The following is a 144,179-nucleotide window of genomic DNA, read 5'->3' on the forward strand; positions in this document are numbered from 1 at the left end:
ACAGATTATTTCCCCCACCACAGTCACATGAGCACTATTTGCTAGTAAACAAGTTCACTCAAACTCCTCACCTCAGTCCTTTGCAACCTTCTAGAAAAGTATAAAAAAAAATCTCAAACACTGCCAACCCACTTGGCAGTAATAAACTGAACACTGGAACATTTGATCTTTAGACTCACCAGTTTGAGTGCAGAAAAGCTTTTCAACTGAGTTGTACAGGTTGGCTCTCAATACTAAATGGACACTGACGTGAGGGGAGAAGAATTTCTGCTATGGGAAGATCTAGCCAGAAAATGTCAAAAGCTTGGAAGCCAGTTCTTAGGAAACAAGCTGTAAGACACGGAAGATGCTAAATTTTGCTTGTCAAATGCATGTCAAGAGAGAGGAAAACAAAAACATAGTTGACAGAAAGCAATCATGTCTTGATGCTCCTGCCTGAGAGCGGAAAGTGGTTGATGGCTACAAACATCCTAGATCATCAGCCAAAATAAATGAAGGAGATTCCCACTTTATAAATGGTGAGGCTGAGTAGAAATCTACTCAGCCACACCTAGAGAAAGTGTACTTCAAGCCTCTGTCAGCCTCTCTTCCCAGCAGTGTGACTGTGTCCTCAATATCAAACCATTTCAAGCCTATGAAAGTGTTCCCTAAGTGACCTCCTGTCAAAACACAAAAGTGTTCTGCACTGGGAAGGAACAAATGGTACAGGCAAGGTGGCTTGGCAATGTCTGTTAAATAGGCAAGGGAGGGGGAGAGAACATGCTTCTCTGCAAGGTCTTCAGGCACTATCAAACTCTGGAAAGAGTTTGGGTAGTCTGCAGTAAATCCAAGCACTGCATACTACCTCCTTCAATCTGGTATTCCTCACTTTCCATTTTGCTGTCTCCATGGGATTATTGGCTGGAAACAGACACACTCGATCATTTCTGAGACCTCAGATTCCATTATTCTGCCACAACATTTACTAATTATAAATGCTTTGCCAAATATCCAATGTTTTCACTGGCTGAAAGCCCACACTTAATGGGCTGATAAAGAACAAATGCTGTCAGAGAATGGCACGTAATTGGTTACAGAGGTCAACTGAAACTATGCATTCAGGGGGTGCCTGCCTGAGCAAACAGCATAAATGAACTTTTCCTGGATAAGAAGCTGAATGAACTCTACTCCTAGAAGGGAATTTAATATGTTTAACTATTCCCACTGCTATTAAGCCTTTCCCTTCAGTGATGAAAGTTGTACATGTCATGCATGCTACTCTCCCAAGAATGCTGTGACTAGAAAACAAATGGAGAGAGTTGACTCAGAGTGTGTGCTGGGCATGCATAAATAGGCATTCCTCTCTTTCCTGGGCACACTGATCGTCCAGGAGGATGCTTCCAACACTAATCTGCACATCCTGGCTGGCATATAACAATAAGACATGTCTTTTTAAATCCTGCTGTTCTGCTTCCTCCCTTGTTTGCCCTGTAGTCTACAATTCCCCCAATCTGTCCTCTCCCTTTCCTGCATTACCACTCCCGACCATTGTCAATTCACATCCACAAACCTGCAAAAAACCAAAGAGAAGTTAAAGTTCCATTCTTCTCCATTCCATGCTACCCCCTCTTCCCTGATCACTCAGAGCCCTGTTTCTTGGAGCAGGACCAAGGCCCCAAACCATCACAGGCCAGAGCAGCTGCAGTACCAGCAGTGTCCCAGCCCAGCAGGCAGAACAGCCTCGGGCTGGGGAAGGGGCACAAGACAAGCAGTGTCCATGTGACAGTGCCCACGTGCTCCAAGGATGTTTTGGTTTTAGGATTAAATCCTTTCTGTGAAACCATGTCAATGCATTAGCTAACAGAGTGGGGAAGTGAGAGCACACAAGACCAAGCAGCTAAAATAAGATGGTGATCAGTGAGAAAAGCTGCAGAGAACAACTCAGGGATGTGAGAGATATCAAAGGGCTGTTTTCCAAAAAGTTTCAACAGTTGTTCTTCTGGCTTCAGACTTTAGTTGGCTTCCTTAGCTTGGCTATTTCACTTTCCAAAAAAGCTTAGTGCTGGTGGAAAGGGGGACAATACTGAGTGAGTATTAATATATCTGTTTTCTAGATTTCTCAGATATTTATTATCTAAACCCTCTCAATAGCTAAAAATGCTCTTCTCAGCTTCTGGAGGTTACATTGAAGACATGTCTTTAATTTGACTTGTCAGCTGAGTGAATGCTCATTCAGTCATCTGATGGCAGGCATTTGTAGGAAAATATCCAGAAAAACAACCCCAAATAAGAATTTTCCTTGCAATCAATCAATCTGGTTTCCAATTAAAATCACTCATTCCTTTAACTTTCTTCCATGAAGTCTTTCCTTCTACTGTGCCAAATTCAGGGAGTGAACCCTGTGAATACAGGGTGAGGGGAAAACAAAGCCAAACCCACCACCTGTCCTGTCACCCAAACTTTCAGAAGTTTTAGGAACTGTGGTTGGGATCCACAGGAGAAGTACAGGAAAAGCAATGGCACAAGTGTGCAGAACACTCTGGAAATTAGTAACTCCAGGGACAGCTTTGTAGACACAGTTCCTGACTTTTGCTATATTGATTGTGCCCTTACACCTTTCCACTTATTTATCATTTATTTTACTTGCTGTCTCACTCTTTTGGTAGTGCTGTCTTCTTAGAAATATATTCAGTAGTTTATTCCATTTTGACAAAGAACGGAAACAGAAGCTGCAGCCACCTGAGTAATTAATCTCTTGAAGGTATTTGCAACATTACAGACCTGGGCTTAACAGATACCTTGTAGGGCTTTCCTTCTTTTAGCTGGACTGTTATTAACTCAACTCTGTATATTTTAACAGTAAGCTCTGTTTACTTCCGTAACATATGTTAAATGGATATTTTGGTATCACCACATCAGGATACTGAGTACTATAAAAGTGAAAGCAACTTAGGCAAAGGCTGCAAGGGAGGGGAAATTAGAGTGCTTAATTGCATCAGCCTAACCCCTCCAGGTTAAAAGGCCTCTGTCTAGCTGGTAGGAAATTCAAACACCACTTAAAAAATGAATATATATTTTAATTCCTTATCATAGGTGGTTTAAGAAAAGCCCCAACTTTGAACTGAGCTAACTTTGAAAAGCCTCACCTATTTCAGTGGTGGGCATGCAAGAGTCCAGTCTGCAGACAGGTTTTTACCACCTATTGATTCCTGTGTTCAGGGTCCTCACCTGGTGCATTAGCAGGGAGCCAGAGGTGGAAGAATTAAATAACCAGCTGAGAAAGCTGAGCCAGAGCCGAGTTCCAACTCGGGTAACACCCCAAACTGATGTTCTACACCATGTTGAAATCCCTGAAGGGAGAGTGGTAGTTTCACTTTTGGTTCTGCCGGTGGAAGGGAGGAGCTCAGTTTCTGTTTCCCAGAAATGCTCTCTTTACTCGTAGGTTTCCTGCAGTCTTGTCAAGGACTTATTACCAACCCCCCCCACCCACCCCCGAGGAATCCTCAAACATTCCGAGGAGCCAGCACATTCCTGACACATCTGCACTGTGTCCAAAGACCAGGAATACTTAAGTCAGACTTCCCCCTGCTCTGGTCCTCCTTCAAAACACAGAAATTATGGCATTTTAGTTCTGGACACAGTTTCACCTATTTAACCTAAATTTGTTTCTGTTTAATTTGTTCTGACTAGTGGACCAAATATGGCAAAAATACTCCTATCAACAATTTCATATTAGCTACTTCTACCTTTTTTCTCCTCCATCTAGTGTATTTTATGTTTTTGTACTTTCAAATCCATCTCATTTATTCAAAACTGGTTGCAACACATGCAAACCAAAATGAATTGTATCAATATAAACAAGGACATAGAAATTTACAGGATAAAGACAGAAGCAAATGACTTCTGCGACCATTTCCTGCGTGGAAAAATATATTTGAATGATACAGTCCCTGAGAGCAAGCAATTTAAGCTTTTGCATGACTAACTTGACATTAAAATTCCAACTCTGGACCACAGATAGTGAAACAGTCACCCATAGGATGAGTTTGCAGGCATGGCTTGTTTCACCAGTGGACTAAAAAGGATATTTTTTCAGATATTTTTTCCATTGAAAAAATTGGTTTGAGGTTTCTTAACTAATTTATTTTGGCAGGCCAAGGAGTCTGTAGTGGGTATTACTGTCTTGATGCTTTGAAGAACTCTGTTTTTTTCATGTTCCCACAAAAAATCATTTGAAGGACAAAAAAAAAAAAATCCTTTGCCTCTTTGTATAACAAATGGCTATGGTCTAAACCAATAAGAGAGTTTAAAATTACTGTTTCTAATGCGACCGCTGAGACATTTCAGACCTAATTACATCTGAGGCAGACTTAACCACCCATTTCTCTCCAGTTTCACACAAACAGTAATTGCCCTGCAGCCGCACTGCAACACTGGAGAATTAACCACATCCTAGAGGAGCTGCAACAGCTCAAGGGAAACCCAGGAGACTCCAGAGTGGCTGTGCAGGCAGAACAGGCTCCCAGATCAGTCCCACAGGTCTCCATTCCGCAGTGAGAACCAGAACCAGGCCACTGGTGTTCTGTACCAAACACCTGCACCAGGTGATGCTCCACTTCCTCTCTTGGCTTTCTACTTTAGCTCTTGTTGAATTAACATGGAGTCAGAGACACAAAGTGAACATTCCTGAGTCCATATGCATACATGTACTGATGCTCATCCTAATTAACTACTTGTAAAAAAACCCCACTATTTTTACTGGAAGCAGCTGTGCAGATTTTCCTGCAAGCACCAAATGATATACAACCCCTAGGCAAAAATATAAGTGCTATTCAAGTTAGTGCACTAATATAGACACAAATAAATGATCTCTATTAATAAAACTGTCAAAATTAATGTTCCCACAAAAATCTTACACCTGGATCTCACTCTGGAGGCCAGCAACCAAACCATGGAAGCAGGAATGTGGTTCTGCAGTTCCAGTATGGCTGGATCACTCCAAATATGCTGCTCTGTGGCAGGCAACAAATCTTCAGTGAAGGAAAAGAGACAGCAAAGTGCTTTTTTACATACTTAGCTACTGTGAGCAAAAGTGCAAAGTACTAACTTCGGTACTGTAATCAGTGGAGCTATAAACAAGATTATCTGTCAGCCACAGAGCTTGGAAACTGCAGAACCAAAGCCAAAATGGCAGCAGAAAAGTCCAGGAGTTTCCTGGCAGGGTAGGTAGTACAATTCAGGATGCCTCTTCCTTGCTGCAATGTTGCTCAGCACTGTGGTAACTCTTGGACAGGGAGAGATTTCCTCTTATTTTACAAACCAGCCACTGCACACTGTTCAGACAGCAGAGGTCCCAACCAGCCTCCCACTGCCACGTGTTCCAGACTGACTCTGGAAGCAGCAGGGAGCAACAAGCTGTTTGCTTTGCTCCAAGATTGCAGAGTTCATTGACGGCCCCTCACTTATTTTACGCCTTGCACATCCAGGCTTTGGTTTGCTGTCTTGGCTCAACCAGGTTCAATTACATTTTCACTTTATTATCTTTCTTTGCTGCCTGTTTTAATATAAAGAATAGTATTTCACATTGCATACTGAGCTGAGAATCCATCCTCCCAAGCCTCCTGGAATGGAGGAGGAAAGCTAAGAAAACAAGGAGCAGGTGCTCCCATTTGCCTGTCAGGTAGACTTCATAGAGATCCTCTGGGTTCACCACACAGAGGTGTATTGGATCTAACACCTAAAAATAAAACATCTTACAAGGAAATGTTACTGTGCACAGATTGGGAATTGCTCCAGAATGAACGCTCCACACCATGGGCTCGCTCTGACAAAGGAGTGTCCAAGTGAAGAGGTGCAAGTTTCCTTTTCCTGGCAGACTGAAGCTCGATACAGCTGCAGATCCAAACTCCAGAGCACAGCAGTGGCTTTGCAAGGACCAGCTCGTACTTGTCAAAGTCAGTCACAGCTTTCTGCTTTCAGGTGAGATAGATGATGTTTTTAAGTTCTCTTTCTTACAATGAGAACAAACAAGCCAAACCAAAACAACAAAAACCATGACAATGGTAAATTAATAACTGCCCCAGAACTCCAGTTCAAGGCACGTCTCAGACAAAGGCAGAGTATTTGCACTGCAACATCTGAATATTGCCCATTTGAGGAACTTCATTTCTGGGAGTTGAGAAATACTGTGGGTTTCTTTCCTATTGTTTCCTTAATCTAGAAGCAATTCAGAAACATCACATCTTCTTGGGTAAAGCAGAATAATAAGAGCTAACAGTGACAAATCCCCAGTCAGCACTAGATCTGTAAGTCTGTGCCCTTTCCCCTGAACTAGCTCTTCAGAGGAAAAGCCATCCTACTGAACTCTGAAAGACACCTTGTGTCTGTGCTTGCTTGGGCAGAAGAGATAACTTCTTGCAAGATTTCTAGAAATTCTGGCTAAGGAAGGCTTGCATGGAGATTTGTTAATGCACTTTTGAATTAAATATTCCCATTAAAAAAATCTGAAATACAATTTTTTTCATTCCCATTTTCTCTTATGAATAAGTTTGAAATCAGAGTTTTTTCACTTAATGTCCCCAAAAATTTGTTGGTTTTGATAGTTCACACGTAACCAAACCATGCAAAACTGCTCTTTTATCAGCTCTTGTTGACAGCTGAGGCAATATTCCAGATGATTCTCATCCAGTCTGGCTGAACAATCATTCTGGGTTTGTCCTATTACTTTTCTTAAAACATCTCTTTAGTCATCACATTATTCTGAGGACTAGCATTACATGGAAAAGTCTCCTCATACATACTAGTAAAAAGATCTTGTCTAGAAGATGTATTTTAAGATCAGATATTACATATAATCTCTCTTGCCACTGGAAATTCAAACCAGTCATCAGTAAGGGCTTTGTGTTCAGTTCTTGAGTCATCCACAGACTCCACGTACATTCTGAGCCATCAGAGCGTGATATGCTTTTCTTATCTCTAACGGAGAAACAGTGCCACTGCCTTGCACAAGTCACACACCTGCCCTACACACAAGTCATCCCTACACACTGTAAACTCATTGTAACAGGGTTTGACTCAATTCACATCTGGCTCTTGGTTGCATTTTCAGAGTGAGCAGGGATATCTGTGACATACCATGGTGGGGAATGAGGAGCTCCTGAATCAACTTCTGGTTACCCAACTCAGAGTCAGTAAGTAATTAAAAAAAAATAAATCATTCAGTGTTTCACGTTAACAAGGTTAGTCACAGGACTATTCAGAAATTTCAGTTTCCAGAATGAATGGTAGGTACATTGTCAACGAGGGAGCTGAGGAAATCCTACCAAGGGAACATTGTAGCACCAGGATGCAGTGACTTCTATGTTTATTTTTTTGAAAATACTGAGAAATCAACAGTTTCATTCCCTAATTCACTCAGGTAATATTTAATTTACTGTTATAAGAAATACTTAATGAGTCTTGGTTAGGTCTCGTTGTAGTGCCTTATAGGACCCACATTACTGGCCACTTGTGGTTCTTCATTTTGGGATACCTAAAAAAGCTTCAGAGGGAATTATCTGTTTCTTTCTGCATACTATTCCCATTCCAGTTGTTTTCAGCTAGTTCCTGATAAATCTTTTTCTAACAAACATGCTCCACATGAAAAATTGTACCAAAACCAGGCTTCCTATGGTCTTTGACAGATTCTCTGTGCAAGAGATAGACCAACGGGGATTGTTGAATTATTCTGATAAATGGTTCTACATTGTGTTTGACCTTTGTTGGAGGTTCTTAGGCTCACGGGTACCTTGTTTGCAGTGGTGTAACTGGTAACTCAAGCAGTTAAGGATTTCTTCATGATTACTAACACGTAACACTTCCCTCTAACAGAGCAAAGGAGAAAAGTTTGTCATGTCCCAACTCAGAGATGGCAAAAGGGAACTTCTCACCTACACTAATCCCTCCAACATTATTTCAGATTACACTTCCTATCCGTTTCAGAGAAGACACCAGGCTGTCACTGAAGCAGATGAAAAGTGTTCCTTTTTAATCACTTGGCATTTTACTGTCACATCTTAAATGATGCCAATCTTCCATTTTTTCCCCAAATAATTGTGCTACTAATACCTGAGACTTTTACAGAGGTGGTCTGTACATCATATTGCTATGGTTAAATTGAAGGAAAACTCTTCACTTTCTTGCTTTTCTTAGCAATTTCTTTCTATTTCTTAAGTCTTGCATTTCTTTTAGCCTACGTATAAATAGATGCTTAAAACAGTTTCAACATTCTAAGACTGACTCACACATTCAATTTGATTTCTAAGAGAGTTAGTAATTTCCTTACTATCATTGCTATGAAGCAGAAAAGATGGAAAAGGTTTTAAATATACTGACTTTTCCACCTTTGTTGTTGTATTTTTTTTCTCCTAAATTTAAAGGAAACCAGGCTTCTTTTCAGACAAACCCAATCCTGTGATCATTCTGGACAATAGTGAACAATTACAAATTATGACCAAATCCTAAATCAAACATTCCCAGAAGCTAGGAGAAATACTTATTTTCTTATAGTTTTAAAGTTGTTCAGATGACACAGAGATATAGTGCAAACAAAAAACTAAAAAGTATTTGCTTTAAAAGTTACAGGTATTCAGCAGGAACTATGTTAACTGGAACAAGGAGTAAGACTGGAATGATGCCTTTAATGACATTTCTTCATGACAAGGTGATAAAAAGATTAATGCTTAACATCAACTTCAAAGCCCTTTACCAACATGAATTAGGCTTCCCAAGTAGCACTAATCTGTTTAAAAAGGGTGAACTCAGGAACAGGAAAGACCTGTCCAACGTCCTGTTAAGCTGAAGCCCAGGTGAAGCTGCTGATACCAGCCTGAGACACAGCGTGCAGTGTAAGCTGACCTGAACACAGCAAGGGAAAAGGCACCTCTGATTTCCCCTAACAGGTCTGGTTTTCTCTGCACCTTCATACAAAACAAGAGGAAGCTTAGCTCCAAGACTGTCCTTCAAAGAGATCTGTGGTTTGACAAAATTTGAGAAACATCCCTCCCTCCCTCCCAAAACGTCTCATCTGAAGATCTGTTCAGAAACTCTCTAAGAGGCTTGCAAGACCTGTTTTCACCAAAACCTAGTGTGCTGAGTGAGCCTATCTCACTCCAAAGCACTTTGGCAGCTGTAAGAATGACAATTATCTAACAGACAGCGGTTACCAACACCACTTTCGCAGGAAAGCCTTGAAGCTGATAAACTGTGATAAGCAAATTCAAGTGAACTGCACGGTGGAGAAGTAGCAAAGCAAAGCTGCTCACATCTTGTTCCCAAGAACTCTGGAATTAGCTACGCCCCTCTCACATCAGCAACTGGGTTTGCATAGGATAATATGGTGGTGGAAAAAGAGTAAGAGTTAAACACAGGTCTGGATATGGACAGTTGTATTTGATATTCCGACAGGTGATGAGCTTTTTGTAGTATCAGTTAAGCAACTGACATCCTGAACAGAGGTCATGATCTCATATAAAATACTATAAAATGATGTTTCTTCTCTCTTGTCCCTCAAATTAGCTATTAGAAAGAGCGAGACTACTTTCCTCCTTTGCAGACCCCATCTCTCTCTGCAGACTAGAAATTCTTTTTCCTAAGACATTATGGTTACGTGCCTCTCTCCTCCTTCAGAAACTCCTTTTTCTATCTCTGGTAGCTCTGGCTGCTGAGGCAGAAACAGCTCTGAGCACCACTGTAGTGGTAAGCCAGTCTGGCTCTCTTCCTTCTCAATGCACTGCTCCATCAACAATGCAGTTTCAAGCAGCTGCCTAAAACTGCTTCAAATAAAGGACCCCTAAATGAGGACAAATTTACACAAAGATGTCTTCAGTCAATTAACCAAAAGACAAAATTTGTTTCTGTAATAAAGTAACAGCTTGTTTTCCCATCCGGTGTCACGATGTTTATTCCATACTAAAGCTGAGAAAAATGTTGTGGAACTAAGAAACAGGGACCAAGAATTCATCTGTCCTTAGCTGTCATCCAAACAGGCAAAAAACAATATTAAACTGTGGCCTATGTGAAATATAAACCTTCATTTGGAGACAAGACAGTGAGAATGGAATGCTGAGATCAGTATTTTCCACTCAACAAGCACAACATTTCTCAACTTTGTAGAGTTGAGTGTCTGAGGACATGCAACTTTCAACTTATTTCAGAAAATCCCCAGTCTGCATAATAAGGCACTTAATCAAACCCTTCACCTTATAAAATCCATTCTCTAATGACATCAAAAATCAGTAATAATTTTAAGACATTTGCAGATAAAATGACAGCAAAATCCTTCAGCTAAAAGCAGACACGTTGTCATCTTATTCCAGAGGTCCCATACTGTTGTCTCCTTATCACAACAGTTCCATACCTTCTGAGCATTTTCTCATGGTCATCTCCTCACAGCACTGACTCTTTCTCCTTCCCAAAGCAGCCACTGACTCCAGTTCCCTTCTCACCCAGCCACCCCACTCTTTTATAGCACTCTGCTACTCATTGCTTACAGCTGTGGCCTGGTAAAGTCAGGCCTGCTCCTGATCTTTGCTAATTGGCCCAGCTGCAACTCCTTAGGGATAAGATACTTTCTACACTAGCTTTAGTTTCTTCTATTCTATCCCTCTACACAGACACACAGCTGAGCACCACCCAACCAGACTGCCTTACTCCCCCATGAGCTCAACTACCTTAACTGTGTGTGAACATTTGTCTGAAACCTTTCTTCCAATTTTTCTACTGGAAATTTGCAACTCCAGGTGCTGCAATTCCCTCTGCTTCTCCTTATTTGAGAGACTAAATGTATGAGTTTAAAATTCAATTGAATTTTCAGGGAACACACTCTCATAAACAGCCATCTCTCATTGCCAGTTGTATGCAGCACATATTCAAGATCATCAGAAAGTACCAAGACAGCTTTTTTCTTCATATAAACTCTAAGACAGCAGAATAGAAATGCTGTTTCTTCTGCCCCAACAGCTGCATCCATGAAGTCACAAAGAACTCCCTCCTTGACATGGAAATAAAGGTTAAGTGTCAAAGAACAAAGAAATGATCTCCAAATGCTGTATCTTTATTTAGCCAAGAGTTACTTTGACAAAGACATATGTATTGACAGAGTTTCACTTATTTTTATAACTATGCTGAAATGATCTTGCTGATAAAGATGTGGATTTACCCACTATAGGACTGTTCAAGTTGCTATTCTTAGATGTTTCTGGGGAAAAGAGTGGACTAATGCAGCAGTGCATTTCTGTCCAGGTAATTTTCAACCCAGTCAGCTTGAGAAGAGGTTTGGAGGCTGTGCTTTCATTCCCTCTCTGATCATTGTTAATTCAGGTCAAGAGGCTCAATCTGACTCTAGAGAGGTTTAGAGTCTAGAAAGGCTTAGCAGAGACACAAGAAAAATGACAAAAGGCTGCAAGAGTTCTGAAGCATCAGGATACAGAATCACAAAGCAGTTTCAAACACGAAGGAAGGGACCTTCCTGGCCACAAATTGGCATCCTTAAAGCAGTGTTACTGGCAAAATTCAGGAGGTTTGGCTGCCAGGAGCAGATTCTAGGTAATTTTCCACACCATGATTTAATATCTGCATCTTAGGAGACAACACTGTGATTTACTCTATCTCTGATACCTAGCTTGCTTATCTGATGTACAATGTAATTGAATTTCCTCCAAAGAAAGCTTTTGGAGCAATGACTATTTTGAGAAATAACATTTCCCAAGGAATGTATATTGACCGTGATGAATTCCTATAGATGTAGAGGCTAATTAGCAAGAACCCAACTAATAACTTGGTTGGATTTAATCCATATACTGAACTGGCAACATGCACCAGAGAAGGAGGCAGAAGGTGAAAGCATGTCTTTGGGGAAGAAATCACACATGACAGGCACTTTCAAAGTGGTTCACAGATATTTCAAATGTTGCCTAGGCTCTCTTAACCCTTGGGCTCATCTGCTTTCCATCACCCTTCCAGGCCTGTTTCTGCTCCCCCTCCTGCTATGTCTTTCCTGCATACTCAGGGCAAATTACCCTGACTTAAAGATGAAAATGTCTAACAGTCACATATGCACAACATTCTTCTAAATAAAAGCAAGGTTCTGTAAATGTTGTCTTTCATGGCTCATGGATGTCCTTGTGCATCAAATGCATGCAGCAGCACATGAAAGGGAAGAAGTTCTCTTAGTAAAACCATTTTTATTGCCAAGTTTCATTTACAAAGAAAAGTCTCTTCCTTGTTCATGTTCAGGTTTTCAATAGCCATGACAAATTCTCAATGCCAGCAAATACAGACTCAGAAGTCTGGATTTCAGAAACATACACCAATATTTTCTAATTCCACTCCCTTCCCAGATGCTTAGTTACATTGTTCTTTAAATTAAGATATCACATTTACTCCAAGTATCTAACATAACCTACATTAAATAATTAATACTTATTGCCTGTAGAAAGACATTTCAGAATTAAATTCACACCATGTTTGGGCTTTTTTCCATGTAAATGTAAGTGCAGGTTCAGGACTTCTTTTTCCTCAAATGAACTACATTTCAGACAACTTTACTGAAATATATTTCATAGGAGGACAGTCCGTGTTCATAAAATGCTTTTTGTAGTGCTTAAATCCCAGGTACATTCATTCTTCTAGAAAAATACATTTCTACCTCTTTGCACTGAAAACAATCAAACTTACAAAGCAGCTAGAAATGAAGGAAAAAATTTGCAACAAAAATATCAACACAGCTATTTACAAGTGGAGATGCCTAAAATGATCTTCTAAAGTTTGTAATGCTTCCAGAATGTTTCCTGAAGTTGTGACAATGTATAGTTAGTGCTGTCCCTGGGCAAAACAAAGCTCCTAGACATAATAGTCTGTAAATTTCACACTTGAATCTATTCTCAATCTTTAAAAAAAATTATCTTCATGTTCATTGTAGTACTTTTGCCTCAGTTAGTCCTTAAATACAGCCAAACACTAACCCTTAGCTCTCATACAGACTATAAGATTGCAATTACTGTGTGTCTTAAACTCACTTTAGTATGAGTATCCATAACTAAAAGTAATGGGAAACAAGATAAAAAAAATTTCAAGAATCCTCAGATTATGATCTTAAAAGAATCCTGTGAACTAGTCTGGACCTTAACTTTTGTTATCAAGTATTCTTAGTCATTACCTGCTTAAGCCATTTTTGGTTACTTTTAAAATAAATGCACTCCACACATTTATTTATGCTAACAAGACAGCCCCAACAATGACAAGTTTTTCCTTTTCATATTAAGAACCAATGAATTCAAGTTAACAAAACAATAAACCAGATACCACCACAGTGCACATTTATTAGACAACCAAAATTTAGCTTTACATTTATGATACATTAACAAACACAAAATATATATTTTATAACACCTTGCAAAAGAAATCAAAACTGAGCAACGTGCAAATCTAAAAATGCTGGGAGATCAAAATAGGGAAAATTCTGTACAAATGTAATATAAAAATATGTTTCCATATGAAAGAACCCTCTGTTTGAGACTCAGTCAAGAACTGCATCTCCTATGTCTTTGTTGCTACTCAAGTATTGAGCAGCAGAAAAACCCCCAAGAACTACTCCCCTCCCAACCCCTAAAAACATCCCACCCTAGCAAGCCCTGCTTGGATCACCCTCTGCTTTTCAGAATCCAATAGGAGATGGCAAGAGTTATTCTATTTGTTTCTAATTCATGCTGCAAATGCTGGGGAAGGTCAAGAGAAACACAGCAGGCAAGCACAGGAGAACTTCTCCAAAGATTGCTAGATAAGAGAAGAGCAGTGCCCAGGTGAGTGGTATCTTAAGGTAGGTCAGTGGGACACACCAAAAAATTCTTTCAAGAAGGACAGTAGCAGTTAAGAAGAGACTTTTCAACATGTATTTAGATGGCTACATTAGGCTGTCTGAAAGAAGGAGACCAATTACCTTGGAAGCAAAAGGCCTTGATCTCCTGCCCCCAGCTATGTCTCTGCAGATCTCTGATCCAACTACAGGACTAAACCATTTCTTTTCCCAGGCAGCAGCTGCTTGCCTGGGAAATGCTCTTTTAAAAGCAAGTTTCACTTCAGCTGGTTAGTGGAGACAAGGGCAGAATGTTTACTTTGGTGTGGGTTTTCTGACCACTACTCCCTGGTGGTCAGTGCCCCTGCTCTGAAGGCTGTTCTGGAGCTCCCTGTCTCCTGCAGGAGTGACAGCAGCACCTCAGAGTGACAGTAGTGCCCCAAGAGTGACTGACAGCGGCACCCCAGAGTGACTGACAGCAGCACCCCAGAGTGACTGACAGCAGCACCCAGAGAGTGACTGACAGCAGCACCCCAGAGTGACTGACAGCACCCCAAGAGTGACTGACAGCAGCGCCCCAGTGACTGACAGCAGCACCCCAGAGTGACTGACAGCAGCACCCCAGAGTGACTGACAGCAGCACCCCAAGAGTGACTGACAGCACCCCAAGAGTGACTGACAGCAGCACCCCAGAGTGACTGACAGCACCTCAGAGTGACTGACAGCACCCCAAGAGTGACTGACAGCACCCCAAGAGTGACTGACAGCAGCACAGCACTGAAGTGTTTACTTTTAGGAAGTGGCTTCATCCTTACACACACAGTTTCACCTGCTTGTCTGATAGCTTACCTACATCTTCAAGCATAGTTTATTTTACTGCTAGTGAAATGACACAATTCCAGGGCAATTACTGAATTCCTGGATTGCTTGAAGTAATCACAAATTAACAGTAGACCTATTCTTCTATTTTCCTAAAAACAGTATTTAAGTCATTTCCTGTGAAGCTCTCACTAGACAAGTGATCATGAGATTGAAAAGCCACTCAAAGGTAATAAAAAGTACAGTCACCTCTCTTTCCCTTTGCCCCATTACTTGTGCAGTACAGCTCAGGGGTGAGATTATTCATATGCATTGAAGAGACTCCTTGTGCATGGGTCTAATCTTACTAGAACTGAATTTGAAATGAGATAAATTAAGATCAAGGTTTTCCAGTCTAAAATTACTTCTGTTTAAGGGAACTCAGCCTGCACAGTGATATTTTCTATAATCTAGGTCAAGAATCTAAGGTTAATAACCAACATAAAATGATTTCTAATTAAGTGAGGCATTTTTTATAATGGTCTCCAGAATATTACTAAGACTACAGTGTAATGCTGCACCATTTTACAGAGAGTCTAGACTTCAATCAGTTCAGCTAATAAAAATTCATGTGGTTCTTGTGCCCAGATTGCTACTGATGTGTCTAGGCCTGTTCAGGTACATGCACATTAGCTGCAACAGTGACTGCATGAATGCAAATTCATCTTAAGCATGAGACAAAAAACCCAAAAAAGCAGGCTCTTACTCTAGTAATGCCAGATTTTCACACAAAATCCACTGCAGTGCTGAGGACACCTAAACTCTGAATTCATTTAGAGTTTGGGCCACTCTGGAATGGTCAGAGTATCAGTTAATTCAATTTGAGACAAAGTAGAAGTCACAGAAAATTAGAAATCAAAACTGCATGAAAAAGTAAATAGGGGGAAAAAATTACTGGCATTCAAGTGGCAGACACCTCACATACCCAGCTGGCAAAGATCCAATTATTATGTGAAGGAGAAGACAGAAAAAGTGAGAAAAGTGGTACCTGTGAATTAGTCAATCTCATATGTGTATATATATATGAATATATATCTATATATACACCTATATGTATATACACACATATATCTACACACACATATATATGACAGCCAGGAAGAGGTACAATAAGCAACTGGGAAAGGGGTAAAAACGTTGCAGATTCACCCATTTGGTAAGAACTTAATGCCAGTAGAGTGCAGTGGTGACTGAAATCAATACCAAGTAAACAGCAGCCCTCCTCTGAGGAACTGCCAACTCAGGGTTGAGAACAGACCAGCAATGACAAGCTACTCAATTTACTATTAACTTAAATTAACTTACTTGGAAATTGATGAAAAATCTGAAATTCCTTTCATGTTAAATTATGTATCAAATCAGCAAAGAACATTCCAAGCTTTAAGAAACATCTTTGCCTTTTCTGTCAGCTTGGTGTCAGGATCTAGGAAGTAATGTGAACTCAGAGTCACTTTTACGTATGTTTAATGTTGTTTAACTGAGATACCATCCCAGACAGGAAGAAAAATAAACAATACCTTTCGAGATCAGACTTGCAATGGAATTATCAGTTAGATATGGTGACCTTCTTCCTACATGACTATGAAAAATCTGAAAAACCTCTTTAGAGTAAAACTGCTTCTGTCTGCTTCTTGAAGTTGTCTTTCAGTTGCAGAGATATCACCATTCCTCAGATGTGTAGCAATTTGACTGTCAGAAGTGAACAAACAAGCTATAGCAATCTTGTAAAATATTTTACATTCCTCTCTAGGCGTGTAAGCAAAGACTAAAGTAGTCTCAAAAATCCCTTGTGTTAATTTGAACAAGCATTGTGTTTTAACTTTGAATCAAACCTTGAAATAAATAAATATGGAAAACATAGTATTTAAGTCTGGAGTCCTACAAAGACAATACTGAATGTGGCCAAGCCTGCTGGTATTGTGCAGACCTCCAAAAGATGAACAAGGTTAGGATTAAAAAAAAAAAACAACCAACCAAAAAAAAACAAATAAAACCCCAAAACCCCTCTTCCACAAATAAAACCCCAAACCAAACACCAAACTGAAAAAACACACCCTGACTCAAATGGAAATTTTACCTCTGTCCTATAATATATAATTTTTTTCTGGTCAATGGCACGTCTCCCATTTCAGAGACGTAACAATGCAGTACCATGAAGCTGGGTATCCAAAAGTCTCTTCACTTTGCCATAATACTGTAGACCTTTTACAATAAATTAGTTCCTATTAGAAAGACAGTAGGTTCTCTGAAACATGTTCATGTTCTTGTATAACATAAACTGGTAGGAAAGAACCAATCTAGATTGACAAGTCTGGGTTTTTCTCTCTTCCCCAGTTCAGATATGCTGAGTATGCGATGTTGGCTCCAAAAACTGCTGACATTCTCTGTCACCACTTGGTCCCTTCATGTGGGCCTGAGGCCTCTCAGGCCTCCAGAAGTATCTGCACTCCCAGAGGGAAAAAAAAATAATCACAATTTGGTTGCAATTCCTTCACTGTTTATTACAGTCTGCATGGTGGCTTTAGTCAGAACTTTCCTCCTCTACCTCTTTCACCTTGTCAACCTCAACTTCAGGCTGCAAAGAGGCCTGAGGGATGCAGCTGAATGTTCGGATGCTGTGCGGATCCACTGGTGGCACCAGTGTAAGCGACTCCACGCTCAACGTGTCCGTGCTGTCATCTGTGAGTAAGGATATGGTGGGCTGCTGGGCAGGAATCAGGCTGGGAGAAAGGTTGGCTGTTTCTGTGTCACTGGGTTTTACAGCATTTCTGCTGGACTTGGAAACAGCTGCAAGAGTTTCATCAGTCAACATCGTCTGACCGGAACTGGCCGTCAGAGGCTGCTCTGGAGCTGAAGCATCATCTGAGAAAAGAAAACACCAAGAACAATCAATACTCAAGGCAGTATGCACATTAACCTAACAATACACCATTATTCAAGAATAACTGGGTAGAAAATACAGTTCTGTGAAGCACTATGCTTACACATCCACATTTTAGTAATTAGAAATAAACCAAAATATTATAAAGGCATAACCTAAAATGTCAGTAGGATTATGTTCTAATTAGGAACCATTTAGTATTAGAATATGTATCAATATTAAAAATTTTCTTAGAGAGAGCAAGTTGAGGGAAAGAAAACCTCTCCAGTATTTAGTATGAACTAAAATGAACCCGCTACCCCTTACCAGGAAGATCTTTAGAAATAAAAGAAAAAAACTGAAGAACCACTCTACAGCCAGCTTTCCCAAAAGGTGGCCTGTTTCTTACAAAAATTTGGAAGTCACTCTCTCAATTCATCCTCCAGGTTCATATTTAAGTGACACCTCAACCACAGAAAGCAGAATTATGGCAGAAGAGGAAGGAGGACATTTCCTTGCTGCAACTGAAAGGTGCTGCAAGAGGCCTGCTTTACACAGCCTTCTGAGACATGGGGGTCTCCTCCTAAGCAAGGAGTATCCAACACTCAAATTGAGAATAAGCATAAATGCTACAGAAAACTGATATGCTGCTGCACCTCCTACTTCATGAAAAACCCCTCCAACATTATTAGCTATTTGTGCTGTCCTCTCCCCCTAAAAATCCTAGTGAACTGTCAAGCAAGCTGTTCATTTGGCTCAGGATGGAGAGGGAATGGACAGGATGAGGTGACACAGCCTTAGATGATCAAGTATGCCCAGAAAAGTCAGTTTTTTTTCTTTTCAGACTACAATAATAGATGCCATTAAAGTAAAAGGTATCCAGCTTCAAGACAGACCAGTTTTAAAGCTTTTCTAAGAAACAGCATGTGTTCAAGTGTACAGGAATCTGCAGAAAAGCTTACAAGGCAATGTAGTGAATACATAAGCTAAGAATTAAATTATGGTTTTAATACACAGTGACCTTAAAAAATTTTCTGTTTCATTATGATTCCAATTAGTCCTGGAAAACAGAAAGCATGAACATAAGACAAAGGGAAAAAAAAAAAGGAAAAGCAAAGGAGATAATGGAATGGGTATCAGTAAGGTATAAATGGATTACACTAAAATTACTGGTTTTTTTACCTTTCTGGTAAGATAACCCAAACAATGGTTTACTCTCACTCCAGAAACCACTCATGTACTTTTTGCTGAATTGGAGGCTAAAGCTTCTTGCTTTGATAAAAACAAGATTTTTAGATGGTAAAAAAGTCTGCTATTAAATAAAAGAGGTATCAGTGGTTATCTTTGAACTATAAGGACAGATTCAAAGTAACCCTACAGATTCTTCATCTGTCAAGAAGCGTTAGTGAGAATGTAGCAACTGATAACAGAGGAAGTGATGCAAGAATCACATGGAAAATGAACTACTCAAACAATGAAATACAGGCTCATTTCTCTGAATTCCAAGCTGAACACTAACATTTCAGTATGCACAGAACAGTGAGTTTCTGCTTTTTCAACCTATACAATCTTCAAATGCTATCAAATGCTCTTTGCCAAGGTAACTTTTAAATCTTATTTATACTACAGCATGAATAGTCACCCAAATTCAGATTCAGAAACCTGAGGCATTCTGGTAAGTATTATCAACTAATGGCATTCTGCTCAGAATGTTGCATATAGCACATTTCTATTTAACTTCTGAATCCACACTTCAGTTCTTAAATCATTCCTTCTCCTCTCCCAATAGAATATCAATGTCTTAATACTTGAATTTACTGAAATGATGAAAGACATTATATTCTTTTGTTATGCTGGATGTTTTGGTCCCAAAATCCTTCCAGGTAGGTTCTAAGTTAATGTTAAAGTGACTCCTTTCTTAATGCCACAAACAAAAAATATTTGGAAAAAGTCTTCATAACAAAAAGTATCTGGAGTTAACAAGTCCAAATTTTCTACACAAAAGTCTCAAAAAAACCCATTAAAAAGAATGACAAAAGTATCAAAAACTGTGAGCAAACTACGCTGCCCAGTATTTCAGTGGCAGCATTTGTAGAGAATACAAGATCAGAGCTCTCCTGTGCTTCCCTGCAGCTGTTATTGATATTGCTAGAAGCCAGTCTCTCTCCTCTCAGGATGTCTTTTGTCACTGCCAGCCTGGTTTCCATCACTGTGGCATTGAATTTCAGGGAACAGTGGCCAATTGCTGTAACCCAGGGTGGCACCACTGTCAAAATGATCAGAAAACAAATCCCAACACACAAAAGGGTGGAGGAGAGAGAGTTCTTAACACTGTCTAGAGCTCACAAGAATGTCTGTCCTTAAGCAGGTACCAAGCTCTTGCTTCTAAGGAGTTTCACATACTCAGCATATTTACAGATTAATTTCTCTACTTATTATCTGGAATTTCCCTTTATACTATATATAAAAATACTAACTGGCTTTCAAAATCCAAACTCCCAACATTTTGTTGCAGTTTGACTTTTGGATAGAAAGAAAATTTGTAATTTTTCCCTGGATAAAACCACCGGTCACCAAGATATGCTCTGCTCTTAAATATCAAAAGGTTATCACCTAATACTAGAAAACAGCATTTCTATTTCTCTTTCCCCAGCCTCAATGTACTTAGGCAAGAGTGTTTTGGCACAAAATATATGCCAAATCTGCAGCAAAAACCAAGGAGAGAGAAGTCAGTTTCTTAAAATGGTTTTGATCTTAATACTGAGCTCTAGCAAACAGTATTCCATACCTCCAAACTTATTGTACTTATTGAAAACAAGGTGCAATTTTGCAAGTTTTGGGGTATTATTAGCTCTCTTTGGATGCAGAGCCTTCAACAGCCTTACATGCTTTTCAGCACTTCTTCAATACTACAAAGATTATTGTTACAACAAAAAAAAACCAACTAAAACATTCAACTTGTTATATTAACTTATGCTAAGAAGGGTTATTGTGAAAGAAGTTTGAAAAGAACAGAAAAAGGAAAGAATAGACATCTACAGTGAAGTGTCCTAAGCTGTACAGCAACGTACTATGAAAGGATAACAAAAATACAAATTACAAGACATTAGGCAAAAAGTTGCAAATTAAATCTATAATGATGAAAAAGGGTGTTTATATAATACTAGCAGAGTAAAGCAGCTTCATGCCATGACAGGAACAAAAGAAAAGAAAATTAGATACAAGTTCAATCAGATTATATAACAAAGGTCATCTGAAGCGTATTTCCATATTTTTTTGCATCTGCTCCTCCTCCTCACCTCCTCAGGTAAGGACAGTCAAACAGTCCATAAAGTCATCTGCCAGAACCTGATGATCACAGAAATATTAAGCTTGTGCCATCAGAGTCCAGGGACAGTCTTATGCTGAATGCCTGTCCATTTGACCTGTGCTATAAAGAGATTTTCCTGCTGGCCAAGGACCTGCATTACTGTCCATTCAGGAGCCTGTGTTTACTGAATTTCACTACAGCCAGGGCTGCCCTGTGCAAATGAAGACATGGCTGCTTTGAAGCTGGAGGCTTGATAGCACAATTTCCACCTTTGGCACGAGTGCCCAGAGACATGGGAGAAACCACAGATAAGGCTTTCAGGAACAGCTCATGATTGATTTACAGTTCTCCCAAAACAAAACGCAGAGACAAATATTATAACGCTTTCTTCAGTTTCCTACCTCACTGTCACTGCTGTCAGCATGGAAAGCAAATATGTTCTACTGATTATTATGGGCTTGTGAAGGCTTATGGAGGAACCTGCCTGAGTGGGTATTGCGGGAGTTTCTGCTGCAGCTGCTGCTGGAAGGCCTAAACCCAGTGTCCACCGTGACTGTCAGCCTCCGACAGACTAAACACCCGCCGGCGTCCTTTCCTGCCAGACCTTACTAGAGGGAAACACAGCCAGAAATCATACAGAGCCTTCAACAATGACACAGGGGAGGGAAACTGGAATGGAGACAAAGGATAAATGTTAGAGCAGCAACAAGAATAAGTGACAAGGACACACCCGTAACTGCTGGTATCTTGAATACAATTTGACACCACACCAAGAGTCTTCTACTTTTGGGAAATACTTCTGAAGCAGGAAGTATTCATTCTTTAGAAATAAATGAGTTTATATGAATTTAATGCTTTGCTTCCTATCTGAAAATGTTTGTAAGTTTGGGCTATGTCTGGCAATATCAACATCAAGGAGGGCTGGCAGGTATTTATTTGCATTATAATCTACTCACCTGCTTTAGAAACTTTGAGAGAAGTTCTTTACCACAAATTCTGGTGACACAGAATTATTCTCCTTTCCCCTGGCCATGAATTACATGCAGTGCAGTACTGTGCACGTGACAACACTTCAGATCACTCAGCCCTACTATTCTGAAACCCAACAGTAGCATTTACATTTGGTTTATGATAAAACCAAACACAGGGTTTGGAAAGATAACAGCAGTTCAGATGATGATGCTTGGTGCATAGAAAGTTCCTAGAAAAGAAACTTTCTAAGAACAAAAGTACTTCCTCACCTAGTCAGAAAATTACTAGAGCTTCACAGAACAGGAGGTCAAACCACATTTACATTACTGATTATAGAGGGAAGAGACAGAGATGGTTTCAGTAGGAAGGCAGGCACTGCTCTTCTAAGCTTGATTAATCACCCTCTCCTTGGAATGGAAATTTAATTTCAGACTGGAATCCAATATGTTCTCTGCAACAAGGGACAGTTCTTGGTACTTATCTTAGATATTTTATCACCAATACCTGCCAGAAGCACAAAATACAGCTTAAGTGGCACAGATCAGTGCCTTGTGAAGTCCTCATTACCTATTGCTCTGATGTAAACATTTTCTTAAGTACTGAAGCCAATTGCTTTTTAAAAGTTAAGACAGCTTAAAAAGTAATAAAATACAGCACAGATGACATTAATACATTCATAATTCTGGAAGACTGCTAACTTACAGTAAGAGAAGAGCTTCTATATCTAATCCTTGGCATATATGACAATAAGCACTTTAAAGAAGTGTACAGTTCCAGCAGGAGTAGCCAAGACACGACTGTATTCTAAGCTCTGAAACTTGATGATTAAAATCTGTCTAACGAGAACATTTTACCTTATGCATAGTAACATTTCAAAAGCACATGATAATTAAAAAAAAAGCTAAATACAAAGAAAAAACCAACCTGATAGCTGGACTTGCAGAACCCGACACTGATTTTTCTGTCTTGCTAAGCAATCTGCTTTCTTTAAGGGATGATTTCTGCTTTTTCAAATTTAAAGAACAATAATCTTGTAAAGGGCTAAGTTTAATCCCCAAACACTGCAAATGGGGGAGCTGCCAGTCTTTAAAATATCTGTGCCATAAAGCAGCTTGACAACTACTAGGTAGGATAGCCAATGAACTTGGGAGTCATAGGAGTTTATTTCACTCATGACAAAGCAACTGATGCAATGCTGCGGGACTGTTTGAAGCAGGTATGAGTGATAACAAGTAAATTATTTTTACAAAACATTGAACTAACATAACTTTTCCCTGTGATACATTTTTGAAAGAGCTTTTGCCGTTTAATCATCAATTTATCCTCTATGTTGTAACATTTTCTCTTAATTAACATGCAATTTGTCTTTATTTTGTTCTCATCTATCACTGTTTTATGTAAAAATTGGTGTCTATGTTCCAAATCTCATTTTCTGAGACAACTCTGTGAAGATTTACAAGTATCATCTAAAATATATTAAACCCTGACCAGTTTAAATCTGTCAACAGACTGTAACTTAGGACACTATAATCACAAGTTCACAGTATAAAAAGCTGTGTGGTTTAAGATGTTGCTCCTAAGGAAGGTAGTTGAGGTAGTTTCCTTGAAGTCCAGATAGGCATCTCCCCTTTATCTAGTCTGGCCTTCTTGTCTGAAGTTCCTGAGCAACCCAGGATACTTTTCATGCTCAACAGCTTGAGCAGGTGCCAGAACAAACAGGGGAGCAGGGAAGGAGGGGCACAGACATTTGTGTGTGTGTTCAAAATGGAATGGGAAATGAGACAGAGTCAAATGTGACAGATGGCAGCAGCATTCAGGGGCTACCTTGGGACATAGAACAGATTTTGGTAACTGCTTGCTGCTCATCACAGACTGGTTACTTCCTCCTCAAAGGAGCTACTTCACATCATGCAAGTCACTGCTCAGAAGCAGAAGAGGAAAGGCATTTTAGCTTCAACTGTCCTCAAGTGGTTAAGCTAAGGGAAAACCACTGCTTTACACAGAAGTGGGTGAATACCAACAGCTGTTTCCACATCCCAGCTGAGTGGTCAGCATGACCTGATCTAACACAGACTGTGCTCATGGCACTGTCACCTCCTTCAGCAGAGTTCTGTTCATGCACAAGTTCACAGAAAAGCCCCTTGCACATGCCAAACATAGCCCCACTTTCATGCCACATCTCTGGCAAGTTTCCAGGACAGATCACAATTCCATGTAAGTATTACAAAAGGGAGAATATTCAAGCTCACAGTAAACTGGTCAATCAGTTAATGCAGAGACCCTGATCCCAAGAATGCCACTACTGAACAGACACTGAGACTGGCAAAAAGTGTCAAAAGGGCTCTGGGGGTTGGGGAAAACCCTTCCTACATTCACACCTCCTAGAAGACCTAGGGAGTTCAGAATTCTCACTAGTCTGTAATAAGGACATTGAGCCACCATCAGAACTCACCCACAGGTTTTAAACCACTACCTGTGTTCATTATTGCCTGCAACTACACTAAGCAGTTTGGTACAGACCAGGGCAGCAGCTTTGAAGAATTACGCACACTTATTGCTTTAGTCTGATTTTAGGAACAGTTTCTGTGCATTAACGAGATTCTTCTAGAAAGAAACTAAACTATTAGATATGCTGCAGCTATGCACCAAATACACTTCTAACACTTACAGCCAACATATCAGTCTGACCTGACCACTGGTCCTTTGAACAGCCACATACATGGCAGGGATTCTTGATCCTACAGGCCAGAGCAAATATGGTCCAGCAAAACCCCTAAGCCACATGCATGCACCTCAGTTCCAACTGTGCATTATCCTACTGCAATAAAATACCTGCTCATGCACATAAAGCCACTGCCTTTCTCTCTGTAACTGCCCTCTGAGGAGAACAAAAGTCATCCCTGCAGCAGATCAGTGCAAGTTCTGATTTGGGACTGGAGCAGCTGACGCACATTGTCAGGTTCATTCCCTCTGACTTGGCTGAAGGGGACTGGGCCCAGTGGTAGGACCCAGAATTGGACCCTCACAGCTACATCTGCTAGAGCATCACATAAAAAAAATAATCAAAGCACACCCAGAGACAGTTTTCCTGCACGACATGTGACATTTTGCACATACTTTATGATTAAGTCACAATGAAGGTCAAGGTGGGCAGTTCATGCAACCTAACTGGCAAAGTGCATACTGAAATCAGGCACTCCAAAATACTTTTCCTCTAGTTTTGGTCTGGGTTTTTTTCATTATTTTTATCTTTATTTTCAGGGGTGAGGAAGGTAGGGAATAGTTTGGTGTTTCTTGTCGTTTGTTTTTCTTTTTTTTTGGAAATCAATGAGCAGCTTCCTGTCATCAAGCTTTTTAAAATGCAGGAAAAACAAACCATTTTATGTAACACAAATGCCAACATACTGTGTAAGCAGACTGCAATTTTGTTAACTACAGTCTGTGATGATACTTCAATAATTCACTATCTTTTTATACTTGATGAGTAATTTTATGTTCTGGATCTATGCATTTTTTCATAGAAATCAGATTATGTGTGCTTGAAAGACCTCAGTCTGAAACAAAGCATAGTCTTGCTTGATATTTTTGTGAACTAGCTTGAATTGCTTATACCTACAGAAATAATATAGATTCTTTATTTTCATTTCCTTTACCACAGTTTTCTCTTAGATACTCTTGGTAAGAACCTGTAGCTGCATTTCTCTTTCTGACCATAGAGGATTCAAATACAGCAGAGGACACTGTACATGAGCCTTTTTACACTGCTAAGGAAAACATGTCATCAAATTCATGTTTTCTTGTAGTGCCAATCCAGCCTGAGGATTCTGACAAATGACAGCACTTCTCTGTGCAATGACTACATATTACCTGGACCATGAAGAGACTGGGTAACAGCAATCACTTGGCAATAGAGGAAATAAATTTTTGAATATATGGTATATAAAAATATCCAAATTGTATTCTGAAATTACACATATTGCAGGACTATTTTGACTATGTGTTAATCTCTCAAGGTAATAGATGCTTTTTAATCTAGAGTCTGGCTGCTAGAATGCTTTAAATATTTATGGTACCTTAATTTCATCAGCACTCTTTCATTACCCTTTCCAGCAGTATTTCTTTCAAGGACACTCACTTGAAACATATTGGTCTGCTGACACTCTTCAGTGAAACCCAAAAACACTCAATACCTAAAGAAGTTGCGTCATTTCCTGTAGGACTGCAACAAATTTTAGATATAGATGGGCCTTCCAAATAAAGGCAAAATGGCACATCTTAGAAGGGGTAGCCTGATCAACCCTCTCAAGGAATGATCAACATTGTAAGTGACCACTAAAATGAGGGCTTGCTTGAAAAGTTCTTGAGAATCAAGTTCCCTCTATTGTTTTATAACCAAAATGAGGTAGAGTAGGTCACTTCTAGCATGAAAGCATTTCAGGATGCACCCTTGTCTAGTCTCCAGCCTCAGGCTTTGCCTCACACAATTTGCACTCAGAACAGACAATGCTACAAGATTCTCTACAAATACTACATGAAAGGGAGGAATAATGCAAAAAGAAGTTCCAGTTTAAGCATACCCACTAAATATACTGACCAATGCAAACACATGCAACCTACATTTGTGAAAGTTACACTGTCGGTCTATTTACATTGCAGCCTCTTCTGCACCAATGAAACAGCCTCCTGAAATGTGGAGGTGTTCAGCCACAAGAGTGTTATTGCGAAAACTTTGCAATATTAATATCCATAAATAATTATTTTCAAATATTTCATATTTGGCCCATTGTTACAAATTACCCTGAGGATCAGATAAACACACAAAAGCAAATGTCACCCAGTTCAAAAAAAAAGCAATACTTCAGTTAAAACAAACCACTGACAAAAAAAAAATCCTCAACATTCTAAACTGTTTGTGCTAGGAGAGAAGTCAGACAAGCAGGACATTATTTCACCAATACTTAAAGTCTCTACTGAAAGAAGCCAAGTATTTAGAGTTCCAGAAAGCTGAAGAGATCACTGCAATTTATACTACAATTTACTTTTAATTGGCTTAGTTGATTAAGTAATCTAAAACCCTAAAGCCCTACTCTTTGAATCCAGTAACAAAGCAACTTAATTTTACAATGAACTGCTCTGCATCCCTTAGTGCCTAGGCTGAAGGTGGTGAGTGAATACCTGCTGGGCTCTGGGCAGCAGAAGGAGTGGATGTCGAGCTTGCAGTCACTGAGTCACAGCGCCCTGTACTGCCACTGCCACTGGAAGGGGACGGTGACGAGAGCGGGGATGGATTGTGCTGATTTATGCACTGGGCTACAGCAAAGCCTGCAAAACAGGACAGTGAAGTTTACAAGTTAAATAGCAATCTTAAAAGAGTTAAGCTGTTGAACAAACTGGGAAAGGGTAAAAGCAAATCCTGTATGAAGGTGATGCCAACCTCATGTAGTGACCCAGAGGATGTGCCCTTTCCCACCTTCATCCTGGAAACCAGAGAAGTCTGAATACACCTGACTGAAAACAGGCTACAAGTGCTGATCAGTAAGCAAGTAAAGAGTTTAAGGGATTAAAAGCATTTTAAAACTTAGAGATTGCACAAACAGTCAAAACATATTGAAACTTTTCGATTTTTGATATAGTCAATATATTCACAGGTCACAGACCGTAACATGATAAGGAAAACAATTAAGTCAAAAGCGAACAAAAAACCCTCTTGGATATAAGACCTACATTTTTTTACTAGACACGACTTCAGAAAATTTTAATCAATCACATCTAATGCTGGCACTGAACTTCATCCAGCCTCTCACAAACTGAATTTTTTCCAGTGTGGAAGGAAAGACTGGAAAGGTCTATGCAGTGTCCGACAGCACCTCTTAGATGAGTCATTTTCTGACTTCTAGTGTAATTCTCCTTCAATCTCTTTGCAGGGTAGCATCCTTTTCTTTCCTAACCAGATTGCATTCATTCCTTTCTCCTTCTATAAGTACACACCTATAGCCACCTCTTCAGGTTTTGCTAGCAAGCAGCTTTTCAGAAGTTGATGCGCTTCTTACAGCAAAAGAAGTGCCTTCACCACGGGCTGTAGGTCAGGTGAGGCACACCATGTTTCTGCTTCTGCAGCTCTCCTCCCTCTCTCCCATGGGAAAGTGCTAATGCAGAAGTTTTTTTGGCAGTCCTGTGAAGTACTGAAAGCAGCCACAATGTGGACTACAAAACACCTAACAATACTCTAGTTGCTACCTTCACTGAACAGTCAACACTGAAAGGGAAAGTATCTGACAATCAGGTAAGACTGAAAACACACCACACAGTTCTTTATCCTTTTATACAGGGAATCTCCCTTGGCAGTGAATGGATGATTCACTCAGAGAATCTTCTATATAGGGAAGGTGCTGGTGCCATACAGGATGCAACCACTCAAAACTCAGCTTAAATGGACATGTTACAAGAAGCTCTGAAAGCTTTGAAATGTAGATATACCAAGTCAGGAAAATGCCGTTAGCAGCAACACACTGACAGGCTGTGCTACAAGCGAAAACAACAGTGATGAAAGCACAGAAGAAAGCTCACAAACATCTGTCCTGTTAATAATCTGACTTGATCTGTAATCCCACCTCCTACATTCTACCTCCCACGCTTACCCAAGAATTAGACTCAAAACCAGTTGCAGAAACACAATGCCACCTGAATTGCTGTAGCACTGCAGCACAGCTTTAGATAGGTATCTAAATGTAATTTTTACCAAGTTAAATTACATTCATTATGTTCAAGATGAACACCACTTGAAAGAACTAAATCACTACCAAGGCAGGAGAGATGTCTTTCAGTGAAAAACAAAATATTTGGTAAGGAACTAATTGTCCTACAAATGTAAATAAATCCATGCATTTTATTTCAGAAACCAAAAGTGACTGATCTACAATCACCTAGGTAAGTTAAACTGAGTTTACACAGCGACACCTGACAGTCTGCAAAAAGTTAACCACAAACTGAACCACCTCAAATGTGAAAGACTTCCACATGTATCACTGGCCATGAGTGCTATAGTTTTTAATCACAGAAAATGTACATTAGATTTTTCATACACAGTTTGTAGTTTGAAATATCAGTTAGGACGGGGTAACAAGGAATAACCAACCAGTGGACTTGTGACCACAGAAGTGAGGCAAAGCCAACTGTTAAGGTGAATGAAATTAAGAACAGCTCCTAAAGCCACTGCTACAGAAGAGCTTACATCAAGGTATTTCACTTCCCTTACAGGGCTGGTAAAAGCTGTACCTGTGGATAAAGCATTCTATATCCACAAAGTTTGCACTTCAAGGGAGAAGAAACCTTCCACCCTCAGCAGAACAGCAGAAATAAGTAGACAAGGTCTCCCATGACTGTCATAGGGAAAACTGGTCTGATTTAGCAGGATTGCCAGCCCAAAGCTTCTGCAAAACAGCACTCATGCATTCATGTCCTTACATAGGAGCATTTGCTTCAAAATGACCTCAACATATTTTCTCTCCCCAAACAACTGCAAAGGAAGAATTTTAAATGTGCTAATGGAAGCTAATTTAGATAGGAAGGAAAGGTAAGCCTGAATAATTCAAAATACTGTAACTGGGAAACTACTGACCAAGGAAAAAACCTCTAATCAGGAAACTCCTATAGGAAATACCTGCAAAGAAAATGTGAGCAGAATTAATCCTAGCTACAGGAAGCAAAATAACAGTGAGGAAGTTAATGATGACAGGAATGTTAGTTCATATTACACAAAGGGTTCCAAACCTATGGATGATTTTTTTTCCTTCAGACTTTAAAATGAAGATGGTTATAACTTGCTTGCCATGCTAATGTTAACAAGCTTTCCTCCTACTTTTTTCCTCTCAAAACCTTATTATCATCTACTGAGATATTAACAATGGATAAAATAGTAAGAGAAATCTATTGATTTTTGAATCTTTTGCTTTTCAAAATAAATTTACTTAGTAGGTAAGCAACCACACTTGTTAAAATATTTAGATGTACCTTTTGCTGGAAATCGTTAACATTTCCCTTAAGACAGGCGGGGTATATAAATCTCAGAATAGAGCTGATACTTGAAACTAATTCTTGAGTTTGCTTGAAGAGGAAGTCATTATTTATTTACGTTCAATGGAAGACATCTGTTCACAGGGCCCCTACCAAATCTGCTGGTTTCTTTAAAAACAGTGTTCTTTATTTACATAGATTGCTTCAGAAGTACAATATGTTCATACATAGCTAATAGATGAGATGGTGAAGAGTCCAGCCAGCTACACTATCCCTAAAATGCTCTAACATTCTAGCAAAGGTCAGAAACTTTAAAGAGACCTTGGAATATACTCATAGCCATGACTTCATGGTAATAAAATTGATAAGTGAGGGATTTTGCTTACGTTGTTCTCTACTGAGAACTGTCCAGTCCAGCAGAAGATCACAGCATGTCCCTGCACTTTTCACAGGGGGATGTTCTGAAGCATGCTCTGTGACATTCTCATCACCCTTCACTTGTCCTGCACAAAATCCAGTTTCAAGCTATAACAATGCTCACCCTCTTTCCCCCAGACACCAAGATTTTAACTTTGCACTGTGGAACAATGAAGGAAAATGAAGCCCAGTTTGACAACAATAAGGGAACACAGAAGTTAACTGCAGGCTCTCTAGTGACATATGCAGAGCTTTATGTAGGCACCATGAGAGAAACTGAACCAGACAACTGCAATGAGTGTTCTTGAAAATTCTAAATTCATTGACAATAGGAATTAGGGAACTGAATAGCTGTATCAAAGTTCACAGAGTGAAACTTGCAGGAGGAATGAAAACATTGATACGAGTGTTAATTTCTTAAAAACCATGCTGGATTGTACAGCACTGACAGCCAACATGGTCCTAACAAAAGTAGTAATTAGTCTTCTAAAAATGTTGCCATAAAAACAGCTCTGCTTTAAATCTACAAAGGACATCACCAAGGGAAAGCATAATTTGAGTATTAAAAGTACAACCAAATTAACTGACTGTGCGAGCTCTGCAGAACTCAAACACCAGTTGGAGCTGTAACAGTTAAGAAATGCATACATGAAGCCAGTAATTTAATTGCAACTTGTTCAGTAATTTTTTCAAAGCCACAAAATTATCTTCTTGAAGTAAAAATCATTGCAAGCCTGATTAAGGGATAAGCACACACAGATTCCTATAAAAATCACTAGGAACAAGGAAAGCTTATTCATTCCTCAGCAAAGATAAGATAACAAACCCATATTTGATACTGGTTTTGTAATCAGATGTAAACACAGGATATTAATCAATTTTTATTTTATTACTACCTGTCATAAAATGCATTTCAATGATGCTGTATTTGATATACTTCCAGTTGCCTGCCTCATTTCTTATGCTTTGTATCAAATAAAAGCTTTAAAATACTTTTCCCTCTGGATCTGCAAGTGGAACTCTACATTTCCTGGATTCAAATAAAGGATGTCATTGCTTGAACAAACGACTATGTTGCATCATCCCCAGTATTCTCCTTCGAATTAGCAGATGAAGTCATTTGTTAGGAACACAAAAGCACTCTTAGAGAAAGCTGAAACAGTAACACTGGACTCTTTACAACCACACCTTTTCCATGGAAGTCTGGTCAAATAAGGAAAACACTCCCCTCACACATCATACACTGGTCTTTGACGCACTGACTGGCAATACCCATGGTTTTATAATTTCTGTTCCCCAGTCAGGACTCAGGTAACTGAGCTCCAATTCTAAAGCAGTAAAACATCTGCGTTCCAAGTAATCTGAACTGTGTGCATTTGAATTCTGAATCACATTTAAAGAGAAATGCTGAGTTCTGTGAAATGACTGACAGTAAGAGGTAATGAAATCTTTTGTATAATACAGCACAATTAAGTACTTTCAAGCAGTATGAGATATCCCTTTAAAATGACTCAACCCAAAAGGAATATAGTCATCTGGAAAAGAATTTCTGCAGAGAAGTCAATTTGTGAAACAGACAATAAAGAGGAAAAAAAAAGCAAAGAGCTCATTGATTTAGAATCATTCCTTTAATCCCAGTTCCAAGCTAATGTAGCCGTGGCCCTTTTCTGTCTTGCTCACTCTGAGGGAAATGTGGCAGTGCACAACATTCCAGCTGTTTCCACAATCCAGCATGAAGACATCCATAAACGAATTAAAGGAGGAAATACACACAACTGACTGGGACTGCTCATAGAATCTAAATGGGAGGTGCTGGGCTGCAGCTCCAGAGCTGTGTCCAAAACCTGTAACTTCAGCTGAAGGCTGAACAGGAAGATCTGGATGTGTTACATAAATACTGAGTATGCAAAGCATGATTTAAACTAACTTGATTTGTAAGGAAGGCAAGGTATTAAGACATCTGGGGAAACTGCCATGGAAGTATTGCTCACAACGCACCCACAATACACACCCAGGTATTATTTGTTTCTCTCAGAGTAAATTTTGCCATAAGCCTCATCCTGGAGTTGTGTGCTCAGGAACACACCACAATAAGCTTTTCACTGCTTGTACAAGTTACAGTACAGTTTTTGCAGACAGAAATCACAAAGCAAAACCTGCTTGTTAATGAATGCTAATCTTACCTGGGACTTTGTCAACAGATGCAAAGACAGAGCGCTGCACTGTGGGGTCACTGCTCCCACGCCGGGACTGGTCATAGAATCTAAATGGGAGGTGCTGGGCTGCAGCTCCAGAGCTGTGTCCAAAACCCATAACTTCAGTTGAAGGCTGAACAGGAAGATCCAGGAGAGCTATGTTTAATCACAATTGATAGTTTTTGTTACTCAAATACATAAAAGGAAAAAGAGGTGACAAGAAAATTGATAGTTTTCTCAGGACCTAAGACTAAACCAGATTTTAACATAACTTGCTTTCATTTACCTCTTAATTATGGTTACAAATGCAGTGACAAACTAAAGAGTCAGTGCTTCTGGCAACCTTTTCTACATTGCTGTCTACACCACATTCACACCAGGGAAACCTCAAAATTTCAGCGGAAAAGAAAAAACCCCAGGATTACAGGAAGTCCCTTTCACTAAAAAACCATAGGAGTTATTAACAATAAAAAAAACCTTTTGCTTTTCCCTGCAGAAATAAAGTAATTCATTAGTTAAAACAGAACACTGCAGAAAGCCATTTAAAGAGACAATCAGCTTTAAGATGGAAAATAAATGCCTTTGCATTCATTCAATCTAAAATTTTTAATATCAAGTACTAATATCCTCAAACTTGCTTTTATGCCTTGCTTCATGTAAAAACAATTAAAGTGTCACATATCCACTTTATAAATTCTAAGTTAAATACGGAAGTAAATCTATTCCTTGGAAACTCAGTCCTGTTTTAGAGTCTTCTGTAGCTCACCACTCCTCAGTGTGCCTCAGCCTGACATTACAGAGTGTTTTGCCATGCCAGCCCAGTGCTGTCTCCCAGAGCCATTGCAGGACACCACCCACCTGCTATCCTCTGCATTTTGGTGCGCCGCGCCTGGATGCGGCCCTTGGCCAGGCGCTGCTTGGCGATGATGCAGCGAATGTGATCGGCAAAGATGAACGTGGCCTGCAGGATGGGGAAGGGCTTCGAGTGAGGGCTGGAGGCAGGCTTGTGGATTATGATGTTCAGGGCTCTGCTGTCATCCTCTACTCCGGTCACCTGCATATCCTAAAGAGAAGCAGAAGGCAAATAGTTACAATAAGCTTTTCTAAACTACAGATTAAATATTAACATTGAAAGAAAGTATTATGAGAATGTTTCCTTAAAGCTCTTACTAAGACAGTTTCCATGTTAAAAAAACCAGCAATATAAAACCAAACCAGACTCTGCAAGTTGTACAACTTGGACTTACTTCTTCAGAAATTAGTATTCATAGAGATTGAGTATTTGAGCACAGCAAATTTTCAGGAAATACAAACAGCAACAGTTAAGGCAATAAAGGGACAAATGAGAAAAAATTCCTTAGATAAGCACACATCATTTCAAAATTACAACCTGTCACCTTCTCCACCTGTGTAGGAAAATCAGAACTCTAAGTGAGTTCATTAACTACTTGAGTAAAGTGCTTGGAACACAATCCTAACCAGATGTGACTTCAGTCTTCAAATGAGCATAGCCCATCAGATGTTAAGGAAGTTACCCCATCTGCAATTGTGTCTCTGGTTACCTACGTAAACTTCTTCAGAAATTCAGAATTGTTTTAAAAGGCAGGAAGCAGAAAAAAGACCAAAGAAACAAGGAAGCATGCTACAGAGCTTAAATATATAAGCTAATACTGGTATTACTATTTATCCAACATAAAATGTAGATTTTCAGCTCAGAAAAGCTGGCCACCCAAACTACAACTTCCCTTACCTGCAGAAGGCCTGCAAACTTAACTACTCCCCATCCAAGTCTGGCAACATCTGGTTCAACCAAACTCATCTGGTAAATATCCACAGCCAGGAATCTTTGAACTTGGCCCCCATCCTTTGTTACGACTGTACAAGCAATCAGATCACTGTTATCTAAAGGAAGGAAGGAAGGGAAAAGGTTACATAACACTGAAGTTGAGGATTCTGGGGTGTGGGTATTCTACATAACAGAAAACATTAACATATAAAAATATAACAAACTTGATAACACATGGTTAAAGCTTCTGTTCACATTTTTAATAGATATTTTAACTTTCCTATCACAGTTACATAGAAAGGGCAGGAGAGATTTTAACAACAGTGGTTCAGACATACAAGTTAAATATAAGATGGGTACTATATACACCTTGCTTACTCTTATCACCTTCACTACCTTTCAGAAAAGAGCTCCTTTCATCTCAGGGGTAAAACTGCAACATTCTTATTTCTCTCACTAGGTGAAGTCTCAACTTGTTAACAACCACAGCCAGACCCAACACCACTGCAGGCCATGGCTTCTACCTTGTTATAAACTTTGTCTCCTGACACAAGCTACTTTTCTACAGGTCTGAAACCTATGCTGGCTCTTGGACTCACTTCAATTTCAAGATTATTTGGACTCTCCAGATAAATTGTAGCAGTATTTTGACAATGTTTGATATTTCATTGACTTATATTGAACAAACAGATTCTTACTCCAGAAACCCCTCCAACAAACCCCAAAATACATTCTCCACCATTTCCTCACTGCCCCGTTCCAGTTCAAACCCATTATTAATGAAAAGGGACTAAATCACCCTGTTCACACCAGCTGAAATCTACCAAGCAGCCCTTAAACTGGCAGTGCAACCCCTAGCAGAGCTCTGCTAACTCTACTAAGAGCTGCTTTTTCCTTTGCTTCATACTGATACTTTCATTCATATATTTGATGCACACAGGTCTTTTCCTCTCTCTCATCTAGTACAACTTACAGCAAGTAAAATATTGTGAAGGCTATACAAATCAGTAGAACTTATTTACTCATCCAGACATCTAAACAAGCATTTAACACCACTTTTCACACTAGAAACATCTGCAGGATAAACTACAAGTGGATGTGTACAGCTCTTCACAGTGGCAGGTCACATAACCATAGACAACAGCCATGAATTATGGTCAGGAGGTGGAAGAAATTCTTTTGTGCAGCTGATTACCCAGAGATGATGTGGAATTTACATCACCAAAGGTTTTCAGGCTTCAAAAATCAAACCAACTTCCTCTTCCCCACAAAAAACCCCCCACAATACAAGTGAGAGATCCTTTCCAACTAACATTTCTGTGAATCTACCAATTACCCTTTACCAGCAGGACCCATTCAAAATTCATTGGGTGGTAGGAAAGAAAGGCATGAAATACAGAACCCTAACACAATTAAGAGGATAATTAATGCTAATCAGTGTGAATCTACTGTCAGCTTTTGAAATTCGAGAAAACAAGTTTAATCAATAAATGCAATACATACAGGACATGATTCAGTTAACATGAGAATTGATTGCATTAACCTTCTCACAGCCCTGGAAGACTCAAAAAATCCATAAAGGATTGGCAAATATTACTGTAAGAACCTGTAGAGGATTTATTCCTGTTTAAAGAAGGAGCTCAGACACCAGGCAGAACTGGATATTTCTTATTTTGGTATGCTTAATTTCTTGCCTCTTTTATTCTTTAACCAAATGAATCCATCAACAGTTATTTCAGTTGACTTGAATTCCTGCTCTTCTCAAGACAAAGTGCTTGGATTGGGACTCCTTCAAACAGGAGATGTCAGGCTGATGACTCTTTTGGGAGATTCTCAACTAACAGGCCACAACACCAAATAGAGTTGTGGAGTTCTCAAATACTAGTTTTTGACCAGTATTTACAAAGTTTTTAGTGCAACAGTAAGCAGGTTAAAATACTTGCTATACAAATTCAACTGCCCAAGTACAAAAATGCACTACTTCAGGAACTCAAAGGGCAGAATGCCTTCTAGAACAGAAAGTTTTTATTTCAAACCCGACAACATCTTGAAGTAAAGCATTACTGTAAAAGTCTTTAAAAGAAACAGAAAGGAAAGTTACTCATTTATTAGGCAACTGTTACAGGAATCCTTTGAGCCTATACAACTGAATGTAGTTCATTTACATGACTGTTTCTAGTTCACAGCTGCTGAAGAGTCAAACTGTCATCCTTGATGACAAAAACAGAAGAGAAAGTGTGGTTAAACACATTTTCAATGAACTGCTATAAGAATACTTACAGCTATGCTATGAAACAGCTAGAGATACCCAACCACTTTCAGATGAAAATATCAAGCCCAGTAAACTTCAGTACTATTCAAATTTGGTCTGATTACAGTGAACCACAGGCTGAATGGCTTCCTGGTGTGGCACTGCTGCAGAGAACTGGAGTGCCTCTTCTGAGATTAACAGCAATGGCTAATTTCTCCTCATGCAAAACGAGGTTTGTAACCAGTCTGGATGCTACACCTTCATTACTTGGATCCAAAATTTCTGTGAACTTTCTCCAAGAAAAACCCAAATTTTGGGAAATACAGCCAAGGAAGGAGAGTTCATAGACCTCAGCTGCTTGCAGTGCTGAAGATGTAAATTCAGGGAAAATAGTTGTCTGTGTTTATAAAAATATTTGCCTGAAAAGACTATATTGTAAGAAATGTTCATGAATATAACAGCTACTCAATATGGTCTAAATGCACCTGATCTGCCTTGGGGCTTGATCTTTAATGATTTTATAATTTCCAGCCATCCCAATTCCAGAAATTATCTGCAGACATTAAAAGCTCTTACAGAAAACTTTCAGCCCTTTGTATGCACAGCTGGCAGCCCAAGATAAGCATTAGGCTGAAGATAGTGAATGCAGCACCTCCCACTTCACAGGAAGAACTCTTCCCAACAGCAGGCACCCTTCTGGGATGATATCCAGCTTTACTAAGCAAGAAACCAACCAGTCATGGATCCACCTTGTTCCCATGAAGTACATTTAGTTCATGTTAGAGAAGGTGTCCCTGCTTATACATCTGCACCACATTCTGGGTTACTCTCTTTGCCACAAATATGACAAACTGTCCTGGACACCTTTTTTAGCTGATCCTGCTTTGAGCAGGGGGGGTTAGACTGGATGATCTACTGAAGTTCCTTACAACCTCAATTATTCTATCATAAACTCTTCTGAAGTCTTTTTAAAAAAATGTTGACTGTGATGGCCTTTTAGAGCCTGCTCACTCTGTCTGCCAAATATGCAAAGAAACTTAACTATAATGTTACTTTTTTTTCTGTTTCAGCAAAGAAATAACAGCTTTAAATGTATCCTCATTTACCTCTTGGCCATGGCATTTAAAACATTAAACAGAATGCTGTTACCACCTGAAACCAAGCACTGAGGCTGTTAATTTGAGCTGCCAGTGACTTCACACAGTGAGCTGCTAAACAAGACTGAAAACACCTCCAGCCTCACAGGCAGTCTAAGTGAGACAGTTATCACAAAATATGTAATTGCTTCAAAACTACTGACAGTAGAAAAACACTGCAAAGTAACAGTTGCTATAATTCTGATGACAGCATATCCAGCAGTATGGAATGAACCTTTTGTGGAATTACCTGACTCTCTGTTCATACATTTATATATATTCATACATACTGGTGACAACCTTGTAACTACACCTAAAGGTTCACATTTAACATATGTGCATCAAAATATTAAATATGGTTCTTTACAACAAACTTGAATCTCCCTCATCAAGCTCACATAAAACATGATCATTACATTCAGGCAAAAGGAAAAAATAGAGCTATTTTGATACAGTTCTGTGGGATTTTTCCAAATCAAAACAGTAGCTGAAACCATTACTGGATCATCTTAACCTCTACTCCCCTCTTAAAAGGATTTGTATACAAACAAGCATAAACACTGAAGGCATCTTCATGTTCCCAAGAATTTTTAAAGCCTTGTATTAATAGAGATTGAGGAAAATTTGTCAAATCAACAACACCTCCAAAGTGGTATTTAAAAAAGACACACAAATGTAATTTTTTGGGTCATGCTTTGCCCACTGCACAGTCTCCTGCCAAGGTATGGCACCTATGCAATCCTGTGCATCCTGTGTGCGTTGTGTGATATTCTCCTTGATATCCTCCTGTCTCTCTTGTTTGGGCAAAGACTCCAACTGCAAAATACAATTTTATGCCACAACACAGTGGAATATCAACACTGTACTACTTCAATTCAGGTAGTTTCAGTAAGAACAGCAGTAACAAGCAGTTTAGGAGAAAAAAGAGTCAGTAATTTTTGTATCAGACTATTTAGGAAATTGAGGGGCTACTTACTCAAATCCAGAACATCATCTGCCTTTATCAGATCTCCCTCCCTTGTGAGTGGTAACTGAGTTTCCAGCTCACCTTGCAAGTGCAGGGACAGTGAACGGAGCATAAAGAAAACTCTGATTGCCTTGAGAAATTAAAGAAAAGATTATCAGAATATTTTTACACCCAATACTACATATTTTAACAGAATCTTACAAACAAATATTGGCTTTTACAATTCCCAAGTTTGCTGTCCTGTAGTAAATATTTTTAATACATTTAAAATTGAAATTAAAATTGTAATACCTTTTACATTGGAAAAGTAGAATGTAATTTCCAACTTAGTTAAAAAGAAGACATGAAAGAAGCTGAAACCTGCCATTTATTTTCAGTGAAGTAGAAGCAGCAGAGCCTTTCTATCACTGGCACACTTACACAGACTGTGACTGACAGGGAAACAATTACAGGAGCTGTTTATGCAAAAACAATCCTGGAATATTTTTATTTAATCATTATTTAAGACTGATTGTATTTGCAATACTTCTATGCTATAGACACCTACACAACCAACCTTCAGAGACTCTCACATTTGGAACTTAGAACAGTAATAACTTTTCTGGCCAAATCTAGCTAATATGTCTACAAGTTAAGACAGAAACAGAGGGGATTTCTGCATTTTAATTTACAGTTCTCACTAAAACTAGCCACATGTAACTTTCTCAGAGCACTTAATTTATATTCTCAGAAGGTCTTCATCAGGGCAAAGCATTCTGAAAGCTGTAACAGCTTTCAGAATGTAAGAAACTTTCAACAGCTGCTCTGTGAAATGAATATGCTAGTTTTGATTTACAAATTCATGACATATGGTATGCAAAGACCCAAAGTGTCAAAGAACAATCATTTTATTAGCCACATTTTGAAAGGCCCCATTTATAATCCTCTTTCCCTACAAGAACTGCATTTTCAGTACAGCAAATGAAAAATCATTTTTTATTACTTCTGGTGTTCTGCTTTTTAAGAGTTTGCTACACAGTAATTCTGTGGTGTACTGTAAATTAACTGCTGCTTTACAGTAACAGCATTGAATTCATGAACAGCTGCAGTGCCCAGAAACTCCCAGATTGCAGGAAGTACTAGGAAAAACAAATCTAAAGTGCTTTAAGGGAAAACTCTTCACTCCTCTATTTTTAAAATCAACAGAACAGTGGCTCCTGTGAAGTAGAACTGTGAGTGTTTGAGCTCTCTACTGGCAGTGCTTCCAGGAATTTCTGACACAACAGGGATGAAGAGAGAGAACCCATGTATCAGGTTCTTCCATGAAATGACCCCAAGGCAATGGCTTTGAGATGCAGCTGAAATTTAACAGGGTAATCTCATTATGTGGAGCAAAGGACACCAAGGGTATCTAATAAAAATATGATGATAATACTATTTAATTCATGAGAACAGAGTCACTTTAGAATCTGAGATGACCACTCCCATTTAGGGAGTGCACTCTAATGTATTGTGGATTTACTGAAATTATACAGGATTACTATAAAGCAGTTTTCCTACCAAGTCCTTCAAGAAGAATTCACAGTACTTGGTTTAATATTTGCCAAATTCAGTCAAGAAGAGGAAAATCTTGCCATTTTTGGTAACCCAAAAGTTAAACCCAACAAGGATTTTGTTTGGATTTTTTTTTTAATTTGGAGTGCAACCATCACTCAGCTTTCACTATCTGCCCCCTCAAACCTCTTCCTCCTAGACTGCATTAATTTGTATCACATTTATTTCCTATAAAACAAATGACACTCATCTCCAAACATGCAATCACATTTAGTGCAGAATGAAGTACAGGAGTAGAAAATAAAATCAGAACTTTAGCCTTTGCAAAAAAAAATAAAATGAACAATGGAAACTGTGCTGTGCTTCCTACAATACTGACAGCCCACAGTTGGTTATCAATATACTGTGCCTAATCTATTTTATCAGATCTCAACAAAACAATAGAAAAGTTCTGTGGCCTAGAATTTTTTTGGCTGACTTTTAGTTTTTTGGTTAACTTGGAATAAATATGGATTTCTATCTACATTAAAGTATTATGCAACTATGATCCTGATTTCCTCATCTATATACAAGTTCTATGTGCAAAGACATCAATTTGCAGGGAAGCCTACCACTATCTTATTACATTCCCAAGAAAGTGTTCTTAGTAATTCAAAAACTTCTCACAAAGTGAGATTTTTGAGGGCTTCTCCTAAAGTTGTTAAAGAGAAGAAGAGCTGCCACTTACAGGGACTTTCCATAGCAAGGAAGTAAGATCCTAACAGTTAAGAACTCATAATATAATCAAAGTTCACTTGCTAGTGAAGTAAAACTTGAGAACTTTTTTGAATCGTGTCAGAGCATGTTCAGAATCAAATCTTTTTGCATTTGAAACCATCCTTAGAACCTCATCAGGTTGAGTGGCAGCAGCAATGTCACAAGGGATACCTGAGTCCAGCATTTTGCCATGGCAGGTCAGCCAGGGCAAGGCAGCAGCACAGGAAACGAGGAAATATCAAACCCTGAGTGCAGTGTGACTGGGGAAGGAGCACCAACAAGGAATCATTCTGGGAATTCTTGCTCATGATGGAGATCCTTTCATCCCAAAGGCTCAACAGGAATATTTGTATTGATTTTTTTATTTCCACCAACAGAAGTTAAGCTATTCCTTATTTAGCATATGAAAATCCTGGAACAGTCATTTCCCACTAATGTGCATTTCTAAGTATCTTTCTGTTAAATGCCTCAGAGAATTTCAGGAAGCATTTCTGCTTTCTAAGAATAATACTTTTCAAAATAATTCACTGTATTGTATCCGACAACTTGCTGTGATAACAAAAGCTGTGTGGCTTATAAGCAATGAAAATGAACCTTCTCAGAAGATTGCTGGAAGTATGTTACTGCACAAAATCATCATTTGGGAAGTCCTGTTCTCTAAGTTTCTTTGCATTTATATAATTGTATTATCTAAGTATATTCAAGTACTCTTGAAGGAAAAAAATACCTCTTAGATTTACTGACACTGCAAGGCTTCTGGGACACAGCCAGATAAGGGCCAAGAACCGATTAACCAGGAATGGAAATGAGGATGTTGTCATTCAGGCCAGTATCACCTCTATGGATTGTGTCAGTCACAAAAATACTTTGCTGGTTCTCTCTTCATTTTCAAATCTCTATCACAAATTACCTTGCCAAGATGAGCTCCCAAGTAAAATTAAATTTTTTGCCATGTCTAGAAATATGAGTGATACTAAGCCAGTCAGTCTTCCATGGAGATTCTTACTACAGGAATATAATTGAGACAGCAGATCACAAAAGAAACTGACAATATATTGAGTGTCATCAAAATGCCTTTGTATGTAGCTTTCTGTATGGTCTGAAAATTTAAACCCCAGTGCAAGAACATGTTGCATTGACGAGACACAAGAAATCAGAGAAAAAGCTTCTCCACTGGGGCAGGCAATTGTTATATATGCTCTACACAGATCTGTCTTCAGCAAGTTTTATGATTTTATGGATGAACCTTCCAATCAAGCAGTTTTCTAAGAAAAGTATTTGTACTCCTAGAATTGCTCAATGATTTTGGCATCACTTTGTCATAAGCAGATGGAAGGAAAACAGTCTTACTCACTCGTCGTGTTCTTTCTACATCTCCACAAGGCAACCTCTTCACAAAGTCAATCCCGGTCAGAGGAGTCCCCGTTGGGGGCAGCAAGATGGAGGCATCCATCATCAAGTATTCTACATTCATAGGTTTCATCTACAGAAATATTTCAGCACTGGTTAGTATACAGAACAAAAAGCATTTGTCTCTAGTTTCAAATATAACTCATTGTTGTGTATTTTAAAATTCTGAGAATTTTTAATACTGTGTCTCATTTAAGGGCCTTACATGCAATCTTTCATTTAACTCCATGCAACCTCTCATTGTTCCCAGACACACTGCCAAAGTTTTCATACAAATAAAACACAGGAAAAACTCCAGAAGATTACAGAAAAGGTATTTGCAAATACTAAAAACCAAATTCTGCCAGGTTTGATTTCAAGTTTTGACTTAAATTTGTTGTTACTTCAATCACAAGGAAGTTTCTCATAACTTTTTCTCTCCAAACAGAACTTTCTCAGAAGAGAGAACATGCTGAGCTTCAGACAGATATAGGAAGATTTTCATATTGTTTAGGGAAAAATAATAAGTTCAGTGTCCCATTTAGGGACACTGAATGCAGGCTGAAGCAATTTTTTTTATACTTGATTTTATAAGTAATGGAATTTTATCAAATAAAGAGCTGTGAAGTTTCACGTAAACAATTTATGTAAGTACAGACACAACTTCTCAGAGACAAAAACACCACTGACATTTTGTTATCCTACTCCCAGTAATCAGTACCCCAGTGTGCTCAGTAGCTATCAGCACTTTTTCTTATCCCTGTGCTGTATCTGGGTTTGAGGATTTGCCAGGGCAGAAGAGATCTCACTTACTGTCATAGTCCTGTATTCATCTTCAAACATATCCAGAAAGATTTCTTCTCCCTTCCAAAAGAAAGAACATGGACATACCATGAGCCTTGCTGTTTGGGGCTCTATCAGGTTTGCTCTGTACAGTGTCTGTGAAGGGAGGCCAGGGCTGCAGGGCACTGCTGAGCCCTTCAGCAGCACTGCTCACACCTCTGGGAAAACACACTTAGCAAAGGGGGAGATTTCTCTGCAGCCCCTGCAGGACCGTGGTGGAGCAGGTACCAACCCTGCAGCAGGCAGATGTGCTCTGAAGGAGCTGCAGTCTGCAGGAGCCACACTGGGGCAGGGGAAGGTGTGAGGAACAACAGACAGAAGCTGTTCTGGACTGACATCAAATCCCTAATTCCCACTGCCCCTGCACCACTCACAGGAGGAGAAGGTTGAAGAGCCAGGAATGAAGCTGAGCCTGGGAAAAGGGAGAGCTGGGGGACAGTTTTAATTTGTCTTTGTTTCTCACTATCTAAATTTATTTTTCTTGGTAATAAATTAACTTCTGTGAAGTTGAGACTGTTTTGCCCAAGACTGTAATTGGCAAGTGACCTCCCTGTTCTTTATCTTGACATGATATTCTATTCTCCCTCCATCCTGTTGAGGAAGGGCAGTGAGAGAGCAGCTGAGTGGAGTGGACCTCTAGCAGGCAGCCAAGGTCAACCCCCCACAAGTTACTTATTTTTTGTAAGCCACATTGAGCAAACATCCTTCAAGAGAATTCTAAGAAAAACAGGAAGATATTTCAGCCACTTGAAATCTGTCACGGATTTACTGCTCCTTATATAGAAGTTAATGCCTGGGGCTAAAAAATTTAATTTCTTTCATTGTTTACAACACATGTAAAAGTAAAAAGCTGCAAAGGTTTCCAATAAGGAAAAAAAATTAGACAAAACTTTAGATGATCATTTCAGATATGACACAAACAAAAAGCAATGTCAAAATCAAACACATTCCACATTAGTGTCAATGATAAACTTGATCTCCAGTACAAACCCTGGGAGTATTCCAACAGCCCCTTGTGACATGGGTCAGGGTGGTATGGGAAGGATGGAAAGAAGAGAAATTCTCCAAGAAAACACTTCCTTCCCTATCACAAATTTGGAGGTCCCATCTTCAAAAAGGTGCTTCTTTGGTCACTATGTAAAGACTGGGCTGCAGACATTTCCCATAGGTAAAGAACTTTTTTCTTACAGCATTCTGCATATTTACCTTATAGAAACGGCGAAGGAGATGAACACTTTCCTCCCTTGCACCCTAGGAAAGAGAAAATGCATTTCAGGGAATACACTTACTTATTAGTCACATTAAAAAGCTACCCAAACACTCATACAGGACAGACTGTCTAATAATTCATGGCCTTAATCCTGGAATTTGATAGAATACAGTTCTTGCACCTATGAAAATGCAGCTTGAGTTTATTATTTATTATTTCAAAAGCACTTTTCTTTACATTATAGAGATGGATAACATACAAGTTTCAGAGAGACAATGAAACACAAAACTGCTGGAGAAGTTACAAGTTAAAATAGCAGAGATGAGAACAGAGCATAGGTTATGACATTCACAGCACAGAGCTACCAATGCAAAGATGTTCTAGAAGCTCAAATTTCACATCAAGGCTGATTGCAAACAGAAATGAAACAAATTGATTCAACTATACTCCAAGACTGAGACACCAGTAATGCAGTGACTGGGAATTTGAAAGAAAATACTCACCTCCAGACAATCAAGGTGTACATTTTTTATGATCCTGCCATTTTTGGAAAACACAAGCTGCTTCAGCAATAGGCAGCCAAGTTCTAAAGTTGCCAAACGAATTTTTCCATCTGTGAAAAGAAAATTTCAACATACAAAATAGTAGCAGTTTAGTTACAGCTCTTGTGATCATTCCATGTCCTTAAATGTTTCTACTCTTCCTGCAATTGTCAAACTTTGCTCCTTTGAGTGCTGGTGCTGCCTTACTATGCTGATGGCTATAAAGAAAAAACTGGAAGAGTATTTTAAAGCAGAAGAAAATTTAAAGCAGAGCCATTCAGTAAGAAGGGAAAGATTATTACTAATAAACAGTGAGCCCAACATTGGGTTTTGCTGCCTTTATCAATCTGCAGCACAGGTTGAATTACTCTAAAATTACACAAGGATCCCAGACATTTGGGATGGATGAAGTTACAAGGTGAAAGGAAGCTTTGTATATAGTACACTAATAAGGCACAGCTTTCCCTTGAAGGGAGAAAAGGAGATGTTCTACACAGCATGCAGCAAGTTGAATAAAACATACCCCATTTCCATCCTTCTCCAGCACCTCCCTCCCCAGACATGCCTTTATTTAAATAAATGCATATCCTCACTTGCACTCCTTCCTGCTGCTGCAGGTACAAACTCTTCATATATTAACATGTTTTTCATCTCTGACACATCAGCACAAGTTAACATGCTGTAGAGCAGTTTTGCAAGTCAAGTCAAACAAACAGATTTTTATTCTACAGACATTCAAAAATTTGATAGGGTGTCAGTTTCTGGGGAAATCCAACTCTACCCATTTACAATTTTAAGGGGGAAAAGGCAAGGAGGAGAGGTGTGGCTTGAACAAAGATCATTTTCATGGAATAGGTCATGGAACACTAACCCTCGTTTCACAAAAAAAAAGGGAAGAAAACTCCCAACATTTTCTGCAGAACAGTTCAGAACTGAAAATACAACCTGAAATAAAAAAAAAGGAGAAAATTTGCTACCACCTAGAGCTGACAGATAAAGGACTGCTATAAGCAAAGCGCACCACAGTTCTCAAGATTATTTCTCAAATGAAATTATTTCTACAAGCAAAGGTGAGACAGATCATATTTTCAGTATGAAATCAATAAATGTAAAACCCCTCAAAATCTCCATTTTTGTTTATTCAGAAGTGCACAAAGTAGGAATTTAGAGAACAGATCCTTGTATAGTTCTGAGTATAAAAACAACTACTCAGCACAAATCCAGAATTTCTGATTCCTCACCAACCAAGAAAAAGCCAATAGTTGTCTTTCACAAACCATATCTACATACTGCTCATCAAAGAGCAGCTGAACAATCACTTTCTCCTCAAGGACAAGAGGCTAAGTAGCTTCTTTCTATCTTCAAAAATTTCACCTTGGAAGGAAAAACAAACCCTGGAAAAGCAATACCTGGTTGTGCAGCATAATTCATTATCCTGATGAGCCCTTCTGCAAGGACATGATTATAGGAATTTCTCTCTTCAGCATTTTGAGCTGGAAGTTGAATTCTCTCCAACTTGACTGAGTCAAGTCCTTTCATGAGGGTGAAGGAAAAAAATGCAAATTAGAAAACAGGAGTGTGCTCTGAGGCAAGCATTTGATAGACCACAGAAGTTTTCTCAGAAGAGAACAATCAGCAATAGGAAACTAAGCAAGATAGTTTTGACTTTGTATGACAAGGAAAAGGAGGAACAACAAAGACCAAACACATTGATGAATCCCTGAAAATTCTCAGCCTTAAATGGGGCCTACTGAGTGGCAACACTCAAATCTCAAAGTTTTTGGTGAAATGCAAATGATTTTGCTGTTTCTGAAATTCTCAGATTATTTGTTTGCATCTAAATCAAATCAAAGTCAAGCCATACATCTGGAGAGCTAATGGCTAAAGGGGAGAAGATCAAAGTCTGATTTTAAATTCTGCTTTCATAGTTAAGTAATCTGTTCATATATGTTTAAACTAAATAGGAATTTTATTTTGTAGTGGTCCTATTTAGTATCCTCCCCAACACAAATAAAATTTTCACTGACTTGTTATATAAGGAAACTAATCCCATCTTTCTTTAATATATTCCTCTAAAATATCAAAGTTCTTTCTCAGGAAAGGCTGGTTTGCTGGGAAACCTCTTAGAACAATAAACAATTATGGATTGTGGGGATCTTCCTGTCCCATTCTAAAGAACAGCAATAAACAACCCCATAAAGCAGAAGATGACTCTACTGAGGTTTTTCCAATCCTGGCCTTGCAGTTAACTCCACATAACTGCATTTACCTTTGTTGTGTGACATTGCATATAAAAGACAGAGAACAAAAAGGGCGTAGTAATCATCTTCAGGACAGTCCAGTGCATTGTAGACCATATCAAGGAAAGGCCTGTGGAAAGGAGTAATTTAGAAACAATTTAAAAAATCTATAGAAAAATGGGTAACCATCTTATTGTACACGTAGCTAATGGAAGAGGCAAATTCACAGTAATGCACATTTTCAGCCATTATAACAAAAGAGTTCTGTTACAGTTTCTGTTGCAGAGGACTCAGATTACAGCCATGCTTTGTATTTACATACTGACAATAATTCTGAGTTTTAACCAGATTCATTACATAATACTTTCCCAAGAACTGCTTGTTCAAACAGTTACTGGGTTGTTTGTAGCCTGTTTAGTAAGTACACAGAATCATTGCAGAGCTTGCTTTAAGTGCATACCTAAGTAATCTCAAGGAGCTGCTATCACTGTTGTATAAAACAGACTCCTTTAAAACTCATGTGCTAAACACAATTGAAAAGCTCTTACTATTACAAGTAAGCATTTTTACCAGAAGTTTGGAGGAAGCCAGGTTTTTCTAAAACAAGAATTTCACTGTCCAACAGTTATAGGAAAGAAATATTAACTAGGAGGGAATATCTGAAGAGAAAAAAAAAGGTTTGGATTGTAGATGGGTTTTGTTTTCCTGAGTTTAAACACTTATGACCTATGACACATATACAGAAAGTTACAAACAGTGCTAAGTTCACCTTTTCTTTACCTGTACCTTGGAAAGACAACAAAAGTCAGTGTAATCCAGAAGGCATTTGGACAGATCAGATGCTGCTGAGATTAACCTGATATCAGCACAGGCCTGATGGCAAGGCAGCTTCACTTCTGGTCCTAGGATGGCTTGCATCCAGTCAGTAGTTCAAGTTCAGAGCACATTCAAAAACAAAATATATTTTCACAACTGGCCCAGCTAAACAAATGATGTGTCAGGGTAGTGTCACAGTCATCAGGAGATGACACTGTGTGTGGAAGCCCGAGTGGAAAGGGTTTATTCCTATCTGCTAAACTATACTTTAACAGTGAAAGGAAAAATATCCTTACGTTATCTAAATCATATTTAAAAAATACATTAAAAGAACAGTAAACAACCTAAACCCTAAACTGTAGAAGTACTATTTAATATAATTTCATTAAAGCCAAAGTTTTACCAGGTGGAAGCTGCTGAGGTATCAGTAGTTATTCCATTAACACCAATATTACACAGTATTAAATTACTTCTCTGATGCCTAATGCATGTTTCATTGTTTTCCCCCACATACTAATTAGATTAATGAAATTATGAAACTTGAAAAAAATCATTACAGAGCAGCAAGAGATACCATTTTCATTCCAGATGCTTCTTCAAAGCATCTTATCGGCATTGTCTGTCTCAGCCACAATAATCTGAGGCTGAAACAGCTTCCAAGAATCCCCCTCACCAATGTTCCTCATTTAGATTAAATACACAACAGACCCAGAAAACTTCAGCCTAAGAAAATAGCAACAGAAGCCACAACATAGCATGAGGATTTGACATGCTTTGGAAAAAAGCTTTGCTGTGCAGCATTACATAAAGTGAAGCTAATTTAAAACATGTCTTTAAGCTTAAACTTTCCAGTAGTGAGGCCTATCAAAATAAAATAACACCTAAAATACTTAAGCTTTTTCTTTTGTTTTTCACAGTAGGAAAAGCGCTAAGGGAAATTAAAAGCTTGACTTAGCTTTTACAGCTGCAGACTTTAAACTGCCAACTGTGCTGTTTTCCATTTATTTTTCAACAAGTATTGGACTGTTTTAAAAAGAACCAAACAGTTTTCACAGTAAAGATTATATGGTAAGTATTTTCAAATGTATTTCTTAACTCTGTAAGCCTTTGCTTCCTTTAATTCTTCTACTAAGGGCTTGATAGAAGCAGCAGATCAAATGCCATACAAGTGTTCCTCAGATTATTTATTCTTGTGGAGTATGTCCACAACTGAAAACTGCAACCCACTAGGAACCACTGTCACCACAGGCATTAATGACTACTGCAGGTGTGGAAGCTGCAGTTCCAGTATGGCACAGAGGTCCCTGCATTTTCCACTCCCACATGGTGCCTTATCCACAAGGCTCAGTGATTCCAACCAGTGTAGGACAGAAACTACACATACTGAGGCAAGTCTCTTGAGAAATTTAGCTGCTGCTTCAAATACTATACTTGGCATAATAATAGATCTTAGGCTACAGCAGCTAATCCACTGACATTTCAAAAAAAAAAATCACATAAAACAAAAGCCAGAACTGCCCTATACAAGGTATATCCTTATTTTAAAACTATTTTTAGCTCTGCACATTCTTTGATGTTGCTTATTTTTAGAAAAGATGCAGAATTCTGCGAGACCACATCTGCAGATCAAGAGAGGCCTGAACTGCAGACATTTGCCAAATGCACTGGCAGCTCACTTGCATTCTGCTCTTTTCAAGACCTGAGCATCCCAGTCACTTTAGTATTCCATGCACTCACTGCCAATTTCTTTCTAAAAGCCATTTGGCACATATTTTAGTCAAATTATCAATAATATAGAACAGCGTGTTTTAAAGCCAGTTCAAGTCAAGGTTCAATTTCACTTTCACAATGAAATTAAATGTTATCTTTATTAATGAATGTAATCTAAACTACAAAGCTATAATGAAGACAGAATGAAATTCTGGGAATACCAGGCAGCATTTCCCAAGTTTAAAAATAAATTTTAAATCCTATCAAACATGTGCATTTCCCCAATGGACACATTTGCAATTATTTTTGTGTCAGGCACATTTGGTTTCTTAACATTCTATTAACAGGAATGGAAAATCCCTAGTGAGAAGTTGTCTTAGGGGTATTCATTACATCCAAGCTTAAATTTTGAAGTCAGGGCAATTTCTGCTCCCAGAAACACTTATAAACTGTATTTCCAGTAGAAGTTTCCAATAACCCTAAAACATAGTAATGGACCCTGGAAACAGTAAAAGGTTACAAGGGTTTGCCTATAACTACTGTTACTAAAATTCTGCCCAACTCATCTCTGAACTGACGAATTTTCCTTGTTTTTTCCTTATAGGTGCATACAAAAATGGACAAATGCAACTACAAATATAATAAATAAAACTTCCATCTTAATTTAGAGGTTTGGAAAATTACAAAATGCAAAGATTTGTATTCTATTTTTGTCATGTTAATATTCTGTAATTTAACTTTACCGACTTAATGCAACACAGCTGCCTAAAGGAAAGCACAAACTAAAATGTAACAGGATCATTTCCAAAACCAAACAGTAGAGAGACTACACTCCACTTTTGTATTGATTCACTCACTTGTGATCCAGAAAAAAACCTGTAATTTTAACTTGAAGCAGATTTGAAACATCCCTTTAAGAAAAGCAAAAGATTTAAGGGGAGGATAGGTAAGGAAACAATTCAGCAACATCTTTTCCAGTTCCTTTATACCTGTTCCAGTTTGTCATGTCACTCCCAGAAGCAGCTGCACTCTTTTCTTCATCTGTTGTATTCTGTTCTGTCACAGCAGAGATGGACAGCTCTGACAGCTTACACCTCTCCATAATTACCATCTCTATTTCTAAAAAAACCAAAACATACCACCAACATTTGCTATTTTCAACAAGATTATCACAAGCTCATCTGTATTTTCTGTTTGGTATTGAAAGCATTTCATGCATCTATATGTAAGAGCTGTAACTATTACTTCAGAAAGGTGAATGAGAGATGTGGGGCAAATTTTCTTCCCAGTAAAGCCAAGAATCTGGCTTACATTTCTTTAAGGAGTGTAACACTATAAAAATTATATACATATACATAAAATATGTAAAGAAAACACACATATCATTTTGGCAAATAAGCCACAGTCAGCTCCCTTCCCATGCAAACCACAGGAAGAAAAGCCATAGAACCTCTTTCTGAAAAAAAAAAAAAAAAAATTTGTGAAAAAGCTGGTGAGGCTGGGGCATGGGTGGACATCAAGTTTCACTGAGGGTGCAAACAGCCTCCACAACTGCAGCAAACAGGACACCTGGTCCCCAGTGCTTCTCACCTACTGAGCTTCAGTAGAACAAACAAATCTAGCCTTCCCTTAGGAAGCTGAACAAAGATTACAACTAAATGCATCAGTTTAAACAGTAGATTATTTCATATTTTCTTCAAAGCATGGAGGAAAATATACCATCAGTTATTTGGCACCATTTAAGGAAAGCCTTCTCAAAAACACTGTTTACCTAAATCTAAACTCAGTCATGTTTGGACAGGACTGTCAAAGAATAACACCCTTTCTTTCAATTGCTTGCAGACAATTCTGCCACATTTTTCTCATTTTATGTTTAATTCTCAATTTACATTTAATGTAAGTACTAGGACTTACTATCCTTCTAAAAGTTAGTAACCATAAAATAAACAGTTATAATATGCTATAAGACCACTCATCCTATAAAAGCAGTTCTGAAGTTTGGGCTACAACAAAAATGCAGAAAAAGTCCAAGTAAAAAAAATCTAGGAGTCAAAGATATTTTCAATTATGAACTATTTAATATATTCCATCATGTACTGTCACTTCTAGCACACCAGTTAAATTTTATCATTGAAACACAGATAAAATACTGCTGATTATCTTGCAAAGGTGAAGTGGCTACAGCTCTCCCTTACCACAAAAGGACAAGTTATAAAGCTGTCAAGCTTGCTTATCAAGCCATGCACACTGAGGTGCAAGGCATGCATTGTGATAAGAGCCAAGGCCTACAGGCAGATATGAACACATTTCCATAGCTTTAATGAGATTAGAAGTATATGTTCTCACAGCTTGACTTAACATGAGAAAAAATCCAGCCAAAGCCTTAAACAAATGTCATAGTCCCATGCTCACCTAGTGCAGCAAGAGGACAAATCATGGAACTAATCACAACCAGCTCCATCAGTAAACAAAAGTACCTAAATTGCAAGCACCCTTTTCTTGCTGGAATACTCACCTTCATTTTCAGTGCTTGTCCTTACACCCTTTGAACTTGCTTCTGTACCTCTACTTTTATCAAGGTCATCTTGGTTATCTTCAGATCCTCTCTCCTCTTCATCTTCCTCACCAACATTTTTATAGTTGGGTCTTTTCTGCATCCTCTTCTTCCCTTTCTGTTTGTTAATTTCAAGAGACCTCTCAAGTGTTTCTGTGGGTTTTATGAAACATCTGATACTTGACTTTGCCTGTAAATTTGAACAGTGTACACTGAGTTCCAGCACAGAATTTTTAATTGAAATTGATAAAGAAACTTCAATTCATATAAAATGTAAATCAGCACACTATCCACAAATCTCAAATCCATTTTAAAATACAGAAAATTAATACCAAATCATCAGTAGCACAACTTTCCCCAAAGTAACTACCCCAAATATCTATCATTAAAAAGTAGGCCTTCTTGAGACAGGACAATGCAGAACTACCTAGTTCATCACCACAAGTTTTAAATTGAAGGTGTGAGACATATTACACATCAAATTCAGACACCTTTTGTAAAAAGGATAAAGGCAGCAAAATCCTACATGTATGTTGACAGCAGCGATTAATATAAATACACCCCTTTTAAAGGTGCAAGGACTTTTTTAAAGCAGCAAGGACAAAATCCAATGCTCTATGCCGTGAGATTTTTGGGTTGGTTGCATTTTTGGAGTCGCATGCTTCCCTCAATATCAAACTAATTCCTGTATCAACCAGGAAGAAATGACAGTCATTAACCTTTTTTGGGCCTCCAGACATGACTTATCAAGTCTGGAAAACACAACTTCATTTATTAGACTTAATTTACTTGTGTTTTACACAAAGTTATCACAGGATAAGATGGCAAACCAACACCTCATTTTCTTAAGTATTAATTAATTTCAGAACAAGTAAATAAATTTAGATAAATTTCTCCCAGAAGAAATGAAGTATTTCCAATAATGTGTCCTAACAACACAGAGCAATGGATTCTTATAGAAAGTGACCAAGATGCTACAAGAAGCTCTGCAAATAAAAGGAGTAACAAATTTGGTTTTTAACAATTTTGCAGCTTGTTTCTGAGCTGTGCTGTTTGAGCTCCCCTCTGCCTGCCAGCTAATCACCAGAGTACAAAATAAACACTAATCAGCCAAACCTCACTGTTACTGAGAAGTGAAACACATGGTTTGGAGCTTTCTGCCAGCTTTGACCCAAACAGGACAGTTACAGAAACCCCATTAACTTCCAGAGCTCAAAACCTCAAACAGATGCAGCTCACACTGCCTAAAGGGTTAAAAACTTAAGGGCAAGCAAGAGAAAGAAGTAAGACTAGAGTAAATACCAAACTGATTACAGTCTTTGCCTTAGGTGACTCAGTACAATAAGCACTCAAGATGACTGCATCAAACAAACTCTGGGGAAAAAGTTTGAAAAAATCCTTCCCTTCACTTAGTGAGGAACATCTATACATAAGAGATTAGGAAAATATCATGGAAAAAGCTGTCTACAAGTTAAAATGCCAAAATGATTCTCTGAATCTGGCATTTTGCAAATGCTTTATAGAAATATTGCGTAAGTGAATTTACACTTGGCACTGAAACAAACCACATAGTGGGAAGACTATTTTACAATACCAAAAAATCTCCATAAATACAAAATTCACTACACTTATATCCCCTGATAACCTCTTGGATGCATTTTTTGTGTGATCCAACTGCAACACAGGAAGGTTATAAAATGAGCAGGCTACCTTTATTGAATGGCTTCTGGCCAGAAAAGTCATAAGAAAAGGGAAGAGCACCTTAAGTCCTATTATTTAGGGGAAAAACAGAAAAGTAGCATGCAACTTGCATAACACATTTTCCCCTTTCTGCATTCACTTCTTACTTCTGCATTGCTTCCTAGAATCTTGTAGCTACTTCTTTATGGAGAAAGCACGTACTTAACAACCTTGCATTTCTCATGTGCTCAAGAGCAAAGTACCACAAGACATCAGCAGACAGTGATGTGCTTGTAAACATTGAGCCAGAGTTTGCTCCAAGAAGGAATGCTGTAGAAAAAACCCTACACAAATATTCTGTTTTGCTAAAGGCAACAAGGCTGTATCATTAAAACGTTCTAAAATTAGATTTAAAATTATTTTAGATAGCATTTGGTTTATAAGTTGATCATACAGGTTGAGGTACTGCTGGTTTATATCTTTAAAATGTCTTTTAACCACATTTTCAATAATGATTTATCTTGTGCAATGTGTGATGGTAAAATAAGGCAATAGCAGTAACATCTTTTACGGGAAGGAGAAAGTAGGTTAAAGAAGAAACATGCACTAGGTAGAAGTGGCCCACATGAGAATGATGCAGGAAAACATCTCACAGGAAGTAAGGTAAACCTTAGTGTGATATCTGACAACTTTAAATAATTCTGCTGTCTATACATATTCAGCTCTCATTGTGACATAAGAGTATTTCTTCTGATGATGCCCAAAACCAGGGAAAAACACAGGGAAAAAATATGGAATGATGTGGAGAACTTGTTCAATGGAGCCTAGGCAATCACTACTGCCCAGTGATGTTCAGCAGATCTCCATGGGTAGGTTATTGCCAATTTGTAAGATATCACCAGTTACTGCTGGTCATTTTTTCCATAAATTGATTTACAGTAAACAGTATCACTTGTTCCTCTTGTGAGAACTACCACTGCTCTTTGCCCTAAATAACTCAGGGTATTTTGCATTTATACACAGCAACTGTGATGTTTCTCAGCTTTTATTTTTGTGAAGTGTTCTTTACTCAGTGTCCCAGCAAGAGGACTCTGTGTGTAATGAACTCAGTCCTTACTCCTTATCCCATTCCACTTTAATTTATCTTATTAGAAAGATGAACAGAGATATGAGGTTCTACATCTGGGTTTAGAAACTATGTGCTAGTTAGAAACTGACAGTTACATTTCAACTTAAACATATCAAGACATCTCAGTTACAACAGATGAGCAGTGATAGGTACAGAGCAAGGGTTTAGAAATAGCTGCAGTTCACCACAATACACAGATTCCCCACAACAACAAGCTTAGGACAGTATCAGAACAGTTATCAAGATAAATTAGAACACAAAGGAAGTAGTAAATGATAAATCTGGGTCTGATTTAATTAAAAAAAATTCTACATTCAGACTAAAAATAAATTTTTAAAATTGCTCATCACTCCTATTTAACAATTCTAAACTAACTTCTGAAGGTCCTGTTAAGGACCTGTTCAGGTACAACAGAACCCCCAGTTTACATGTCAAGAGGACACATCTTTAAGGCCAGTAAGGAGCAGCAACCTTAATAGCATTACAAAATTAAGAGATGAACAGCAGTCTGTAGGAAACCCCTAATATTCCTGACATACGTGCAAGTACACAAAGACATGCTATAGGTATTTGGTAACTCTGTACAGTAACCATGACAGGAAAAGAAAATCTCACTTCTGTAACAACTGGTACTCCACCCTCTTGCCACAAATTTCCTAGCAACAAAGCTTCTTCTGCACAAATGACACACAACACTCAGTATGCACTTAGCAGAATGTCAGACATTTCCTAACATAAGTGATTGCTTTATCTTAAAGTAATCAGCCAACTCTATCATTCTAACATAGTTTTTTCTAAAAAAGGTTAGATTCTAAATATCAAGGTCAACAGAACAAAACACCAGAACCCAAAAGCTACCAGCTAAGATCATTCCACACAGTTTCCAATGCCCAGTGGGAAGAAATCTGGAAAAGTTCATGTATCTTGAAGGAGTTGAAACATATCTCCCTCCTTGAAACTCCCAGAGATACAGCCAGTGCTAGGAAGGAGGTGATTAAGAACCAATCTATTGCTTGTTGTAAATTAAACATTCAGTCAGTAACTGCTGGCCAGCCAGTCAGTAGAGGACACATTCAATTTTTGGACAGAACTACAGTCAGGTGCCTGTTACAGTAAGGTCATGCCCCCCTACTCGTTACCATGCCCAAAATAGGCCTCTAAAAGGTAACAAGCATTACACAAGCTGTGAAAGCCACAACAAAAGGGAAAATATTAAAAACATGACACCTAGAAAACCAGTAACAGCATCAGCATCTAGCAACATCTCCCATGGTTAAATGTGAAGGTAGAAGGCCAATGACAGAGTAACACTCTCCTTTCTCACATGCTCACTGATGCACACCTTCCAAAGATGATCAGTTTTACTGCTAAAACACTGGGAATATTCAGATGAAAATCCTAAGCCTGGTATTTTTTTTAGGTCTCTCATTTCTACTACAAGTTGCACATTGAAATTACACAGGAAAGGTGTGGTGAATAATTTTTATTTCACTACCAAAGCACAGATAAAAACTGAACACAGAAGACTGCATTACAGAAGTGTCCCATCAAAATGATGGTCCAACAACAAAAAGTCTGCTACTGCCCTCATCTCCTAAACATAAACACCTTGGTTTACCAGTTTCCAGATACCTGCCTTTAGTTTTTAAAAATTTTCTTTGCCTTAAAAAAAAAAAAAATTACAAACAGTTGGCCACTTACGGAGTTTTTCTGTATATCTTGCTCAACCTTAGAAGAAAACACTGAGAGGTCCCCATTGAGTATAACCTCAGCCAAGGAGTTCACCAAAGGAGCATAATGTATAATCAGAAAAACCTATTGAAAGAAGAGCAGAAAAAACATCAGACATATTTATACAATACAGTTTCACAATTTCACTAGTTGAACATACTTTAGACCTTGTTAAGTGCTATCTTTAGTTTACACATAAGTGCAACTGGTAACAGAGAGTTCATGAAATCAATTTAAAACAAAGGAGACAAGGGTATCTGACCTGTCTCTACCTTTGAAGCTACCTGGTTTTACTAATGCTTCATATTCTTTCCTCCTTCTGAGAAGTGTAAATTCTTTCTCTTCAACACCTTTGAAAGGGAAGCTGCGTGATATTCCAGCAAGGAACTCATTAAAACCATTCCAGAAATTTATTTTTCTTTTAGAAACAACAAACTGATTATGGTGCACAGCATCCCCAGACCTTCCTGTGTGCCAACAAGTGGCCAGACTCCAGAAAGTTCTGTGCACACAATCACTGTGCAGTGATTCATGACTAAAGGCCATGCACTAGGCTGAGCTGGATCAGAAGCAGCTTTTCTGGCTCTGAAATTGCAGCAAATCAGTGTCAGCTACACAATGGCTGCAGAACACAGGAGTAAAGACCATAATCCCTGGAGCACTGAAGCATTTGACCACAAGTGCTTTGGTGCTTTACCAGAGTTCTGTGTTTACACTGACTACTCCATTTTGAGCCAAGGCTTACATGTCTGGGCCAGCAAACAACTGGCTCCTGGACAGAACCAGCTCAGGTTCAGCTGCAATAGCTTTCTGTCAGCTTATATCCATTCTCTTCACAGGAATATCAAGGCTGGATCCCTTATCAGTGGTTCTAGCTGAAAAATTCCCAAATAATTCCTAACTCATTAAACCTAATCACTGCTTTGAAAATATTTAGCTAAATGTTCTCAACAGGTTTTCTGATTAAAGTCAGAAGCATTCCAGACCTCCAAAAGGGAAGTGATTATTAGCATGTAGTGGAGATCTACATAAAACTTTTAAGTCACAACACACTTCAAAAGTGCTTTGAACAACCTCCAAAACACTCGAGCCTCTGCCGATTCACCAAGTGTTGCTTGACCATCCACAGGCCTGCTCTGGTTCAAGAACAGCACAAAATCCCTTTGTCACAGTGGCTGAGAAATCCCAGCAGTGCATTTCCAGGTGCTGGCATCAGTCTCTCAAGCACTTGTGTCTAATATAAGAGTAGTGCCTAGAGCATATGCCAGGTGTCAGGAACAGAGTCAGCAGTGTCTGGCAGATCTCATCCCACCCCAGACAAACGCCAGGTTAAAAGAGGTGGGGGAAGATGTTTTTCTGCCAGTCACAGCAAGAGTAACTTCATTTTCTATATCACATCCCATTCTGATACACAAAATTTGTTCTCAGTTCTTTATGACTACTTCCATTTTCTTCTTTAAAGAGAATGAAGAACATAGATAAAAATCCTGAAGTGATACCTTGTCCATACTTCCACTGAAAACAAAGACTTTAAAAGAGATGACAACTGCATGATGCAGATCCCTTTGCTTACAAGCAGCTGCTGCTCCCACAGTTTTATCTGTGGTAAATAACCCTCACACCACCACAACATTTTAGACTTAAATTAAGGAGCATCAAATATTTTCCTAGGAAAAAAACTCCAACCCCATGCTTCTAGCAAAAAGATGAAATTATGGGCCAGATCACAATGAAATGAGTACTAAAAAAAATTCTAAGATCAAAGAAAAAGAAGTACAAATTCTATGAACATAAGTCAAAACTATTTTCAGACAATGTAATTTAGGTAAATCAATCTCACAGTAATGCACTGAAGACTACAGGGACAACAAATGAATTTTCCCTACAAAACAAAAAAAAATCTACTGTAGAATTCTTAATTTGAAAATTAATTCCAGAAGGAAAAGGAGGTGGAACTGATATGAGTAAGAAATAAGTACTTAATTACAGATTTAAGCTATAGGCATAATGACATTCATACTGTGAATGGTGAGAAAGTGAGATTTTGGTAGTGGTGGTTTTTGGGGTTTGGGTTTTCAAAGAGGAAAATTCAAACCCGAGATTTTCCATAGCTTAAGCAGATTCAGAATGCAATACAGCATCTGGGTAAATTTCATCTGCCATGGTACCAAGCTCTGACCCAGCATGCTGCATATCTATTACACTTAATTTGTCAGGGCATGTACACAATTTGAAATGCTCTGAAAGTTACCCTGGGCAATGGGATCCACAGAAAAATGACATTAACTCAAATTGTCTGCCAAAAATGTTTTACTTTCTTTTTCTTAATGAAAACTGAAAGGTTAGAAATTTGCTTCGATGAATTTTCTTTTATGGTTTTGCCAATGTGATGAAAACACACATTTTATAATCACAAGAGTACTGCAGAATTTGTTCTGAAACAGGACAAATATTAAAATACTTACTTGAGAAAGAAGATAAAGAGAAACCTGGAGACTTATTTTTGGACGCTCTCCACCCTACAGAAAAAGTTACGAAAGTGCTTACTTGTACAAAGAATTTATATGGCTTAATGTTTTATTTAAAATCAAACTTGTGTTGTTCCACATCCTGCTACAAAATATTCAAAAAGCATCAAGTTCTTTATCTTTAACATTCACTACTTGTAAACTATTTGAAATGGAGACTCTCTGAATAATCATATCTCTCACTCTTCCTTGACTAAAAAATTGCAATTAATTACTGTCTCTCGTGGTCACTTCAGTAATTTAAACAGGTGAGCATCTGAGAAGTACATTGGTTTTCACTATGCTACCAGTTCAAAAACTTTTCAGTTAACATTCATTAAAGACTGCTAATTAGCTATGCAGATAGCATGAAATATTACCCACAACAGACAAATGAATGCAGGAACCTGTGCAGGTTTAAAAAATACTTTCTATTTCACAAAACCCAGTTTTAGTGAAACCACCACTTAATTTAAAGGCTACGCTTTAAACAGAAATTCAGCTTCATCACACTAAAACACAGTTTCTCTACAAATAGAAGAAATGAGTATCAAACCCAGGAGTCTGTATTTTCTACATGGATAGATTTTTAGACCATGGCAAATTTGCTTTTTCAGTTTTTGCCAGAAGACAAGTTAGCTTATCAGAAAAGGAAATCACACATCTCCCAGTGTCACAGAAATTTAAACCCTGTTCCAAATTTGCAGTTCTTCTTGGTCTCCAACACTGTGAGCTTTTAACCACCATGTCACCCAAAGCAGCATTTCTTTGGTGTGCTCTTGAATTGCATTTCAGGCTATTTCCTCTACAGCCACCCTCTTTAAGCTATTTCATGTAAACCACACATCATATACCCAACTGCCCAAATCACTCTGCACGCTGAAAGCAAGCAGCACCTTTGAGAATTCACTGTTTGCAGGTATTAGCTTACCTTGTCTTGATTTACTAAGGAATACACGTAGAGGGGAAGAAAGAGCCTATTAAGTAGGTGGTCTGTCAGCACATCATTTAAAAATTCACAGTTAATGATAAGGATATCATTAAGGTAATGCAAATGATCAAGATGTTCTGCTACCAGGTCACTCAGTTTGCCCCTATTTCTGTGCCTGAAAAGAGAGCAGAAATAAAAAATTACACATGATCAATTGTGATAGGAAAAAATAACATACATCCCTGCCACAGATCAGCTGGCTCAGGTAGACTACCCAAAGAAGATGTTTCAGTGAAGCCAACTAATGCAGCTGTTAAACAGCTGCCTGTATTTTCTTTAGGATTCACACATCAAGTTTTTGCCCCAAGTTTTCACAAGAAAACTTTGTTTTTACAAAGCTTTGCTTCCATTGCCAGTGTTTTCATAAGCCAACTACAAAAATGAGAAGATTTCTTTTCCAAAAATGAAAGAAGAATTAGGTGTTGTATTTAACACCTACCTCTTCACTTTAGGAAAGCAAGAAACACACGGCCACTCTAAGGTGGGGATGGCAAGACAAACCAAGAACAACTTGAATCAACAAAGTATTTCTGTAGCTGACAGTGGAATATTACACTGTCATGTCAGGTCTGACAGCTCACAATCAAGTTCATATTTCTAGTTTAAATCTTTTTCCTAGAACCTTTTCAGAAAGCTCTTCTAATGAGATGACACAAAGAAAAAAGGATGTTAGAAAGACAAAGTTTATAAGATTGAGAAGCACAAAATGCCTGTTGTGTCTTCTGGATATCTGCTATTTTTAGCAGAACAAAACAAAGCCAAAGAAAAGGCTTGGTGCAAACACTAATTTACTTGTAGGGATAGCAGCACAGATCAGGCACACAGCACTGTTTCCTTGAAGAATCACTAAAAAACCTTAAAGAGTGAAAAGTCTGAACTGCCTACATGGGAACATATCTAGAAACTAACTTAACTGGACTACTATAGACAAAATGAGCACACCATTGACATCTGGGAAAAGCATTTGCATTCAAGAGGCAGCATTGTAAAAGCTTACTCTTCATCAGTCTGCACACAGTTATCCAGCTCTATCACGTGGCTGCCAATAAACCAGACGAGGTTGGAGAAATAAGGAACTGCAGTTTTATCTCGAATGTAATGCAGCATAGGCTGGTTGTCCACTGAAGAGAAATCATTAAAAAGAAAAATCAGTTGCCAATATTTTTTATTGCTTTTTAAGAAATATAATAAAATATCTTTTGAATTTGATTACATGCTAGTTTTCCATATGAGTATACACCTGACACAATCTTAGGCATGAAATGGAAATCTACAAAAATGCCACATCAATTCTTATCTGGTTTGAATGAGCCTAATGTTGATATATTTACAGATGTCTGAAAAGAAACAAATCTAGTGGAATTCAGAAAGGTTCTTTTAGCATATTTTTTATTAAAAAGAAGAGAGAAGCGCAAGAATAAAGCATTAATGCTGAGAGTCAAGCTAGTTAGACTTACATGACACTGCATTAAGGAACACAGGAATCATCAGTGAAGGAAGGGCAAAAGAAACAGACAACAGTTAACAGGATTAGGAACTGGGATAGTGACATCCTCTAAAAGGGTTTAAAATGCTAAAGCACAAAGCATCTAAACTAAAACATATGGGGTAGCAGTTAGAGCAGAATATATGCAAACAGGTAGTCAGAAAATTATCAAACCTGAACATCTGAGCTCTGCCTGTAAACTCTAACCATTATATCACTACAACATTCAATGAAAATTCTAGAAAAGTAATTTTTAAAATAAAAATACTTAGTCGCAAAAATATATCACAAATAGGATAAGAAGCTTATAATCTATTTTTTTTTTGAGCTCATATTTACACTTAAAACAGTTCCTTCAAGTAGAAGTACCAAGTGCTCATTTCTTATACAAGAAAAAGTGTTGCAGCCAACACTGTAAAGATCCTATTTGCTATGCAGGCTATCCAGTCATTTGCAAAGCAAACAGCTCATTGTTTTAAAAAAGACCTCATATGCCTCTATGAAGACTGTCAAACCACTTCTTCTCTTAACTGACAGAAAGTTTTGTAAATTCAACATGTAATTTAACTTAAAATGGACTAAAGAACAAGAAATCCTGCATGAACATATTGCATAATACATATTACCTTATAACATGCTGATTTCAGAGGTAGAAGTTCAGAATAAACAATTTTTTTAAAGAGAACACTGTGAACAGTTCATTAAAAATCTTAAATATCCCAAGAAAAATTTAGGGGGAAGTGACTTTTGGACATTGGGTTTTCGAGAACACATTCTCAAAGCAGTGCTAACTTCAAATTTCAGCCAGGTTTCTGATGTTCCTGCTGATTTTTGAAGACCTCCAACAATAGAGATGCCTCCGTTTCTCTGGAAAAATCACTGCAGGGCTCAACTACTCTCACAGTGAAGCTTTAGGTTTTTTCCTCACATCCTACTGGAATGCCCAGCAGAGGAGTTTGAGGCTGCAGCCTCCTGGCCTCCACTGAGCACCTCTGGGAATGGTCCAGCTCCTCTTGAGACTGGAGTGACTGCAGCACCTACCAGTTCTACAGTCATTTTAATGCACTTCCAGTCCAAAAGGGAGTGAGGGTGGTTACTGCTTCATACACCAGAAAGCTCAATTTCATGAGTAAAAGATAATTTGTATTCTTAAAACATACTGGTTTTGGGGTTTTGTTTGTTTACTTTTTAAATATGGTCACATTCTGACCTCTCTTGGAAAGGAAGCTAAAGTTCCTTGTGTATGCCTGACACTTTTGGAGTTTTTTTTTAAACCAGTTTCATTGGTAAGAAAATAATACTATTTACAAGTACATACTGCAGGTTTGGGATAGTTGTCACAAAAGTAAAAAATGTGTATCTGAAACTTGTCAACATGCTAAGCTTTTCAGTCTCACAAAACAGACAGAAAACCTTCACAAATAAGTGAAAATTAAACTACACTGAAAGCAGATTTGCACACATACCTTTTTTAATGTATAAAAAGCATACCTTTGTAGACATTTAAGGTTATAGTCCTAACAGCAATCCTGACCATGCTTTCGGGGTGGTTAAAAAATTTAATAGCTTCGGTGTACAAAGCAAAGTCATTAGTGTGCTGCAACAAGAGGAAAGAAAATATTTATTCATTAAACATGTACAGAATATGGCTTGGGATTCTGTATAAATTATGTTTTCCCTATATTAACTTGGTATCTTTACCTTCTACTTAAGTAATCAAAATGATTTTACAATGCACATTCACCTGCATGTGTAGCTCGGCATTAAAACGAGCTGCTTTAAGCACCAGAGCTTCCCAGAATAACTGCACACAGCACACATAGCCAGTGCTTTCATGCCCTCTTCTGGCAGAAAGCAGAGTGCAGAGAGGAAAAACCCAGCTCAACTTTGCCCTTTGAATCAGCTTTTTGGACTTTGACTAAACCTCTTAGAACCAAGTGATGCAATAGAAAAGATCCTGTTTATGAAAGCACAAGAAAAGAAAGCATAAGCAAGTTGAATTCTCAAGGAAGCAGACTTTAAAACTACTGAAATGAGCCAATATAACACTAACTTCCAGATTTTTAGTTTATTATAGTTGTAAGAGGACAAAGCCATGATTGTGCAGAGATTCTCACAAACAAATTCACAACCACTAGCATGGCCATTTAAAAAATAAATGCAAGACATTATGAGACAAGAGACTAAACAGAGTATGTGCCACACTCCTATCAATTTCTAATTCAAGTCCTCTTATCATTATACTGCAACTTTCTTTACTTACCTCATTATAAAAGAAATGTACAGTATGATTATTGAGTTTCAGGGAAAGAGTTTTCAAAAATGATATGTAATATGCCATGATCTCTTCATCAGAAAAGTCAAATTTGTGGACAATAATAGAATTCACATGGTTATTAGAGAGCAGGTAGTCTGAAAAAAAAAGTATTTACACAGGTTAACAAAAAAAAAAATGACCGAGGTAACAGGCTGTATTTAAAGTGCCAGCTAGAAAGCAACAACCTGATGCTTGAAGATCACAATTTTGAGCCAAACAAGTGATGCCTTTGACCATTAATATAAAGGATCTGCTCCCCACAAAGGTGTTTGCTCCCAAGAACAAGACAACTGAGAATATACTTTATCTTCCTCAATTCAGGTAAGCTCTGCAGCTAATGACACTTAACCCTTTTCCTCCCCAAGTCCCAACTGGCAAAGGCTTGATGATGACTTTCATAACAGTGGTGGAATACTTCAAATTATTAATTTTCTATCCTCTATGTATTTTTCCAAAAACTTTGAAGGAACCTCCTGTGGCTGACTGCCAGCACCAATGATGTCAGAACAGTTACAGTACAAACTACACACCAGAGTCTCACCACATGACCTGTGGCAGCAAGTGAACATTTCAGATCACAACTAATTTGACTTAAGGAATCCCTTGAAATGTGCTAAATGCTTGTTGTACCAAAAAACTACTTTTGCACCATGGAAAATTTACATTCAAAGGTATTGTGGAATCAGTTTACACCACATTTTTGGTAGTGTTCAATTTAAAAGACTGTCAGTAATCCATAGTTCTGTGCAGGGGTACTAGGACTAAATTTCATTGCCTGAAAGGGAATCCAATCAAATCTAGATCACTTCATCCTAAGCAGTTTGGAAGTGTGTCCTTACACAGGGATGTTTCATGGCTGATGTTCTCAAAAAGGATGTTCAGAGTCTGCAGCAGCTGCACACACACATAACGACCTGACTTCTGACGCAGGATGTTCAGGAAGAACTCAAACATATTCTTCTCCAAGAAAAAGCTGAAAGAAAACAAAGATGTCACTAAGTCACATGTTGTAAGTAACAGGAACATAATTTGGCTAGGAGCAGGGATAATTCAAGGAACTTTGACAAACAGCATGTTTTGCTTTTATGAAGAATTACTTTGCAAAGTTGCATGTGCATAACAAAAGAATATCTTTCAAAAACCTTAAATACTAAACAAGAGGGCTTGAAATTCAAATTATGCAGAACAAAAGGTATCAAGTATTCAGGGCCTTTCTTACTGTATTTTAGTACATTCAGTTTATCAGGCAGCTCTAAATACCACAGCTAGAATTTGTGATATCTTAGGTAAATTGAAGCAATGTGATATTGGATGTACTGAGTAAATCTGGACCCTAAAATATATTAGAGTTCATATTTATATCAAAAGAATGGAGAGTCAAACAAAAGCAGTACTTGAAAGGGGCTCTACAATCCAAACACTTTTTAGAAGCCGCAAATTCCTGCATGACATGAATATGAACCTGCTCACACATCTACTACAGGACACATCTTTTTACATATAGTCATGAAATGCAGTCTTGGAGGAGTTCACAGTAACAGGAACAGAACTCCTTGGGGGAGTAAACATGAATAGAACTGTACAACTCCAAGCATTCTTCAAGCACAAAAGCAGAGTCCCAGAGAGAAGTGGCTGGGGATACTCACTCAAACACTGAGCTGTCATTCTGATCCCCCCAGATCAGGATCTCCGTTATGGAACGAATGGTCTCCACCAGCAGGTTGCGGTTGTGATCTGTCACGACTGTGTTTTTACTCAGAATGTGATACATGTACCTAAAAGGGAAAAGAAGCACAAGTGATGAGCTATCCTGCCACTCCCACATGCACCATATTTGTCTTTCACCACTGCACCAACACAGACACACACATATGCACACACCAAGTCTAACAGTTGGACAATTTTAAACCCCTAAAATTTCCTTCTAATACAGATGCAGAGAGAAAAGTAATTGTTAAACAGAGTGACAAAGGGAACAAATATCCCCCAGCCAGGTGAGTTATGGGTGCTTATGTAGATGTTAACATAGAACTAGAAACTGTGCAACTGGTCCCAAGGTGCTTCTTCTGTGAATTTCTTTGGAATATGTTGAAGTCAATGGAGTGATGAACAACAGAAATAGAAATAGAAGAAGCAGGTAAGCATGCAGTAGCTGCCATGGAAAAGTGGCAGTGAGGTCTAATCCTTCTCTTGAGTGCCACATGAGTTCAATCCCTTCTCCTGCCTGCAGAGCCCCTCACTGACTCACATCTATTCTGATGTTTAGTATCAGGATCCTCAAAGACTATTCATTCACCTTGGCAAAACTTCATCAGGTCTCTGGTCCTCTGAGCACTCCCAGAAATCAGTATTGCCCAGAAACACTGATTGGAAAGGGGGTAAAGTCCAGCTTTATCATTTCAAAAGGCTAGAGTTTAAGACTGTCTAGTGAAGCTTAAAAAATGGTATGTCTATACCACAGGTGACAGGAAGCTATAGACAATTTAAGTCTCCGAATGTTACTCTTCAAGGAAGCACTTTTTTTGCCCAAGTAAGTTGTTACATCAAATTCTAATAAAAGCACAAAAATCACCACTGCTTTTCTCCCCCCCCTTTTTTTTTTATAGAGTGATTTAAAAAAGGGTAAATATAAGAAAGGTGCACAGTTTTGAAAATAAATTAAAAAACATGAGGGAAATTTCATGTCATTTTTGAACAGCACAAGTTTGGATTCCTAAACACAGTTCCTATATTATTATGTTATGATTGTACTGAAAACCAGGAGTAACACCTCAGCATTTCTGTGCAAATACTCACAAGTGTTTGGAAAGGATGACAGATTTCCCATATTATTAATCTTGCCATGAATATGGAGTTAATCAAACTTCCAGGATCTAGTTCTGTGAAAATAGCCTGTGTCCTGACCCTGGGGCAGCCTTCATTATTGTTCTGGATTCCATGAGAGTTTGTTCAGTGATTCAGACTAAAATTTTAGGAATCTCATTAGTAGAATTTTGCCAAGCTTTTGTAAGGTTCCAAAAAACACAGTGCATTTCTAAAAATAAATGTTGGGGTATCTGGTTTATGGCTTAAAGTAAGATGTTTAGATCAAAAAACAGACTTGAAATTATGTTCCAAAAAACAAGATTCCCATCAATTTTATCAACACTAAAAAACTGAATCATTGCACTGGGCAAGCACACAGCCAGAGACTAAACTGCCATTTAACTGAATACTCATGTGAGGCTGCTCCAAATACTTATCAGACTTCCAAAGACAAGACAAGATATTACCCAGTTTCAGAACCTTTTGCTTGAACTCAAGAAATCTCTCACAAACACAGAAGAACTTTGATCATATTTACAATTTATTCAAAATCTTCAAATTTGGTTTTGGGAGCCTTCTTCAAACACTGAGCTGCCAAAGTTGGGCAGAGTTTCACAGGACTTGCAGCAAGAAAATCTGTCCTCACAAGCCATGCAGGGAACAGGTGCTGTTTCAGAGAAGCTGAGGGTAAAACACTGTGTGCTCACTGCTCTTGATATTACTTCACCCTCAACCAACAATTCTGCTGTGTTGAGTACTGCACAAGGACACAAGAGGTAAAGAGCCCTCAGGAGTCCACAGCTTTCACAAACCTGAAACCGCATGCTCCCTTCCCTCACTCCCCTAATCAGCAAAGCCTGCACTACACTCCCAAAGCCATTACCATCTTATATATATCACCAGTCAGCAAAAAGGAGGAAAAAGGGAATAGGTGGCAGAGGGGGGAGAGGTGGAGGGGGAATGGTCTTTTCTTTATCTTTCTCTTCAGTAAAAAAAAAAATTCTCTCCCTCTTCATAGTGTTTTCTTTCCCCCCTCCTAAATCAACACTCATTTTCAAACTCAAAACAATCACTGATCACATTGAAACCACTCTAGGAAAAGTTGATTCTCAGCTGTGTCCTACAGTCACAACTGCCTGGTCACGTGCTGTACCAGAATAGTCATTAAACAGCAAAGAGAGCACCTGGAAATCCTCTTCCACTAATCTGAGATCACAGCTCAAGATTCCTTCTGTGCACACTGACAGTGGGACGGCTCACAGTGAAGATGTGAGAATTCCTGGGGTTTCTAAATCAGCACAAAGCACACAAGCCCTGGAAAAGCTTCCCATTAGGGCACTTGGTGCATCATCAGGACAGTGAATCAAAAGACAACACAAAAATTCAGTCCCTGCTCTGAGGACGCAGCAGTTAATGGAACAGAGAAGAGATGGCAATTAGATCACTTCATTCCTCAATCATTTTAACAACTTCCTGAAACAGTTAGTAAGTAATACTATATTACTTCACATATTTTAGACTATTAATTTGAAGTCACATAGAAATCACTGCATCTGTGAACATGTATTTCTCATTAACAAGTTATATTACACAAATTTGGGATTAAAGTTTACTCCAGCAGTAGGATTTTGGGTATGGGATGCAGTGGGAAGAATGGCAAGCTATTATTTCATTTTGGGAGCCTATGGAATATAAAGCATTACAAACACAAAAAGCAAGAAGCATTTAATAATCAGGAATACATTACCTCAAAATTTATTTATTTAGTAGAAGCATTACTGCAAATTCCTTATTCTGCTAAGGCACTGATGCACTTAGAGGAAACTTGGGCTTCACCTTCAAGCTATTCCTTTTTATTTCATTTTTTATTTATCCTGTTTGCTTGAAAATGTACAAGGAAACATACACATACTTGCTTCTCTTTACAGACATGTGAAATACCATATTATGAGAACATGAAGCATCACACAAACCCAGTATCTTTGTATTTAGGTAAGTCTTTAAAGGCTGTCTCTAAATGCTGATTACAGAGGGATCAGGTTTGTGCTTCAAAACACAAAACTTTTAAAGAGGAGACTTTTGTCTTCTCTGTATCTGAAGACTGGGTTTAAACAAAAATACATCATGCAGGAAGTGCCAAAGCACTCGATACCATCAGAATCAGTTGGAGAAGTTGCCAGCAACTCAACAAACCCAATAAAATTCTGAACATTTTTCTGGTTAGAACTCATGCTCAAAGGGGCAACATAGTAACTTGTGAATATTGTAAGTGCATATTAATGACTTTCCTACTCAATACTTACAAAATACACTAGAACAGCTAAGAGTTTAAGAAGTCAAGCACTCAAATTTTAAAAGCCCAGACCTGCCCATAGCAGGCTTGCTCCTTCACTGCCTGTGACCAGGTAATTGCACATTGTTCTCACACAGGACACCTGATGCATGGCACAGACAGTGCCTCAGGAAATGAATCACCCATGGAAAAGGACTTCAAGCACCTTTATGGACACTGCATCTGACCAAGGCATGGGAAATGCTCAGCACCCAATTTTAGTGGCATGGAACCTTTGTGCAGTCACAATGCAATTAAAATACCAAGTGCAGAAGCAGCCGTGGGAAATGCGCTTGACAGTAGCAACAGGGCTGTGTAAAATACCACAGAAAAGTAGGGGGAAAGTCTGACTTAGAAACAAAGACACACAAACAGATCAAGTTCTGTGAGAAGTACCCAGGCAGTGAGTAGCACTGTGCCATCCTCCTCTAGATGGCATTTCAGAAGTTAGATTAAATTTTAACTGTTTTCCCTAGATCAAGAGACTGTACAAAAACACCCAATGCAAAGTGTGTCACAATTTTCCTTCAGCCAATCCACCCTCTGGTGTGTTTGCAGGAAGACTGAATAGCAAAATTTCAAAAGCAAACCTCAAACAAACTGCATTAAAGGCTGATGGGAAAGATCCAGCACTCACTGACCAAAAGCAATAATGCTGCTGGTATCACTAAGCATGTGGATTGTTTACAATTTAGACTAAACTCTGCCTTATGCATGTTAAAAATTAAAAATGTTCCCACAAGGCTAGCCCAGACTGATTTCACCCCTGTAACACAGCATAATGTACCTTTTGCAGGCTGAGCTAACCTGCAATGGCAAGGCAGATGTGTTGTACTCAGCTCCTTCATATGGAACACAAAATGGGGCTTTGATGAGTTGAAAAGATGAGAAGATAAACAGCTTATCAAGTGTGCTTACTGAGACTTTCTTTCTTTCTTGACCCCAAAGCAAAGGCTCTCTCACCTTTTTCCTTCTGTTACTTTACCCACTTCAACACTTGGAAAAGACTTCAATTTCACCTTTCCTGTTGGCATCCAGCTAGAAGCTGAAATTCACACAGCTTGGATAAACAAACACTTAAAATATACATAGTATAAACAGGTCAAAGTATTATCTGTCCTTTACATATGACCATTTCAGATTCATAATTATAGAAATCACATGCAAAAAAGCAAACAGACCAAAGCTTGTACTTCAGTAGATAAATATATACTCCAACTCTCTGATAACAAGCCACAACACTTACAGCCCAATTCCCCATTGCTACAAATGAGGTAGGGTGCTATTTTTCTATTCTCTGTGGCCCCAACAGATCATATGGACACATTTTTCTGACATGTGAAAGTAAGTCTCAAGTCTCGCTCTTTTTTTCCTAAACTTAAATTCAGTTTTTTCAAATTTCATCACGCACCAGCATTCTTGCTCTACCTTCAGTCAAACATCAAAGGAAGAGCTAAAGCTCACTAATGCTGAGCGGTACACAAAAACTACTCCTTGGATGTTCAGCAGAACATTCCTATGTTTACATCTGACCACGACTTTCCCCCCTTTTCCCTGTAAAACCAGACTACACTGGCATGCTAGTCTGACCTACAATACTTTCAAAATTATTTCTGCAATGCCATTGCCTCATTAGTTTTGTATTCATGGGCTTGAGTTCCGTGTCTTTGGTAAAAAGCATTGCATTTCAGATAGTCTTGCTCATTTTGAACATTTCTCCGGTTTAGAGACAAGGACCAGAATCCATAAATCATCTTGATAAAACAACTGCAAGATCCAAATCCCGTACAGGGCATCCTGCTCGTTACTGTCAGGACCCATTCATGTCCTCCTTGCAAGATGACTGAAAACTACAAAGCACTTTTTCTCAATGAGCTACATAGTCACAGTGATTTCATTTAGAAAATGCTTCATATCTCAATGACCTCCTTTTCTCGTTCAGTACAAAGAGAAGCTATCAAGGTGGTTCTCATTTTTCTTGCAAGAGCGGAACACTTAAAATGGAACAGAGAAATTAAATTTTTTATCCCTTGCCACCCTTCCAACTCTCCAGCGGCAGAGCTGGGAAAAAACTATTCCACCTTCAGCGGGCAGCAGTAACACACGGCTGTGGGGCTGCAGAACACATTACAGCTCTCAAGCTCAGCGCTTTCCTTCTGCAGCAGCCGCCGCGTCCCGCAGCGCAGGGCACACCCCGGCCCGCCGTGACTCACGGCTGCCACGGACCTCCCCTCACACCGGGACTGCACTGCCCACACCCCGGCTCCAGCCCCTCGCCTCAGGCGCCAGCAGGAAACAAACAAAGTTCTCCCTCACGAGGAATGCGGTATTTCTTGTATTTATCACGCCTTGCACTCTACCCCCCCCGCAGACTCTGTGGCACTGCTAAAAACAAAACAAACACGTATGGCAGCCGGAGTGTGACATTACATGACGAACTACGTCTGCCCGGAGGACTTTCTGGGACGGAGAGGCCGGTTTCCGTGAGGCGGACACCAGACCTCAGAGCCTCCGCCACAGGGGACTGCTCCGGGCGCGTTCCCCTCAGGAGAGCTGCGGCAAAACGCCCCGGCGAGGGCAGCGAGCGCCGGGGGAGCGCCGTCCGCCGAGCCGCCCTCTCCTCTCCCGGCCCCGCAGCCGGCTCCGAGGGAAACCTGCCCCGAGCAGCTCTGCGGACGGAGCCCGGCCACAACCGCTCCCCTCCGAGCCCCCTCCCGGCCCCGCCACCCTCCGCCCCCACTGCCGCCCCGAGCCCGCGGCCGCCCCTCGCTCACTTGAGGTGGTCCAAGGAGTGGATGCTGCGGGAGGCCTTCCCGTGCCCGCCGCCCACCCAGCTGCGGGAGCGGCCGAACATGCTGGCGGTGGAAGGCTACTCCGGCCCGCGGGCCCTACGGCCTCATAGCCCCGCGGGGCGAGCGGGCGACCGGCGGGCGGGGACCGGCCCGGAGCCTCGGCGGCGGAACCGGCGCGCAAAGCGCATGCGCGGCCAGGGCACGCCGGAAATCGCCGGCTCGGCCCCGCCCCCGGCCCGCGGACTGCGAGTCCCAGGGAGCACCGCGGGGAGCGGGGCCAAGCCCTCACACGGGCGGGGCGGGGCGGGGCCTGCGCCGGGCGCGCTCTGGGGCCGGCTTGCTTAGAACAACATAAGAGAGTAAAAGGCGCCCGAACCAGAAAAAAAACCAAAACACATTAAGCGTCTTACGAGTACGTCCTAAATGTGTTGTAATTTGAGGTAAAATTTGGCCCCTGCCTGACATTCCTTGTTCGGCTTCCATAGCCCAAACGAAGCTGTTCTGCGGGGTCACTCCTGTGCTGCAAGACACAGCGTCAGAAATTCCGCTGCTGGAATTTCCCTTGCTGAGGTTCTTCCAGTAAGGATTTTAAATCGGCCTAAATATTGAGGAAGAACAAAGAGAAGAGGACTCTTGACTGTCTTGACCTAGTTTTGATTTTTTTTTTTTTTTTTTTTTTTTTGCTTTAGTCAGAGAAATAAACTAAATCTATGTAAAAGCTGAAGAGTTTGTCAGGCAGTGTCAAAAATGGACCGAGTTTAAAATCCCGCCTTCGGTTATATTTTGGTATAGGCAAAGAAGCACCTGCACCGCAGCCGAGACGGGCCGGGCCCGCAGTGCCGCTTCAGGAGGGCCTCGGTCACAGCAGAGGTCGTGAAACAACTTCCAGGGGCGAAGGCACAGCCCCAACCTGCCCGCGCTGCCCCGGTCCGCAGGCTGCGGGCTGCGGCAGAGCTCGGCAGGTAGGAGCGCGCAGCCGAGGGTCGCGCAAGCGGCCCCTGTCTCCTGCAGCCCCCGTGCAGCCTCAGCGGGACCCCAGTGCCGCCAACGCGGCGGAGGCCACGGCGCCCGTCACGGCCGCCCCGCGCCAGCAGCAGCGCGGCGCTGGTAAACAACGGCGGCGTGCGGCAGGGCAGGCGCGGGGCGGGGAGCGAGGGGCGGGCGGGCAGCGCGGTCCTGCCGCGCAGGCCGGGCTCGCTGGCAGATGCTCAGAGCCCAGCTCCCAACGCGCCTGCGGGCTCCTTCCGCAAAGTTTGCGGGCGGCAGGAGGTGGAGGAGGGAGCCGCGGCGGGACTGCAGTAGCCGGGCTGGACATGCCGCTCAGCACCCTCCTGCCAGCAGCGGGGCTGCGGCAGCGCCGCTGAACCCGCGCTGGCCGCTCGCCCGTCCGCCGGGCGCCTCTTCCTCCGGGGACTGAAGGGACCGAGCCGGCCGCTCCGCGCCCCTGCGGGGCTCGCCTCTTCCCGGAGTCCGGATCCGGCTCCTCAGAGATTCTGCCCTTTGCTACCACCGGGGCTGCGGCGTACAGTCCTGCCCCGCTCCCAGCTCCGCCGCTGCCGTCCGCCCCCCCCGCGCCGGCCGGGCGGGTCGGTGCCCGCTGCCCCCGCAGCCCCCACGGCTGCATGACCGCCGCGGTCTCCGCACGTCTGGATTCGGTGGAGTCCTGGGCCTTCCATGCGCTGCTGGTGCTGCCCTATATGTTTTACGTGGGCTTGTTCTTTGTCAATGTGCTGATCCTGTACTATGCCTTCCTGATGGAGTACATCGTCCTCAATGTGGGCATCGTTTTCCTGCCCGAGGATATGGACCAGGCTCTGGTGGATCTGGGGATGCTTTCCGACCCTGGCTCCGTGCTCTACGAGACGGACAGCGAGCTGGATGTGTTTGACGGGTACTTGGAGTGACGCCCCAGGGCGCTTCAAAGCGACTGAGCTCCGCCGCCGCCTGGCCCGGGGCAGGGGCCCGGCGTGCCCGCATGGCCTCAGCTCGGGGACCGCCGCGGCTCCGCTGCGCGACCCCGTCGCGGCTACTTCTGCGCAACATCTTCCCTTCCAAATGGCACCCGCCCCGCCGGTGCAGGGGCCAGAGGGGCGGCCGGGACCCGCTGCCGCCGGGCAGGCCCGCGGAGAGGCAGAGGGCTCGCCAGTGAAGTAAGTAATTCCTCAGTGTCCGGCCGGGCACAGCGGGCACGGCGCCGGGACACGCTCTGCCGCAGCTCCGGCACGGGCGAGCGCTGCGGGCAAAGGGCCGGGGCCGCCCCCGCCGCTTTCCCTGCCCCGCAGCGCCCGGGGACAGCGGGGACAGCGACCCTGATCAGTCCTCCGGGACTGATCCCCGAGCCACTGCAGCTCTGCATGGGGGGCTGCCGGGCAGCAACTTTGCTGATCCGGTCCTGAGAGCAGCCCTGAATCGAAACGAGCATCCCGGTTAACATTTATTACAATTCGGAGACCTTCCTCGAGCCAGAAATACATCTTAATTTGCTGCCCTTTAAAACCACTCTCTTGGATAGTGACAAACTACCCAGCTCACCATTTTAATTGTAGCACGAGGGTTTTGCTTGATCAGGTTTTTTTTTGGTAGCTTTGAGTGATTCTAAAAGTCTGGAAATGTAAGGATTTAGCATTTTAAAACACTGAAATGCATTTGGGAAGAAAAATCACTATTTCTAGCTAGGACTTTCTGTGCCAAATGTATGTTAATGAAAACATTCACAGTTTAAATTAAAATGTGTTAGCAAATCTGCCAGCAGATTTTTTTAGCAAAATAGTGTCTGTAAATCTGAAAACCAGTTCAGGATATCTTTATTTTTCTGTTTGAAATGATGGAAATAGGAAATTCAGTTATAGGGTTACAAGTATGAATTCAGTGACCACACTACACAAATACCAGTTAATATCAAACTATTTTAACCAGTCTTCTAATTTAACAAACCCAAACAAACCTTTCCTGTAGTTCTGTCCTTCATATAGGTTAAAATTATCTCCTGAATATTTCTAGTCAGATTATTTTTAAAGAATTAGCTGATTTTGGTCAGTAATTTAGAAGGAAAAATTGGACATTTTTGGTGTTGGAGTAACATTGATTGCACAAACACAGCTGAACAAGGCTTGGCCCAAGGCATGTGGGAGCCTAACAAGGGAGTGAACAGATTTTGTTGCTACTGAAGAAATCTCACTGCATATAGTCACTGCAAATGGAAGTGTCTATGCCTACATCTGGTGGACCATCCCAAGCAACTGGATGAGAGTCCCTTCTGCTAGAATAGAAGGTGTGGAGCAGCACAATCCTCCCTACAAAACACCATTGACTACTTTTGTGGTTGTCTCCTTCTTCAGCTGGACAAATAATACACATGATCTGCATTCCAGGAAAGAATTTCCTAAAAATTGATGGTAATTCAAGTAAAATCTTTGGTGCTAAAAACTGTATCCATTTTCTTCCTCAAAATACCTTTCCCTAAACTCCAAATCTTAGTGCTCCAATGCTATTTAGTAGAGGGATTAAAAATACTTTTTTTAAATAACATTTTTTTTTTTGTCTAGAATTTGTTTTGATGAGTTGTGTCTAGTTTTCAGGAAGACCTAAGGAGAGCATCAGACGCAATTTTCCTCAGTGGGAAAAAAAATTTCCTACTATACAAATATCACTTGTTATGAGCACATTCAGTTCCATGTAGATTATTTGGCTTCTTAAAATTTTCCTTCTTATTAATAAGATAAGCAGCTCTGGAAACTTCTTGATATTCCAACTATAAACCCCTCCATATGCAGAAACCAAAATGCAGAGGTTTTCTCAAAGCTCAGAAGTAAGGCTCCATTTTTACCCACCAAGAGCTCATGGAGCTCTGCACAGGTACCAGCTCCACCCTTGACCTTTCATCTTTTGGAAGCTGTTAAGGTAGATGGTGGTTTCCATTGAGAATCAAATCACAAATCCCAAAAGTTTGATCAATTCTTAGGCAGCAAAAAAATTACTGTGTTTCGTCTATTTATATATTTAATTGTACTTACAGACATAGCAACCAGGCTACAAATTGCATAATTATTTAGCTACCAGGCAAAGCCACAGTGTTACCACCATGATGAGGGATTTGAGTTCATATCCTCTTACAGGTTTCTTCACGGTTCTGTGCCATTCCTCCTCAGCAGTTCTGTAGCAGCAAAGCAGGCAGAAGAGGGACCTAATTTGGAGCTGTGTTTTCTGCTTTGGGAGCAGCACTAAGGCCCTGAAAGGGAAGATTTAGATTCTTGTGGTGCCTTGCCTGCAGTGACCCAGTGCTGTATGTGTTAACCCCTGCCCTCCTGGCCTGGGGAGGTTTCCCTTGCACCCAGAAGTGCTGAGGATTCACAAGACACTGCAGGAAGAATGGGTCTGTTTTGCCAGCAGTGATGAAGAATATGCAGGCCTACTCTTTGCATTAAAGAGCAGGGTTCTTCATGTGACTCACCAGTGATTTCTGAGAGCAAGCAGAGAGCTGTGATTATCCTGAGCTGAAACCTTGCAGCGTCCTCTGTGCCTCGCACCCTGCGTGAGTGACGTGTGATGGGAAAACAGAGGGGGCAAATCCCAGGAGGCCCTTCTGCAGTGTGAGGAAAGGCTGATTTAGATGTAAAAATAAAAGAACTCATGGATCAGAACAGCTCTGTGCTCTCTGGCAGCAAACCCCTCACTTGAATAAACTCAGTAGAAGCAAAATGATGTTCAAATTCCTGAGCAAAACTGATGGCAGAGATTGAAGGCAGACAGATAAGTAAGCAGCTGAAAAATGTTTCCTGGCTTATTCAAATGAAGAAATTAAATCTGTGTAACCTGAACAGAATTGAGCTTGTTTGTGTCATCTGCTGTTTTTGTGTGAGTGTTTCAGGTTATTTACGATATATTTGAAGACCCCTGGAATAAGGTCATGTGACTATTCTCATACTTTCATAAAATCAGATGGGACTCATCACAAAGTACTCCTATCAGAAAGAAAATGGGCAAAAGTAATCAATAATGAGAACCGAATAAGAAGACTGAATTGATGTAATCTTGCAGTACATGCTTTACCTGTATTTTTTCATAAGATGAATTATGATGAATATCTTCAGTGAGCAGAATCCAGCTCTCAAAACCTGTGACTCAGCACTTCCAATGAATGCCAGTATCTAAATTTTGAATCAAAAAACCCCAACATAGCTTAACTCTCCAGCTCATCAATATAGTGCCAATTAGAACTGCAGCTCAGTGTCTGTGGGACAGCCACCCCCTGTGCCTGTGCTCTGAAGCAGAGATGTCCTGCAAAGGACAGATCAGAAGAATGATGTCACTAACACTGTCAGGATACATTTAAATGTATCAGAATCTACTTCCTGACTTCTGTCTTTTCAAACTTTAAATATTAAAAATACTGAACAGAGTGGTTTGTTACTTATTTTACCTTGCCATTTTTCACAATTTTTCCTCTTTTGGTAGAGATCACCAAGGTGATTTGTTGACTCCATGATACAGCTCAGTTGGCTGTTTTATGAGTTACAGTAGCAACAGGATCAAGAACAATTGCTCTGATTTTTAGAACCATGTTTTGAATTTTTAGCTGTTACTAAAATTAAAAGAAGTCCAGTGTTCAAACTCACCTGACAGCTCTGCTTTAAAGAAATGTGTACTTAACAGGAGTTCCATTCTAGGTGGAAGGAAGACAAAATCAAGGTTAATTGTTCAGTAGTCCATGCAGACTCAATAACCACAGCCATGGACAGTTTTCTACCAAATGCATTTATTTATATAATGTCAGGAGAGTAAGCAGATTTTTTGTTTCCAAATGGTGCTGTAAATAATGTGAATTAAAATGAGGCACAGAAATTAGAGATATGTTCAATTTTTGATAGACATAGTTTGGGCCTGAGTATTGCATGTGTTAAGAGCCTCGGCCACAAGTAACTTTAAAGAATAATTTTTTAACAGTCTGTGGTTCTTTCCTATAAAAGTCAAGCTTTCTGTAATAAACTTGCTTCAATAGGTGGCAATAGCCAATTGCCTACTACTTTTAAGCTGTCAAAGGAATTAAGAAACAAATCCAATTTAATTCTTCATGTTTGTTTCCTCTGGAGGAGAGACAAAGTGACACTATAGTTCAGCTAATAACTATAAATCCTAAAATAGAAGAAAAGAATAGTTTTTTTAGAGACATTTAGTCTCTAACTCATTGCATTTGCCCCTCATAATGATCCTAGCTTATAAGGAGTACAGCTATCCCAAAGGATTAAATATGCACAAGTTGCTAAATCTTTCCAGTTGCTCAGGGAAACTGTCTTACTGTCTTTCTTTTCAGAGTTGAATTTTATTACTTTGGCTACAGATTAGGAAAGAAAAAATAGCTGAATAGTTTGAATGATGCTCTCTGAAGACACAAGGATGTGTCTAATATATGTGATGAAAAGGGGAAAGACAAATAGAAGCCATGTATGGGAAATAATGGTATAATGGAAAATCATGATGTGCACTGAGTGAGGGATTGCTGGGGAACCTCCAGGTAAGTTCACAACTGAAGGCTAAATACTCTTTTGTAGGGCCAGAAAGAAAGACCCAAGGATTGCTCAGGCAGTGGAGCCTAAATAGGCCACAAGAGCTGAAACACTACTGCAGAAAGTGAGGAAACAGAACGCAGACAGTGTCAGGCTGTGAAACAGTCACACCATGTGCCCTTAGCTCCAGCCTGCATTGTGAGGAACAGTAACTTCAAAGGCAGAATTAACAAAGATACCGTGACTGAGCTGTTAATGCTAGAGTCATCCTACAGCCATACTGTTCAGGGCTTGCAGGTATGTTCCAGGCTGTTCAAAGTTCTAGTTCTGAGATGTAAAAAATATTTTAAAATATTTTCTATCTCTTCATTTTCCAGTTTTCTGAAATTTTTGAAGTTTTCTGTTAAAAAATAGGTTCTCATGAAATTTGAGGAACAGATTTCTAACCTGAAAATAAGAAAGGCAGGATTGAATATACTGGCCAATTGTATAATTTACACCCCATTTAATATCTGCCACAACAAATTACAGTCTTGGAGTAGCAGCCCTACAGCAGTGTTTGGAACTACCATTGGACAGCTTTACCCTTTGCTTTGGAGCCCAGTACATTTTGCTGTGCTATTTTTAAGTCAGCCTAGAATCCGATCTACAGTGCAGAATACTAACAACCACACTGAACTGTCTGCTCTAGATCAGTTTTTAGTTCCACTTGGAAAGCAATCAGATAAACATGAAATGAGTAACCTGGTAGAGCTGCTGTTCCCCCTTTTCATGTCCTCATTTTGAGAGAAAGGATTTTGAGCAGTGTGTTCTGCTGACAGGCATTTGACAGAAATGCCTCACTGGACACAAAAGTGCCTCTTCTTTTGACCCAGTATCTGCAGTAAGTGGCACACAGGAGCATGGAAGTGTTGTGATGAGTCAGACCACGATCTCACAGCCCTGTGTTCCACCTCTGGGAGAGCTCCTGTCCCTGACCAAAATCTGCAGGCTGCTCTGTTCTTTCCAAGGCAGAATGCAGGATGTTGGATGGCACATTGCTGCCCAGCCCTTTAGCAAATGTTTTCCAAACCCATTGCCCACTCTGTGTTATGAAATCCCTCCGGATTTCCTTCCCATCAGTACATGATCTGAATACTTGAAAGAGCTTATTTTCTGCAGTCTGGAAGATTTCTCTATTCATCCTCTTCTTTGAGTCAGTAATGGTGATGAATAAAAATTGGCCCCTGGTATACTCTGCTACTGAGTTCTTTCCTACCAAGTTGTATTCTTTGCTTCCAATCTTTTAATCTTCTTTCAATCCATAAAAGAACTTTTTCCCCAGTCCTGTATCAACCTGTTTGCTTTTGGCCTCCTGTAACACCTGTGTTAATGACACTGTTGCTGTGTCTGTCCAAGCTCATGCAGAACTGTGACATCTGATTCCATTCTTCATTCAGGCCCAGAAAGGGGAGGGAGGGAGGAGCTGTCCATTCAGAGATTGCTGCACACAACACGGGAACGTCCTGAGCTGCAGGCAGCCAGGGGACCTGCTCATGGTCTGTACCTCAGCTCCTCCTCAGCACACACTCATGCCAGCCCCCTCTCAGAGCTGCACCATTCTGCACTACACTAATTAGCTTTCTGTAAATCACAAGACCAGATGAATGCTGTCACTAGTGCCCAGCACCTTTGTAATCCACAGCTCTGGTTCTACTTAAAGGAATCTTCTCAGCTTTGTATTTACCCCTGATGATTGTAAACAATCACCTCCTAATAGCAGTGGGATATTTGAGTCAGTCAAGGCAAATTAGATAAACTGGGATAAAGCAATATAACACTAATTTATTCTTGGCAATAAGACCAAGAAGTTACACCAAAATGTTCTTGAGCTCTGTAACTACTTACCAGTGAATCCAAAATAGTTGGAACAATGCAACTCTGAAGTAGAAGAGAAAGTGACCAAAATCAGAGACTACATCAAATGTAGGCAATACTTAATTGACATGATGATCCAAACAATAAAAACACTCTAATGAACAGTACCTAGTCAAGATAATGTAGCCGGTTCAAACATCTGTTTTAATTAGTAGGGCTAAAATATCAAATCTGGATAAAATAGGTTACCCCACTGTGTGTCACAGCTGTTTTTACTCTTAAGAATTTCCCCTAGTAATTGATGTGATGCACTGTGGTTCTTACTCTCACACCCCTCACACTGGTATCTTCATGGCTCTGTTAAAATTCCTAAGGACTGGTGGGCTCTGACATGAACAGAAACTGTGACATTGATTTTTCTGAAAGGTTGTGCAGGTCTTTACTTCTCAAAGAATTATTACCTAGAGTCACAAAAGGGTTTGGTTTTTAATTTTTTTTTTTAATAAGTCAACAACATGGTGCTGTATGTCACATACTCAGTAACTTTTCTGTTCATTTTAGGTATGGAGGGTTACTCTGTATTTATGTGTTTTCTTTTAAACAGATTCATTAAACACCTGAAATGGATTATGGCCAGGCCAATGGATCAAGTCCTGGAAAGAAACTGTACTCTGAAATGTAAAGATGAAAATAAGGACAAGAGAACCAGAAGAGGAGTTGTCATCAGACCTTGTCAATTGTGACTTCTCTTCATGGTCTTTGTCTCTTGTGTGTGCACTTAGTGCAGTGATTCATGCACCATACTGGGCTTCCATGGGTAATTCTGGGATGGACTGTATGAAAAAATAAGATAAACTATGTTCCATTGTAACAGAAAATCAAGATGTTACCCAGATTTGATAAACTTTTGAATGAATACCATGTCACCCAAATGGACACACTCTACATATAGCTTAAGCCAGTTTTACAATCACATGTTGAAAATTCTACCAGCCAGTAGTTCAAAAGCAATGCTTTCTCAGGGGAAAATATGCAGGAGTGACTGAAGGAGGTTCTGTTCAGGGAGTATAATGGCAAAAACTGTGCTAGTAAGATATTTTATTTAAAAAGAGAGTTTTGAAATAGATCAGAGAGTGAATTTTATATGTCAGGTGGATTCATTATTTAACACAGGATACTTTGCAGATTGTTTAAGCTCACGTTCCTATGTACAGATGTGAAAGCAATACAATAAAGACTGACCTTTTCCATGAAAAATTAAGTAGTTGTGTTGGAGTTGTTCTTCAGTTTGAAAAGAAAATAATTGAAATATGCTTTCAAGGAAATTCCAGTTTTCCTGCAGGTACATGCAAGTAGTTCCAGATTGCAGAGATGGCCAGGAGGTAGGAAACCCTTCTCATGAACAGCTGCTTAAAATATCAGACCTGAACTGAAACATCAGGCACTGTGTGTGGGGAAGGGAGGGTAACCCACACGTTATTAGGGCAGGCATTAGACTGGTTTTGTTTTATTGTCATTATACTTTTTAGAAAAGACTGATTTTTGTAACTCTGCAATTTTTAAACTGAGCTGATGTATCAAGAACGTTTTGGATAGAGCAGAATTGGAAACAATTCTGCTGACACTCTCTGCATGATGTGTGTCCTCTGCAGTCTGTGTCTGCCATCTGCTCCCAGCGTGGGCTCCCTGCTGCACACAGATGGTGTCAGGAGTCTCTTCTCAGCCAGTATGAGGAACAAGAGGGTGATGGCTTAGATCCCCCATGAAACAATGACAAACTTGTGTATACTGATACTACCAGTGTGTTGCATTCAAATAGCACATTTTAGCTCCTAGGCAGTAGAAATTAGCTCCCAGTTCCCAAAATTCTGTGCTCCAAATGCAATTTTCAGCTGCTCCTGCAGGAGGAGAAGCACTGACACCAAACCAAATAGCATTTCTCCAAGATAGGATTCATCAGGTGCAGTTCAGGACCTGTAAGCACTGACAAGTGTTTTGTTCCACACAGTCCCTGGACAGCAATTCAGCAATAAAGTCACTTAGGGCACAATATTCTAACACATAAAGATACATTTAGGGAAGCCAAGTCCCCATTTAGGTACCTATAGAAAGAATAACCAAGTTTACAAACTTGTCAAGTCCATTTGATAGTAACACAGTAAAGGCTGAATTTTGCTACTGCAGGGGGCATTCCTGCTGCCTCTATAATTATCCATTCATAGTGTTCACAGAGGTGGCTTCACTAGTTTTTCAGGGTCCCACAAATGCCTTTTTAAGAACATGGTTCAGTTTGTCACTTTTGGTACTTACTGCAGTACCTAGGAGTTTGTAATAAATTCCCTGCAGTGGGTTTGTGCACACAGTGCACAATAAAACAATACAAATTTCCCTGAGTCAGTCACTTTGGAGATTCTGAATCTTAGACCAAGATTCCTGATTTCTCAGAACAGCTCAGCTTCATGCATTTAAAGGATGGGGAGAGTGTTACAAGCTCTGACTACCATGGTAACACAATCCTTGGCATTTTAGCAAGGCTTCTTTGACAACAAAAAGAGATGGACATAAAGAGATCAGCATTTTCCTCATCCTAAAAGATTTTTTTAGAATAGATATTTGATCACAACAGCTTCTTAGAAGGTAGCCAGTGAATTCAGTTTCTATATACAAGGCACTCATTTGACAAAAGCATTTTTGAGGAGCTTGGTGCCATAAGAATATCCAGACTTTCAACCCAGATGAAGTTTAGAACTTTTAACTGCAAAGATTGAGAAAGGATGAAAACCCCTTTTTGCTTTTATTAGCAGGTGGCCTCAGTCAGCACATTTGTATCTCCTGATCCTGAACTTACAGTCTGGCAGTTGGCATTGCAAGAACCTGTTCCTGTTAAGAAAGAATTATTTCTCCATTTCCAGCCCACTGAACTGTCCTGCCCATTCAGTCTCCCTCACACACAGTGCTTTCCATTAGCCTGCAATACAAAGCCCCAAACCTGTTACTGTGGCAGAAGCCAGCAGTTGCTGTGTGGTTTCAGTGTTTCCAAGAGAAAAATCAAAATTTCAACGGGCACTAGAAGGTACTGTTGAGCAGAATACTTACTTTTATTAATCGGTTAAAAAAGATGTGTAAAGACAACCAAAACACTGTATCAAAATTTACAACCTGTACATTATAAACATACATTCCCACTAACTCAGAGAACAGTAGTACAGCCAACATGATTTTAGTAGTCCAGACATCATCCTGCAACATTCAGCTGCCTGTGGAATATTGAGCACATTCTGAGACTCAGTCACGGTAAAGTGCAGCTGCAGAAAATATCCCTAAAGGGCATTTGTCAGCCAAAGCTTAGCTAGGAGAGGTCAAGACAAGGATGTGCATGGCTGGAGTGCCACAGGCTAATGGGAATATCACACCACATTTGGCTCAAACTACCTCCCATTCAAGCAGCTCCAAGAGGAGAGGATAAATAAGATTTTTATCCATGGCTCTGGCTAGAGTTTGACTATAAAGAAGAACCATGCAGATAGTTGAGAAAAATACAAATTCTAATTACAATCATATTCTCCACAGGGTTTTTCCTCCTGGCTTTCTCTTCCTCTACACCTTATGTCTGATTCCCTGCTCTCAGAAACAACAAACAGACCTTCCTTTATCCCTTCTTTCTTTAATTTGTTCACTCTCTTTAATTTGTCCACATCCCTGCTGTCAAGATTCTGCAGGCACTGAAACTTAAGCAGAGGAGCAGAACTTGCTGGAAAGAAAATGAATGATGTGATTTTGAGCTGTTTAAATCTGTGAATTTTTAAAGACCAAGAAACAGAGTATTTGAGAGGTTAGTTGAGAGATTCTAGTTTGCACAGATCCTTGGGTCAGTATTGTCAGTGCTTCCTAGCAGAAAAGATTTCAAAGAGGTTGTTGAACTAACCCTGAGCTAACTGTGAAGTAAAGACTTCCCAATTTGTAGCATTTTGAGCATTCCTAGCTTTTTCCATCCCTTTTTGTTGTTCTGTCTTAGACTTTATCTGGATGGGAAGCCAGAATGGTGCTCCTGACCTGACAATTGCCTCTGTACAATTTTAACTTCTCTTCATGTTCACAGAGCAGAAAGAAAATAATAAAAGAGACAAATGGTTTGCTGTTGCAGTCAGCAGGATGAATATTTGGCCCACATATGACTGAGACCAGCAGCATAGACATGATAGTGCTTTGAGATGTGCTTTTGTTGATTGCCTGGCTACTCATAACTCTGAGCCAGAAGGCCACATAAACTACACACAGTAGTGATATCACTGTCAAGTATAAAACTGGTGCTTGTAAACATTTATGCTGCCCAGCTGCATTTAAGAAATTAAATACCAATCCAGGTATATGAATTCAGAGTTCTCATTTGAGACATAGTAAAAAACTTCAAAAATTGTTTGAGGATTGGTCTGCCATAAACTGGCTATTTTTATCTATTTGGATTTCTGCAGTAATTTTAGAATAATGCTTCATCATTTTACACTTTCAATTTCTTTCTTCTCATTACTTATTTTTCCCAATTTTTTTGAAGGATTCTGTAACAAGTCATAGAAGACATGTTTCTATCCCTTAAAGCAGCACTGATTACTAGTGAAGAAAATAGCAACTTCTAGAATCTTGTGGATAATCTTATCAGAACACTTTCTAGGGCTGATGACTCTTTTTTATGCTTCTCACCCTAGTGCTTCCAATCAGTCCATACAGAGAGGTGAAATGTTTAACCTTGAGCTTTGGAAGTCCAAAATCATCAGACCAAATTTGATGGCAGTTACCATTGGCACCATGAAGTAAACAATCAGATTTGATCTGTCAGTGCTTCAGATGTTGCAGGTTGAGCAGCTTTCAGTTTGCTCTTCGATGACTTGATGGAATTTTATACTCACAATATCCTTGTGCATCCTGGTCTCCTTTAATGGTGGTCACAGTATCCAGGTGCTCTTTTCATCTTTGATGTTGCTTAACTTTTACTATTTAAGTAGAAATACAGCTGGGTCTTTGAATAGCATTTTAAAACTCTATAATTCATCCAATTTAAGCATCGCTTAGAAACTGCAATGTTATTTTTTGCAACAAACATGAGAACACCAATTCATAAAGCAGCAAGAAGACAGGAAAGGACAAAGGACACCCTCCCCTCTTCTTTATGACACCTGTGAAATGATGAATACAGAACATTAGATGTACACCTGTCACATTAACCCCCATTAAGATTACAAAAATCATAGATTTAATGATTTGTGTAAACAGACAACAGTGGCTGGTGGATGCTGAATGGTTCAAGGTTGGGAGACAGAATCCAGAGTTCCTGCTGCTATTTATCCTCAGAGCTAATGCAGGTTTCCTTACAGTGATCATATCCCTGGTGTCCTTTCTCAGGAAGGTAGGGCTTTTCAACAGGACAAAGATTTAGTTCACTGTAGGCTAGTAAGGAGCACCACAATTCTTCACTGCTGCAATTACTTCAAGGATCCTTGAAACTGTGCAGGCAATGAAGTAAAAGTGGCTGCCAGTGGCTAAACCACACAATAACACAGAACTAGGAATGTAGGAGGGAGTGTTTTGCTCTGAGTACTGTACAGGTACAGCTGCACAGGCACACAAGCAGCTGTTGAGGATTTGTATTCAACAAAGGAAAAGTGAAAGGACTCACTAAAAACCAGCACAAAACAAGTTCTGAGGAGTACAGAACTCATCTATTAAACATGAGAAGTACACAGAGCTTTAGTTTTTCCCAACAAAAATGAGAAGCTAAGCAGGGCAGCTGCCAGTCACTGAACTGGGCTGGACTGGGAGTTCTAGAGGTCCATTTTTCTTAATAAAGCACTTGCAGTGTGCTAGTGCAGATCCAGGGAGGAGGGAGGTGCAAGATGAGTGCAGGGAAAGAGGGCCTGATGTGACACTGCTCTGCGCCACTCTAGGGCACCATCTCCAGACTTGCCCATGGGCACATGGATGCTGTTACTGTGCCTGCTGTAGTGAGCCTGGAATCAACAGCTCCCACAGAAACAAACCTGGTTTTCTCAGGGAGCCATGATTTGTTACCTTTATGGAATCCTCTGAATCTACACACTGATCCTGGAGTCCAGCTGGTGAAGGTGTTCAAGAACTCCGTAGGGAATGGTGGGATTCCACATCCTGTAAGGGCAAATTCAGAAAGAAAAGAGATCTTAAGAAGTGCAGTTTGTTTTACCTTCTTTTGGTGTGTTTGATGTGTTTGTGCCTTTTTCTGGTTGTTGTTGCTGTTGTTTTCTTTCTTTCTTTCTTTGCTTTAATGTTGTCCTTTGACTATCCTCCTGTGAAAGTATGTAAGCTATGGAGCAAAGGAAAATGCATTTTGATTTAGAAAAAAACAGTTCAGTACTCCATAATCTTGCTGACTCTGGTTACACAACTGCACTCCTGTCTCTGTAACTAATTTTTTGACCTTCCATCAAACTCCCTTCCTCTCAATGTGTACCGGTAGCTTCAGTCTATTTAGCCTCTAATGATGGCTGCTCATTGTTTATCCCTCAAACAGAAGTGGTGCAGCACAGAGTAGGTCTGGTTCTCTGGGAGGGTAGAAGATTAACAAAGGGAGGCTCAGTGGAAACTGTTTCAGTCAAGACAAGCTCGATTGCCTAGGACTACTGGGAATTAATGCAGCTGAAACCAGAGACAACATTTAAAAAAAACCTCTGCTTTTGTATGTTGCTGATGTCTTTGTTTGTGCCTCTTTTAAATCTGACAAATCCAGAAGGCAGCTTTAGCATGATTGCTAACCCAGTTTTACAGGATGAAGGTACAGCAAACAGCCTGTCAAGAGACTTACACCAGGTTCTTCATTTGGGGACATTTTCGTAGGCTGTCAGTCAGCTGCTGGGCTCCAACACCAGTTATTTTGTTATACTGAACACTGAGGAATAAAAACAACTTTGTTAATCCAAATCAAATGGTGTAATCAAACATTTTATTCAAAATAAAAAATACTATATAGGTTAATCTGCAGATGGGGTAAGAAAGAAAAAGGAAAAATCCCAAAATAGATTGTCAGTTCAAAAAACCTGTAACAATATACTCAGAAGGTTGAATGGGAACTTCATTATGTTAATTCATCTGAGGGATTCCTTTTTCCATGTTCCTGAGGTCATTCTCTAGCTCCCCCATGAGCCTATTCTCCCACCTTAACACCAATATTTCTGGGTTTATGGTGAACTGTTCCTTAATCCTTTCTAATCACTGACTAGCTGGACTCTGTAGAAGCACATTTCTCCTGTGAAATTTTCCCAAAATCTTCCTCAGTTTCTGTCTCCTCCAGAACCAAACATGGAATATTTGTATTTTCAGTCTCCAATGAAGTAAGCTTTCCTGGGCCATCTCAAAGATTTCATACTCACTCTAGCACTCTTAAAGATGTCATTGCAGGAAGAACCTTGGCCAGATTTTCTGCTCCAAAGTCACAAATGTTGTTATTGTACAAGCTGCAGAAAACCAAACCAGAAGAGTCACAATTGAATAACGGATAATGTACATAGATATTAGATCAAGGGTTTTCAGATATGGTAAGTACATCTCAACTTTCATTTTATGCTTATTTGCAGTTAAAGTTTAATGCACACATTCATATTTCCTGTATCAAGTAAGGCAAATGGTCACATCCTTCTTCACCTAGCACAGGTACAGCAAAAAAGGTCTAGATTCTATTATTCTATGGATAATAAGAACATTTCTGTCCACACAGGTCAAATTAAAAATCTGCCAAAAAAATCAGGCCTAAAGATTTGGGGTACAGCATTCAAAAGATTTCCACACCACCAAACTACTCCAGAATTTCACACCAGGATTCCTTGCATTCCCTGCTTCCCTCAGGCCTGTGCCAGATTTCCCAGTGCAGTGGGATGGGCCATGGTCCCCATATCAGCAAACACAGCTTTGGATTTGCAACAGATGTGGTGCACATCTGTGCAGGGCAGGATTCATAACTGGGTATTATGGACTGGATTTAAACATCAGCCCAGTCCTTGCTCTATTCCCAAATATCCTTCTGCATGTCATACTCCTGTTCTTTCTGAAGACTTTATGCAAAAATGAAGTGAAAACTTGGCTGCTGCAGTGTTACCTCTTTGTTCCCTGTTCAGTAGTTTCTGACAGAGACAGCAAGGTGTGCTTTCAAAACAACAGGATACAACTACTCACCTTAGTGTTTTTAAGGAAGACAAGGAAGGGAGAGCTGCAGCAAGGTTCTCTGCACCCAGGTCTGTTATTTTATTCTGTGATAAACTACAGTAAGTGAGATCACTTCGTTAGTTGAGCACATTTATTCTGATTTATTACATTGTGGGGGGAAATTAATTTTCAATTTTTAAAAAATATAATTTGGACAGTCTGTTTAGACCAAATACAGAGAAAAAGGCAAGATAGAGCCCTTGAAGAGAAGTCAGGAAGGATTAATCTATTTGTCTAATGAATGTACTGATTAAGTATCTCCACAGGCTCATTGGTCTTCCATGCCCATGGGATACTTTTACCCATAATTGTTAACAGAGAGTCCCTTAAGTCTCTAGGTTTAATCTGTTTCTTCTCAAAATTTCCCTGAACTGTTAACCTTACTTTAATGTTACTTTAATGCACTTACTTTAATGTTTCCAGTGATGTCAGGGTTGGAAAGACTTCAGATAGACTCTTTGCTCCTTCATCTCCTATGCCATTTTCACTCAGAGCATCAAGGCTGTGTGATGACAAAAAGAGAATTAGCTTCCCTTTTAATCTAAATTTTTGTGGTCTATTCACCTCAGAGACCATTCTATCTATCTTGAAAAGCTTTTCTGCAGTAGCCTCAATCAGCATGAAGCATCACACAAATAACAGCTTCTCTAATAAGCAGCTTTCTGCTGCCCAAATTTAAAGCATAAGAATTTTTTTTTACTAGTTGAATGCCTTGACCCATTTCCTTTGATATGCAACATTATTAAAATAGTTATGAAATAGCTGTGTTCCAGCTAAGCTGAAAGGAGATTTCCTGTGCACACAAAAATACAGAACTGACAAAATCCAGCAGAGGCTGTAAACCCTTGCCTAAACCTCTCCTTCTCCAGAGAGGAAGTATTAAAAATGAAGTTTTCCTCGTATCTAGTCAGATACTGGAATTTCAGATACTGGATCCCCTTCTAATCTGTCAGATAATGCTGGGATATATTTGATATATCCAAAGGCCCTCCCAAAACCCAAGAACCTTCCCACAGGTGCCATGCACACCCCTGCCTACTGCTGCTACACTTGATTCTAGTGCAAAGAAGCTCAGAACTAAGAGAGAGTTGGTTTGTCATGGATGTCCTGGAGCTCCAGTGAAGTCAGGAGTTGTCAGTGGTGGGGCAGGGAAGGGGGCCCCCAGGGGCTCTGCACTGAACCTTCACCCTTCACCCAGGAACACCCCAGGAAGGGACTCAGGGTTCTGAACAAAACACCACCTGCTGTCTCCAGGCAGGATGGGGAGTGTCAGCTTTTAGGGTGCTGTTACAGTTTGGGAATGTTTCTGCTGGTCAGTTTGGTCATCAAACAAGGAGTCAAGTTGGCAAATAAAATGTTTCTTGTGTACAAGAGCTTCTCCATCATCGAGGGCTGTTGAGGAGAAATGTTAGCAAAGTTCATCTTTAGCAGAACTCACTCTAAATGCTGAAGTGATGGAAATGCTGCAAGAATTTTCACAAGTTTTAGCAATCCTTGAAGGCCACATGCTGGACCCAGCCTGGAAGAAAATACAGACAGGCAGCAGGTTTTTCACAGGCTCACAAGCAGCAAAACTCAGGAATTTTTGAGTTCTTTCCCTGCAGCTCCCAATACAAGCTAGTTTACACCCTCAGAAGCAGCCATTCCCTACAACCTGCCCCAAGGAATTCTGCTGTGAAGCCTCCAGATGAAGACCAACAAGGCTAAGTCCAGGACAGAGCTTGCACAGCAGCAGTGGGACATTTGCCACTTTTTGTTCCTCTCTGCAAGACTTATCTCACTTGTTTTAGATTCTTATATTTCTGTTCTTTATCTTTTTCAGGTTTTTCACTGTAAGTATAATCTTGAGATGAAATACACATCTATCTCAGTATAACTGAGAAATGGAAACAAAGTTATTTTCCCCCAACTAATAACAATTCAGTCTAACTTAAGATCAACATTTCACTGCAGCTTGAAGCACAAATTGCACTTTGATATTCATGCTCCAAGCATTTGTCTCTCATATCCTATTTGGAGTTTCTTTGGTATCAAAACAAGTTCAGTTATTTAAAAGGATTAGCATTTTAAAGAAAATTTAAATAAAGGGAAATTGGAAGAGGAAATTAGAAGAGAAAGCAGCACAAAATCAGAAGTGAGGCCAAGCATAGCTGTGCCAGGTTGTGTTAGATTTACAGAGCAGGAAACAGGTGAGAACACCTGATGAGAATTCTCCATTGCACTGCTGCAGTTTCTGTCCGAACAAATCCACATGCTATGGAAGGATATTTTGAGCAATGGAATAGCCTTGGAGGCTGCTTACAGTTTGGGGGGAAAAAAGTGTTACTAAAACCTCACTTTTAAAGTAGTGTTACCAAGTCAACCTTCCATCTTCCAGGCAATGGGTGCTAAATAATTTATTTGGGAGGCATTTTCTGATGTAATCCTCTCATGGCCTTAGCTCTGATAGGGTAGAAAATTATGTCAGAAAACTCAGATAGAAAAGTTCACCATTTCTGGGGGAAAAAATATTTTCCAGGTAGTTGGATCACAATCAAAATATTTTATGCCCTGTGGCACAAGATCAGTACCTTATGGTCAGGAGATAACTTGTACTAAAACAAAAAAAAAAAAAGGTAGAGCCCTGTTGATCTGTATTGCTGCAGGAGTCAGAAATAATGTTCTTTGAGTTTTGGCCATAAATTAATAAATCTAGTTCAGAGAAAAGCAAGATAGCAATTAATTGGGGTTTACTCAGTGCTTTCAGCTGACTGTACATCAGTGCCATGGCTGTAGCCAACATCCATGACTGCTCCTCTTAACCAGGACCACCTCAATCAGTAGAAGTTCAGCACTTACGCAAATTCCAGTTTTCTGAGGTTTCTGATGGCAGGAATTTCATAGCTGGTGCAACCAGATGCTTCTTGCACACTAAATAAATAACAGTAGAATCAGAGTATGATAAAAAATTTAGCAGCCAAAGACTGCTTTAAAAATAATCTGTTAACAAATTTCCACAGAAAATTAACCACTGTTGCATTAACTGAGGAACCAGGAAACTTTAGAGTAACTTCTGCTCTAACCTCTCTTCACCTGAGTAATTTCAATCCAATATTTGCCTTTCATAGTGCAATTGTTTGCTCTTTTTCCAATAAAACTTGAAAATACATTTTTCTAAATCAACTATTTTCTGTCAAACATGAAACTATTTTGTCTATCTCTTAATCAAAATACTCCACCCATGTTAAAATGGAAGTCATCATTAAAAAAACCCAAAACAAACAACAAAATTTTACTTCTGCATGTTTTTAATTGCAACCAATCCCCCAGCTACATCAGCAGCAGGAATGGAACCCAGGGTTTCTAGACCATGCAACACAAGATTTTATCTCCTGGGCTAAAGGACTGACTTAGCCCCTTTGGGACCAATGCAAAACAGGCTTTAATTTATGCCCAGGTACTACAGGGAGAAAGAATCAGCCCAAGTTCTGTAACTGAAAGGAATTGGAAGAGATTAAAGAGGAATGACAGCTGGCTTTTTCAGTGGCAGTTTTGGTGACTGCTCTGCACAGTGCTGTCACTGCTCATCCCTGCTATGACATCCACCTCACATGGGGGTGGGAGAACCCCCTGAGATGACCCAGGAGCTTGCACTGCCTTAGTTACTCCTCTGGACAAGCAGACAACTCCATTGTCCAGCACTGGTGGTGAAACCCTGTTTTCATAAACTGCTATTGGTATCAGTTGGTATAAGAGGAGTTTTGACCATAAATGATCCTACCAATTCATCATCTTCTCCTGCATCTCCACAAGGTCGGAGAGGTCACTGATGTCCTTCATTGTCTTTGCCTTAAAGGGATCAAGAACAAATTTCTCTGTGGATGCTTTCAGCAGTTCGTAGTCTTTTGTCTGTTCTAAAGATTTCCAGAGCCTGACTGTGTCACTGAGGGAAGCCCTGTGAAGTGACAAAACATGCAAAACCAACAGATGTGACTGCTGTTGTTGCATGAAAGTGTCATTTACACACAGGGCTGTGGATGATGCTGTGGGGTACAGAGAGTGACCAACCTGAACGATGTCACATTCCTCAGGCTGACCAAGGCCTGCAGCCCTTGCATGTCGATGCTGCTGTTCTGCAAATCCAAGGAAAACTCTTTTCTTGACCTTTTCAAAACAGAGTGCAGTACATGGACATCAGGTGGTGTAAGAGCTATGCCCAGAAAAGACAACTTTGGCTCGAGCCTTAAGGCCACGTGCTGCAGGAGATAATTGTTCTGTGTTTCATAAACACAACACAAAAGCTCCAGCAACCTCTCTGGACAGAGAGTATCAATCTGCAGCCTTCTAATGTATTTCAAGAGCGTCTTCTGCTTCTTGGTTGATTGTTTTTCATCCTCATTTGAAAGAGAGCAGAAGCAGGGATCATCCTGGCGAAACATCAAACCAGCCACAAACCGAGGCATTAAATCTAACCAGTTATAAGGTTTTTTCTTCTTGGATAGAAAAGACAGGTACTTTGTTAGATTTTTATCCTTGAGCTCTTCTGCTAACAAAAGGTGAAGCGCACACAAGAAATTCTGAATGACAAAATCAGAGAATGTGCACCCAAATTCCTCTTCTTCACTATCTGAATGTCTAGGAAATGCAAATGGCAGGAAGAACCCATACTTCAGAGCAAACTCTTTAACTTCCTTAGAAGGAATAAGATCACTTTTCATGGCACTTTGGTGCTTTTCTCCAAGACACCAGGCTACACGAGCTAGGGTAGCAAGATTCTCTTGATTTTTTGTGGTTGTAACATTTGTAACATCTGTTTGCATAAACATTATCTTCTGCTGAAAAAATTTCAGGAAGACTTCAGTAAGAGTTGAAGGAAGACTTTTCTCTCCCATTTCAAGTACTGTCTCACAGAGAAAACAAACAAATCTACACATAACAGGACTGTAACAATGACTGAACAAGTACTCACACTCTTTGATTAATTTCAGTGCACTATCACAGTAGAGTGATTCTTCAAAGTATTTGGTTATGTACAGTTCTCTCTGCTGAGGGGAAAATCCTACAATTTCAATAGTCTTATCCACTTTGGACACGAACTGGTACAGTTTGTCTTTTGGCCTTGCTGTAAATAATAAAGTACAGCCATTGAGTATCTTTTTCTGGATGAGTCCTGCAAGCAGCTCCTTTATGCTGCACAAATCCTTTTCAGGCTGGCTGGCTGAGCAACGAGGAAAATTCTCGTGATCGTGCAACCCTTTAAAACCGTCAAAAATCAGAAGGACTTTATCAGGATTTTGCAATATATACTCAAAGATCTCTTTGCTTCCCTCTTGAGGCTTTACAAAAAATTTAAGCAGTAGTTCCTTCAGGCTGTATTGCTTCTCAGGCAAGCTTATTTTGCAGTCAAACCAAAATACAAATTCAAACTGAGAAAACTCTCCATTGGACCAGTCCTGGCAGATCTTCTGAACGAGAATGCTTTTGCCCATTCCTGCTTTCCCCAGCACCACAATCACTTTAGTCTCTAAGTCTTTACGCTGTGGGATTTGAAATATTTGGCTTCTATCAATGGCTGTCTTTTCCTTCTCTTGCAGGCTGCAGGTTACCAGCTCCTTTTCCATTGCTTTTGCACTGTTCTTTCCAGTCTTGGTTTCAGTTTGACTTTGAACAAGTGTCCCATCAATGAACAGGTGATCCAGATTTACTTCCCGCTCCATGGTCACAGATTTGCACGTGTCTCGGAAATAATCCTTAAGGGATGAACAGAAAGTTTCCACTTGCTCTAGAGAAATAAAGAGCACACACAAACTGAAGGAACCAGTCCACAAATTACAACATCATTTCATGGTGGCTTAAGTGCCTGATTGCAATATGGTGAAAGCACACATAAAGCCCATAGGGCTGGATTTACTCCATGCTACTGCAGCTGAGAAGTGCAGGCACAACAGACACTTTCACATCCATGAACTGAATAACTGTGGAGCTCTCTGTACAGATGATAAAACCAGTGAAGTACGCTGAGCTGCTAAGCAGCTACTACAGCTAGATATCTACAGGAAGCCAAGTCTAATATCTTGAAACCAGGAATTGTGTTCAGACCCTCAGAACAGCTTCACAAATTGTTGAATAATTCCTACAAGGAGCTTCTCTGTATGGAAAGAAACACAGAATCTTTTTCCAAAAAATATTGGAAGGTTTAAGTTCAAGAGCTCTAAACTCACCTGGTCTTTTGAAAGGTTCATCAGAAGGAATTATGGAATCTTGAACTTCTTGAAATTTCTCTAAATCTGGAGAAACAAAACAATATACTTGACAAAGACACCTAGATAATCACCGATTCAGCTTTACTAATTTTAACAATAAGATTAATGCAAATTTCCAAGTTCATTGTAGCACATATTCAGAGTAAGAGATATTTTGTTCATTTTACAAGGAAAAATGAATAAAATTCTCCCACAAGTAGAATTCTGCTGATGTGCACTGATAGAGGCAGAATGGCATCAAACAAGACCACAGCTGTTCTGACAGTTGTGGGAAGCAGATTTACCATTTCCAGGTGACATTCACTGTTCTTTTCAAATGTCAGTGTTTTGCATAAATTCGTGTTCACACATAGTGCTTCTTTATGTCTTCAAAAGCAATAGTTTTCTTTTTTTTATTCTACACCTTGTAACCAAGCACTAAAGATGAATGTCACAGAGAAGTGACTCCTGGTAACAGTGTTTACCCATTACTCTCCCTGACAAAGTCCCATTGCTGTCCAGTTTTCTTTCTTTTCACCTGTTTGCTTTCAAACTACTGCAGACTTTTGCAGTTGGGTCAGGTGAACAGTGTCTCCTTTACACAAAGGAATTGGGAATTTTTCAGAGAGAACACATTTTCTTCAGATTGGTAATTGCAGAGTATCAGTTTTGACAAAACTTTTGGTAGGAAAAGCTTTGCAGATGCAAGACAGAATTTAAATTGACAGGCTGTAACAAACTCAACCTCAGAACCCTGTAACCACACACAGCAGAGATGTGCAAAAAATTACCTAAACTAAAACAGATTAATCTCCCTAAATATGCACAAATGTGTTTCATACCAGAATATCATCTTGATCATCTTGATATAGAATATGATCTAAAAGAAATACAAATCTTACAATTTCAGAGATCTGGAAATTAATTCCTACCCTGCATGTCAGCAACTTTCAGAATGGTTAGAGTTCACAATTGCTTCTAAAGGGAAGCACCACAGGCCTCCAGTAAGAAAGATATTAAATAAAGAAAGGTTGGGCAAGCATCTGTTTTTTATTTACTCTTTATTTTATTAACTAAGAAAACAGAATGGAAGAACAGAAAAAATAATCTGTAATGAGACATTTAGATGGGAAACTATTCAAAGCAGGTAGGAGTGAAGAACTTTTAAAAGAGTAAAAGAAAAACTGGCTTGGCATCTTACATTTATCTGCTGCTGCTGCATCGGGAATTCCAGGGCTGGTGGTATACGTATGTTGTGCTGCAGTAAATCAGTTGGAATTACTGGCATTGTTTATTTACATAAAAAGGAAATACAATTTACAAAGACTCCCCCACACCTAGGGATATTTGCCTCTTAATCTCCATATTATACTTTTGCTTTTGGGGGAGTGGAAGCCACCAGAGGGCAACAAACTCCTGCACTGGGCACAGGGACCAGCAACAGCACTGATACCAACCTCTGGGTTCCAACAGCCCTCTGAGGGCTGGAGGGAAAGTTTGTTACCTGAAGTGGGACTGTTAAATCCTGACCAAGGCTCTGATTTCATTATAAACCATTCTGTGCATTAGCTTTCAGTATTGCTTAGTTAAATAAGTTGGGTTTGGGTCTTCCATGGGAGCTGGGTGCAGTGTGGCTGCCAGCACTGAGCATTTCAGATGCTCAGGCCATGCCAGCATCAGATCATCTCCCCCTTCCTGAGGGTGCTCCAGCACCCTGGGCTTTGCATTGTTTTAACTAAACCTGACTTCTTTCTGAAACTGGATGTCATAGCAAACACAGGGGATTGGCTGCTGAACCTGAAGCTCTACCACTCCTATCTGTACATTTTGGATCAGAGTAAGCAGCCAGTGACCAATACAAAGAAGGAAATACCATCCAGTTTTGGTTTTTTAAGGTCAATAGGAGTAAAGTCTGAAGGGGAGAACAGGCTTTGAGTAGAAGCAATATGGTTTCTCTCCCAGTTCAAAGTGCTGTACCCCAATTTTCTACTACTACCCCAATAAACCCCAATTTTCTACTTACCACATAAATTAACTGGAAAAATGGGAGACATGACTGTTTCTGTGGAAGATGTCAGCACTGGCAAGAAACAAAGCATAGTTTCAGCATATCATAGCTATCAGTAACTGGATTTAATCAATGCTGCTGTTGGCAGCATTGATTTTTTTAGCACTTTATGCCTCTTTATGGGGATAAAAAGCTATCGCTCTTACCTGGATATACTATAACTTCAGATGTGCCATTTTCAAGAACAAAGTTAAATATCTGCTGAGGAGCACCTGCCAAGCCTGGATTCTCTTGGTACCCTTTTACACTGGCTGGTAGGCACTCTGAGGTCAAAGGTTCTGACAATCCTGAAATGAGTGCAGAATAATTACTCTTCTATTTTTAAAGGGTTCTGCCTTCTAAAGCTTTATGAGAGAGAGAAAGTTTTCTAACAGTACTTTCTGGCAGCTTATAGGCAAATCTTCCCAGTGGAGAATTCACAGGATCACATGACGTCCATAGAACCCATTAAAAAAAGAATTGTTACAAGGTATGATGAGCTTGAAATACAAGGGATTACCCAGCTTTTAGCAGCCACTGTTTTCAATAGTCTAAAGAGAAATTCTATTATCATAAGGAAAAGTGCTTAAGGCAAAGTCTGTAAATGTACAGTCAAAGATCCAGAGAAGTGAAAATGTGTAAATAGTATGTATCTGCATTTAATTTACCTTCCTTGCACTACATCCTTCCCAAATAATTGCACATCATGCAGGTTGTACAAGCACCCTCCCTCTCAATCCACACTGGGAAAGTTTTTTGATGATTCAGTGCTTGCAATTTAATCAGCCATAGCTCTGAGTTTCTGTAGGTGGGACACAATTTCTTCTGCTACTTTATGTTGCTTCAGCTCACATGAGGTATTTCAAGGCTCCCAATTTACACACTGGCTTTGGCTCCTTTCCAGCACAGACTTAACAGTGAGAGGTGTTGAACTGGGCCTTTGTCATTAGCACTTCTCAGTGTGCCATGAGCACCCTCTGCTACCCAGCATGGCCCAGGCCAGGGGCCTACAGCCCATCAGTGGGATCACTGCTCACTTTTCATGAGCTAAATCACAGCCTAGACTTTGCTCTACTGCTGCAAATGTAATTATCCCTCAGTCCTTTACAAATCTCTGGGTGAAAAAGAAATTGGAACTAAATTAAAGTTTAATAATGAAAAATTTTGTGACTTCCTATTCTTAAGACAAGTAAGTAATTACTCAGATTAGCATATAGTAAATAACTGTTCTGTTATAACCTGCACCAATTAAATAAAAGATTCATTCCACTCAGTTAGGAGCAATGCCCTTTTAATTTCCCTTGAATAATTTTCATTCTTTTAGTGAGTGCCACACCTTTAAGAGCTGCTTTACTTGCTGTTTTCCTGCCATTGCTCATAGTCAAAGACAAGATTTACAAGAGAGTTTTCCCCATGTGTAGAACAGCCTGTGTACAGCTGCACAGCTACAGCTGTACTCTACCTACCAGGAATGATGAGGCTCCTTTCCAGCCCGTGGGCAGCAGGAACAGAACAGGACATGTGCTGGTTGGTTAGGGAGGTGCAGCTCACTGGGTGGCTGTTGAGAGGCATAGCAAAGAAACTGCCACTCCCTGCAGAAGATGCAGGGACTTCCACTTTAAAATAAAATAGCAAAACAAAAGGAGAAAGTTATCTCATTGATAGAATTTAAAGGAACCAAAGAAGAGGTCTCAGTAGATAAGATAAAGCACTTGATTCTGATCAGCTGTGTTTTGATTTTCCAAAAGCAAGAACAATTCACAATAGCTTTCTGAAAACAATTTAGCTCTCAAAATCTAAAATGTATTTATTAAATTCTGTAGTAGATCACTTTTTCTTCTTTGTAGTTTCTCTTTAAATTTTCTTTTTCTTCAGCTTTCCTCACTTATTTTCAGATGTATCTAGATGTACATGACCATACACATGGATGACTGACAGATAAGACATAACAATCAGTACATTGGCTGTACTGATTTTCCAAGCACAGTTTGCTGTCTCAATATTGCACAAAAGCAGAGAGGCCCACAAGCAATAAACTGGGGACCTTGACTCCCTACTGAGACACTACAGTGCTTATAAGGACAAAGAGTGTGTGTTAAGTTCTCCCAAAGAACAGTCACAAACACCAGCCCTTTTAAAGATGCATCTCCTCTGCAGCATATTTTTTCCTCCAAGAATAGAACAAATGGGTGAGATGTTTGTGCATTGTACAATTTCATCTTATCAAAAGACTCCTACAGATCAAGTAAGACACACCTGCTTATTTGAATTAGTGTGTTAGTTTCATTGGTTTTACAACACCCCTATTCTCAGAGTTGGTTTTGCTTTTTCCTTCCCTCTCCTGTCTAGCTGCAACAAGTAAGTCTGTACTTCATCACTTTCTGTGGTCTGATGTTTTTATTAGGAGCTACAAACTTGTCTGGGGTTTGTGCCACTATTTCATTTAATTCCTTTGAAAGAATCTCATCCTTGGCTTACTTTGAACTTTAATACACATTATTGTCTTTGCTGTAGGTAGTCTTGCACTTCTGAAGAGCTGATGCATTTGCATTTGCAGGATCCTACTGTGACACCTGTGACAGGTTAAAGAAACTCCTGATTTTGTCAAGTAGCTCATATTTTTGTCAATTAGATTTTTCTACACAGTACTTATACTGTCTTATGTATATTTTCCTTCCTCAGCACCTTCACTGGGTCAAGGACAGTAGAAAAACTGATAATATTCTGAGGACTTCCACCAAAAAGGATGGGTGCAGCTTCACAAAGCACCTGTTAGCTCTGGGATGATCCTTTCATCTGGAATGCAGGTTCTGTAGGGTGAGACTTTTGGAACTGATGTGGCATTTTCTTATGGAAAACTATTATTAGTAGTGTGGTGTAAATATAGGCTTTTAAAAGTGCCGAATCTACAAAGGAACTTAAGCAAACAGAAACGAATCCACCTTTAACAGCTACTAACTGCCAGGAACTTCACACATGTCCAAATAACTACAGTCAGCAGGTAGAAACTCTGATATCATTCCCAGAGCTAGCAAAAATGTTTTTTCTGCTCAGTTCTCCCTCCCCACTCCTTCAGAACTCCACAAGAACACTGGAAAAGCAGCATGGATGGCAGTCATGGTGCACATGTGTATTCTCCCAGACTTTCAGGCAGTCTGTGCCAGCTCCTTACCTGCCCTGTGCTGAGGTGCAGTCCCAGATCCCAGCACTCTGGATGAACTCTAGGTTACACACTGCTTTGGCCACCCCCCAATATGTACATGGCCCCTGGGCTTTGGTACAGCCAGAGTCCCCTTAGGAGCCTTGGGAGGTGTGCTGATACAAAATGAGTCAGATGTCCACCCAAAACACAATAGAAAATAGTTAAAACTGTTGCTGCTAAAACAGGTTGTTCTCACCTGGATTTTGGAAGAGTATTTTGCTGGTTTAGCTCTGCCTGAGATACCCCTTTAGGCTACAGTTGGCTGAGAACATTAGCACCAGTTTACACCAGGGAGACAAGTTCCAGCCGGCCTGCTGGCCCCAGGTGATGTCTTGTAGATGGTCTAACAATGTGCAAAACCTAGAAATTTCCCTTTCTCCCTTTCTTTCTTTGTTTTAAAAGACTTTACAGCATGGACTAGACCAAGAAATCATCTCTTCACAGTTATTATTTTCACTAGGATGTTTCACTGGACTTTTGGAAGATGTCACACTTGGAAGAAAGAGGATCAAACCCAGGGCATGTGGAGCTGTGACCTGATGGATAATATGACTCAGGTCATAGCTCTGCATTTCCTGGGTTTGATCCTTCTTGTTCCAAGTGAGACATCTTCCAAAATTCCAGTGGAAAAAAAAGGTGTACGTGATAAAATTTACAGAATTTGGCACTGATCCAGGTCTCCATTATTTTTCTTTCTTCTCTCATGTGGATTTAGGAAAGGTCAACTGTTCCTCTGCTGATATTAAGCAAGTAATTTTCCTATCACCTGGTAGGAACATGTACTTTTGAAGCATAAGGATCCAAGTGTTCTTAGGCTACCATGTAGCTGATCCTAAGTTACACAATGTAATAACTGCAGGTAAGAGGATGTGGATTTTTTTATATCATAAATTAGTCAGAGGAATCTAAAAGTGGGATTTTTGCAGAAACATGAAAATGCCTGATGATCAAAATCATCAAATCTATGACAGCAAACTTTTCTGGAAGGTAGAGTTACAGAGTTACAGTACCTAACAGAGGATGAGATTTTGGAACATGAGACAATATATGTTCAATAACCTTTTCTTATTCAGCCAATGACTTACCAATTTTCTTATATTTGGGTTCTGAAGCATCACAGTAACTCTCTGCTGCAGAGCCTAAGAAAGCTGAAAGAAAGCAAAGTCATACTAAGTGGCTAAATTTTGGTAATTTCAAATTTACCCATGAAACTTAAGTAGAAGGGGGTGTTGCCAGTTTCAATTCAGCTATTTCAGGACTGTACAGGCCCAATGTATAAAAATGAAGGTGAAAAGCCTCATGTTATTTTGCTCTGTGAAGTTTTAATTAGGCTGCAGATTTTGTGCCACAGATATTTGCTGTTATTCTTGCAATTAAAAAGGCAATTGTTCAGCCAATGCTTACTGAGCTATAGATACACTGAAAACAAAGTCAACACTGCCACGAGGATGACAAAAATGCAAAGAAACATAACATTAATTTAATGTTTTGTTACAGGAAAACAAATTCTGCGAACTGTAAATTCTACGCTTGGAAGAGCCGCTTTCAGTTCCTGCCCACAAAACTGAACCAAGGCAGAGGAAGCTTGTCTGGTGTCACTGAAGAGCTGCATGACAAATGCTCTGGGGCTGTGCTAAAGCCAAGGGGCTGGAATGCAAATTAGGACTCAGGCACAAAGCCTTTCATGTTCTCACTGCTTACACTTACTTCGTTTAAGACATGACTGCATCTTTATGTCAGGAAATTTCTCAGTGTTTTCGGCAGCAATGTCATCCAAAATAAGGTTTCCTGCTAAAAACATGAAATATGGTCCAATGTCAAACTTTGTTCTCCTAAAAAAATTACAGAGAGGAATAAAAGCAAGATAAACACACCAATAGAAAGCAAAGATGAAATATGCTCCAATAAAAGATAAAAACCAAATAATGTGATAAAAGATGTACCCAGATCCACATATCTTAGAAAGCCCACATAGCTCTGAGTGCAGACTTTGTCACCGTGTGTTAATTTCTGAACTGCAAACTATTAATCTACTGGCAGTGGCTAATAAACCATAAGTACTTCTCAATGCTCTAATGATGAGCAAAGGATAAAACATTGCAGCTGTGTCACAGTGTGATCACAGTACTACTCAATTTATGTACTAAAGGGATTAGATCCTTTAAGAGACAGAATGAAGGGTTCTAAAACAATTTTCTATTCTGTGCTGCAAGAACTGTGAAGTCATCCCCACCATACTTTTACTGGAAAATACTTAAAAACTAATATTGCATTCTGTTTTTTGGTAAAACCAATAAAAAATATTGCCATTGGTTGCAAATTCTAAACACATGAGGAAGCAGTATATATCATTTGAAAAGCTATATGAGCTTCCTGCAGCCAGGATTATTCTAGGGAAATACTGACCTTTGGTAAATTAGTCCAAATTATTTTGCTCAAACATAAAATAGGATATACAGATATTCTGTGAACTTTCTGGTTCTATGGATTTCTCAAGAGGCAACTATTGATATATCTGTTCTGGAATAGTAAATAGCTGCATTTGTGCTGCTACCAAAACAATGATTTGGTACCACAAGCCAAGCAATGTGTCCAGTCAAGAATGGATGAAGGAATGATTCATTATATATATAATAGCACTGCTGCATTACTCAGGGTGAGAAGTAAAACTTGACACTTCCTCAGGCAGCTCTGTGCATCCTGCACAGAAATCAGCATGTGTAAACTGTATTTATACACATGCAAAGTGCTCTGGGGACTTATGTGTATCATCCTGCTGTGCTCAGGGTAGGTGTGATGCTATTGAAGCTATTAATGCACTGGACAGTGAGGCTCTGCATATTCTATGGGCATGGTGACATGATCAGCAGCTTGGTCAGAGACAAAACTGCCGTCTTTGAGGAAGGCCTGCAAAAATGCATAAAATCCTCAGGTTTTCCAAGAAAATCCTGGGACACTGTACCCAGGGGGAAAGAAGAAGATACCAGAGGTAGAGAAACTTTGCTAGTGTTCAAACTGGGGGGATGAAGCACATGTTAGACAGAACACCGTCATGGAGAAAGTTACTCTTAGCCATATCAATCTTACCAAAAATGTCTTCAACCTGCTTCTCCTGCTGATCCTTGAGCACATATTCTACTAATTCAGCTAGCAACAAAAGAAAAAAAACAAAAGAGGAACACAGTAATGACACAGTAAATGTCACAGCAAAACTCTAGTAAGCTTATCCTCATTAACAGAACTCTGCAGTGTAAGTAAAATGGAGGAGTTAAATTAAGTTTTTCTTGTAACTTGTTGTTCAGGAAATAAAGATCACAAGAAAAGAGAAGTAGAGAAAGGAAGTATTAAGCAGAAGGAGACATTAATAGAGAGATTTTCCCCCAACAACCACAAGCTACTGTTAATCAGTTTCCCCACAATGCACAGGTTCAGATACTCTAAATCAGATTTATCACACATGAGGGAAAGGCTACTTGAGTAAATACCATGGCTCCAGATTCAGAATAGAGTTTATAAGAAATAGCTATAGCAAATGATTGTAAAATAATGATTTAAAAAACAAAAATTCCTTTCATACCCATTTTAGCATAAGCATCCGTGGTGTTGCAACAGGGGTAGAACCCATCTCCATTTTCATATGGGAAATCCATATTATTGAACTGTTCATAGTTGCTGGCATCAACTTCAAGATCTAGAGTTAATAAGGAACATGCATTGGCTCCATGAATGCCATAACCAAGCATAAAAAAGCAGATAGCAGGACATGCAGAGCAGGCAGATTTGTTACTTCTGCAGAAGGCTTTGGCTTTCCATTGTGTGTTGGCTAAGAAGGAACAGAACTGGACTCTCAGTAATTCACACTCACCTGGAAATCAGCACTTTTCTTTTGCTGAACTCTGAGACCTCATCTCTCTTAGTATTTTATTTACTAAGTGCATTCTGTGATGATCAAGCCCAGACTCATACAGCTTATTAAACCTTCTTATCCTTCAGGCTATGGTGGTATCACCCAGATGCCCTGTTCAGAACAATGCTGTGTCCATGCTAACCCCTGAACTGCACTGCAAATTGCCTGTGAAGCTGCCAGTTGGCCAGGGACCATGCCAAAACCTTCACAGCAGAGATGCCCAGCTTCCAGGGACAGCTGCCATGTCCTGATGATGTTTGATTTACCTGCATCATCTCAGACATTGCTAAGGCTCAAAAGTATTCCCATCAGTGATAGCATGAGTCAGTGCTTGACCCCTAATTCATGCTGCTTTCAGACACTGAGCATGTGAGGCCATGGAGTAAGGAACACTCCTGTAGCTGTTTTTAACAGTCAGAAACTGAGAGGGAAAAGCCCAACCTGGGGAATGATCAATCATAAAGATAATTCTGGTGCTCAGTTCTCCACTGATTTGCCCATGTGCCTACTGGCATTGGTCACCCATGAAAGCCACAATGCTCCAAATTGGTAATATTTTCCACCTATTTGGCACAGAGCTGAGATTTCATGCCTGACATACACTAGCTCTTCTCTCATTGCCATTCTCAATCCATGGTCCAGCTCATTTGTTTAACATAAGCTCAGCTAATGCTCCATACCACAGACTTCCATGCTTTTATCAGAACACTCAGAGAAGGGAGAGCAGATCAATCCACAATTTCCACACAGTCAGGAGCACAAAGTTTGAAATCCAGGGCAACCTCCTGATCTGATTACTTGTAGGAACTGAATTCCAAGAAATTATCAACTTTATACTCTTGCCCTTCTGCTTTCTCATTTGTAATGGAATTATAAAATCATTGTGTCCCAAAAAGCTGGAAAATGGCACCTGGTAATGAAACCCCATTGTTTTGGTGCCTTAGGATCTCAGAATGCAAAGCTGTTTGCTCAGGGAGTGCGTTCATCACAAACTCATCTAAAAGTCTCTGTTTAGCAAAACCTTTGGCTTCAAGCCACAGAGGTGTTGACAATTACACTTGGCCAGCTTATGACTGGAACATTTGCAAATAAACTACTTCCAGGAATGATATCCAAATGAAAGACACTGTCATGCCCTGGTGAGTGACAGTGCAGTGTGTTTTGTTAGACTGACTGAGCAGGATGCTATAAATATGTACAATTTAAAAACATGACAGTTTCTGGAAGCAGTCACTGTGTGTGCAGATACAGACAAACTTAACCACATCCTACCACCAAAGTGCTTGTAGACTTTATCAGCCCCCATAATAAACTGCCATTAGGTGCCTTTGGAGCTGAGAGGAGATGGCAATAACTTACAGTGTGAAGAATAAACCAGTCAAGTGTTTTTTTAGTGTTTTACTAACCTGTAGAGAAGTCGCCTTCTTCATCTCCAGATGACTTTGGATCAAAGAAAGTACACAGATGCACTGGGTCAATATCACTGTGCAGTAAATCAAGGTAGCCATTTTCAGGCACAAATACTGAATCCATGGTTTGTCTCTTTATCTGAAATCAAATTGCACAACAGTTAGCTATGACACAACTAAAGCCTCAGCTTTTGTCAGTCAAATCCACAAGTCCTGCACTGTGGCTTTCTGTTGGCAAGACACAGATCTTGAGGCTGGAGAGATGGCTTTATTACCAAGGCCTGGTTTGAGTTATAACCCTGGGTTACTTAGAGATCCAGAGACAGCTTGGAGTGAGACTCACCTGTCTTTACTCCAGGGAGAGGAGTGGGATACTGCAGTCTGACCACCTGGACCAAAAATGCCAAGTACTGAATAAGTGGCAACCCTGGTACCTTATCAGGATATAAATACTGCACAAATCCAGCAGGTATCAGGGAAATTAGAAGACTGCAGTGAATATGATGGGAGAATCCAAAAGACACATCTGTTCATGAAGTTTATCTCTTCCTCCACATCATTGTAAATTCCCTTCTATTTCTGTCCAGTTACTGCAGCAGACACTAGAATCAGTTCAAACATTCCTCCTGGATATTCCACAAGTACAGAATAACAATATGTGTTACTTATTCATCATCTCTATCAAATTATTTCAAACCCAAATATCATCTCTTCAGTGTTTATAGATCACTGGTGTAAATGCCACCTGAGCTGGTGATCCAAATTGTTTACTCCAGCATAATACTGAGATACCAGGATGAAAAGAACAACCAGCAAAATTTTCAGACTCTATCCTGTTAAAATAGGTGTCCACACTCCGTAACCATGGAAAGTTTCAGCTTGGCATCAAACAGCATATTTTTCAATGAAGAATATCTAATAAATGGCTCTCAAATACTCTGCCCTTAGCAGATGACCAGTGATGTCCCTGCTTGCATCCATCTCTGTTCCTGAGGAGTGCAAACAGGGAGCAACTGCTGTACCATGAAACCTTCCTGCAACAGGGAAAAATCAACAACAGCTAACACTGCAGCTGTGATGAAAGAAGGCAGAGCAGACCTCATCACACACTACTATGTGCTGTTTGTTACAAACTCACCTTCATTCCTCTTACCCCTCCATGGGGTTGTCTTCTGAACGTCTTGGAAATGGATATTTCTGCATTTGCTGCAGAAAATGCCAAAATCTAGAGCCAGGACTTTGAAAAGTAGGTAAACATGGTGTGGATCCGGGAGCAGGAATAGCCTGCACTAAGACAGTTCTCCTTTTTCATGTTTTATAGCCTCACTACACTACCAAGATTACAAAAATTTGATATTATTGCCTGGCAGATATAAATGGAAAGCAGAAGTTGAGAAACCTGCCTGAGAACCAAGAATGAGGTTATAAACACACCAAATTAAATTTTCAGTTTGTTGCAACACTTTGTTTTGCCCCTTCCATTTGTTAAATTAACAGAAAATCTAAATAGGGCCTTTCAGAAGGCCAAGCTGCCAGACTTTATGAATAAAGCTGTTGAAAAAATACCTCTGAGTCAATATAATTTTGGGGTTAGAGTCAGAGAAGAAACTGGGCAGAAGGCTTAAGGGGAATGCAAAACAGACAAATCTATCACTCCAAGTTCAGTGATTGGCAAACTGCTTGATTACAGCAACTAGAGAAGGGCATGTCCTAGGGAAGGAGACTGAGTAGGCCTACTTAATCTTCATGGAAATACCAAGCTTTAATTAATTTATAGTCATAAGAACTTTTCCATCTTTAAGCTTTTCTTTCAATAGCACTTCTCTGTGGAAAAACACATAAGAAATGCAAAAATGTAAAAGAAACATAAAAAGAAACATAAAAATGTTACAATGGTCAAGAAGTCAGGAAACAACCAAGGGAAAGTCTTGGCAGTGCCAAGTCTGGCTGCAGAGCTTAAAACTAGAACGTAAAAGATGGTACATCTCAGGTGCACAGAAGTGAGAGAAACACTTTTCTACCTTAACAAGATGAAGATTGCCACTCTTTCAAAAATGAAAAACTTGGTTGCTTGCCTTTGTTTGCTACACCAGTCTGAAAGGCCCTCACCTTACTCTGGTCTGTTTTCTTCATTGTTTTAGTTTTGACACAAATCCTTGTATCAATGTCTCTCTATTGACTACACTGGATTTAGGATCCTGGGATTTCTTTCTAATCTGAACCAAAACATTTTTAATAACAGCTGTATTCTGCTGCATTAAAAACATGGTCCCACCATGGAAAATATACTGTGAATAAAGAAGCAGGTTTTTGAAAGATGGAAATTTCGGAAATTTCTATATGGAGAGGATGCAGAGGCAAGGAAAACTACACGTCAGGGACAGCAAGTGTTTTTCTGCATATTGCAACTGAAGGACACAAAATGAAACCAGACCTTTACCAAGCTTGTTTACAGCAGCAAGTCCTTTCCCAGAGCTTCCCCTTTTTTTGTCACAGCATCCCAGCAGTCCTGTCTGAGGTGAAGAGTGAATAAGCTCTGTACTGCTCAGCACTTCCTCTGTTGTTTCATACTTTATTTTAACCTCATTTACTGCTATTACATTCCCTTTGGGGTCTCATGGAAACCGATGCTGCCAAAACAGGTATTTGCAGTGTCATGCCAGAGGAATAACAAATTTTGTGATGATTTCTGTGTTAGGGCTGTAAGGCCAGAGGCAGCTCTCAGCAGCAGCAAGGCAGAGCTTGCAGGGACCTGCAGGACAGGAGTCCCCAGGGCCACCTGCGAGGCTGCCACGCACAAAGGGCATGTGCTGGGCGGGGGCGAGGCAGGACAGACCTCAAATGTATTTCCATGCCATTCAGAGAGCTCAATCCTTTGTGGTTTGGACACTGGTTAAGACAAATATTGTTCTTTAAATCCTTAAATAACACCTCCTTCCCCCAGCAGCCGATATGGTCCAGCTGCACAGCCACACTTGGCACCCTGTGTACCCTTTGTGACACCTCTGCAGTGATTCTGGGCACACCTGACACTGCCAGGTCTCCACTCAGGATGCATTTGGTTCAGCTCTGCATCCTGCATACATGGCATGACAATATGGTTCACTTCCAAGACTCACAATGCTTTTTTTCAGTGCTCTTTTAGAGTTCAAGTGATATATGAATTAAAAATGCTGGAAAAGCAGTGAAAGAAACAGTGACCATCACTGTAAAAGGACAAAGAAGGAGCATGTGATTTAAATCACATATTAATCATAAGAATTAGATGGGGCATTTTAGATTTCTAAAGGCAATGGAGGTCATTTTGATTCATCGTTTTTCCCAAATAATCTGATTTCCTTGTGCCTTATATTTTAAAGGGTCAACATGTTAAAAATTCCAGGCAATGGGGTCTGCTACTAATTGAAATCAAATTTTATCTTAGAGAAAAAAGGATTATAAAGGCCAAAATGCAACATTTACTCCAATGATAATGTAAAGGAGAAGATTTGAGGAGAGCTGTTAGGGGCTTTCCTTCCCAAACCTCTGTTGACATATGAACTAACAGGCAATAAATCTCCCACATGAGTACAGAGGTTAAGAAAATGAAAATTTGTAAATTCATTTTAGGAACAGAGGAAATCCCCCTCTAATTTAACTTTTGGACCAGTTTAGGAAGCTGAGGATAATTCATAGAAAAGAGTAGTAGTGCCATGCAAATCACACACTTGTTAACCAGAGGATGACATAACATCCAAGTCTTGCATAACATTCCAACTCCTAGAATTCAGAAAAATGGAACAGTGGGACTTCTGTGAAGACAGGAAATTGAAAAATGAAATACAAAGATTGCTGAACAAATGCTATTTTCCTGCAACACCTCAGACCCATTAAGTGCTACACATGAGTCTGAGTGAAAGAAGCTGACAAACAGCAGGTTATATCAAGCTGTAAAAAAGGAGTCCTGTGAAACACTTTGATTGAAAAGCTCAGTATTGCTGGCCACAATTTTACAGCCTTGTTTTCTTACACCAGCTTTAGAAAGTTTTCTCTCACCTTCTGTGCCCCCCCAAAGGTTATGTCAAGGTGCACAAAGCATTTTCTGGCTTTTGCTGCAAACAGTGTTTAGGCACCAGCTTATCTGGGAGGTGGGCAAGGCAGCAGTGGGGAAGGATGAAATTCTCTCCACGTTCCAATCACTTATATCATTTTCCTCTTCCCAAATCAATGAGCAACAATTCCTCTGCTTTACAGGTACCACACAGATTTTTCCTTTCAGAAATGCCCTGATTATTTGTAAAATGCAAGTAATGGAGCTCAGTTTATATTTAGCTTTGAAGTTTTAGTTTCTATTTCAGATCTGTGAAAAACTTACAGTTTAAAAGCCAGTTTACTTTTTCCATAGTATTACCCAGCTCAAGAAGAGATACTACTTTTCCTGAGAGTCTTTATCTTTCTGATGGAATGGTGTTACTTTCTACAGAATTTATATTCTAAAATGAAAGAAAAACAGAGATGGAGCTGAAAAACAACTTCATCTATATCCTGCATGTTATCCTTTGTCTCTGTTAGAGATGAGTTTAAAAGAGTTTAATAAAGCATAAATATTGGGTAAAAGAAGCTTTTGCCTTTCAATGAGCTTAGCTTAGAACCAGCAATATTACTTGTCTGGGGCAGGAGATGGACAAGTTCAGGCAGAGCTGTAACAAGTGCCCTGCAGGTGTCAGAGTTGTGATTTAGAGCAGCACTTGCCTTTCATGTCCAGTAGCACCTCCTGTGTCACAGCTGTGCCCAGCTCTCTCATCCCAGCTATGAGATAAAGTAAAGATCACAGCAGACACTTGTCTGCATTTTAACTCAATGGCTTTCCTCAGGACAGAACTTCAGCCCTCCTCAATGGGAAAGTAAAGCTCTAGGCTGTTTTGCCAGAGTTATGAAAAAATGGAAATAAGCCAGTTTTTTTTTTCAGTGATTCTCAGTTTCACTTTCCATAGGCACAACGTTTATACAAAAAAAGAATATTTTTAACAAAGTCTGAAACAAACTACAGCAAGTAGCAGGGCTAGCCGCAAAAAAAAATCACAAAAAATTCTCTAAAATTTCACCCACATTTAGACATCATCCCACTAATATTTGAAGCAACACAAGTCCAGATACTGACACCCTGCAATTACAAATATGTACAAAAAGCAAGATAAGATGAATTTACCATGAAAAAAAGCATGCATTCAACAGTTGAAGAAAAACTGACCTTAAGGAACCAGACAGCTCCTGCTCTTTCACTCTGGATTCAGTACCAAAAAATGATGAGAACTGCCAGCCCTGTCCAGGGCTAAGAGAAAGTGACAGCAGAAAGGAGGAAATAAGAAAGACCAGAACACTCAGAGGGGGAATTCCAAAGAGGAAAACTAAGAGGAACCTCCCTTCTAGCAGCCCCAGTATAACAAGCAGTGATACCTTCACTGGTCATTTGTTGCTGATAAGAAGAGCTTGATCTTGTCACTAATTAGGAAAAGGTCAATTTATTTGGTTGGAAACCAAAATTGAATGAGAGCTGGCAGTAACAATTTTCATTGCTCCCCAAATTCTTTCTCTCATTTCCATTCCAGTTCAAATCTGTCCCAAAGCCATGCTGTTAAGCAGTCCATCAGTAAGAATAAAGGCAGCAGCATGTGGGCACTTACCTTGCAGCTCCACTTGGTGCATCAGAAGTGAAAGTATGTCTCTCACATGTTCACAGACTCTGTCTACACAAAGTAAGTTTTGCATCTCATGCAAGGTCTCTTGCCATTGGCCCAAAATGACAAGTAGGATGTTCTATAAAACAGGAGCTTGTCTGGCTTTGCACATGGTGTTCTCAGTTTGCTCGTAGCAGCATCTGACAGAATGTTTGTTCATCTAATCATCACTTACCTTGCCATGCCTACCTGGTGCTAAGACAAACAACCTTTTGAAAACCAAGTTCATTCATGAGCTTCCTCTCATCATGCCTATAGCTGCTTTTGTGGTGATCTGCAAGCTTATTTGCTTAGTTTTCTATTTTTAATCATGCATAGACCTACACAAATTAGAAATTAATTTTAAAGCAGACTGTACTCCAGAGTGAACAGATACTTTTTGCACTATTATTCCACTGGCTATTGCTTTTAAGAAAAGTTCCACCAGAGTCTGAAGGGGAAAGGCAATAGGATTTGATAAACACAATGACATCCAGACTCCCTGCTTCAGACTGCAAGATGTTTATCAGCTGCCAGTAAGAAATGGCTCCTGCACAAGACAGCAGCTCCTATAAGCAAAGCAGCTGCTGACCTGTATAAGAATTTTCTCTTTGCAGAGGAGATCCACTTCTACCAGGTTCCATGGGAATATGCTCACTGAGAAGAGACAAAGCTGTTTCCTCCCTGGGAGCAGCTATCTCTTCACAGTAGTTACAGACATGGGGCCTGATCTGCGCTGCAGGGCATCGGCCTCTTGAGGCTCTCCCACACCCAGGCTGTATTGGGACTCCTCTGTGCACTTTTGAAGAACAGCAACATCTCAGAATAACAGCACTATGTTACTAACAGCACAGAAAATAATGAGAGGCTGCACAAATACAGATTCTGTATTTTGGCGGTCTGTTTTGACAGGAGACAATAAAATAATCACTGCATAAGAAATCTGTACAAAATTTCACATGGCTATTTGTTAGCTCTATTCCAATGTGCAGCACAACTCCTCAGGGGATAAACTCCTTCAGCAGCCCTGCAGGCAGATCTCTAGCAGCTTCTGAGGATGAATTGAGGCAATCCCTATTCACATCAAGAACAAAAGTCTGGGGAACAAGAGTTAGCTTATTACTGTGATTCCAGTTCATGACTGCAGCAAAGACTGGTTGTTCACTTTTTGTACAACACCCATGGGTGCTTGGAAAGAAAGGAATTGCTGGGGCAAATCATAGCTCATCCAGTGGAGTAGTCTATAAAGGTGGTCTTCAAGAGAAAAGCAGACTGGAAAAGAAGAGGCTGTGAGACAGCTGAGAACTGCCTAAGCTTTTCTTGTCACCACCAGCTTCTGCTTTGATGTTGACTGGGACACTGCCCTACTGCCAAAGGAGGAGACAGAACATGCTCAGTAGTATTGGAAGCACCAGCATAAGTGATACCAGGCCACATTCTATGGTTTTCTACATTTAAAATATGAATTCCTGCCCTTAATTTGAATGTGTGTAATGATAGAGGTCAGTATTTTGCCCTCACATGAATTATCTTAATTTGTATCCTGAGGATTTCCTCCTGTATTTTCATCCATGCCTTTGTTGTCCCAAAATATTCTTTTCATCTGGTGTTAGTGAGGCCAATCCCCATACAGAGTCAAGATATTTGGTTTATTTACAGTTCTGCACAGAAAGGGAGGCTGGGTGGCAAATTCACAAAACCAGCACCACAACTATTAGAACTTTTCATAATTAATACATTTTGGCAAACAAAGGCGTGAATGTTCATTGGCTACAAATTACATAGGTTTCTTATTAATTTGTATTCTATTAGTTAAAAGATTCCCTCACTTCTCATACTAATTATTCTGTATGCTCAGTTTTTCTGTCCTTTTGAGTCTTGCTCCCTCAGCTCTCTGAGAATGTTTGTCCAAAGTCCAGTGAAATTCTGAATGACCACAAATATTTGAAGCCATAAACTGTCTTTGCATCTACTAGACTGGAAATTCTGAACCTTTTGAATGCCTAACTTCACCTACAAAAATTACCTTCTGAGGAAGTTGCAAGTGTGACCAGCAGCATTGCAGAGGGTTATCTTGGTGTGTCTCACCTGCAGTGTACATGCTGCATTACTGAGGCTCCTCATAGCATTTGGGAAGAAATATGGTGGGTGATACTAGAAATGTACGTGTGGATGGATGCTGGAGGACTTTGAAGCAAAGCTAGTTTCTGAGGTGAGCAAGCAAGGAAAAGGTTTGATCACACGGCTTTAAAAAAATCTCTAGAGAGAAAGCCCCACCCTTGCAATCGAGCTTTTATGTTCAAAACAACTTCCAAAATATCACAGCTTTGCTTACCTACAGGAAGTCAGTTTCACAATAGACATAGAAAGGTTTGCATTAAGAGCTGCAAGCCTTGGTGGAGTTGCTGAGAAAATCCTGTGTGAGTGTGTGTGTGTGATGGAAGGCACAACATTGGTAACCAAAGGCTCCTGAGACTCACCCAAAGCATGTTCCTGCAGTTCTGCTTTGCACAGTGCAGGAATGGGCTGGTGCTCATTCACTGAGAGCCACATTCCCTAATGCTCATGGACATTGCTGCAAAGTCCCTATGGATTTCAATACTGCATTATGAACAGGGAATTCTGCTTCCTTGAAAATTCCTTTCATGTTGGCTCTGTATCTGAGCTCTGGTTTTTCAGTCAGTTACTGTCTTTGGTCTCTCTGGCCAAAAATTGGTTTCCACAGCAGAATTTTGTTCAGGATTCCTTCTGTTCAGGGTGAATAGCTTTGAGGTACTGCTGGTTGAACAATTTCTCATAGACTGAAAAGTTTATTTAAAAAATTTCCCTATTTTCTGATTATAATGATTCAAGCTGCACAATACATAGACATCAGAAGTTCACTACTTTGCTTTTCCACATGACTTCCCTTCCTGTTCTATGGATTCTCTTTAACTCACATGCAGCTTTTGAAGATAAGACAGATATTTCACAGCAACTGTATCTCTCTTAGGGATTGTCATGGTGTTCTCAAAATCCAAAAGAAAATACATATCTTAGCTATGGAAATGTCTTAGCTATTGCTAAGCAATAGCTACATAAGAAACACCAAACAGTAAAAATGTATGGCCCGACTTAGTTCTCTTTTTCACACACATTGTTTGTGCTGTGACACATTATAAAGAGGAAAGTGAGTTGAAAAGGAGAACTTGTGCTTTTGATTTCTCTGCATTGAAGGGAAGTATCACTTCTAAGTAAATACGGCGCTGCGCAAAGTCTACAGCTAATTTTGGAACCAAGATTATATTAGTAAAATGTCAGTAATTAATGTCACCATTTTTCCCAGGGGCAGTGAGGTAGATGAAAGTGTGCCAATGGAGGCCACATTATGTCCTTCAGCACAAGGCATTTGGGTATGCCATAAACCACGGTGGATTTTGGTGTCAAGACGGTAAGAAATTTTTGTTTCTACAAATGCAAAAACAAAACCAGAAATAGAAATCACATTTAATTATTGCAAATTAGGACTGTAGCAGCAGAACTTGAACTAAAGCTTAAGCCTCTACAATCACCTTTCCCTTAGTTCGGCCTCAGCTACAAGATGATCAGCTTTGGGTTCAAAGGCAGAGTAGTTTTGGCACGTTATTGCTTGGTTTGTCTATAGCCCAGCAAAAGCCAGGGACAGCTCTACAGAAACAAGGCTACCTCCTTGTCATGATCTTGCAGCTCTTGTTGGAAAACTCTTCAGGAATACTTAGAACACATGGGAAGAGTAAAACAGGAACTAACTTGAAATCTTTATATCTTAACACCCATTCAAAGTCCATCTTGCTTTTGATCTGTCTCCAATCTAGATATAACAGAGATAACAATCCATTGTTTCACTTGAAAAGCATATCACCTCCTGGTCATGGTGAACACTGCCTGGGAACATCTGAAGGTGGAAATTGTTTAAGGAGTGAAACTCGCAGAAAATCTGCTTTTCTCATGTTTAAGTGGCAATCATGACGATGTACCACAAGCTGTTTGCTCAGTTGCTTGTCTGCTTCTGGAGGGAACTATCCTATGGAGAGGAGCTCTTTCTCCACAAGCAGCCTGCCATTCTCCCATTAGTGCATCCCCTCACAGCCAGTCACACGTCCTGGAGCTCTGAGCAAGCATTTCCACCAGCAGCTGGCAGCTGCCTGGCCTGTAGATGGAGGAGAAGACATTGAGAAAACCTCTGATGCCTTCCCTTGGTTTTCAAGTAGTCTGTGAACATCACAAATGCACAGATCCCTTAGCATTAGTGTTGGAACAGGCAGTGCACAACAGTATTCATCTTTTTGACACAAGAACTTCTCATTTATCTGTAGCTAAGAGAGATTAAAAGAAAAAAAAAACAGAAGAAATTTGTACATTTCCTTTCACCACCACTGGCATTCATATAAGTAGTTCAGTCCACTGGTACACTGGAGCATGTGACATAAACCCCCTGTAATTTCTCTTACACTGAAATAAAATAGAGCAAGAATGGGAAATAGCATACAAATGCAAGCTCCAGCTAACAAGGAAAAGGATGCTTGCAAAAAACCACAGCTTGCTTCAAGTTTCAGATTGAAGCAAAAAAAAAAAAAAAAAACTGGGCAAAAATAATAAAATGACAGTTGAAGAAACCACATATTTTAGGGGCTTCCCTAGAGCTTTTTTGATCTTTGTCAACTAAAACACACACCAGACACAAAAGTTTTCAGAATCCACACCAGACACAGCAGCTCTGCTATCAGGCAGTTGAATGAAGGAGCACTCACCATGACCCCCATTCCAGTGGTTGTGCTGTTACTGTAACTGCACACGGTGATTGTGGTATCACAGAAAGGTCACACCATCTTCTTTTTCAGGAGCTTCAGGTCCATGCTGCCACAGTTCTGCAGTGTGGTCTCTGGGCTGCTCTGCCATGGAGAATGAAAGCTCTCCCACCCTTCTGCTGAAGCTGCTCTGCCCTGCATGAAGGATGAAAATCAGACAGTGCATTCTCTGAGAAACCAACAGGTTTGGGTTCTTGCCCTTCATCCAAGCTTTATTTCAGTATTTTTAATTGGTGATTATTTATAGATTTTAAAGGTGTGTGCCTCATGAATTCAGGCCCAGTCACAGGAGAAACACCCTCCAGTAGGGAAGTCAGGCAGAACAGTTTTCATGGGAGCAGCTGTGGAGATGTCCAGCACAGCCTGGAACTTCCTCCTCGAGGCTGCGAGGTTGAGGCTTGTCACCTTTCAGGCCATAGAGGAAATTGTGGTCTCTTAAATCATGGCCTTGGGTGTAAAAGGGGGTCACAGGCCACAGACATGAACTTTGCTTTCAGTTTTGCCAAAAGATCAGGCCCCTGCCCCTGGGAGAGGTTCAGAGTTATGTCCAGCAGCGCCTGGGGCATCTTGTAAACATCAACCAGTCAATGTGGCAGATCCCATCCAAAGCACTTAATGTCCCTACAGCTTGTCTGGGGGATCTGGGGACCTACAGACCAATCCAGAGCACCTCCTCCTCTTTGTGCCATTCAAACCTACAGAAATAGTATGGAGTTTGTGAATTTTAATACCTCAGATATCCCCTCAAGTTCTCCATGTACTGAGGAGTACAAGGAATACCAGGAAGCTGAAGCTATTTGGTGAACTAGAAAAAGAAGTATTAATAAATTAGGAAATACACTATTAAACAATACTGCTATAGAAGTAGGCATCACAGGCTGCTTCAGAAAAATTCACAGGCTCACAGAAAAATTCACAGAATTAAGAATGGCAGGTACAGGTTTTTCATTTCATTGCATCACCAGATTAGAAACCCTTTCTTTCTTTGTGTTTTGTCTGTATTCTCTTTTAATTTTTTCTGATAAAGTAATTCCCTTTATTCATCTCAGTTTAGAATACACAAGAAAAACAAGTGCAAGCAATATGGCAAGAGCTGCTTAGCCACAGCCTCCACAACAAAAGATGGAGTGGAAATTGCCAAAGAGGTTGGAGAACTGTCCAGCAAGATTCTCAGGGAGCTGAGTGAGGCTCTATAGGTGCTACTAGCAGCCAGAGGGAGCAAAAGAAAAAGGAAACATGTAAAAAATCTAATGAATAAGCAAATTTAGAGCTTTCGTAAACAAATTTAAGTTTTATTTCTCCAGATAAACCAGTAGAAGAAACAGTGCTCAATTTCTTATCAATTTTCCTATTGTACTAAGCTTCTCAACTTTTTGATAGCTGTTAGAGTCTTTTATTTATTAGATTAAGATTATTATTATTATTTCTCAGTAAGACTATAGAGGCTTAAGGCAGGAGAACTATTGGATACTTGTGTGAGAGTGTACAGATATTTTAAGTTCATGTAGCAAAGGAGGGAAGGGACTCTAATTCTTTTCTGATGAAATCACTTCCACTTGGGAAATGGATCTGGGAAATGGAAGGGGATAGATAAGCTCTGCTTACTGCAGTAGATCTATGAAGTTGTTTAAACCAAACTTTTGCCAGCCCAAGTTCCTTATTTTTGGAGTTCCCAATATGAGAAATGAACAATGACTTGCAAAATTAACAAATACCAAGTAGTGCAGCTGAGAGTGACTGAAGCTTTGAACACATCAGGAGATACATAAATCTGAACACATTGAAAAATCTGCATCCAAGTGCTGGGAATGCCCCCCAGGCTGGAGGAGAGCTGGTGACTTTGCCTTGGTGTGCCCTTGTTTTGGATGTGTCTGAGTGACCACTGCACAGTCTAAGCAGGAAAATGACACTGAAGTAAACTCAGTAATAATTTCAAAGCCTTTTGTTTCTTGGGTGACTGCACTAGAGGTTCCTACAGCATGAATTATATAAGGCCTTAAAGCCATACAGGCTTAATAAAATAAGGTATTTAATAAATATGTAGTGTTTCCCTGGTTTTTCCCTAACTGGAAGGAATAGAGCTGCTACTGCACTTGTTAGAATCAAAACCAGCTACTGTACAATAATGGAAATTTATACTCCTTTCTTCACATACTATACTCAAAAATTATTTTTCCCCTTTTTGGGCATAGCTAAAGGAAGGATCAATACTTTTTTTAAATCCCCGTTTATATTTAGGGCCCAAACTTCCTCATCTGACATATTTTTCTGTTACCCATTTCTTACTGATCTCTACTGAGAATGTATTGTTATATATGAAAGAAATTGTCCCGATCCAACAAGTAAATCTTGTGGCTTCTCCTCTGTTAATACTGAGCTGCCAATTTCAACAATGCATGTATGTACAGCCAACAAAATCTATAGAAATCTGGGCCAACACAGGAAATCATATTTGACAAATGAATTAGAAAGTGATGCTATTAGAAATTTATCTATTTAGTACCTTCTATGATTTGCCCTATCACACCATAATGTAAACATTTTATTGAAACACCAACAAACATTTTAAGTGTACCTCTGATGAATAAAAGTGAGGTAAAAGTTATTACTGGATTAACAGCATTTTCCAACATTCAGGGGAATAGAATACTAAACTACAAACTCCATTGAAAGGCCTAAACCAGAGCAAAACCAATTAAGTTACTCACAATATCCTTAGGCAGTTTACAGGGGAAGTCTCTGCTAAGTCTCTGCAAGATTCTAGGGAGTGTTCCAAGGAGAAAGAGAAATCAGCTGACTTCCCAGTAATAGAGTGAATAAGCACCATACTAATCTCAGAGGAAGCTCTATTTATTGTTGAATCAAAGAATGGGAGAGATTTTTCAGATATTCATATCAAGACTGATAGTGTTCTAAAATAGAAATGTCACTATTTATTGTGGGGAGGGAATTCCCTGTAAGGTAATGGCGAGGACACAGCAGCATGTGATGGATTTTTGAAATATTTTATGCTATATACTTCTGTCAGCAATTAAGGGAAATCTTAATACATTTCATAAATGGTCTAGGTTTTCCTGTGCAAAAACCTGAAAACCAAACTACAATTCATAAATTCAGTTTAATGATCTCTTCATCTGGGGCTGCTGAAGCAGTATTTGAGGACTTGCATCATCTTTAGGGTGTTGCTAATCTTTCCAATGTTCAAACAATTTGTAGTTAAGCTACAAGTCAGAAAAAGTGTTGAAAATAGGAAAATACAGTTCGTTCTGTAAAATCCTAAAAAACACCAGAAGCTTCTAATGAGGTTTCACATGGATGCATTAATTTTAAAACAAGGAAGAATTCTGTTCTAGCAAACCCCAAAGAAGGAAATTCATTTGACCAATGATTCCTCTAGAGACCAAGGATTCTTTCTAGCCCTCAATTTGCTCTCAAAGAAAATGATGAGCCCTGAATAATCACACAGCACACTTTCATATAGCTTCTTAGAGAATTTCCAAAACTATTTGCATGGTACAGTGACAGTCTCCTGTGGGATTATCCAATAGAGTTTGTAAGGAAAACAGATAATCCCTACAGTGAGCCTGGGGAGATAGGCACTGGAAGGAGGGAAAACTAAGGAAACATTTATCTGTTTTAAAATCAAAACACAAAACACAGGTTTTGCTTTTTTCCCAGTTGTTTCATCACTCATGAAATCAGTGTAGTAAATCAGACACCTAATGCTGTGACAGGCTATTTGTCCCTTCTCCCATAGAGGTGCTGTTTTACGTGATGAGGGACACAGGACACAGTTATTTTCTGGTGCCTTAGAATGAAAATGCAATGGCTTGGACAATACAGCAACATCACAGAATTACTAAATTCAAAGGATCAGTTTTGCTGGCAGAGCTGCCCTGAGAGGTGCAAGAGGAGCTGCTGCAGGAGCTGAGGTCAATGATCTGGCAGGCAGGAGGATGCGAGACCTCCCAGCCCTGCTGAGGCTTCTGTCAGTGACTTCTGGGAGCTGCTTCTGAGTCAGAAGCCAGATCTGTTTGAGTTACTGTTAATTCATGCCTTGGAAGCAGAAGTGCACGTTGATACAGGAAATGAAGTCAGGGTCAGCTTCAGGTATGCACAGATTTAATAATTGTATCTCATGAGAGCTCTCAAAGAGAGCTCTTTATATCTCCTTGCAGACTGAAAGCCCACTTCAGTATTTGAATATTGTAGTCTATCATGAGCCATCCCCTCAAATTGCACGTGCCTATTCAGTTTTTTAGTGGCAGTCTACTGTACTTACTAGCACACTGTACAAGTGGTTTTAACACTATCAAGGCCAAAATATGACAATCAAAATATTAACATCATTAGTCATTAAGTACACCTTTCCAGCCTTACAGTTATAATCCTACTAAGAACAGTGTATCAGTTTCTCTTACCTATTAGGTATTGCTTTGTTCCAGTAAGTCTCGTGCAAAGCTGCTTTCCAGTTGACATTTTTGAAAAGTTCACCTCAGTAGCTTCTGTACTTACTCAAGAACCTGGTTTAGTTAGATGTTTTAGAAAAGACTAAGAAATTATTTTGCAGGCTAATTTAATGCTAGTACCTAGTCAGATCTACATGTGGCTGTGATTAATCAGATCTTCCTTGACCCTCCACTTCATACTAAGCTGTCCAGACTATTTCCCCCCCACTATTGTGAAACCCTTACCCCTATCCTGAAGTTTGGTTGTCTTGTTTCACTTCTTTATCTCTGCTGCATAATCCACGTGTATTTTAAATTAAGGCATGAAAAAAATATTTATCATGGAATCATAGAATATCCTGAGTTAGAAGCGACCCACAAGGATGATTGAGTCAAACTCTTAGCCCTGCACAGGACAGCCCAAGGTCACACCCTGAAAGCCCTGTCCAAACATTCCTTGAGCTCTGTCAGGCTTGGTGCTGTGACCACTGCCCTGGGGAGCCTGTTCAGTGCCCAACCACTCTATGCAGGAAGAACCTTTTCCTAATATCCAACCTAAATCTCCCCCGACACAACTCCAGGCCATTCGCTCGGGGCCTGTCACTGATCACCACAGAGAAGGATCAGCGTCTGCCCGTCTCCTTTCCCTTGTGAGGATGTTGAAGACCACACTGCGGGGTTCCCTCAGCTCGTCCAGGCTGAAGGAGCCGAGTGCCCTCAGCCGCCCTCAGGGGCCGCGTTACGTGCACTGAGCCAGGGGCACACGCACGGTGCTGTGGAGCCACCCCTGCCCTCAGAGCTGGCCCCCACACGGGCACAGGGCCGCGGGCAGCGGGGACGGCACCGGCCGGCTGGGGGTGTGCGCCCAACGTGACTCGCAGCTGTGCTTTCATATTTATACACCTCCGTTCACCTGTCCCGCTACTCCTTCTTCCTTTCAGGGTTTGTACTCAGCACGAGACCCCAGCGGCCCTGACCCGGCCGGTGCGTGTGGCGAGCCCGCGGGGCGGACAGCAGATCGCGCTGAGGGCCGGGGGCGGCCGGCCGGGGCTCCTGCGGCCCCTCACGCTGTTAAAGCCCGCTTGGCCGGGGCTCCTGCGGCCCCTCACGCTGTTAAAGCCCGCCCGGCCGCTCTGGCCCCCGCCACAGGCATCCCCGCTGCAGGGCCGCAGGGAGGAGCGGGCGTTCCGGGGGTCTCCCGGGCGGTGCCCGGTGAGGCGCAGCCGCCGCGGGCTGTGGCGAGGGGCAGCCCCGCTCCAGGCGCGCAGGGCCGGCCGGAGCCCGGCCCCTTTTGCCGGGCCAGCTGCGGGCCTGGAGCCGCGGGCCGGGATGAAGCAGGTACGGGCGGTAGGGGCGGCAGGGGCGGCGGGCTCTGCGGGCGGGGCGCGGCTCCCCCGGGCCCTGCGCGCTGACGGGCTCCCGCCGCAGGCGCTGGTGGACGACACCGAGGATGTGTCCCTGGATTTCGGGAGCGAGGAGGAGCTGGCGCTGCGGAAAGCGCGGATCAGGTAACGGCGTGGAGGCCGCAGCATCGCGGCGCCCGGGCCCGGGCGGTCCTGGCTGTTCCGCTGTACAGAAAACTCCATTTAAACACTTCATTCCCATTTTTTACAGGGAGGGTGGTCAAGCGCTGGAACAGGCTGCCCGGGGAGCCTGGGGGGCCTCTGTCCGGGAGATGCTCGGGGTGGAGCGGGCGAGGCCGGGCCCTGCTGCCCGGCATCACCCGGTCACTGGAAGTGAAAACCTGGCACACCCAACATCCCAAACCCCGAGGAAACAGTGCTTTAGTTAGAGCTGGAGCAGGGCTCAGCTTTGCTCAGCTCCAGCAAAGCCCGCTGTGCAGCAGTGCTCAGGCACTGCAGTGGGCACCTGGCGCAACAGCCAGATAGCTGCAATAAAACTGCCATGATTTCCTACCATGGGATGTGATGCTGTGTGGAATTTAAAATATCTTATGCTTGTAGACATTACCTGAGAAAACCCAAACCGTTAACCCATCTCATGTGTCAGGCTAAGCTTGGATTCCTCACTAGAGGTGTCACTCTGCAGCTCTGGCCACACAGAGGTCCTGGGTGACAGAGCTGTTCAATCAGTGGCTTTTGAAGAATCTCCAATTAAAGACTGTGAAAGGAAGAGTTTTGTGTCAAAAGGATTTAGGCACGCACTGATCAATAATGTATATAATCAGCTTTGATTTAGATTGCTTTCTCTGCCTTGCCCCAGTTTAGTCTGGTCCATTCCAGTGATAATATTTTCTGTAGGTGTAAACAAAAAATATAATAGATGTTAAACCTGACACAACATTATCTGAGATAAAAAGCAATCATGTATCTTTACAATATAATTACTTTTTCAAGTGTCTGGTGAAGCAGTGCTTTGCACTTGGTCACTACTTGAGTCAGCCCTGACATAAGATTAACCTTCCCAGAATTGCCTTGGTTTTACACCTTAGTAACAGCACACATTTTAAATGAAGGTTTATATTTTGGTGCAGTCTTGGAGAGCACAGCTTAAAGGATTCAACTAAGCTGGGAAGTACAGCTTAGAAGTACCTTGATCACATGAGCCACAGGTTCTGAAGGAGCAGACTACATTTAGCATGAAGTGAAACCACCCTGGAATGTTTGTAGGAGGTCACAGCACGCAGCACTTTACTCTAGAGATCTTAGAGATTCCTCCTGATTTATGCTGCTCAGTAGTACAGCACAGGTAAAGTATCAGCAAACTGTACTGTTCTGTGATCCACTTTGTTAGACAGTGGCTTCATTAGAGACAGCTCTTCTTTCTGGCCCTCAAGACAGTATTGAAAGATGATGTAGTATTGAAAATTCTTCTGCTATAGAATGCAGAAATGAAACTGCTTACACTGCTCACATGTGTTTGTTTTTATATTTCTGAAGAATCTTGTGCAAATGAATCTGAAAGTCACCTAGGTGCTGCAAAATTTTGTTATCATATTAGAGGCCATAACAAGGTGTTCCAGTCATTTGTCTTTATTCCAATTTCATGTATCTTGAACTTGGTTATAATTAGCATAGGCTATGACAAATTGTGCTTTTGTGATTCTCTGAGGTATGTGCAAAAAGGCTCCTTAAAAGCAAAAGGTTAGTGGCTACTTTCCTAAGAAATAGGGAAAATATAAGTTCTGGAAATTGGGAAATTCTTCCTCTTTCCTAAGAAACTGGAAAAAGATTGCAGTACCAGGACTTTAGATCTGGAAGTAGGGAGCATATGATTGCTTCTTTTACAAATCAGCCAGGAAACAGTGATCAAGGAGAAAAGAGAGCTCATTTATTTAAAATTTGCCTCAAAACATTTTGAAATATGAGACAGGAGAAAAAAAAAAAAAAAAAAAAAGAGGGGGGACAGCATGTAGAGTTCTGCTGTGGCACCCTGAGCAGGCACCTGGAATGATTCTCCTGTAGTTCACTGGCACAGCTTAGGCCTGACCCAAATTTGATTCTTTAACATGGGATGCAACTAAATTGATTACAGCTCCTTCCTGTCCCAGCAGGCATGGTGCTCCCAACCTGAACAGAGGTTATTGTAACAAGTACATGGCAATCACTGAGCCTGCAGGCTCCAGTTGTACATCACATGGATCTTTAGCTGCAACAGGAAAACAAGAAGGCCAAGCAAGTGGGTTCCTGTCCTTTCAGGAGCAAATTTATGCTAAGTTGAGCCATGGTAGAGTTGCCATTTCCTTTATCCTTTCCAGAGTCTCAGTAAATACTCAGCACTGTAATAAATGACAGCTCCTTGCTCATGGATTTTGTTTTGTTTGGTTTTTAGTAAATACCCTTCAGTGTTTGACATTGGAACAAATTCAGCATCCAAACAGTAATCCTGCTGTAATCCAGTCATACTGCTGAATCTGCCTTCCAAAATGAAACATGAATTCCCCAAAGTTACTGCCACATTTGAAGCACTGATCCATTAGAAAAGCTCAGGCAACCCTGGTGTGCTTTGGGGCTGTGATCTATGAAAGCTGCTCTGGACACAAGGGCACCATTCCATCATTGACTCCGGCATCTTCCTGACCAAGATCAAGGCTGGAAGCAGCAAGGGTGTCTGTTTGAGCCAGCTCACAATCCCCACTCCACCCACCTGGCTGCTTATGGCAGAAAAAGCCCCTTTGCTTAAAATGTCACATGTTCAGTTCTAAGTCAGAAGAAGCTTTTGGAAAGTTTGAAGTTCACATGGGCATGACCAGGAGTAAATATAAACTTCACCTGTGCATCATCCTTCCCTCCCCAGTCATATGTGTAGTTCTACAAACACAGTATTACCACTGGAGAAAGATAAACACCAGAACAGTTAAACAGCTATAGAGAAATAATAGAACAACAAGGATATTAAAGTCATAAAAGTTATTATTCTTATATAGCTATAATTTAAGTTTATAGGAAGCAATTGTGTATATATTATATATCTCATTTTATTAAACACAATAACAGAATAACATTTAGTAGTTAAATAGTTGATTACACCCTAGGTCATACTTTTGTTAATTGGCTATTCTACTGTTAATTGGTCACAGAGGCATAGGAGCTTAAGGAGACAATTGTTGACTTAAATATCTTATTCAGATATTTTATTCTCTAAGCTTCAAGGAAGAAGTTATTTAACTGCAAGAGCCTGTAGTTAATTCTCACTTTCAACCAATTAACACAAACAATTGCACAGAGTAAAATTTTTACTTGGCATATTACCCTGAAAATTGTGCTGTGCTCATTACAGATTCTCCAGCCCCCCACCCTACTGTGCAGGCCAGTATTCCATGTCACATACTTCTTTCACTGAAATTTCTCTTTATTTTGTTACAGATAAAAATTTGTTCAATGAGCAAAATGTAAATACTATAGTGAAATTAATAAGCAGTAATTCAGAAGAACTGTTAGATTCCCAAATCATTGTGCCTAAAAGGAAGTGTTGGGTTTAGACATTAAATATGAAAGTTCATTTTGTCTTATAGCAAACAGCTACAATTTTTTTAGAGTTAATGTTTTGTTTTGAAAGCTGTTCTGAAAGGCATTGGAGCTCTCACAATTCTTTTGTGCTTTGCAATGCTGATTCATTTCATGAATCAACAAGGATTTTATGGTACTGTGTTGCACACAGCCACTAAATTCCTTCACACAGGATCAAAGAATCTGGTGAAAGGCTCCATACTTTGAGAAAGTTTTGACAGGAACACCACATTTGTATTTTAGATTTAGACTGAAGCTTGGCTATTGAAAATACCATTGTTTGCTAATGGAGATATACACCAACACTGAAATAATAGCAGCTGCAAACCAAAATACCATTACAAACTTGAAATACCTGTGCTGTGCTACATTGTCAGCCAGCACTGGAACATTCCCTCCTGTCCCATAACCTCATTTATGCTCTGTTTTTTCTAGGCACCCACTGGCCACCTTTTTCCACCTGTTTTTCCGAGTGAGTGCTATTGTTACCTACTTGTTCTGTGACTGGTTCAGCAACAGCTTTGTTGCCTGTTTTGTCACTATTCTCCTCCTTCTATCCTTTGACTTTTGGTCTGTCAAGGTAAGATGACCCTGAATAGTAATTACCTTGGGAAGTATTTTGTCATTAATTAAAACAAAAAAATTGAAATATGTATAATGACAGAAGTGACAAAAATATTGCAATCTGTTGATTTATTAAATGTCTAGCCCATTTTAATGAAGATGTTCACATATGTTAGTTATTTATCACCATGTTTTCTATGGCTGACTACTAAACTCTACTAATATGGTGAGAAAATTGCTTTGCCATAGGTAATTTGTTTGTATGCTTCCCCCTATAAAAAATAAATTTAAAAATTAAAGTAATACTGGCTTTCAGCAATGGATGCCCAGGAATGTCAGGATCTGCAACCTTGTGCCCAGACCCCACAGCAGGGCTGCAGAAGTCTCCTGACAGCCCAGCTATAGCTCTGGTGCCCTGCCCTAATCCCATGCAGGCAGGTGGGTCAGGCCAGCCCAGGATCCAGGGGTTCCACATGTTGAGCAAGGCTTTTGTTTTGTAGAAGTGAAGCACTGATGCACCTCCAGTATTCTGAAAGCTTCTGGTTCATCCAGGTGCTGAAATATTTTCTTGGTTTGTTTCTCTGATCCTACACAGCTCGTTTGTCCTTAATCTCCCATTTTCCAGTGTGCTTCTGTTATTAATATTCCTCTTTTACTGAATAAATTTGTTTATTGGGTGCTTGTCCAACAAGCACCCAATAATTGACTTGAAAAGGATACAACCTATAATTTCTTGTCTAAGTAAGTGCTATTGTGCTTATTATCATATTGAAAGAGAAGAGGCCTCTAAATTTGTAACTTCACCCATTGTTAATGGCTGTTGTACTCAAGCTGGAACAGCTTTTAGAAGATATTTTTGTATTAGATAAAAGATGATTTTTGAACATGCTTGTCTTTTAAATTTTTTTCTATTTTTAACTGTTATACTGACAAATCACTGTGCTACTGATTAATGCAAATAATGGTTTCATCACTAGAATGTGACAGGAAGACTCTTGGTTGGTTTGCGTTGGTGGAACCAGATTGATGAAGATGGAAAAAGTCACTGGGTGTTTGAAGCAAAAAGGGTAAATATATTAATAGAAGCAGGCACAAGGCAAACAGAATCCATAGGAAATTTGTAAAGCTGATACCAAGTCAAACAAAGTAACAAATAGAGCACCTTTGTAACAGTTACTTTTCATCCTGCTTCCATAGAAAACAATGTCAGTATTCAGGTGCAAGCACTGTTTGTCACATCCTGGAAGCATTCAGGGCAAAACAGGACTCACAACATTGTCAGCATATGGATCAGCAGAATAAATATTCATAGCATGGTGCTATAGGTATGAAATGTTTCTGGTAGTTCTATTTTATTTTCTAGTGAGAATATCTTGTGATAAACACATCTCTCCATAGATAATCCCAACACAGAATCCTCTTCAGGAAAGATCTATGTGGAAAGCAATGCTGAATAGTTCAGATTCAGTATTTTGAAGTTAATATTTTATTCACCTTCATGGAATATGGTGGGAAAGAGAACCTGAATAACAGAGCATTCTGATACTGCCAGTGCCCCCTAAACACACTGAGTTATGGGGAAGGAAGCACAATAGGATGGCATTTGGCATCACTGCCAGAGTCAAGACTCGGTGTTGCTCTCACTTGCTGACATTGTCTCTGCAGCCCCACTGAGCCTGGCAGAGCAGCACCCGGGGCTGCTCACAGGGACATTGTCTGCAGCCCTCCAGCTGTGTCCCCAGCCCCGCCGGCTGTGCCGCTGCTGTCCAGCGTGTGGCACTGTAGTGCCCCCCTGCAGTGCCCTCTGCAGTGTCCCCTGCAGTGCCCCCTGCACCCTCTGCAGTGCCCCCTGCATCCCTGGCTGCAGCTCTGGGGTGCCCCAAGCATGGAACACAATTCATGTGCTTCCTGTGAGACGGAGGGAGGCCTGAAGACAGAATAGAGGAAACCCTACAGGATAGAATACATGGAAAATTCAATATACTGAAAATTAACTAAAAAGCTTTTCAGAGTGGAAGAGTTTCAGAGGGTTTTCTTTTCCAATTGTGATGCTTCTGTTTCAGAAGCTGGTACTAGTGGTAATCAATTGGTCTGAGGGTTGGAGTGAGATTTTGAAGTTTGGAAAGATCAGAGACTTCTGAATAATTCTCTCACTTTAAGGGTTTTTTTTTGTTTTTCTTAAGTGCGATGAGCCCTTCAGTGTAGAGACATGTGAGTTGTGCTGACCTGAAGAAATCTGTAAGCAGGGCTTTTCATCCTGCTCTGAAGTTTCTGCTCTCCCTGAAGAGCAGACAGAGCACAGACCATAAGGCTGCCTCCTGCAGTTACAGTGTGCTCAACTCCAGCATGACACAAGAGGCATTTTCAAAGCCATGGTTCTTAATTCATGGAATGTCAGCAGAGTTCAGAAGCAAAACCAAGTACTTATATAATAGGAAACATAATAGTTTATATAATAGGAAAATAAGCTTCATGCAAGATATAAATGAAGATACAACATCTTTTTATGAAAACATATAGAAATGTGCACTTTTATAAGAATTACATTCTGAACTAGAATCAACTGATAAATTCCTGTGGATGAAAATGCTGTACAGTAGGGCATCAGGAAGGAACTGGGCACGAGCTACTGCTCTTCTTAGTTAATCTTCTGTGCATATGATAAGTGAAATCTTCCTCTTCTGTCAATTTGTCATTTATTGTGGGTTTTGACTTTGTGGCTAATAGTCTCAGTTTTTCCTTCCAGGTGCCTACAGTAGCTGCCTCAACTGAAGCTGAAGCCCGAATCTTCTGGCTCGGTCTCATCATCTGCCCAGTGATTTGGACAATGTTTTTCTTTAGCACCTTGTTCTCCTTGAAGCTGAAATGGCTGGTGAGTCAGGGGGTACTGAAAACAATCTTGGTAGAGGGAAACCCAGATCTGTTAGCTTTGAACTCAACAGTAGAAAAATTTCACCAGCAGCTTCAAAGAATCCCAAGGAGTTTTCTGCAGTCAAGGCTTGCACTCTGGAACGGATTGGTCATTTTTAGCTGCACTTCTACTGGGTTATCAGATGTCAGCTCTTTCCTCTAGAGAACCTCAAGTGGTGGGCAAAATTATGAGCTTCTATTTAACTGTAGCAACTTACTCTGCCCCAATTTATTTCAGTCAAATAAAACTAACAGGAGAGGACAAAAAATGAACCAGTGATATTGGTTTTCAGGGTTTTCGGTCTCCTGGGAACTTAAATGTACTTTTAAAAGTAAGGAATTTAGATGTCTGGTACCATTTCCTTTTGAAAGAACCAGCATCATTAGCTCATAAAACCTTGATAAACTGAGCTATAAGTATTGCTCTACTTGTACATCATCTACTTAAAAAAACCTCAACACTTTTTTTCTAAATACAAGAGGAAATTTACCCCATATATTGCATTATATTAAGATATTTTTGTCTATGAAATCTTCACATTTTCCCCTGTAAACGTTAAATGCTTGGCTAATTGCCACGCTATTCATGCTGTCAAGTTCCCAGCCATGCTCAGTACCATTTTCTAATTCAGTCTGAAAAGATAAAAAGCACCTCTGACATGTGCAGCTACATAACCAGTAACAGTCAAAATTGCATATTCATTATTCAATTAAACAAGAAATTCAGCTATGGGCATGAATCAATTGCAAATCATTACCTGCTTTCTGGTGCCCCTAAACAAGCAATAGTTAAAATTAAATCAGCACTCTTTGTTCATGGCTCCACCTTTATTTTTGAAAAGCAGAGATTGTTTGCTAAGCCAAGAGCTGCTTGGAGACAGAACTCTAACTGGCACAGGAGGCAGGTTGCCCAGGTGCTTGTAAAAGGCAAATGACTCAAACAAAAATAAAATCACTTCTGGGAAACTGGTTCTGAAGGCTAAGAGAAACATTTTTATAAATTACTGCATTAGTCAGATTGGTTCCACCTGCTGCTAAACCTGAAGTAGCACAAAAGGAACTGATTATTTTCACTGCCTGTCAAGGCTAGATAGGAAATCCATCTATGGATGCTCTTTGTAAATCCATAAATTACAGATCTCATTTGTTTATAATAAGCTGTTTGTCAGCTGAACAGGCCTGCAAGTGTGCCATGTATCTGGATGTAAAACTTTTAGATAAGAATGGGGCTTAAAAAAAGTGAAAAGTTTCTGGAATCTGTTGAGTAGGTCCTTTTTTGAGTAAGTGCTTTTAGGAAAGTAATGAAGTCCTTCAAGATACAAAATGACACAACTGGTATTGGTGTTTTGATAAAAATAAATATTTGTAGAAAGGAACTATTGTGTTTGCCATTATTGGATGTCTTTGAAGGCCATTTATGATTGTGAATAATGTCCCCCTGTTACAGCACACTTATCTGGATAGTGCACACACACACACAATCAATGCACAACCATGGATTTGTTCCTGCTGAACTCTTGTTTGTCCACAGGCTCTCGTGATTGCTGGCATCTCCCTCCAGACTGCTAATTTATATGGCTACATCCACTGCAAGTTAGGAGGACCAAAAACCATCAGCAGAGTAACCTCAAGGTTGTTTGGCACCACAGATGTTCCCAAGAGTGAGTACTGAGCTTCAGTCCATAGGGTAGAACAGCCAACCTGCCTCTCAGGGCTGGTGCTGGCCTTTCCTGGCTCTGAGTTCCTGCAGTGAGTCCAGGATAATCCTGATTCTCCACCAAGCCTCTCTGGCAGTGTCACAAGGAAAAGCCATAACCCCAGGTCACTTTGCTCCAGGTTTGGAAGCCTGCTGAGCTCCACAACTGAGCTGCTTCCAAGCTCCGAAAGAATGTTCTTAGCTTAAATCAGTGGAGTTGCTATAATTCTAATTCCTCTGTTTAAGCAGAGCTGGAAGAGCCATCTTCAACCTTCAGGCTTCCAGCTGGCAGCTCCCTGCTTTTGTAAGAGATCTCTGTGTCCCAGGTTGTGCTTATAGCCATGTGTGCTCTGTTCCCTCAACAGGACAGAGCAGGAGAATTGCAGAAGATGGCACTGAGGATCATGGGAAGACAGGCACTAGGTAACCAAATAAGGAAGAGCTAAAGGATGAGCAGTAAAAAAAGTCATTCATGAAAGTTGTTCTTTATGGGAATATATTAACATAAAGCTCTTCTAGAATTATGCCTGCATGAAATAAAGTAATTTGTGTTTCAGTCTTTAGATCCTGGAAGGTTTAAAACGCCTTTGTTACTTAAAAGCTTCACCAAAAAATTGTTTGTGTGAGCACAGACAGTGCTCATGGTTTACAAGGAGCACGCTGCTTTCAGAAAAGCTGTCAACTAACCTCAAACTGTTGGATTATCTTAACCAGAAATTACATGTAATGAAAATATGATGCTGATTTGTTTAACTATGGAACTACAATAAACAAAACCAAACTGCCTTTCCCTCTTGTACACAATACTGACTTTTCAGAGCTTTCAAACTACAAACACAAAGGACCTCTTCATTATTAAAAATACCGAATGTTTGTTTTTTAATGTTCAGGCTTAGGGTCAAATAGAACAAAACAGAAGTCATGAACCATGTTCACCCACTACTTATGTATAGCTAAAAAGTTAATCTTGTTTTGATACCTGTAAAAAAATAAATAAAGCAGTGCACATGTACTGTAATACTACCCTGGCTTTCACTCTAGACACAGATCTTTTCCAATGAAAGGAGACATTTAAATGATGTTATTCTGGGAGAGGGAAGGGGCATTACAGCTCACCCTTATGCAGCAGGCAGAACTAAGGCTGCTGCACATGCCCCAGTGTCAACCCAGCATATTTTAAATTCAACCTCCTAAGTAAAATGTGGGTTGTATTCTCACCTCTTCAACTGCTACTTTCACAGTCAGGTTATTGGTACCAGGACACTGGAGGCAGAATGCACTTGATAATCCAGATGCAGACTCATTTTCACAGCTTTCTAGTGAGGGAAGAACTAAAAGAATCTTCAACTTTTGGAAAAAACATAGGCAAGAGCCTTTATATTAAGAATTTATTTGCAATATACAAAAAGAATACATTCCTTTAATAAATCAAGGCATAAGTTACTTTTCTATAATTAGACATGAGCTACATTTTTGTTCCACTTACAGATTACATTATCTTTTCTTCTTGCAAATGGTGTTGTTCACAGTACTCCTGAATTCCTGCAAAGATGGAGAAAAAGTAATGTAAGTACTATTTCAGTTGTATATCAGGAGTTAGTTGCTGCTGCATCACTCCCCTGTGGTTACAAGTATCTGAAGTTGGGCCTTCCTTACACTGAAAGTAGTTTTAGGATTATTCTAAACAGCATAGCACCAGCTGCTTAGGGAGTTTTTGCAAGGGGTTTTTGTAAGAAGTGGAGGCATTGGTCAGTCAGTTGCCTCCCACTGGGTTATGGTGAGCACCCCTCCACACCTGCTCGAGAGCCTCAGAAGGTTTCTCTGAGCACAAGGACAGCCCATCTCTGAAAATGAAAGTCTGACTTCTCTGAAGTCAAATGTTGAAACCAGTTATCACATACAATTTCATTATCACTTTAGCAGCCGCGGTCTTTGCACCTGCTACTTTGTAACACCTTTGTGTAGTGCAGCAGTGCTCAGCACCCAGGGGATTCATTTGCACAGTGATTCTCAGACTCACTTTGAATGATATTCCTGTAAGACAGTGTAGCTGGAGACTCAGGTGCTTCAGCCAAGAAAGACTGGCCGCTGTCACAACTTTTTCCTTGAAGGACACAGAAAAAACACAGAAACAAAGCAACAGGAAAAGATGAGTTTTTCTGGTTTTTAGCCTTTATCTTGTTCCAGTTACACCTCTTCAAACAGCCACCTGCATCTATTCCTTTTAGGAAGCCCTGAAGTCAGTAACAGGACTAGAAATACAGTGTACAGCTTGACAGAGGAATAGTACTAGCAGAAACCTTCAGCTGGAAGTACTGAGCTGTTCCTTGATGTCATTAATTCATGTATTAATTGATAAGTTAGTGGGCAAAGAACCACACCTCCTCATGACCCACAAGAGAATTTGGGCAGTGCCATTAACAGTGAGGTTAAAGCTCTGGTTTTAATGCTTGACATCTACAAAATACTCTTCTTTGAGTGGTTATTATTTCATTCAGTTTGCATTTGCAGGTGACTTCACCAAAGAGCAAAACATGTTGTATTTCAGATATGATTACAGAGCTGAAAAGATGTAGCATGTAATCACCAGCACTTCCCACATTCTACACCAAGCTATAGTCATAGTTCCAGTGACATTTGATTCAAAAAAACATTCTATCTAAAAGTGCTAAGAGATATCAGTGCCCACATCAGGGTTTTGCAGCAGTAACATCAGTACAGGAGGAACAACTTGCTTTAAGTGCAGTGCAATAAGTGACTTTACCTATCTGTGGATCCAGAGGCACTTTACCCAGGAGAGAAACACTCAAGTTCTGGCACATCTTCTCTGCACCACCAGTAGTTGGGGGAAAGATCTGAGATTCATTCTGGGACAACAAGAAAATCAGAGTTAAAATACTGCAATTCTGAGAAAAGGGCATTGTTGGAGCAATGTTTGCTATCCAAGCAATGCCAAGGAAAGAACACTGTAATACACAGCCAGCCTTACCTTACACTTGGGACACACAAAGCCACTCATGTTCTCCACCACACCTATGATGGGCAGCTTCACCTTGCGGCAGAAGTTGATCTCCTTCCGAACATCCTGAAGTGACACTTCCTACAAATAACAGCAAACACTTGTATTTCAGCTGTTTCATGCTGAATCCATTCAGTAACCTCTGTAGAGCTACTGCATAATGAATTATTATTGCTGCCTTCATATTTTTAGGAACACAAACCTGTGCTATGAGCTCCATCAACAGAGCAGGTGCAACACTTCAAGACTACTGGATGTGGTTCTGTTTTGAAATCTGACTCTAGTCAATATTCACCCACGTTTGTGTTTTATATCTCCTATGTTCATCTCTTATCTTCTTTAAATGCAACTTTTTCACATTTTCATCTTACAGAAGGACTCTTGGTATTCTCCACAGAGTGAAGACAAGAACCACCAGGCTTACACTAGTTACCTTTTTTCCAATAAATTTAAAATATCTTATTCTCTCCTCAGAGTTTTCATGTATATGACTCACCTCATCCATTCTCCCGTTCCCTTCCTCCTTCACCACCTCTCTGGTATTGTCCTCAACACTTTGCTTCCTTTATGTGTTATCCTTTCTGCTGTTATAGAAATACTTCATGTCACATGCTAGTTTGATCTCCTGTTCTGTTCCAAACCAGACATGAAAACCTCTGTTTGAACTGGGGGTGGTTTTAGTTTCAGCTTTCCAGGGGCTGATTTCTCTTTTAAAAATGCACATGACAAAGCTGCCTACTTTGGTGGGTCACCTGGAGGTGACAGGCTACTTCACTGGTGTCAGAGAGTGCACAGCTTATCACTTAAAAACAAAGCTTCTAACAAACATTCTTCTGAACATTAAGCTGTTGGTGAGTAAATTACAGATCCACAATGGTGTTAAGTCTGATTCTGAAGGAGGAAATGACACACTGCATTTCCTTTCACCACATTGGTCTCAACAGCTTTTGATTGTGAGCTGCTGTGGTTTAGTGACCCATGTGGATCCCCATCCCTGACACATCCACCTATCCCACAGACCAGCCAGCTGCAGGGGCAACACAACAAAGTAATTTCCCTGAGATGCTGCACCCTTAGATTTCTGTGAAATCAACAGCCTGGAACCCAAGGGCTGCCTGGAAGTGCCATGATGCTTCCCTGGTGGGCTCTGGCTCACACCTGGGGGGTGGTGACGATGACAGCGCCGTCGATGCGGGTGGCACTGAGGTACTGCACGATGGACAGGTGCTCATCCGACGTCCCTGGGGGCGTGTCCACAATCAGGTAATCCACTTCACCCCAGTCCACATCACGCAGAAACTGCTTGATCAGCCCTACAGGAAAGGACAGGAACATGGAAGAGAAAAAGGTATCTTCCTGTGTTTGAAATTTCTGGGTCTTAGCTAACTACCCTATCTACATGACTAAACATATTTCTACACTTGAAACTTTTCAAGTATGTAAATTACTGCTGAAAACACTCAATACATACCATTCTTTTTTGGTCCTCTCCAGATGACAGCATCATCAGGACTACTAAGCAAGAATCCCACTGACATGACACCTAAGTTTTCTTCAACATACTGAAAGAGAAGTAGAGAAACATAACAGTGAAGAAAAACTAGAGAAACAAACTCTGAACCCCTATTTTACAGAAAAAGCAAATGAGGGGGAAGACATTAACGAAATAAAAACAGAGAACTTTATCTTTTATCACAGGGCATTAAAAACTGCATCCTGTCCAACACTTACTAACTGTACTAAGAATGAAAAAATGAAATTGTTACAGCAGTTTATGGAATCACTGGGGACAACAGAAGGATAAAAGCAGCTTTCTCTCTCAACACCAGTTGCCTTTCTAACAGCATGCACACTACAGGGGATCTTTAGACAACCAACAGTACTGCAAAATCTCTGCATATTCCAAACATTAGTAAGGTTTGTCTTGGGTGCAATATACTTCTTGGCTGTCACAGAAGACATGACACACTACAGCATGTTACTCCAAAATAACAAACCTGAGCAATTTATATTTATTGCCCATATTGCAAAGTCAGTAGACACAAGGTAATAAAACAATTCTAGAAATACAGTACTACTGTTTTTAAGAAATTTAACACTCTGATCTACATAGTCTATATCCCGATTCTATACGATATGTATCTCGATTTCATAGATCTAATCTATATTCTATAAAATCTGGAAATACATTCTATAGTGGTCTCTAGATATTCTATAGAACATGGATATAGGTTATATATATCTATAGAATGGTGCCCAACCCAAACACACCCAATGAACTTTCTGAAACAACAGCATCAACTCACCACTGGAGACCATCCAGACCCACTCTGATGAACCTGAAAATTGAAGTGATACACAAAAGTTGCAATAGCAACAAATGTTACACAAAACATAAACGTTAGTCAAACCTGGGCAAAGAGCTCTCCTGCCTGCAGGAACAATCCTGCTTTTGTGGGGCAGCTGAGGTAAAAATGCAAGAGCACCAGATCTCCATTAATAAGTGAACAACAACTGTTCAACCCTTATGCAAGTTTACTCATTACTTGCATTTGTAAGAAATATTCAAGGGCTGATAAAGCACATCACACTAATACTACTCATGTAGTAGTTTCAAGTAGTCAGCATTATGTGGCTGACATGCAATGAAAGTTGGTTTGCAGAACTGCTCATCCTGAAAGCAGATGACTCTTTTGCAAAATATGTTATGTTGAACTTCTACATCTCACCTCATTTCCCTACCACTGCCCCACATTTCCCATTATGCACTCCTTTTAGAAGCTCTACATCCAAAAAACCTGAATATGCTAATGAAAAACAGAGAAAGCCCCCCCGCCCCCGTGAACAAGATGCTTGAGCATTCACTCACCTGTTCTCCTTCTAGACCCATAATTTTAGGAATCGATGGCCCACAGATATCTATGTCGAGCAGAGCAACCTGGAAAACAAACCAGCCAACCTGCCCCACTGGAAACAAGGTAGCACAGGGCTGTCTCTAAAGGTAATCTCATGCAATGAAATCACTCCAGCAAGACTCATCCAGGAAAGTCAAACTTTAACGAGCAGGGACACCCGATCGGTACCTGCCCGCAGGTGCTCGGCCCCGACCCCTCGCCGCCCGTCCTGCCCGTGCCCTCTACCCACCTGCTTGGTCTCGTCCGCCGCCAGCCCGTGCGCCAGGAGGGCGCTGAAGGTGCTCTTGCCCACGCCGCCCTTCCCGGAGAGCACCAGCACCGTGTGCCGCACCGCCCGCAGCCGCGCCCGCAGCTCCGCCGCCTCCGCTGCGGAGACACCGCGGAGACACCGCGCGGTCAGCGCGCCCGTACCGCCCCCTGAGCCGGCACCGCGCCCCCCGAGCCGGCACCGCGCCCCCTGAGCCGGCACCGCGCCCCCCGAGCTCCACCGCGCCCCCCCGAACCGGCATCGCGCCCCCCGAACCGGCACCGCGCCCCCCCACGAGCCGCCCCCGGACGGCCGCTGCACTCACCCGGGTCCGGCCCGGCCGCGCCGGCCGCGCACAGCCCCTGGTTGGGGCATCCCTGGCAGGCGGCCGCCCTGCCCGCCTGGGCGCTGCCGGTCCCGGGGCACTCTGCGAAGGACAGCGAGAGCTGGGCCGCGAGTGCCGTGAGCGGGGAGCCCGTCCCGCCCCGTACGGCCCCGCCGCTCACCCTCCGGCGCGCCCGGCGCCTCCGCCATAGCGCTGCGTCACTTCCGCCACCGCCGCCGCCGGGGGCGGGGCCTCGCGCCCGCGGTGCTCACCCGCTGCCGCTTGGGGGCGCTGCCGCCGAGGGCTCGGCTGACCCGGGGCGCCAGTGAGGGATCCGGTGACACCAGTGAGGGACTCGGTGACACACGAGAGCCCTTGTGACACCAGTGAGGGACCGGTGACATCCCGGAGCCCCGGTGACACACGAGAGCCCCCGTTTCCCTCCGGAGCTGTGTCGCGGCGGGCTCTGCCCGGCTCACCCGGCGCTGCGCACAGCCCGCGCACTGGAGCTGCCTTGGGCAGAGCAATGGCCGGGCAAGGGCGCGGATCCGGGCCGGTACCTCAGGCCGGTACCTCAGGCCGGTACCGCAGGCCGGTACCTCAGGCCGGTACCTCAGGCCGGTACCGCAGGCCGGGTGCTCCCTGGGCCGTGCCCGCCGGGCCGCTGGAGGAACCGCGCTCCAGCCTTGAGCCCGCTGGGCTCCAGCCTTGAGCCCGCTCCCGGCACGGCGCTGGCGCGCTGCCGAGGGAAGTGTTGCACAGCAATACCTCCACTGTTGTTTCATTCCCAGATTATGTATCATTCCGGTAAACACGCGCTCTTGCGGTATTTCTTGGCAATTCTGAGTATATTAATTCTGTATCCTGCTGATACGCCATCTCCATTAATTGAATGAGTACATTTATTTGGAAGATTACACTGCCTTAACTTGGCCAATCAACTTCTAAGCAATTAAAAAGGTTGCTGTACTTGGTACATAAAAAATAATAAAATCATTTTCCAAACCCAGGAAGTGTGCACCAGCTGCTGATGCGATCTGGACCCTATTACTGACCACCTTATCCCAGTCACTGCTCCCTCTCTCTTTCTCCCAAATCCGCCTGAGCACAGCCTTGTCCTCTCTTCTGCTCCTAACATCACTGCTGTAAAAAGGATATTTTCCTGATCCAAGCACAGTTGGAAGTCTCAAATACTCCCATTTCAGACCAATTAGTCCCAAAACTTGTTTGTTTTAATATACAAGTGTGTAAGTTATTATTTGAGATGGTGTCACCTTGGAAATAGAAAAGAGTATCTGGTAATATTTGGAAAGGTACCATCCCAACTTGGTATTAAATCTGTCTTTTTGAGAGAATTATACTACAAAGTTATCTTTCTTGGGGTTCAGCACTTCAACGACTGCAAGCTTTTTAGAACAAACACTCTAGGAATTAAATAAAAAACCAAGCCAAACACAAAACCAGTAGCTGTCCACCTACTGAAGAACCAAAGGAAAACAAACCCCCAAACTAAAACAAAACAAAACCCCCACCATAACAAAACAAAAGCCTAGAAAAAAATCTGAGAATATGTTTAGTTAAGGTATATGAGGAACTTTCAAGCATATTTACCTCAGGTAAAAGCTCAAGACCACTGGATGTTTGTACAGCTCCTGCACTTACTCCTCTGTAATTACCTTCCATAGGAGACTAATGAACAAAACACTGTTATGAAGTGGAGTCAAATGTTTAAGCAACTTCAGATATCTGTGGTAGGGGAACTGGCCAGTAAGACATATCTAAGAAGTTTATACTGTACCTTGCCCTTGAAGAAGCTGGCTTGGTGTGAGACCACAGCCCAGTACAGCACTTCAGGTCTGTGCTTCCTGTCCAATGTATGGATTAGATTCACTGATGTCAGCAAGACTTTCCACATTTTAAACTGAAGTACGTGTCCAAATATTTTTCTTTTGAGTCCAACAGATCATTCCCCATTCCTAAGATTGCATAGAACATTCCCCACAAAAAGCACTAAAAAGGAAAAATGAATTCCTTCCTCAGCACCCCTCTTCTTCTGAGCCAGCGAGGGCTCCTTGTGCAGGGCTCTCTGGGTGAACAACAGCCTTTAGAGTGTTTTAGGGTGGCATTTCTGCTCACCTTTGATCCAGCTCTATCCCCACATCAGGCAGACTGATGGTAATAGCTGAGAAGTCCATATAGCAATATTTACCAAAAATATCAATGAGTCTGCTATCTCCCTGATGCTTGGGAAAGCAAGGCTTTGTCTTTATCATTACTACTCTATTCTAGCCCAAGGCCTGACAGGCCTTTCTTGCTGTTGGAAGAGCCAAAGGAGATGAAGTTACACCAAAAATTCCTTGAGAGTAAGAAAGCAGAGATGGAGCAACATATTTCCCTCTTTGTGATCAAGGTAAGCGGAAATGCTTAAACATATTTTCCAGTGATGTACAATTTGAGTTATGCTAAGTGAATCTGTCCCCCAAAACACAAGAGATGGGAAACCACAACTCTGCTCTGGTCTTTTCTTTCTCACTTACAGCAGTGCTGGCATGAAGGTTCCCCCTGAACACCTCCTCCTTTTAGCATTGAGGCTTTCCCTCATGCCACACAGCTACCGGGTGTTTTTCACCCTTGTGGCTGTCTGTCATTAAAATGAGAAACATTAAAAGCTGTGAGTTCAGTGAACTCACACTGGAGGCCAGTGGAGATGATGGTAGAGCAGCTCCCTCTAGCCAAAATTACAGCACTGAGCATTCTCAAGTCACTGTAAATGCCAGCAAACTCTAACATGAGGCATTATAGGAAGCTAATGAAAGAAATTTGTTATTTAGCAGAACAGCATTAAATGTGGTTTAGATTAAGGTCTTCCCCCTTCTCAGCATCAAAAGAGATGCACAGATGACCTAGAGCAGGATCTTTCTGACAAAACACAGGTCCATTTTATTAATGAGAAGTGCTTTAAGCCAAGGAACACATTAGACAGCATCAACTGTTACCCTGGAGTGGAAAAAGCAGCTGAGGCTGAGTGGCTACTGTAGCATTTCCTTTGAGTCCTCCCTGCTGAGCACAGGCCCTCGCCTTACAGATGAGAGTGATGCAGGAGAAGTGGCTGCTCTGTCTCAGGGCCCTGCTTTGCCCCGGTGTCAGAGCCTCCCCCAGCAGTCATTCCCTGCTTTGCCCCGGTGTGAGACCTCCCCCAGCAGTCACTCCCTGCATTGCCCCGGTGTCAGAGCCTCCCCCAGCAGTCATTCCCTGCTTTGCCCCGGTGTCAGAGCCTCCCCCAGCAGTCACTCCCTGCTTTGCCCCGGTGTCAGAGTCTCCCCCAGCAGTCATTCCCTGCTTTGCCCCGGTGTCAGAGCCTCCCCCAGCAGTCACTCCCTGCTTTGCCCCGGTGTCAGAGCCTCCCCCAGCAGTCACTCCCTGCTTTGCCCCGGTGTCAGAGTCTCCCCCAGCAGTCACTCCCTGCTTTGCCCCGGTGTCAGAGCCTCCCCCAGCAGTCATTCCCTGCCTGCTGCCCGTGGCCGCTGGTGGAGGGCAGCAGTGGCACCTGAGCAGGGCTGTGCTCGGAGCTGCTTTCTCAGAGACAGCTGTGCTGTGCTGTCCTCACCCCCAGCTCCACTGGAGTGTCCCCTCTGGTTCTGATTTACTGTTCTGGGCTTTTCAGGTTACAACTCCACACCAAATCAAATCAAAATCCCGCTGAGGTGCAGGTAGGGGCAGTGCAGCAAACAGCACATCAGTGTCTGCCACAGACGTCACGTACTGTCTGTAAAAGAGCTTGGGTTGTTGGGACCTTTGTGCATTTGGCACAGCCTTAATGTTACAGACTGGCACAAAATTACAGAACTAAAATGCCCCGTTTGTATGTGGTTTAAAACTGTTGATTCCCACTGGTCTCGTCAATGCAAGAGCAGCGGCAGCAGCAATAGAGGGCAGTGTCTCTGTGCTAATGCCTTGTCGGCTCCCTGAGCACTAACACAGCAGGAATCCAGCGGTGAATGCACTTCACAATCTCAAATGATAACGACTCTGTCTTGTTGGAAGGAGAAAAAATAATCGGTATTATTTGTTTACTTATGTTCTGTTTTTCATTAAAAGATCACCTCATTCACTACTGAAACGAGGGCATATCCAAAGGAAACTTGGCAAGCATTCTGCTGACTCCAGTACCTCTACCTACTTTTAGGATTAGCCATGAATAAAATTATTCTCATCAGCTCTAGTAAAAAGCAGATTAATGTGGATAAATTTTGCAGACCTTTTCCTTTCTCACCATCTAAAAAACGACATTATTCATTAAAGTTTTCCTGAAACCCTTTGGCAGTCTGAGACATACCTGCAGCACTCAGGAGCAGAGCAAGTATCTTCTGCTTCAAAAGACCCAGATCAATAAATTACAATCTGAAAAAGCAATGTTAAAGAACAGATCAAGTACTAAGTATTTCAGATAGTCAAGATGGAAACCTACTTAGAAATTTAATTTTCTGATGGAAAAATAAATATAATCCATCAGATCATAGAGAAGGGGAAAGAAACCCAACCCCAAATATCCTGCAGGAAATAGATTGAGATTGTCTGGGTCAGTAGCTGTGAGCAGTGCCAGCTCAGATTCAGTACACTGATTTAATACACTTTACTACTGTATCAGGCTGGTTACCTGAAGCTTCTCAGAGCAGCTGCCTAAATAAGTGTGCAGCACTAAGGAATTCCAAATCACTTAGGAAGGTCAGTATTTCAGTTTGGAGACCCTACAAATTATTGAAAAAAACACTACTGAGAAAACACCACTGACAAAACCGAAAGTAACCTTTTCTTTTTGTATCCGTTGATACTTACTCTCAGTGTTCAATTAAAATCTAGAGTAATGTGAACTGAAAAAAATAGTGACTTATCCCTGCAAAGTTTAATGTGCAGATCTAATTCTTAGCATAAAGCTTTGTACGGAGAAAGAAGACTAAATGCAGATAGATAGTTGTCTCAGCCTTTCAATTTGGTGAGTAAAATACATGTACTTTTCATAGAATACATGAAACACTTGGGTGAAGAGAGGGGTGATCTAGCAGGCAAAGCAAGGCATTAAAGAAGTGGTGAATTTAAGTCCAAAGACAGCAGCTTACACCACGCCAGCAGTTTTGAAGCCAGAGGCTCAGGCTGCAAGTTATTGGAAATCCCTGCTGAGTGCTTCAGCTCCTGCATCATGGGCTGAATCCAGAGCAGACAATATCAGGTGCTCTCAATATGCAGGGGCCAACTCTGTCATGCTCTGAAAGGATGCAGACTTGGACTGGAGTGCACAGCTGGGGAGAGGTGGAATCATTTAATCTGTATTAACCTGAGCTTTAATAATCATGTTGCTGAAGTAGCAGACGCAAAGAACAAACTCCAAAGACAACTGAGGTAAGATTCACTAAAAGTTGGCCACTGCCTATTATCTTATAATACCCAAAGGGCATAGGAATGTTCTGTAGCACTTACAGACTTCCTGGAAAAGCACCTCCTCACAAGACACACCTGTATTCCCTTCCCTGGAACTGCCTGTGGCTCACAGCCAGCCTGAGAGGAGCCTGCTCACAGACAGATGTCAGAGTTTTACAAGGAACCTCACAGCATCTGCCCAGAATCACACACTGCCTATGATCATTTGCAACTTACGTGTTTAAAGTGGAGAAAGATACCTTAGAAGTTATTTTTTTCTATTTTACTTTTATTTATAATACTCCCTGGCCATTTCCTGATGTAGAAATTGTACATTAATTATTTTTTTCTCTTAAACAGTAACCAAACTTTGGAAAGTGTGCTAATAAAGAGGCCCTCAAACAAGACATTCGTCTGTTTTAGAGGAAGAAGATAACTGAGCTTTTGCTCTTTTATTTTGCAGCAGCCAGGGAAGAGCCCCATCAACTAAAATTTAGAAGCATTTATATTCAGAATGTCATTAGTCTATGACTAATGAAACTTAACACCAAAGTTCCAAGTTTTCCTTGCCTTTTGATAAATACATTCCCATATCTTTAGTCTGAATGCTGGTCTGGTTCTGGTCAGAAACAGTCTGATATTTGAGAGTGGGTCACAGCGAACTTTTCAACCACATGTTCTGCCCTTGTCTTCCTATTATACAAAGCAGAAATGGCACAGAAGAAGTCAGACCTGTATTAATCTCTGTCTATATTGCCTCTGCAGTAAGTTTTCCCTAAAATAAGTCATATGTTGGAAGTATATTAATTGAATTTTGAAACATACATTCTGAAGTTAACCTGAAGTTAACCTTTGTACTGACAGATAAAATTTTGTCAAGCAGCAAGACTCATCTGCTACTTTCATACAGCTCCACTTAAAGTTCTATACGTTTTTCCATTAAGATTCTTTCTCTTACAGAGCAGCCTCACGTTCACTCATTTTTTCAATGCACATTTGGAAACAATAGAGTTTTCCTGCAATTCTATTTGTCATAAGTAGTTTAAGATGTTTTCAGTTTATTTTTAGGGACTCTTAGGAAAGTTCAAATAACCAGCTAAATATGTGTAGGCTCACAGCACTTAAATACATTTTCTTTTTCTTTCTCTCCCCTGTCTACGAAGCACAAAATATGTAGATTTTTTTTTTTGTGTACTTTAGCATTTATATGATCTGGCCAGCTATAGCACTTTATGCCTGAATTAGCTATCCATCTAAGTTTCTCATGGATTTAAATGTATGAACATTTGCATCACATTTTCCATTGGTGTTTTCTATTGTTTTTAAGTGCCCCTATATAAAATAATTTCTGGCAGGAGGGAGCACAAGTGCTTTGTGAGATATTGACACACAAGGAGGAATTTTGTCATGGAGTCTAGCGACAACTGAATTATAATGGAAAAACCAGTAGCTATATCATTAAATAGCAATAATCAACTACCTGGGGAAACTTGAGTATTTGTATTTGTGTAAAGAATAATTTGTTTCTATAGTATATGTGGATCAAACACATCAGAGAAGAATAAAGTCTTGTTGAGGCTGTTTCTGCTGAGTTGTTGATTAGTACATACATAGCAGAGACACTTCTCACAGACTTCACAGTAATGGAGTTACAACAGAATTACAAAATGCTAGAGTGAAAGCAAACAGCTTATGCCAGTGAGGAGGAATTCAGGCTGGTCAGCGTTGTCTAAATAAAATGAAAATGCAATAGGTTCACTGAGCAAAACCAGAGCTGGTTAAGAGCTGGGTGAAGTTACATGGGAGAAGTCCTGGTAATTCTCTGGCTCCTGACTATACAT

At 40.5% G+C, this 144,179-nt stretch overlaps 5 protein-coding genes across 11 annotated transcripts; 2 read left to right on the plus strand and 3 right to left on the minus strand.

The window, feature by feature from the left end:
• Positions 1–17,143: 17,143 nt before the first annotated feature.
• Positions 17,144–72,150, minus strand: CLEC16A (C-type lectin domain containing 16A). Of its 6 annotated transcripts, XM_059484209.1 has the most exons (24): positions 71,921–72,150; positions 65,656–65,784; positions 64,849–64,982; positions 63,956–64,104; positions 63,184–63,289; positions 61,204–61,327; positions 60,147–60,321; positions 59,174–59,227; positions 56,679–56,792; positions 52,130–52,358; positions 50,604–50,733; positions 47,118–47,218; positions 46,258–46,380; positions 44,810–44,919; positions 44,303–44,347; positions 43,067–43,117; positions 42,219–42,347; positions 38,585–38,705; positions 34,186–34,337; positions 33,294–33,498; positions 32,424–32,591; positions 26,986–27,132; positions 21,323–21,442; positions 17,144–17,530 (listed from the first exon to the last, which is right to left on the minus strand). In XM_059484209.1, the coding sequence occupies exons 1-24, from the start codon at positions 71,998–72,000 to the stop codon at positions 17,190–17,192; spliced, it is 3,237 nt and encodes a 1,078-aa protein (XP_059340192.1). In that variant the 5' UTR covers positions 72,001–72,150; the 3' UTR covers positions 17,144–17,189. The 6 variants fall into 6 exon arrangements, 5 of the variants coding, with proteins under 5 accessions (XP_059340192.1, XP_059340188.1, XP_059340189.1 ...); XM_059484205.1 differs by lacking the exon at positions 21,323–21,442; XM_059484206.1 differs by lacking the exons at positions 21,323–21,442; positions 59,174–59,227.
• Positions 72,151–73,215: 1,065 nt separating this feature from the next.
• On the plus strand, positions 73,216–81,559 carry DEXI (Dexi homolog). The gene is made up of 2 exons (XM_059484389.1): positions 73,216–74,088; positions 80,903–81,559. Exon 1 carries the CDS (start codon positions 73,561–73,563, stop codon positions 73,840–73,842), a length of 282 nt encoding a protein of 93 aa, XP_059340372.1. The 5' UTR covers positions 73,216–73,560; the 3' UTR covers positions 73,843–74,088; positions 80,903–81,559.
• A 1,813-nt stretch (positions 81,560–83,372) lies between these two features.
• On the minus strand, positions 83,373–106,494 carry CIITA (class II major histocompatibility complex transactivator). Its single transcript, XM_059484282.1, has 21 exons — positions 106,446–106,494; positions 105,305–105,446; positions 103,569–103,682; positions 103,079–103,138; positions 101,699–101,782; positions 101,077–101,139; positions 98,256–98,405; positions 96,957–97,097; positions 96,766–96,822; positions 95,944–96,000; positions 94,722–94,787; positions 92,569–94,282; positions 92,282–92,455; positions 91,360–91,431; positions 89,960–90,040; positions 88,931–89,023; positions 88,492–88,575; positions 87,693–87,776; positions 87,128–87,211; positions 86,362–86,454; positions 83,373–85,469 (listed from the first exon to the last, which is right to left on the minus strand). Exons 1-20 carry the CDS (start codon positions 106,449–106,451, stop codon positions 86,382–86,384), a joined length of 3,399 nt encoding a protein of 1,132 aa, XP_059340265.1. The 5' UTR covers positions 106,452–106,494; the 3' UTR covers positions 83,373–85,469; positions 86,362–86,381.
• A 15,005-nt stretch (positions 106,495–121,499) lies between these two features.
• On the plus strand, positions 121,500–131,445 carry TVP23A (trans-golgi network vesicle protein 23 homolog A). 2 transcript variants are annotated; one of them, XM_059484644.1, is made up of 8 exons: positions 121,515–121,615; positions 121,706–121,785; positions 125,683–125,719; positions 126,312–126,363; positions 126,789–126,878; positions 128,558–128,683; positions 130,253–130,382; positions 130,783–131,445. In XM_059484644.1, the coding sequence occupies exons 2-8, from the start codon at positions 121,728–121,730 to the stop codon at positions 130,842–130,844; spliced, it is 555 nt and encodes a 184-aa protein (XP_059340627.1). In that variant the 5' UTR covers positions 121,515–121,615; positions 121,706–121,727; the 3' UTR covers positions 130,845–131,445. The 2 variants fall into 2 exon arrangements, with proteins under 2 accessions (XP_059340626.1, XP_059340627.1); XM_059484643.1 differs by lacking the exon at positions 126,312–126,363 and having other exon boundaries at positions 121,500–121,615; positions 125,683–125,827.
• Positions 131,446–131,759: 314 nt separating this feature from the next.
• On the minus strand, positions 131,760–137,147 carry NUBP1 (NUBP iron-sulfur cluster assembly factor 1, cytosolic). Its single transcript, XM_059484642.1, has 11 exons — positions 137,105–137,147; positions 136,924–137,025; positions 136,581–136,717; positions 136,306–136,374; positions 135,743–135,775; positions 134,908–134,998; positions 134,595–134,749; positions 133,407–133,517; positions 133,182–133,284; positions 132,438–132,521; positions 131,760–131,959 (listed from the first exon to the last, which is right to left on the minus strand). Exons 1-11 carry the CDS (start codon positions 137,130–137,132, stop codon positions 131,907–131,909), a joined length of 966 nt encoding a protein of 321 aa, XP_059340625.1. The 5' UTR covers positions 137,133–137,147; the 3' UTR covers positions 131,760–131,906.
• Between the last annotated feature and the right edge of the window lie 7,032 nt (positions 137,148–144,179).

The sequence above is a fragment of the Ammospiza nelsoni genome, chromosome 17 (assembly GCF_027579445.1).
Source record: "Ammospiza nelsoni isolate bAmmNel1 chromosome 17, bAmmNel1.pri, whole genome shotgun sequence".
NCBI lineage: Eukaryota > Metazoa > Chordata > Aves > Passeriformes > Passerellidae > Ammospiza > Ammospiza nelsoni.

What these genes read in the sequence shown, in the direction of transcription:
- TVP23A (XM_059484643.1), top strand. An exon ending in GGGTGTTTGAAGCAAAAAGG is followed by an intron (nt 126,879 to 128,557) that starts GTAAATATATTA and finishes TTTTCCTTCCAG; the next exon opens with GTGCCTACAGTAGCTGCCTC. An exon ending in CACCACAGATGTTCCCAAGA is followed by an intron (nt 130,383 to 130,782) that starts GTGAGTACTGAG and finishes TTCCCTCAACAG; the next exon opens with GACAGAGCAGGAGAATTGCA.
- NUBP1 (XM_059484642.1), bottom strand. Translation starts at nt 137,132, where the DNA reads ATGGCGGAGGCGCCGGGCGCGCCGGAGG. An exon ending in TCATCGTCACCACCCCCCAG is followed by an intron (nt 133,518 to 134,594) that starts GTGTGAGCCAGA and finishes TGTTATTTGTAG; the next exon opens with GAAGTGTCACTTCAGGATGT. An exon ending in TTACAGGAATATCATTCAAA is followed by an intron (nt 131,960 to 132,437) that starts GTGAGTCTGAGA and finishes CCATCTTTGCAG; the next exon opens with GAATTCAGGAGTACTGTGAA.
- CLEC16A (XM_059484209.1), bottom strand. Translation starts at nt 72,000, where the DNA reads ATGTTCGGCCGCTCCCGCAGCTGGGTGGGCGGCGGGCACGGGAAGGCC. An exon ending in TACATTTCTTTTATAATGAG is followed by an intron (nt 63,290 to 63,955) that starts GTAAGTAAAGAA and finishes CTCTTGTTGCAG; the next exon opens with CACACTAATGACTTTGCTTT. An exon ending in ATGAATACAGGACTATGACA is followed by an intron (nt 42,348 to 43,066) that starts GTAAGTGAGATC and finishes ATATTTCTGTAG; the next exon opens with ATGAAACCTATGAATGTAGA.
- DEXI (XM_059484389.1), top strand. Translation starts at nt 73,561, where the DNA reads ATGACCGCCGCGGTCTCCGCACGTCTGGATTCGGTGGAGTCCTGGGCC.
- CIITA (XM_059484282.1), bottom strand. An exon ending in ACATCACTGGAAACATTAAA is followed by an intron (nt 88,576 to 88,930) that starts GTAAGTGCATTA and finishes CACTTACTGTAG; the next exon opens with TTTATCACAGAATAAAATAA. An exon ending in CCCCAAATGAAGAACCTGGT is followed by an intron (nt 86,455 to 87,127) that starts GTAAGTCTCTTG and finishes TTGCCCTTACAG; the next exon opens with GATGTGGAATCCCACCATTC.